The 141,217-nt window shown below is 48.1% G+C and overlaps 5 protein-coding genes across 12 annotated transcripts; 4 read left to right on the top strand and 1 right to left on the bottom strand.

Annotated features, from left to right (window-relative positions):
• Positions 1-3,249: 3,249 nt before the first annotated feature.
• PLEKHG4B (pleckstrin homology and RhoGEF domain containing G4B) lies at positions 3,250-59,754 on the top strand (the record flags this gene model as incomplete). The annotated part of the gene is made up of 19 exons (XM_032594206.1): positions 3,250-3,447; positions 23,947-25,120; positions 29,669-29,860; positions 30,392-30,515; positions 35,321-35,414; positions 40,474-40,560; positions 42,532-42,648; positions 42,913-43,011; positions 43,644-43,786; positions 44,495-44,633; positions 48,068-48,813; positions 51,296-51,548; positions 53,281-53,370; positions 53,453-53,683; positions 54,872-55,042; positions 55,640-55,820; positions 56,390-56,497; positions 56,709-56,969; positions 59,402-59,754. Coding segments are annotated over 19 exons (4,761 nt in total), but the record flags the coding sequence as incomplete, so codon positions are not given.
• A 503-nt stretch (positions 59,755-60,257) lies between these two features.
• Positions 60,258-69,368, top strand: LRRC14B (leucine rich repeat containing 14B). 2 transcript variants are annotated; one of them, XM_032594758.1, is made up of 3 exons: positions 60,258-60,494; positions 63,237-65,574; positions 68,205-69,368. In XM_032594758.1, the coding sequence occupies exons 2-3, from the start codon at positions 64,685-64,687 to the stop codon at positions 68,845-68,847; spliced, it is 1,533 nt and encodes a 510-aa protein (XP_032450649.1). In that variant the 5' UTR covers positions 60,258-60,494; positions 63,237-64,684; the 3' UTR covers positions 68,848-69,368. The 2 variants fall into 2 exon arrangements, with proteins under 2 accessions (XP_032450649.1, XP_030189326.1); XM_030333466.1 differs by lacking the exon at positions 60,258-60,494 and having other exon boundaries at positions 63,015-65,574.
• Positions 69,369-74,789: 5,421 nt separating this feature from the next.
• On the bottom strand, positions 74,790-81,724 carry CCDC127 (coiled-coil domain containing 127). Of its 2 annotated transcripts, none has more exons than XM_030333444.1 (3): positions 81,622-81,724; positions 79,778-79,908; positions 74,790-76,059 (listed from the first exon to the last, which is right to left on the bottom strand). In XM_030333444.1, the coding sequence occupies exons 2-3, from the start codon at positions 79,896-79,898 to the stop codon at positions 75,398-75,400; spliced, it is 783 nt and encodes a 260-aa protein (XP_030189304.1). In that variant the 5' UTR covers positions 79,899-79,908; positions 81,622-81,724; the 3' UTR covers positions 74,790-75,397. The 2 variants fall into 2 exon arrangements, with proteins under 2 accessions (XP_030189304.1, XP_030189313.1); XM_030333453.1 differs by having other exon boundaries at positions 81,555-81,633.
• A 3-nt stretch (positions 81,725-81,727) lies between these two features.
• On the top strand, positions 81,728-112,054 carry SDHA (succinate dehydrogenase complex flavoprotein subunit A). Of its 4 annotated transcripts, none has more exons than XM_030333429.1 (15): positions 81,728-81,883; positions 88,816-88,902; positions 90,131-90,292; positions 92,486-92,629; positions 92,913-93,077; positions 93,956-94,104; positions 94,759-94,883; positions 97,118-97,286; positions 98,076-98,271; positions 99,082-99,253; positions 102,267-102,385; positions 106,837-106,948; positions 107,150-107,280; positions 109,757-109,870; positions 111,728-112,054. In XM_030333429.1, the coding sequence occupies exons 1-15, from the start codon at positions 81,821-81,823 to the stop codon at positions 111,812-111,814; spliced, it is 1,995 nt and encodes a 664-aa protein (XP_030189289.1). In that variant the 5' UTR covers positions 81,728-81,820; the 3' UTR covers positions 111,815-112,054. The 4 variants fall into 4 exon arrangements, with proteins under 4 accessions (XP_030189289.1, XP_030189281.1, XP_030189296.1 ...); XM_030333421.1 differs by having other exon boundaries at positions 88,813-88,902; XM_030333436.1 differs by lacking the exon at positions 81,728-81,883 and adding an exon at positions 82,704-82,760 and having other exon boundaries at positions 88,813-88,902.
• A 5,237-nt stretch (positions 112,055-117,291) lies between these two features.
• PDCD6 (programmed cell death 6) lies at positions 117,292-138,535 on the top strand. 3 transcript variants are annotated; one of them, XM_030333392.1, is made up of 6 exons: positions 117,292-117,478; positions 118,444-118,505; positions 127,624-127,668; positions 128,679-128,831; positions 134,251-134,360; positions 137,972-138,535. In XM_030333392.1, exons 1-6 carry the CDS (start codon positions 117,384-117,386, stop codon positions 138,068-138,070), a joined length of 564 nt encoding a protein of 187 aa, XP_030189252.1. In that variant the 5' UTR covers positions 117,292-117,383; the 3' UTR covers positions 138,071-138,535. The 3 variants fall into 3 exon arrangements, with proteins under 3 accessions (XP_030189252.1, XP_030189260.1, XP_030189245.1); XM_030333385.1 differs by having other exon boundaries at positions 117,294-117,478; positions 128,679-128,837; XM_030333400.1 differs by lacking the exons at positions 127,624-127,668; positions 128,679-128,831.
• The last annotated feature ends 2,682 nt before the right edge of the window (positions 138,536-141,217 follow it).

Genomic DNA, 141,217 nt, shown 5'->3' with positions numbered 1-141,217 from the left:
TTCTCTCACACGCACTTTCCTTCACACACTTTCCCTCTCACACACTTTCTCTCACACACAATTTTCTCTCACACACACTTTCCCTGACAAATACACTTTCCCACACACACACCTTCCCTCACGCACACTTTTTCTCACACACACTTTTCCTCACATACACTTTCCCTCTCACACACACATTACCGCCTCACACACACTTTCGTTCTCACATACACTCTTCCTCACACATACTTTTCCTCACGCACTTTGACTCACAGACACTTTCCCACACACAGAAATACTTTCCCACACACACATTTTACCTGACACACACTTTCCCTCTCATAAACACTTTCCCTCACACACACTTTCTCTCTCACACTTTCCCTCACACAAACACTTTCCCTCACACACACACACACTCTTCACACACACTTTATCTCTCACACACACTTTCCCCCACACAGACACACTTTCCCTCACACATAACTTTCTCTCTCACACATACTTTCCCTCACACAAACACCCATCTCTGCACACACGTTTTCCTTCACACACACACTCAACTGTAACACACATATCATTCCACTAAACATCATGGAAGAAAATACTACGCAGAGTAAATATTCCAGATGTTTGAACTTCACCCTTTAACATACCAAAGACAACGTCCCCTTTAAACATTTCTTATGGAAATCTTTCTAAGATATATTATATTGTTACATGTTCTCTTAAGCTGAATTGAATATATTCAGGTAATTTGCATCTGTTGTGATAATTTCTGCCTCTGCTCTCAAGGTCATATATGTCTGCCTCCCCCTCTTATAATTTGTGGGTCTTGAAAATACTAAATTGTGAGAATTGTATGCAAGTGGGAATGGTTGGCTTGTACTGTGCACATGCCACGGTGCTGTGCCTGGGACGGCCCTTCAGGCTGTGTCTATCCCTGGTCGTACAGTCTGCTTATTCATCAGAGCCTCTCTTCCCAAGAGCAAGATCAGGCACCATCTGCAAAGTGATTGGGGAGCTCATGAGACAGTGGCCCTGTGTGCACCATCATGCTTTGGTTGTTCCTGGTCATCAAGCACCCAGAGAGGCAGATGACAGCCAGGAAGCTGCCGTATGGGCAGTTATTCGGGACACAGTAGCCAAGAAGAGGCTAGAGGATGTGTTCCCTGTGGCTTGCCCAAGACTTCCTTAACTTACTCGACCTGGGAGATGGCCTCTGGGCAGGTAAACAGCTTCTCTTGGGCAGCTCTTGCCTGGATCAGGATTTGGGTGGGATGGCACCCAGGGAGTGGAAGCTGGTAGAAGAGGTGCCCTCTAGACCAAGTATTGGGGCTTGACTCAGTCATGACAGGAATCAAAAGGCAGAGAAGGGGCCGGGGATGCTGTGAGATCCCAGAGATCTCAGCAAGTATCGCCCCTCTCCTCCTCACTTTGGGCAGTTTTCAAGGGATGAGTAGGTGGGGTGGAGGCCAGGAGACCCGCTGGGAGGCTACTAACCACAGCTGGACACAAGAATGAGGATGCATCTGCGAGTCTGGAGGAGAAGTGGGCCTGGACTTGCGTATCTGGGCAGCGGGAGGACATCTCTCCAGGGAGGGTCCAAAGTTTGCATTTTACTTCCTCCAAAATAGATCATTAAAGACATGCCCCTTCCACCTTTACCAGTTTCTTGTATCACAATTAAGCATTTGCTTCAGATCTCTGTGAGGTACATGACGTCTAGAGCATGAGTCCTGCCCCTGGCTGAAGACCACCTCCATTTTTCTTTTTTTTTTTTTTTTCAACGTTTATTTATTTTTGGGACAGAGAGAGACAGAGCATGAACGGGGGAGGGGCAGAGAGAGAGGGAGACACAGAATGGGAAACAGGCTCCAGGCTCTGAGCCATCAGCCCAGAGCCCGACGCGGGGCTCGAACTCACGGACCGCGAGATCGTGACCTGGCTGAAGTGGGACGCTTAACCGACTGCGCCACCCAGGCGCCCCCACCTCCATTTTTCTTATGGGCTGGATATTCACTGGTAGCTCAGGTATGCTTTGAGTTTTTAGACATCAGACTGACCATCTTGGTATTTTCTGGATGACATTAGTATTTAGATAATTCCTACTGAGTGAGTGACCCTGTCTGGTGGGAAGAGCCAGGTATATGGAGGAAGGGGAACAAACAGACACGAGGAGGCCTCTGTGAGTGTAGGAGCTCCAGAGGATATCTAATCAATGCCTCACCACACCGACGTGGTGGGAGTTTCTAGAAGCTGAACTCACTGCAGCGCACACCTCCCTGCTCGCTGTGAGACTTGGCCTTTCAGTCAGGACAGATGGCCTGCGTCCTTATCCACTCTAGGCTCAGAGGATTCACTATTTTATTTTCAGTTTCCTGTAGCATGAACTGTTCAGAGGAGTGTCAGATGTAACTGTTGTCCCTTTAAAATCGATTTCACAATTTTAACCTCTTTGACTTTTAACTGTTATTTGTAGCCTTGCATTTCTTTTCCAAACAAATGAACCTTGTGGTATTTCCTCAGGAAATGCTACATCTAAAAATAACTTTAAACATCTTTTAAACTAAAAGTATTCTGTCTTTACATAAAAGCTTGTTCTACCAAAATATGAAGAAGAAATCAGGTACCAATGATACTGTTTTCAGAATGACTGAGTGGGTGTAATTCTGTGATTTTGATAAAGGATGCCATAATGGTTTTTTTTTAATCTTTTAAACATTATCAGTACAGTTAAAATGTATATACTATAGGTAAACTTTTCTGAGTATTAAATTACATGTGAACCGGCTCTGTCCTTGTCACAGGGGCCTCCCCCATTCCCTTCAGACCCAGGAGTACCAGGGAAAGGGAAGGCCCCCTGAGAAATTCCAGACGCTCCACAGATAACCCTAAAATGTAGCATTTCAGGTGCACATTTCAGAATTTAATGGGGTGGAACTTGATTGTGCCTCCGGTGACAGCAGCAACAACCTCACTTAAAGTGTTAGTTAGGGTTCCCCTCATAGGCTCAGGGGTCAGGTGTACCTAGTGCAGCCATGGGCACTTCCTCAGTGTGACAATGTGAAGGACCAGCAGACTGCTCCAAGAGGAACTCCCCACTATGCTGAGGGTTTGCCTGCACCTTCCCACAAAGACAGGTCACATACCCAGACATAAGACAGAGCCTGTAAAGGGGACCCTTACATAACCAGCCAGTGAAACTCTCCTCTGCACCTGTCTTCATTGATGTCTTAAATTACCCGATGCTCTCTTGCATTTCAGGATCTGGAATCCCTTGACACCTATATCCAGAACACACTGTCTTCCCTCTACCCACCTTTTGAGGCCACGGCAGCCACGGTGCTCTGGCAGCTGTTCAGTGTGGCTGAGAGGCTCCACGGTGGGGATGGGCTGCGCTGCCTCACTGACTTCCTCATTCCAGCCAAGAAGGTCCTACAATACCTGCAGCAGGAAGCCTGTGTGAGTACCTGCCCTGCAAGGGCCAAAACCTGTGTGAGACCCTCCCCTCAGGGGACAGGGCCCGTGTGATGGTTTTCCCTGCAGAAGGAAACCTGGGAGACCCTCTCCTGCAGGTAATGCCTCCCTGTCCTTGACTGTATGGAAGAGACAGGCAAAGTGTTACTTGGTACCTGGAAAATATTTCAACTGAGCACATGAAATTCTAGATCTGGGGAATTATACCAGTGATGGAGGCAAAGGAAAACATGGAATTAAACTAATAATTAAAGCAGAAATAATTCAAGTGAGCATTTGTTGTTTTCTTTCTGAAAGGAAGCTGCGAGATTAATCTCAGCCATTTTTCATAGAGTTTAATCGCATAAAATGAAGAGATCTTCGCAGTCCACTCCAGGTTTGGGGTCCATAAGGTTACTGGCTCAGCTCCTTTCCTCTGACTTCTGGCTCCTTTTCTCCATAGTCACAAATGATGAATGAACTAGGGCTTTGTGTTCCAGAAACAGGCCTCTCAGACCTGCCAGCTGTAGAGCCCACTCTGTCCACAGGTATCCATTCTGTCCACAGGTATCCCCAGTGAACTTTGACTAGTCTTCAAGCCCAGGTTAATAGATTTCTTAGGTGCTTTTTTTTTTCCTGAGTGGTATTCTATTGTATGGAATACACTGCAATTTGTTTACTCATTCATAGATTCATACACATTTAGGTTGCTTCCAGTTTAGAATATTATGTATGAAGTTACTACGAACATCTGCATACAAGATCTGTGTGGGCTTATGTTTTCTTGGGTAAATAGCTAGAAGTGTGATTGCTGGGCCACTTCCAACCTCTGTCTCCTGATGACTTCAGTTTTATGCCTAAGATCCATTTTGAGTTAAATTTCTGTATATGGTGTGAGGTAAGCTTCAAATTTGTTTGTCTTTGCATGTCTTATCTATCCAATGGTTCCAGCACCATTTGTTGAAAAGACCACCGTCTTTTCTCCATTGACTCACCCAGGCAACATTGTTGAAAGTGAATTGTCAGTACAAGTGTGAATCTGTTCCTAGACTCTGTTTTGTTCCTCTGATCTGTCTCCCTTTCCTCCAGTAACATGGTTTTGATTACTGAACCTTTAGAGTGAATCCTGAAATCAGCTGGTATAAGGCCTCCCACTTTGTTCTTCTTTTTCAAAATTGTTTAGTTATTCTAGTGTCTTTGCATATATATAAAAAATTTAGAGGGGCGCCTGGGTGGCGCAGTCGGTTAAGCGTCCGACTTCGGCCAGGTCACGATCTCACGGTCCGTGAGTTCGAGCCCCGCGTCGGGCTCTGGGCTGATGGCTCAGAGCCTGGAGCCTGTTTCCAGTTCTGTGTCTCCCTCTCTCTCTGCCCCTCGCCCGTTCATGCTCTGTCTCTCTCTGTCCCAAAAATAAATAAACGTTGAAAAAAAAATTAAAAAAAATAAAAAAAAAAATTTAGAATCTGTTAATTTATAAAAATCATACTAGGAGTTTTGATTAAGATTGCTTTAAATCTGTAGATCAATTTAGGGGAGAAATGTCTTGGGATATTTTATTGTAGGTTATTTTTGAGGCAATCTTAAAATTAATGGCAGACAATTTGTGGGTATATTGCAGTGAGCTGCTATAGAGATTCATGGCTCAATCGTATAAAAGTACATTTGATATTAAAAAGTACAAAGATCTTAAAAAGTAAGATCTTTATTAATCAGTGCCTTTTATTATTCCATTGATATTGAAGTAGGGCTTTTAAAAAAAACTACCACTGGACTACTTTGATTTATTAAATTCTTTGAATGTCTTTTAGCTAGAATGACCACGGTAGAGAAATGACCAATGATATCCTACATTTGATTCTTTGTGTGAAGTCGTCTACACAGAGGATTTTTTCCTTTGTGATTGTGTATCTTTTGCACACTTAAAGGGTATTGATTGATAAGAAACAGAGGTAAACAGCAGCACAGGGAACAGAAACGCCTGTACCCTTTCAAAGGTGTGTTTTGAGAAGGTATTTTGACCTAATGTTTCACCTTCTTTCTTCTGTTGTGTTTCCTTTTCCTTTCATTTTAATCATAAGTCATCCGCCTTCCCATTTACAAAATTGCTTATTTTCTGAAAAAGCCATGTGAATACTACTACTCTTTAGTATCAATACATATTTACAAGTATACAATTTAATAAGCACAAAATGAAATTTAGGGATAACCTTGCTATTTGCATCTTTATATTGCTTTTTACTTTTGAATAAAGAAAATAAAATTCGATCATTTGCATGACATAGGAGAAAATGAACTTATCTCAACACCTATGCATATAAACATATCGTAGTTAATATAGATCAATGCAGTTTTTATTTACCTGCTGTGGTCGAAGTATGTGACTTGAAGAACATTACTAATCATACTAATTTTTTGTTGTATTCCTAAGATTTCAATGACCACCATTCTTCCATCCCTCTGTAGATACAGGAAATGTTCAAAGTGACTCATCAGCTTATTTATGACTTTCTTTCATCACAGTTTGGCTCAAAAACTATCTGCAGAAGTTAAAGGCAATCAGAAAGATATAGAAATAGAATGGTTTGCTTGATGGGGGTGGGGGGAGCAGGAGCAGGGGATTCCAATAAAGAAGATGAAATCAAATGGAAGCCAGAAAAGGAAGGAACAAACAAAACAAAGGCACAGGAATAAAAAGCACAACATATATAATAACTGGATGAAAACAAAGTTTTTAAATGGTAGCCCAGCAAAATTCCAGCCAAAGATAACTGGTGTAGCAATCATCATAAAAAATTAAATATAGTAAAAGGCAGAATACATTATCAAGGCTAAGGCAGATCATTGAGTAATAATACTGGTAACAACCAGGAATATGTAACACTCTGTAAACACCTAACAACATAGCCTGAAATGTTTGGTGCACAAACTGAGGGAATTAGAAGGAGTAAACATAATCATAATGGGAAAAGCAAATAGATAAACAGACCCCATATTACTTAGGATATGTCTGAACACCTGATTTCTCTCTTTCACTAATGGGCATGTGTAGAGTACTGAAGCCAGTAATTTTAAAATACACATCCTTCCCAAAGCACACATGCAACATTTTCCAGAATTAATCAAAATTTGATAAAATTCAGGTAAAATTTTACAATTAAAGGATATACATTTACTTCAAGAATGTATACAACTTGAGAATATTAGAGAGCATACACTCTTCTTAAGTGTACATATGCATTTATTGAAATGACCATTAATCATAGAATTAATCAGAATTAATCAGAATTAAGATTAATTAATTAATCAGAATTAATCCGATTGACCATTAATCAGAATTGACCATTAATCATAAGGTGGCAATAAATACCAAAGAATTAGTATCTAAAGATTGCAGTGCAGGGGTGCCTGGGTAGCCCAGTGGCTTAAGTGTCTGACTTCGGCTCAGGTCATGATCTCACTGTTTGTGAGTTCGAGTCCCACATTGGGTTCTGTGCTGACAGCTCAGAGCCTGGAGCCTGCTTTGGATTCTGTATCTCCCTCTCTCTCTTTCCATCCGTGCTCATGCTCTGTTTCTCTCTCTCAACAATAAATAAACGTTAAAAAAAAACTTTTTTTAAAGATTACAGTGCAATAAAACTCCAAATCAATAATGGCAACACCTTTACATTTGGGAAATTGTACATGTACTCCTAAGTGAAGGGTCAGAGAACAGCAGAAATTGGCAAAACATTTAGGGCCAATGAACAGGTGAGCCCTTTCTCTAGTTATGGTTTAGAAGTGTGAGAGAGACTTTAACTCCTGCCAAGCAACAAGAAAGCCCTACATAAACCAAAACAATTATACTTTCCTTTAAAACCATCCAAGAGGGGCGCCTGGGTGGCGCAGTCGGTTAAAGCGTCCGACTTCAGCCAGGTCACGATCTCGCGGTCCGTGAGTTCGAGCCCCGCGTCGGGCTCTGGGCTGATGGCTCAGAGCCTGGAGCCTGTTTCCGATTCTGTGTCTCCCTCTCTCTCTGCCCCTCCCCTGTTCATGCTCTGTCTCTCTCTGTCCCAAAAATAAATAAAAAAAAACGTTGAAAAAAAAAATTAAAAAAAAAAAATAAAACCATCCAAGAGCTGTGGATACACAGAGATCTAAAAGAACCAAATTATGGAGAGATAATGACTTCCTAAGTGAGCAAGAGCAGAAGACACTTTCAAACCTGGGACCAGTGACTGAAACTGCAGAGAGGGTGGGTGGAAGAGCAACCTGACAGGGAAGGACCATCTATGCTCAGAGGAGGAGAGATTGAACTTTAAGAAACCTCAGGGCTAGTCTCACATTTAGGTCCTTAATCCATTTTGAGTGAAAGAAAGTGGTCCAGTTTCTTTCTTTTGCATATAGGTGTCTGATTTTTTCAACACCATTTGTTGAAGAGACTGTCTTTTTCTCATTGGATATTTTTTCCTGCTTTGTCAAAGACTAATTGACCATATAACTGTGGGTTTATCTCTGTGTTTTCCATTCTGTTCCATTGAGCTATGTGTCTGTTTTTATGCCAGCACCATGCTATTTTGATTACTACAGCTTTGTAATATAATTTGAAGCCTGGAATTATGTTACCTCCAGCTTTTTTTTTCTTTTTCAAGGTTGCTTTGGCTCTTCAGGGTCTTTTGTTGTTCCATACAAATTTTAAGATTGTTTGTTCTAGTTCTGTGAAAAATGCTGCTGGTATTTCGATAGGGATTATGTTAAGTTTCTAGATTGCTTTGGGTAGCATAGACATTTTAACAATATTTCTTCTTACCATCCATGAGCATGGGATTTCTTTCCGTTTCTTTGTGTTGTCTTCAATTTTCTTTAATGTTTATTTATTTTTGAGAGAAAAAGCATGAACAGGGGAGGGGCAGCGAGAGAGGGAGACACAGAATCTGAAGCAGGCTCCAGGCTCTGAGTGGTCAGCACAGAGCCTGATGAGAGGCTTGAACTCACGAACCACGAGATCATGACCTGAGCCGAAGTCAGACGCTTAACCAACTGAGCCACCCAGACACCATCTTCAGTTTCTTTCATCAGCAGTTTATAGTTTTCAGTGTACAGGTCTTTCACCTCTTTGGTTAAGTTTATTCCCAGGTATTTTATTATTTTTGGTACAGTTGTAATGGGATTTTTTTCTTAATTTCTCTGTTGCTTCATCATTAGTGCATACAACTGCAATGTATTTCTGTACATTGATTTTGTATCCTGTGACCTTACTGAATTGATTTCTCAGGTCTAGTAGTTTTTGGTGGAGTCTGAAGGATTTTCTATAAGTAGTGTCATGTCATCTGCAAATAGTGGAAGTTTTACTTCTTCCTTACGGATTTGGATGCCTTTTATATCTTTTTTTTTATTTTATTTTTTTAATTTACGGCCAAGTTAGCATATAGTGCAACAATGATTTCAAGAATAGATTCCTTAATGTCCCTTACCCATTTATCCCATCCCCCCCCACAACCCCTCCAGTAACCCTCTATTTGTTCTCCCTATTTATGAGTCTCTTATGTTTTGTCCCCCTCCCTGTTTTTATTTTTGTTTCCCTTCCCTTATGTTCATCTGTTTTGTCTCTTAAAGTCCTCATATGAGTGAAGTCATATGATATTTGTCTTTGTCTGACTAATTTTGCTTGGCATAATACCCTCTAGTTCCATCCACATAGTTGCAAATGGCAAGATTTCATTCTTTTTGATTGCCGAGTAATATTCCTGTGTGTGTGTGTATGTGTGTGTGTATAGATACACACACACATACGCGCACGCGCACACACACACACACACACACACACATACATATACCACATCTTCTTTATCCATTCATCCATCAATGGACATTTGGGCTCTTTCCATACTTTGGCTATTGTCGATAGTGCTGCTATAAACATGGGGGTGCATGTGTCCCTTCAAAACAGCACACCTGTATCCCTTGGATAAATACCTAGTAGTGCAATTGCTGGGTCATATGGTAGTTCTATTTTTAATTTTTTGAGGAACCTCCATAGTATTTTCCAGAGTGGCTGCACCAGCTTGCATTCCCACCAGCAATGCAAAAGAGATCCTCTTTCTCTGCATCCTTGCCAACATCTGTTGTTGCCTGAGTTGCTAATGTTTGCCATTTTGACAGGAGTAAGGTGGTATCTCATTGTGGTTTTGATTTGTATTTCCCTGATGTTGAGCATTTTTTCATGTGTCGGTTGGCCATCTGGATGTCTTCTTTGGAGAAGTGTCTATTCATGTCTTTTGCCCATTTCTTCACTGGATTGTTTGTTTTAGGGTGTTGAGTTTGATAAGTTCTTTATAGATTTTGGATACTAACCCTTTATCTGATATGTCATTTGCAAATATCTTTTCCTATTCCGTCAGTTCCCTTTTAGTTTTGCTGATGGTTTCCTTCGCTGTGCAGAAGCTTTTTATCTTGAAGAGGTCCCAGTAGTTCATTTTTGCTTTTGTTTCCCTTGCCTCTGGAGACGTGTTGAGTAAGAAGTTGCTGCGGCCAAGGTCAAAGAGGTTTTTGCCTGCTTTCTCCTCTAAGATTTTGATGGATTCCTGTCTTACATTTAGGTCTTTCATCCATCTTGAGTTTATTTTTGTGTGTGGTGTAAGAAAGTGGTCCAGGTTCATTCTTCTGCATGTCGCTGTCCAGTTTTCCCAGCACCACTTGCGGAAGAGACTGTCTATTCCATTGGATATTCTTTCCTGCCTTGTCAAAGATTAGTTGGCCATACATTTGTGGGTCCATTTCTGGGTTCTCTATTCTGTTCCATTGATCTGAGTGTCTGTTTTTGTGCCATGGATGCCTTTTATTTCTTTTTGTTGTCTGCTTGCTGTGGCAAGGACTCCCAGTACTATGTTGAACAAAAGTGGTGAGAGTAGACATCCATGTCTTGTTCCTGACCTTAGGGGAAAGCTCTCAGTTTTTTACCATTGATGTCAGCTATGGGTTTTTCATATGTGACCTTTATGATGTTGAGGTCTGTTCCCTCTACACCTACTTTGTTGAGGGTTTTTATCATGAATGGATGTTGTACTTTGTCAAATGCTTTCTCTGCATCTACTGAAATGATCATATGGTTTTTATCCTTTCTCTTACTGATGTGACGTATCATGTCAATTGATTTCTGAATATTCAACCATTCTTGCGACCCAGGAATAAATCCTGCTACATCATGATGAGTGATTTTTTTAACATATTGTTGGATTTTGTTTGCTAGTACTTTGTTGAGGAGTTTTGCATCTGTGTTCATTAGAGATATTGGCCTTTAGCTCTCTTTTTTTGCTATTGTATCTCTATCTGGTTTTGGAATCAGTAATGTTGGCCTCATAGAATGAATTTGGGAGTTTTCCTTCCTCTTCTATTTTTGGGAATAATTGGAGAAAAATAGCTATTAACTCTTCTTTACATGTTTGGTAGAATTTGCCTGTGAAGCTGTCTGGCCCTGACCCTGTATGTGAGACCTGAAACCATTAAAAGTCCTATAAGCGAGCACAGGCAGTAATTTCTCTTGACACTGGCCATAGCAACATTTTTTTAGATATGTCTCCTGAGGCAAGGCAAACAAAAGCAAAAAAAAAAAAAAAACTATTGGGACTACACCAAAATAAAAAGCTTCTGCACAGCATATGAAACAATCAACAAAAGTAAAAGACAACCTAATGGGAGAAGATATTTTACAAATTATATATCCAATAAGAGTTTAGTATCTAAAATATATAAATAATTTATATAAATCAACACCAAAAAAATATTCTGATTAAAAATGGTCAGAATTAATGAACAGACATTTCTTCAAAGAAGACATACAGATGGCTAACAGGTACATGAAAAGATGTTCAACATCACTGATCATCAGGGAAATGCAAATCATAACTATAATGAGATATCACCTCATACCTGTGAGATTGGCTAAAATCAACAACCCAAGAAACAACATGTGCTGGCAAGGATTTGGAGAAAGGGAAACCCTCATGCGCTGTTGGTGGGAATGCAAATCGGTGCAGCCACTCTGGAAAACAGTATGGAGGTTCCTCAAAAAGTTAAAAAGGGAACTACCCTATGATCCAGTAATCACACTACTGTGTGGTTTACCCAAAGAATATGAAAACATTAATTCAAAGGGATATGTGCACCCTATGTTTATTGCAGCATTATTAACAATAGCCAAACTATGGAAGCAACCCAAGTGTCCACTGATAGATGAATGGGTAAAGCAGATGTGGGACACACACACACACACACACACACACACACACACACACACTGGAATATTACTCAGCCATAAAAATAAAATCTTACAATTTGCAACAACATGGAAGGAGCTAGACAGTGTAATGCTGAGCAAACTAAGTCAGAGAAAGACAAATACCATATGATCTCACTCATATGCAGAATTTAAACAAATGAGCAAAGAGAAAAAAGAGAGACCAACCAAGAACTATAGAGAGCACACTTAACTATAGAGAACACACTGATGGCTACCAGAGGAGAGGTGAGTAGGGGAGGAGTCAAAAAGGTGATGGGGATGAAGGAGTGCACTTGTGATGAACCCTGGGTATTGTATGGGAGGGTTGAATCACTAAATTGTACACCTGAAACTAATATTACACTGTATGTTAACTAACTGGAATTTAAATAAGATTTTTTAAAATATATGAGAAAAGCACAAAATGTGGGAGGGAGTAAATTGAATTGTACTACTCTAGGTTCTTACATTGTTTTAAAGTAACAAAATGTTACTTGAATAAAGACGCATGTTGTAGTCTTGAGAGCAACTACCGAAAGCAACACGAAGAGGTATAACCGAAAAATCAGTAGAGGAGATAAATGGAATCCAAAACACAGAAGAGAGGATAAAAGGAAGAACAAAGAAACAGATAGGCAAATAGATGAACAGATGACAGATGTGAAGATGACAGATTTAATCCAACCATATTTGTAATTATTTTCAACGTACTTAAATGAACTAAAAAATCCAACTGAAAGCAAATATTGCCCGACTCAGGCTGAGAAAAAGGCAAGACCAACTAAATGCTGGTTATAAGGAATGCCCTTTAAAATATAAACACATACAAAGGGTGAAAGAAAAAGAATGGAAAAAGATATGCCATTAAGTATGAGTAGGTGAGGTGATGATCTTTCTGTCAGACAAGTTAGGTCTCTGACAGAGTCACAGGAGACACATGGGGACAGGACAATTCATAGTGATAAAAGCCTCCATTTATCAACAGAGTACCTAGTAAGAGAGCTTCTGAGTACATTAAGACAAACAACTGGCAACACTAAATGGAAATTTTCATGTACTTCTGTCAAAAATTGATAAAATGATCAGTAAAAAAAAATCAATAAGGATATAAAAGATCCGAACAACACCTAACACACTGACCTATTTGACATTTATAGAACATTACATCCAACAAATGCAGAACACACATTCTTTCCAGTGCACATGAAATTTTTTCAAGATAGACAACATGCTGTAGGTCTCTAAAAAAATACAATTTCACAAATTTGAAAGGGCAGAAATAAAGTATTTTTTTGTAACCACAATGCTATCATCAGAATTAAATAACAACAAATAAGTAGAAACTCCCAAATTTTTGGAAATCAAATAACACATTTCGAAAGAACCCGTGACTTAGAGAAATCACAAGGAAAATTATTGGAACTGAATCATAATGAAAACACAATGTGCAGAAATGTTTACATACAACTAAAGCAATGCTTAATGTATAATATAGTTTAAACTAATATGTAGTTTTGTGGAGGAAGTCTGATATCACTTACCTAAATTTCCACCTTAAGGTAGGAAAAGAAGAGCTAATTAAATCCAATTTAATTGAACCCTAAACTGATTAAATATGAATGCAGAAATAAAGAGGGATAGCTTTTTCTGTGAAAACGAGTTGAATGTTCAGCAGAGACTCCCTAAAGTCTTACAAAAAGGTGCCATCACATTAGGTATGAGCAAGACACCTGAGAGACTGGGATATTTGGGGGGAAATCCAGAAGAGTTCTCTATCCATATTCTTTGCCTACGGTCTTTATGTTCTCGCTCCATTTGAGAGGTGCTGTGAGACACAGCAACATGACTGTGGCCAACCCAGGGGAGACAGTAGAGCCCCCAGGTCAGCAGAGAAAAGATGGGTCTCTGTGCCTGTTAGAGTCCCATGAAGAGACTGACCCACACAGAAATCTACCTCAGGGAGCTTAGTGTAGAGAACTATCATCTAGTAACGTGGGATTAACCGTAAAGGAGCCATGAGAGCTCACCTGGGGCTGAGGGAGAGCACTGGGAGGGACAAACCTCTAAGGGATGGAGGTTCAGGAATGTGCATTTACATATTTAAAGCAAAAATAAAACATTCTGAGTGTGCATGGCCATTCTTTTATAGTGATGGCCTGCTCTGACAGACCAGCTACCAGTCCTGATCACCCAGAGCCAGAGGGACTGTGAACAATGCGGTCAGCATGGGAGTCGCAGGGAGGGGGGGCAGGTCTCAGGGGTGTGGTGAGTGGTCACCTAGCACTGTGCAGGCCACTTAGGAAAACACCAGCAGAGGCTTTTGTCTATGAGTTAGGGTGAAACACAGAGAGGGGAGGGGACTGACTTCTCAGGCTCAAGGTCGCAAAAAGGAAACTGATAGATTGATGGCAGAAACATCTAGTAAATCTGTGTTTCAGAAGCCAATGAACAGCCAAATAAAAGCTGTTTCTTACATCGTGTTTGCAGAGAACTCATAGACATAAGTAAAATACTAAGTCCTGTATAAAAGTCAGCCTTGGAGAGGCAATGTCCAGAAGAGGCACTACTTGCCCACAGAAACTCTGGGGAAACCCAGCCTCTTGGTGGTCAGAGAGGCACCAGGTACACGACAAGACAGGTTTTTGCTTACTGACAAGCAGAAAAATATAAAGATTAATATTCAGAGCAGGGAGAATTCAGTACGATAGACTATCTGAAACTCTTGTCATATTCGTGGAAATATGTGTGGACACTATAGTGTCACACACAGTTAGAATCAGATATCTTAGACCACAGCAAAGGATCTAAAATACAGGACCAGATTTATTCATAACAGTACATGTTGTGACATTACTTACAATAGTTAAAAAATGGAAATAAATGTTAGGGGAATGGTTAAATTAATAGTGTATAAATATGATGGACTGTTATACACAGGTTAAAATTGTTTTGAAAGAAGTTTTTAAAAAATACATGAGGAAATTATTATAATATGAAGCCAAAAAGTGGTGTATATTTGTTTCACATCAGGTTTTTTTTTTTTGAATGTTTATTTATTTTTGTTTAAATTTTTTTTTCAACGTTTATTTATTTTTGGGACAGAGAGAGACAGAGCATGAACAGGGGAGGGGCAGAGAGAGAGGGAGACACAGAATCGGAAACAGGCTCCAGGCTCTGAGCCATCAGCCCAGAGCCTGACACGGGGCTCGAACTCACGGACCGCGAGATCGTGACCTGGCTGAAGTCGGACGTTTAACCGACTGCGCCACCCAGGCGCCCCTGTTTATTTATTTTTGATAGAGAGACAGAGACAGAGCATGAGTGGGGGAGGGGCAAAGAGAGAGTGAGACACAGAATCCGAAGCAGGCTCCAGGCTCCGAGCTATCAGCACAGAGCCTGATGCGGGGCTCGAACTCACGAGCCATGAGATTGTGACCTGAGCCAAAGTCAGACGCTCAACCGACTAAGCCACCCAGGCACCCCTTGCATCAGTTTTTTAACATGTACTTGTAAAACCATGACAAGGGGACATGCGGTGATGTCAGCATGCCTGTGCTGTGGTAGACCTGTCAGTACGGAAAAAGGCCAGTTGTGCATGTTCTACTTTCCTAATTTTAGAAATATCCCCTAATTACTAAAATCAAAAATGAAACTGGGGAGCCTGGATGGCTCAGGCGGTTGAGCGTCCAACTTTGGCTCAGGTCATGATCTCATGGTTCGTGGGTTTGAGTCCCACATCAGGCTCTGTGCTGACAGCTTGGAGCCTGGAGCCTGCTTCAGATTCTGTGTTTCCCTCTCTCTCTGCCCCTCCCCCACCCATTCTCTGTCTCTCTCTGTCTCTCTCTCTCTCTCAAAAATGAAGACTCTTAAATATGGAGAACAAACAGAGGGTTGCTGGAGGGGTTGTGGGAGGGGGGATGGGCTGAATGGGTAAGGGGCATTAAGGAATCGACTCCTGAAATCATTGTTACACTATATGATAACTAATTTGGATGTAAATTTAAAAAAATAAAATTTAAAAATTAAAAAAAAGAAATACACTTTAAGTATATGAAGACACAAATAAAAACATTTAAATTAAAAAAATGAATAAACATTTAAAAAAAATTTAAAAAAAAAACCCACAAGGCCGAGGTAAATGGAGGTGCATATGGCAGCCAGACTGTGTACAGAGTTAAGGCTGAGGGCATATTGAAGACCATCTAGTGGCCTGACCACTGCACATTCACCATTTGAGAAGGCAGTTGGTCTGCAAATACTCTCAGCTGTCTCTGGTTCCTAGTGGTAGGTTGCTGTGTGGACCACCTGGGGTCAGCCCCAGGACCAGGGGTACAGGGCCATGATAGCAAACATTGAGGACAAGGTTCCATGGACACACAGAGAGGGAAGCTCATCCCTCTGTGTCCATTCAGGCCCAGGACAAGTGGACAGTACATAGTCTCCATGAAACAATGGGCTGGGGAGTCATCAAAGACCCAGGGAGGCTCAGCCTCACTTCTCACATTTAATCTACAACCAAGTTCTCCTTCTGGCTTTTCCAAAGGACCATAGAAGTTTTGTTCTATTTTAAGTTTTCCAAGTCGGAGAGTGAAGCTGAGCTTTTTGGAGTACTGTAGTAACTGCTGTGGTACATCTATTATAATTGAAAACCTGCTACTGATCTAGAGAAATTCAGGTTCCTGGACTGCTGTTGAAAGCCTGTTATAAAGAAGGACCCAGGGCGCCTGAGTGTCTCAGTTGGTTAAGCGTCTGACTCCTGATTTCAGCTCAGGTCATGATGTCACAGTTCTTGAGTTTGAGCCTTACATTCCGGCTCTGTACTGACAGTGCAGAGCCTCCTTGGGATTCTCTCTGCCCCTCCCTCTCTCTCTCTCTCAAAATAAATAAATACAAAAAAAAGGACCCTGCTTATGTTTTTATAGCAGCTGAACTGCAGCTCATAAACAGTGAAACCCACGGACTTCCTTTTGAATAATAATAAAAAAAGACACTTTGGTTCTGATGCTTCTTTCTTGACACACTGTGGATGTTCTGAGCACACCATTTAGAGAAGATGTTGAAATGAGATAAAGAATTGCTCCTTGCAACCTGGAACTGGATCTATTCAGAACATGACTAGAAGATTTATAACATCTATCTAATTTGGCTGCAAAAGATTTATAATCAAAACCTTGGTAGATTTGCCCAAGGAGAATCTCAGAATTATGGACTGTGTTGGGGCCAAGAAGAATGGTGTTCCTTGTTTCCTTTTCAAACCTTTGATATACATTCTACTTTGGAATAATATTGCCATAATTTCCTTGTTCGTGGCATATGCATTATTGTGAAATTATAGTCAAATCCCCCACAAGTTCAACCTGAAGAAACTTCTTCTCATCATTTCAGTTATTACAAAAAAAAACCATTTGGACAAAATTCAACATTGTTTCATGATAAAACCACTTAAACTAAGAATGGAAAGAAACTGCCTCAACAGAAGAAAGGCCATGTATGGAAAAACCCACAGCTAATTCATACTCGGTGGTGAAAGACTAAAAGGGTTTCCTCTAAGATCAGGAATAAGACAAGGATGCCCACTTCCTAGAAGTTCTAGCCAGAGCAATCAGGCAAGAAAAAGAAATTAAAGACATCCAATTCAGAAAGGAAGAAGTAAAACTATCTCTGTTCACAAATGATGTGATCTTATATGTAGAAAACCCTAAAGATTCCACACAAAAAAAATTGTTGGAACTAATAAACAACTTCTGCAAAGTTGCAGGATACAAAAGTACACACAATTCAGTGTTTTTCTACATACTAAAGATGAACAATCTGAAAAGTAAACTAAAAAGGAGTAAACTAAAAGAAGATTTACAATAGCTTCCAAAGGAATAAAATATGTAGTAATAAAGAGGTGAAAGACTTGCATATTGAAAACTACAAGACGTTGCTTGAGAAAGAAAAGAAGACCTAAGATATGGAAAGACATCCATGTTCACGGACTGGAAGATTTAATACTGTGAAGATGGCAGTATTACCCAAAGTGATCTGCAGAGTCAATGTGGTCTCTATCAAAACCACACCAATGTTTTTTGCAGTAATAGAAATATCCATCCTAAAATTCCTATGGAATCTCAAGGGAGTCCAAGTAGCCAAAGGAATCTTGAAGAAGAACAAGGTTGGAAGACTCACATTTCCTGGTTTTTAAAACTCATTACAAAGCTACAGTAATTAAAATAATGTGGCACTGCCATAAGACAAACATATAGACCAATGGAACAGAGTAGAGAGCCCAGAAATAAATCATCACGTATATGGTCAAATGATGTTTGACAAGGATGCCAAGACCATTCAGAGGGTAAGGACAGTTTTTTCAACAAATTGTGGTGGAGAAATTAGTCAGTTTTTCAACTGAGGAAATTAAAGTACCGAAGTTGAAGGCATCTACCACAGATTGCAGATGTACGAATGGATATATGTTGTATGCTCGGCATCTCTGCCTTATCATTTAGGAGGTACCTCTCCACCATGCTGCCATGATGCTCCACTATTCTGGAAAGGCTGTGGCTCTCTGTGTTCACCCTTTATCCCACCTTCAGACAACACCTTCAGGGATTGGCACATGACCTACTGCTATAGACTGAATGTTTGTGTCCCCCACAAAATTTGTATGTTTTCCATATGTGATAGAATTAAGAAGTGGATAGATAGAATTAAGATAGAATTAAGAAGCGATTTGGTCCATCCCATCCATGCCATTATAAAGGAGGTCCTAGAGAGCACGCCCTTGCCCCTTCTGACATGTGTGAGGACATAGCAAAAAGTTGGTCATCTGTGAACCAGGCAGCTGGTCCTGACCAGACAACAAAAATGCCAATAGCTTGATCCTGGACTTTCCAGGCTACAGGATAGTGAGAAAGACATTTCTGTGTTTATAAGCTACCCAATCTATAGTATTTTTGTTAGAGCAGCTTGGAAGGACTGAGACGCCCAGTCGGAGTCTTCCCTGGAACTTGAATAAAGATATTGAAGACAAGATACCCTCTTTCCACTGGGTTTATGTATCAGGAGGATTTGCATCTTGACCCAGCCTGTCTGCACAGTGAAGCCAAGTGGGGCAAGGGAGAGAAACAGCCCCAGTGACATGTTTAAGCCCCCTACTTGGACTAGGTCTGAAGCCCCTCTCCTCCAGGCTTCCCAGTGACACAAGACAAATTCATCTGACAACCCAAAGAGTCTTGATTAATCCACCCAGCATGCACTGTCCCATCACCCACTTTCATTCATCCTGGGGCCTGTCCCCCTCGTGCCATTTCCCCTGCACCTGGTGGAAGTTCTACTTACCTTTCAAAGGCCAGTGCAACCACAGCTCTCCTCTCCAGCTCACTCCCCATGGCCGTGCCCAAGAAGATTCTCTGTCCTCTGTGTCATCACAGCACTTGGTGCTCACCATTTATCAGCCTGAATTGTGGACGGCTGCCTGGGTGTCCCTGCCAAGTGGTACTGGACAGGGGTTAGGATCGCAGGCTCTGTGAGAGGAATGATGTGGGTTCTGCCACTACAAACTCTGTAAAGACCTAGGCAAGCCATCTTTTCATCTCTCTGGTCTTTGATTCTGTTCATCTATAGACAAGGTAGTAACAGTACCCGCCTGAGCAGACACTTGACTGTCTAGCTTATGGTCTTTCCCAACCCTTGTCTTTTGCTGCCTCCCACTACAGAGACATCCACTTTCCAAGCCTTCCTTGTAACCGGGGGAAATCACTGGCTCCTTTATGGCCTATGATAGATAAAGAGAAGTCTGCTGGGGGCAGGAATATTTATGAGAACATACTCCCGTAGGAAAGACAATACACAGGAAGCTACTCTTCCCTGCTTGAGACATTGGGTATAAGGGTGTGACCACTAGGCTGGGGAAGTCATCCCAGGACCATGCAGTAACCAGCATCAGAATGAAACACATGTACATGGAAGGCTGTGAAAGAGAAAGCACCCAGTTCTCGGTGTCTGTGAGCCTCTGCTCCAACCATGGGGCTTTTGTCCTTCACACTCTGCAGTGAGAGAATTCCTCCTCTCCATCATTTAGCCAAGATTCAGCAGGCATCTTATCACCTGCAGCTGATGAGTCCCAACCAGCATATCTTCTCGTGAAGTAAGGGTTCAATGCCATCATGGATGCAAAGTGCTTAGCGTGTTGTTGGCCTTCACTCAGTGTTGGTTAAAGATGACTACTGCTATCACAGCTGCTCAAGGCCATTCCACAGCTACTACATCCCACTGCAGAGACAGAAGATGCCAGCAACACATATTTGGCACATTTTATCCCCTGCCCAGCCACCCGACAGAGGGAAGCACATCTGCCAGGGCTGTTGTTTCACATCTGCACCCAGCCTCGGCGGTTTCTCCCTGGCAGTGCCCTTTGGGGTCTGGGCAGTGGAGCTGTTTTCATGCCAGGAGGGGGAGTGACAGGGCTGGGGTGTGAGGGCTGCACAGTCCTCCCATACTCCCCACCTTGAGTCTGCTCAGGCCCCCCGGGAAGGGGTCAGCTACCAGTGATGGTCGGCCTTGGACCCTCTGCTTCCAGAACTTTCTGTCATGAAGCTCATTCCTGGGGCTCACACCACTGACCCCAGCTGCATACCTTTAGGCCACAGCTCAGGTTGGACTTCTCTCCTCGGGAGAAAGTGGTCCTTGGGAATCTCACTGCTGCTGACCACAGGGCTGGATGATGTCCTGGATCTTCGTGTCCAGCGTGAGGTGGGTGCTGACCATATAGCAAGGACACTGGCCACACCTGTGGCCACCCAGATTGGTGGGCACTGGCTCCACCCCATGCCATGGCCACACCCATCAACCTGCTCCATGGCCTCAGATTCCACAGAAGCATGTGACACCCAGGTGGGCCTCCAGGCCCAACAATGGGCATGGTATTTTAATTTGTCAGAGCAAAATTGGGGGAAAATAAATATGCAGCATTGAAGTGGTCTGGGCGAAGAGTTTCTCATAGCACAGGAGAGGCTGATGAAATACCATTAGGTGATAAAATTACCATGCACTGCTGTATTTTTGTGATGTGATCTCAGCCATTAAACATACACGGGAAAAGGGGCACCTGGGTGGCTCAGTCAGTTACGTGTTCGATTCTTTGTTTCAGCTGGTTCATGGGTTCGAGCCCCATGTTGGGCTCTGTGCTTGCAGCGTGGAGCCTGCTTAGGATTCTCCCTCTCTCACTCTCTCTATCTCTCTGCCTGGCTCCTGTTTGTTCTCACGCGCGCGCGTGCTCTCTCTCTCTCTGTCAACATTTGAAAAAATACACAGGAAAAAATAACGAAACGAAACACACATAAATGTCAACAACTCTGACTTCTGGGGGTTGGTGTTGGGATTGTTTTTTCTGAATCCTCCAGTTTCTGCAATGCACGAGTATTATTTTTCCAATCTGAAAATCTTAATTTAAAAAAATAATTAATCTTTATTCACTTTTGAGAGAGAGACAGAGCGCCAACAGGGGAGGAGCGGAGAAAGAGGGAGACACAGAATCCAAATCAGGCTCCAGGCCCTGAGCTGGCAGCACAGAGCCTGACGCGGGGCTTGAACTCACAAACCATGAGATCATGACCTGAGCTGAAGTCGGATGCTCAACCAACTGAGCCACCCAGGCGCCCCTGAAAAATCTTAATTTTTAATTAAATGGGGCCACAGGTGTGAGGGTACCTGGCAGGTGCTCAGTAAATACTAGCTGTGTCTGCACCAGACCCTCACCTTCCTCCCAGGCTGTGGCTCCTGGAGGTTGGACAATGCCTCCCCCTTCTGGCGACCCAGTGTGAGTACATGGCAAGGACCTGCTTAATGAGGCCTTCACTCTTAGGAATACACCAGTGTGGGGGGAGCCTGAGTGGCTCAGTTGGTCAAGCGTCCGGCTTAGGTCATGATCTCACGGTTTGTGGGTTTGAGCCCCACAACTGGCTCAGTGCTGCCAGCTCAGGTTCCCTTTGTCTCTGCCCCTCCCCTGCTCAAGCTTTCTCTTTCAAAAATAACTAAACGTTTTTTTAAAAAATCTAAAAAAAGAATATACCAGTGTATTTAAGGTACAATTTCCAACTCCAGGTGTATGAAAACATTAAGTATTTTGTAAACCTCAACTCTTAGGAAAACTAACATAAATGCGAAAGGCAACCTTCAGTAAGACATCAAACTCTAAGTTTTAAGGTGACAAAAGATACCACAAAAAAGTCAAGAAATTCAACTTGTATAAAATTTAAGCCTCTATAGGGAGGAAAGAAACATAACTATAAAGCAAGTAAACTGGGACAAATATGAGTGCCTAATAGACACATAACACAAACATTTGCTAATGGTGGGTAGAAAAAAAAATTGTCAATTTTTTTACAAACCTGACAGCAACTAAGAAGGCAAAAACAAGGCCACAATTCGTAAAAGGAACAAAAAGACATACAGAAAATTTACAGAAAAAACAAATATCGAAAACAGTGTTGGCTTGACTATCACATAAGTACAAATTAAAACAATATTCCACAGTATGTATACTAGTTTAGAAAAAGATTCCTCAATGTAAAGGCTTGTCCTGGGGAGCCTGGGTGGCTCAGCCAGTTAAGCATCTGACTTTGGCTCGGGTCATGATCTCGTGGTTCAGGAGTTTGGTCCCCGTGTCGGACTCTGTGCTGATGGCTTAGAGCCTGGAGCCTGCTTTGGACTCTGTGTCTCCCTCTCTCTGCCCCTTCCCCGCTCATTCATTCTCTCTCTCTCTCTCTCTCTCTCTCTCTCTCTCTCTCTCTCTCAAAAGTAAATCAAAAACATTAAAATAATTTTTTTAAAAGCCTTGTCCTACTGAATCTTGGTAAAATGACTTATCACTGCTGACAATGTGTCTTTTGATGACAAATTGGTCATACTGCCAAGAATCATGAAAGACACTCATTCCCCCCCTCCCCTGCTTGTGCTCTGTCTCTCTCTCAAAAATAAATTTTAAGAAGATTAAAAAATAAAGGAACAAGAAATGGTATCATGGAAATGTTGCTTGCATTTCTTATTTATAATAGAAACAGATAACCACCTGGGTGGCTCAGGTGGTTAAATGTCTGACTCTTGATCTCAGCTCAGGTGTTGATCTCAGAGTTGTGAGTTCAGGCCCTGTGTTGGGTTTTGCACTGGGTGTGAAGCCTACTAAAAAGAAAGAAAAGAAAAGAGAAGAGAAGAGGAAAGAAAGAAAAGAAGCAAAGCCCTGTAGATTTCCCATGGAGGGAAGGAAGGAAGGAAGGAAGGAAGGAAGGAAGGAAGGAAAGAAAGAAATAAGGAAGGAAGAGAAGCCCTGTAGATTTCCCACAGAGAACAGGAAGTCACCACCAGCATGGGCACTATGAAAGAGGAACATGGAGAAATGTTGGCTAAGGATGACTACAAACTGGAACATTAAGTTACATGTACATTGTTACTGCAGTTTAGAGAAGTTGTGTCCTGCGTGGACAAGGTAAAAAAAAAAAAAAGTAAAAAAACCTCAAGATATATCAGAATGAGATCACTTCTTTTTCATCTTCTCGATTATTGTAATAATGTATGTGCAATACATCAGTGCTGGAGTGGGGAGAAGCAAAGTGTATTGTAACAACCGGTACCAAAGAGTGTGCTCCCCTGTCAGGGTGTGAGCTGCAGCTACTGATACATTGGGGGTCCCACCCCTTGTTCCCCAAACTGCCAAACACTCTCTTGCCCATGCCAGACGCTGCCTGTGTTTGCCTGTGTCTTATCCGTCCTGCCATCGAAACCTTTTCTACAGCAAGTTCTTTCCAAAGATGTGCTTGGGAACTCACCTGCATAGTCTACAGCTGTGTTGTAAACTTCATGGACTCCTTCAAATAAGTAGAAGGACCCACTGTATTTGGTGGGAGATTGCAGCCGATATTGTTGGTGTCCCTGTGGGTCCTGGCACCCCCTCACTGTGCCCCTGACCCTGTGATTCCAGAAGTAGCCCTGCTCTCGGGGGGCTGCTTGTGGGCACCTAGGAGAGCCAGAAATGCTGTGAAGCTTAGACCAGGGGCTGGTGTGGTGAACTTGTGAGGGCCCAGACCCTTCCCCAGGTGGGGACGGCTCCTAGGAGAGACTTGGCCCAGAGCCCCCAGGCTGCCTGTGGTAGGACTGCCTGGGTGGCTCCTCCAGTGGCTTCCTCCCTCCTGTCCTATTGCCCACCTCCCTCCAGCCTCCCACGAGGAGCTACCACGAAGGTCTAACCTCCTTCCCTCCCTCTCTCATCCCAGGCCAGGTACACAGGCCTCATCTTCTTCCATGAAGGCTGGCCACTGTGCATCCATGAGAAGGTCGTGGTGCAGCTGGCATCCCTCCGCGGAGTTAGGCTCAGGCCTGGGGACTTCTATCTACAGGTCACATCAGTGGGGAAGCAGTCAGCCAGACTGGTTTTAAAATGCCTCTCTCAGCTTGGACGGGGCTCAGAAGAAGTTACTGTCCCTGAGGCCATGTACAGCTGCGTCTTCACAGGAGAGTTCCTGGAACAGCTGAACGGGGAGCGGAACGGTGTCCCCTTGCAAAACTGCTTGCTGACCTCAGGCTCCGCCGTCTTCCGCACCCCATGGAGCAGTGTCACAGACCCCATCTTTGTCCCAACATTCAGGACCGCCCTGCCCCACCGCAGCTGCCCCAGGCCTGAGCAGCCACCACCTAGAAGTGCCTCCAAAGCTCTGGCCCCAGCACCAGTCATGGCCAGCACTCGTCCCCATGAGAGTACCCCTCCCAGTGACACCCCCACCGTGCCCCACTGTGGTGGGCAACCCGGCAGTGACCAGCCCATCCACCAGCCTTCCGCAGGAAGGGCTGGGTGGGAAAACCCTAGAAGCACGTTCTGGAGCTCTGACGGAGGCCTTGTAGGGGTTGGGCCCTCAGAGCCAGGCTTGTGGGAAGGACCAGGAGAGAGCCTGGACCCCACAGACAAAAGAGACGGTCCCCAGGCCCTCACTGTCCGTGAGGACATGGGCAGCCCAAGCTCCAGAAGGCAGTCACCCAGGGACCCAGCCTGCACGGAGGCCAGACGTTGGTTTAGGAAGTCCTATATGGAGGCCCTGCGGAACCCCATGCCCCTGGGCTCCAGTTCCGAAGAGTCCCTTGGGGATGAGGCCTGCAGCTCCGAGACCATAGGGGCTGGGGCAGCAGCCAGCCGAACCCAGAAGGAGACCCCCAGCCTCTGGGGAGACCACAGGGAGATCTCAAGTCAGGAAAGCCATCCAGGAGCCGCTAGGAGCACCCTTCCCAGGCGGTCTCGGTCCTGTGACAGGTCCTTCAGGAGCTCCCGAGGTGAGGCCCGGCGGGCCTCCCACCACTCACTCAGCAACAGGCCTGGAGGTCTTTTAGGAGGACAAGCCGAGGGGACCAGAAGTGCAGGCTCCAGCGGCCCCTCCTGCACCACAGGGGAGAGTCCAGGTAACGGCCCCAACCCTGACCCTTCCTGCTCCTCCCTAACCCAGCTGCCACATCCCTCCCCCACCCCTTCCCCTCTTCCTTTCTCCCACTCCATGCTGTAACTTTTCTCTGGTCACTGACACAGGAGAAGCCTGTGTCCACATCCATATCGACTGTTGAAAACAACGTTTGTGTGTGCCCCGTCCCTGTGGCTGCTACAAGGAACACAGACAGTGGGGCTGAGGACATTTATCCTGTCAGTTCTGGGGCCAGAAGTCTGACATCAAGATATTGGCGTGGCTGTGCTCCCTCCAGAGGCTCTAGGGGAGGGTCCTTCCAGCTATAGGGGGCTTCCCCACCCCTCCATCTTCTCCCGATGTCTCTGTGCCTCAAACCTCCTCCTTTCTCTTAAAAAGACACCTATCTTTGGATTCAGGGCCCACCCAGCACTTCAGTTATTCATATCTACAAAGACCTTTTCCAAGTAAGGTGATGTTCACAGGTTCTGGGAGTAGACACATCCTTTTGGGGTCACTGCTCACCCTGTCACATTGCATTAATACCCTTTTCCTGTGGGTAAGTCGGGTGCTACGCTCATAGTACAAGCTCCTAAGTTACGCACACCTCAAAGGCCCGCAAATGTGCTGAAGTACAACCCTAAGTACTGGGATCATCTCCCATAATGCTCTGGAGGGAAGACATTATTTAAAGGAGTGTTTGCAGGGCATCAAGAACAACAAAAAAAATGACGACGTATTTCTTAAGTCAGTTATTTCCCGTTTTTCGAACAAAGAAATGTTCTGTGAAGGACAAAAGCAACAACTTTGGAGGAAGTGAAGAAATCAGGGTTAGCCCCGGCATCCCACACAGTGAAGAAACTGTGGCTTCCTCACCTGGGCAACACCTGGCCTGCCCACTTGGCCCAAGGAGGGAGTTGCCCATGCCTCTGGGTGGGCCTGTCACTTCTGAATTGAGGGTTTCTACTCATGCCTGAAATTCTGACAGGATTCCCACAGCATAGAGCACACACAGACTTACTGCGAAAGATGTTATAATAAAACTACTGGCTTAGGGGTAGCCTTTTTAAAGAACATTCCACCTCCTTGCAGTTCAATTAAAATGTCAACAAAGCAAGAACTCCCTGGACGTTGTTTCCAGGGCCTAACTTTTCTCATTGGTATAGGGTAGAAAACGCACAGTCACACACATGCTGGATGACTCAGTGAAAACTCATGTTTGTAGCTCATCTCAGCGAGGATAGCCTCTGTCCTCACGAGTCACTCTAAAGTGTAATTAAGTAAATGTTCCTCCGCACAGAAATTCTGGCTGTGCAAATGCTACTGTGGACATTCAGGCACAGCGTCTCGGACAGAGGGGCACATGGGGCACAGACGCTTGACCGCAGTCAGGATAGCTGGCGGTCATGGAGGTGGCGGGTTTAGTTCACACGAATCAGTGTTGCCGAGTGGAAGCATGTTTAGCCTGCTGGCCCCCTGCTGCTGCAGTAGCACGTCTGCAAACATGAGTCTCGTCATCAGAGGCAATGATGCTCCCAAGCGGTCATTGCTCCTGGGCCCCAGGGGGCTTTGCCTCCTCAGCTCCAGAGATTATACACTAGTTTGCGCTGAGGGCTGGTGGGGAGAGAAGTCTTGTCTCCCTCGCCTGAAGTTGGGCGTTCACTTCCTGGGAGAGCACTCTTCCCCTCTTCCTCCTCCTGTCTCCTCTTGCTGATGGTGCAGGGAAGGAAGAAGAAAGACCCTGTGGTAAGAGGATGCTGCTTACACCCAGGAAGCACTGGGCTGTGACACCAGAGGTCCAGGCAGAGGAGCCTCAACAATCGGTCACCCAGCAAGCAGCCAGTGGCTCGTTGATCCAGCCGTTCCCCTCCATCCTTGCTGCCTGGACACACATTTGTCCCTGGAATGCACAGTTGGTGGTGTGGTCCTAGGCCTCATGTCTTCATCAACACAGGAAAATGCCTCAGCTAGAACCACTGCTAGCACGTAAATTGAACAAGTGACAGAACACTCATTCTTCCACGGTGCAAGCAGTTTCTTCCTCAGTTCCAGCTGCTTCTCTTCTATCTGGTTCTCCTCTGTTCCAGCTACTCCTCCTGTCCTAGCTGCTCCTCCTCTGTTCCAGCTACTCCTCCTGTCCTAGCTGTTCCTCCTCTGTTCCAGCTGCTCCTCCTGTTCTATCTGGTTCTCCTCTTCAACCAGTGGTAACTGAGCAGCTATTTCTTGTGAGGTGAGGTGGGGAGAGCTATTTCTTTTTTTTTTTTTTAATTTTTTAACGTTTATTTATTTTTGAGACAGAGAGAGACAGAACATGAACGGGGGAGGGGCAGAGAGAGAGGGAGGCACAGAATCGGAAGCAGGCTCCAGGCTCTGAGCCATCAGCCCAGAGCCCGACACGGGGCTCGAACTCGCCGACCGCGAGATCGTGACCTGAGCTGAAGTCGCACACTTAACCGACTGAGCCACCCAGGCGCCCCGGAGAGCTATTTCTTGATTAGCCACATAAGGGTACTGCTTTTATTCCTGGCCATTTTAATATTGTAGCCCCAGGACCTCAGACCCCTCCTCTCACTCTCCCACAGTCTGCAAGCTGAATTCAAGAAAAGCCCACATGAATGACCTACTCAACTAGGAAGCTGTCTAGTAAGAAAAGTGCCACATGAAGGTGTTATCTGCTTCCCCGTCCATGCGAGAGAGCTTGGGCTCGGTGCAGAATTAAAACATTAAAACACTTGGGCACCCAAAGATTTTACAGGTAGTGATGTATTCTAGAAAATATTTGGACGTACATGAAAAAATTCAGTCTCAAGGATACTGTAATCAATCAACTGGTAAAGGGACAGACAAAATGTGGTCCACCACACAATGGGATGAGACCCATGGAAGGCGTGACACAGGCGACATCAGCAAAAGTAGTTGTGCTGAGTGAAAGAAGATAGACACAAGATACCCTGCAGTGTCTCATTCCATTTGTACAAATGGTCAGGACTGTAGAGAGGGGGCTGTGAGGAGTGGGAGTAGGGATTCACAATACATGGGCACGAGGGGTCTTTCTGGAGGGATGGAAATGTTCTAAAACCGACCTGTGGTGATGGTTGCACCACTTGGTAAAATTGCTAAAAATCTTAATTATATACTTGAAAGGAGTGAGTTTTATTATATGTAAAATATAGCTCAATAAAGTTGCTTTATTTTTTTTTAATTTTTTTAAGGTTTATTCATTTTTCAGAGACAGAGTGTGAGTGGGGGAGGGGCAGAGAGAGAGGAAGACACAGAATCCAAGGCAAGTTCCAGGCTCTGAGCTGTCAGCACAGAGCCTGACGCAGGGCCTGAACTCACAGACTGCTAGATCATGACCTGAGCTGAATTCGGACGCTTAACTGACTGAGCCACCCAGGCGCCCCTCAATAAAGTTGTTTTATATATATATATATATACACACATACATATATATATATGTCTTAAATATATATATTTGTGTGTGTGTGTGTTAAATATATAGAGGGAGAGGGAGAGAACGCTGTAGACTTTTCTGGTCCAACTATAATGAGAAAACTCTTCACAGAGTTGTGAGACACTAGCACTGAAAGAAGTTACGGAAGAAGCTGAGGGACAGGAAAGCAGAGCCTGGATTGGTTCAGGGTGCCCCACAGGGTCTTAGGTGCCAACCAGCTCTGGCCAAGACCATCCTTCCCCCACTGGGGCAACACAGACCCTGGAGGATTGCAAGGCGGGGGTGTTGAATCTCTTTGTCTGTGTTATGGCTCATCTCCTGTGAAGTGCGGTGTGGAAACAGGGCTGAGGAGCACGCCCAAAAGCCATGGCCACTGCCATCTCCTCCAGACTGATGTACGAACATGAGCCCTTCCCTCTAGGGTGATACAGGAGAGCCAGGTCCCCCCTCTCTGGGGTGATGCAGGAGGGGAAGCCACCCCCAATATGATGATGCCTGCCCTCAGGGTGCTGTCACCCTCTGTGGGTATATTTTGATGATACTGTTTGGGAAATCTGTATGAGAAAATAAAGTAGGATGACATTATTCAATATAACAGTTTTCTCCCTGGAGTACCTGTGTGGCTCAGTTGGTTAAGCATCCAGGCCTCGATTTCAGCTCAGGTCATGTTCTTATGGTTTGTGAGTTCAGGCTCCACATTGGACTCTGCACTGACAGTGCAGAACCTGCTTTGGATTCTCTCTCTTTCTCTCTCTCTCTCTCTCTCTCTCTCTCTCCCTCCTCCGCTACCTCTCTCTCTCTCTCTCTCTCTCAAAATAGATAAATCTAAAAAAAATTCCCCTGAAGTGTGTTTAGGTACTGAGCACTCTTGATGCAACTAGAATAATCAGTTTTTACATATTTGTTCATGCCCTACTTTTCTAGAGTGCACCTGTCCTGTAAGGTATGGCATGCTGACGTTTCCCACCAAAAATGGAGCGAGTTCCCATTAGACCCACTTCTTTCACACGTGACTCTCTCCTTGTGTTTGTGGCACGTTGAGCAGCTGCCTTCAAACCAGAGAAACAATTGGTCTTCGGGTGTCTTTGTGTTGTCCAGCCAGCGTTCACACCGACAGCGACGCTTTCCGGGCTCGTGCTCCTGGCTGGATTTCAGATGCGCTTGTTGAGCCGTTGTGCCCAGAGGGAGAAGGACAGCCGCCCAGCACAGGAGACCTGCCCAAGCAGGTGCCCAGGAACGTGCTGGAGGTCAGCCAGGAGCTCCTGCAGTCCGGGGTCGTCGTCCTCCCAGGTGAGCATGGCCACCTGACTCTGTTCGGGCAGCTATAACAAAACACCACAGACTGGATACCCTGTAGACAACAGACCTCTACTTCTCTATTCTGGAAGCTGATAGTCCAAGATTCCAGCACAGTTAGCTTCTAGTGAGGGCCCCTCTTCCTGGTTCATACTCAACACCTTTTTCACGGTGTCCTCACATCGTGGAAGGGGCAAGGGAGCTCTCTGGGGTCTTTTTTTAAGGCATAAAATCCATTCATGGGACTCCACTCTCAAAATGTAAGCAACTCCAAAAGGCCACACGGGGGTTAGGTTTCACCATAAGGATTTGGGGGAACACAAACATGCAGCCCTTAGCAATGCCCACCTCCCTTTTAGGTGAGCACGGCTGCCACCTGCGCAGGTGACCTCCTCCCCTGGCAGATCTCACATCTAAGCCAATGCGTCAACAGTGTGCAGGCTCTAGCGTGGTATTTCCCAAGCTTGAGGCCACGCATGTCCCCACTGGAGCTTCCCCCTTTCACGATGCCCTCTGTCTCTGCAGGGACCCGGGATCACCAAGGGAGAGCAGTGGTACAGGTCTGCACAACGAGCCCGCTCTGGTCCAGCAGACACAGCTCCAGCGCCGAGCTGACCCGCCTGTTGCGGTACCTCCACGGCATCCCCAGGTGGGACTGAGGCAGGTTCCCCCCCTTTCAGACCTTTGGGGTAATGCAGTGCAAGCTTCATGCAGGGGTCTCTGTCTGCAATCTCGAGGGCCCCTCGTGGCATGGGCAGCAAGCTCCCACCTGCCCTTCGGGCTCCTGCCAACTGGCCCCACCTCCCGTCCCCCCACCCCTCTTTTCCAGGTCCTCGGCTGTCCCTCGTGCGTTCCTCTCCTCTTGCTCACCCTGACCTCTCCCCACTGAATCAAGGCTCTGACACACACTCGAGCCCTGAATTCTGTGTTGCTCTGCAATGTTCAGTACTTGCTCTAAGCATTATGTTTTACACTCCATGTCTTTTGGGATAAAGACCTGAACTGATATAAACAGAATATTTAGAATAAGTAGGTGAAGAAATCATACCAATGAGTAGTACCTGGTTCCCAGAAGCAGGAAGGACCGATGCATTCTAACTGAGCCTTGTGTTCAGCTTGGCAATGCCACATGCCAGGAAGCAAGTACAAGCTCCTCGAGACAGACATGACCTCCCTGGCACAAAATTCTGGGAAACCACACCTCCTGGATCCTGCGTGACAACAACGTGTGGAACAGGTCTGCATAGGTGAAGTTCTCTGGAGCATGGCTTCAGATCTCTTACCAAGGACCAAGGACAGAGACGGGAGAGCGGGAGTCAAGGGTGGCTGAAGCGTGTTCTTTTGTAGTACTTGACCCCATCAGATGCAGGCATGGTTTGGATGGCCCTTATGGAGCCCAGACCAAGAGTCCCCTAGGTGCTGGGTGGAGGCAGCCTGTGGAGGAGGCGGCATTGCCCAGCCCTCGAGCTTGGTTCTAAGGTCAGATAGCCCGGCTCCAAATCCCAGCTGTGCCCTTACTGGCTAGGGTGGATGGTGCAACTCCATAAGCCTGTTTCCTCCGCATAACCGGGGATGGTACTAGTTGTCTCAAAGGTGCACAGAGGGATTAGAAATCATCTGTGTAAAGTACGTAGAGTCCAGAGCATCATTTTCGTGACCCATCCCACGATGCAGTCTCACTAAGTGCCAGTGACAGAATGCATATCACATGATGTGAGCTCATGTGGGAAACATGTTGCATGAAGCCTCATCACATGTGATCTTTGCTCTTTGTGCTGCCTCAACTTTATATTGAAATTTCTTCTGAAATAGCATAGGTAGAATCAGTGCGGGAACAATTAGGCAGGAAAAGAAAGTGTGCTCCCTGACCCCCCCTTTCCCAGAGCAAGGTTCCCCGTTATCTGAGAGCCCTGGTTTTACCGCCCTCGGATGAGCCTGGGATTTCAAACTTAACTTTCAGCACAGATCTCAAAATACAAAAAAAATACCCTGAAAAAAAAATACAGATTCACCCTCACATTAGCTTATACTTAGTGAACCTCAGGTAAACACCAAAACTCTAAGTTAATGGCATTTTGTATTTGCCAAAAGCTTTCTTTTAAGGGAGGGTCAAGAATTGACTTGGGGCCACACTGGAAAGCAATCCTGATTGACAAGGACGAAAGCCTCCTGTACTTTTTGGGGTGTGTACCATTCTGTATGCTCAGCCTGGTTTACCTGTAAGGCCGAGTGCTGTTCTCTCCCTTCTGTAATGAAACACCAACAATAGGGGCTAGGGTACCAGTAGGGATTGGCAAGGCCAAGACTTGACCTTGGTTCTGCAGCCCTGTGACTTTTCCACAGAAAATTCAGATGACCCCACTCCCCTCCCAGAGCAGATATGTTCACCAGCTCGTGAAGCTCCGGGGGAAAGCCTATGTCGAGGAAAACCTAAATTATCTAAAGCACTTAGCGTAATTCAGGCTGGAGCCTCATGGCTTGGCTGATTATTTCTCCACGAGCACTGTAACTTGGTTAGCATCCTGATTGCCTATTGCACCTTGAGGAGCTGAAATCCACCTTGTGGGATATGACACGAGCCTTCGGCGGTCAGAATGAAGTACCCGAGGTGTCAGCACTCATTACTAGGAAGAGTGCCCAGCAGTGTGTGGTCAACTGCTATGGCAGCTGAGTTATAGGGTGAGCGTGCCTTGTGGATAGACTTCCATCAAACTCTTAGATACACAGAATCTTAAAATTAGAGTGGATCTTGGCTGTCATCCATCTAACGTCCTGTGCAATGGAGGAATCCACCCATCCGTCCATCCATCTACCACTTACTTGGGAATACAAAAGAGGACAGGATATGGGTCTTACCCTCTAGGAGACACTCATGTGAACGAACCCAAACTGTCGTGTCTCCCGACATAAGACAAGCCCACAGTGCTGGGAGGGAGCTGCAGCCTCAGCCGGGGGTGGGGACTTCCCGACATGTCTGTGTCCTTGAGCATGGCGAGTGTCTGCAGACAAAAGGGAAGGACATTCTGAGCAGAAGGAAGAACATACACAAAGCCCCAGAGCAGCTGGTCACTTTCTGAGCAGGAGGCAGGAGTGGGGACTGAAGACTCCATGTGGGCAGCCTGTGCCCCTGGCATGAAGGCCACACTTACCCAGCGTGCTGCAGATGGAGAGGCCAGGGTGGCGCAGGAACGCAGTCCGCAGAAATGCAGACCCAGGGTGTCTAGGGCAGGTCCGCACATTGCCAGGGGCCCCAGGGGAGCCAGGCTGGGGGCGGCTGCAGGCTGCCTGTGCACGAGCGTGAGGCAGGGGGCGGAGCAGTGAAGCCAGCCAGCTCCATCTACCACAGGAGGCGGGCAGAGAGAGAAGCAAGTTTTGTGTGGGGGTTCACTCTGGGTGGTCTGGGGGCATTCCCCCCCTTCTGATCCCGAACTGGTGTTTACACGGGAACGAGTCAGTGGGTCCCTCCCAGCCAGTGGAGGACCCAGCAGTCCTCGAACCCAGGAAGCAGCCCCCAGGGAAGGGCTGGCTTGTCCCCTCAGCGGCCTCCCCTTCAGCAAAGCTGCCAAGTGGATGAGATGGGTGGAGGAGAGCGTGTGGTCTGGAGCCTGCAGGGGTAAGTTCCCACGCTGAGCAAGCCTGTGTGGTGGCGGCAAGACCTGGTCCTGCCTCTGAGGCCAGAAGCAGACTTTGGGACGCAGATGCAGGCACCACGGGAGACTTCAGGGATGAAGAGAGAGCGGGGTGGGGGTGTCAGAAGAGGGAGGCCACTGGGGGCCAGGAGGGACACCGGAAGTGGAAGTGGGCGTCCTGCCCGGCTCCTGACAGCACTGCCGGGACCGCTCCCAGAGACGTAGACTCCAGTGCTCCAGCCACCAGGAGGCAACGTGGTTTCTGCAGCAGAGGAGGCCTGGGCGCTAAGCTGGCAGGCTGAGGGGGGCGCTGAGATGGGGGTGTTCTCCCAGCTTGTCTTTCCTGAATCCGGCTTTGATGCCGGAACACCACTCTCTACTCTGGCCTCAGTACACTCGCTTCCCCGAAAAGCACCCCCTTCAGAAGTATTCTTTAGCAGCCACGCCGAAATTGAACACACCCTGACTGTGGGGCGCACTCGCCCTTTTGGCCAGGACATGGCTTTGCTGTGATGTGCAGTTCGAACAGCTTTGTGTGAGCGGGCCGGAGTGAGCATGCTGTCTCAGACCAGCACCCACACATACGGCTGAGGTAGAATATTAGTGATCCTGGAAGGTGGGGCTGGAGAAGCTTGCCAAGGAACAGAAACTTTGGGAATAGATACATCGCCTAGCCCTAGCCTATTGTTTTGTCCTATTTAGATCTGAAGTTTAGGGGCGCCTGGGTGGCTCAGTCAGTTAAGCGTCCAACCCTTGATTTCAGCTCAGGTCATGATCTCATGGCTTGTGAGATCAAGCCCCGTGTCGGGCTCTGTGCTGACAGCATGGAGCCTGCTTGGGATTCTCTCTCTCCCTCTCTCTCTGCCCACCCCCCCCTCAAAATAAATAAATAAACTTTTAAAAAATAACTAAAGCTTACCATCATCACAGTGGGGAAAGAGCATTTTTTTAAACTTAAAAAAAATTTAATGTTTATTTTTGAGAGAGACAGAGCACAAGTGGGGGAGGGGCAGAGAGAGAGAGAGAGACAAGAATCCGAAGCAGGCCCCAGGCTCTGAGCTGTCAGCACAGAGCCCGACGTGGGGCTCGAACCCACAAACCAGGAGATCATGACCTGAGTTGCAGTCAACACTTAACCAACTGAGCCACCCAGGTGTCCCCTTTTTTGTTTTTGTTTTGTTTTAGAGAAAAAGTGTACGAGCAGGGTGAGAAGGGAGGCAGAGGGGATCTTAAGCTCCGTGCTCAGCATTGAGCCCGATGTGGGGCTCAATCCCACAACCTTGGGATAATGACCTAACCAAAGTCAATAGTCAGACACTCAACCAACTGAGCCTCCCAGGCACCCCAGAGCTTTTAAGTGGGGTTGTGAAAAGCACCTGGCAGTATTTTCAGCTTTAGAGGATGTTCTGCTGTCCCCCTTTAGCTCTGAAAATGTGATGAGCCAAATGACTGGTCTTGAGAACAGCCTGGTCCTTGTTCACGCCATCAGAGTGAATTCCATGTCGTATTAAAGCCTGAACAAACAATCAAAGCTCTGGGGGAGGGTGGTGGGGAGAGAAAGCAACCCCAGGAGATGCAAACGTGCGGCCAGCTCCACTTGCCTGGAGAGGCTATCGGACAGGACTGACCCACCACAATGGGCTCCACTGCCCTTTCTCCACCCAGCAAGCATCTTGATTCCTCAGAAAGTATAGACATGTGTCAAGAATCTCAAACTTGTAGAACCAGGGGCATCTAGGCAAGGATGTATCTTCCTGAGAGATGAAGAAGCTCATTTTGGAAGAGATTTCACCTGCAGTGGTTAACACGGTCTTTCTCTCTCCAGGAAGGAGGTGCGGGAGCTGGGGCTGGTCATTCTGGTGGACGCTCGCAAGGGTCCGGCCACGCCTGCTCTCTCCCGGGCCCTGGCAGGACTTCAGGTGAGTCAGGGCAACTCCTGTCCTTGGGGGGCTTAGCATCTCAAGGCTGTGTGGGCCACAAGGGGCGCCTTCATGACCCAGGAGCAGCTGAGTATGAATCTCAGGATGAGGTGAGCGTCCTGAGTGTAGACACCGAAAGCAGCCAAGAGCCCACTCCTGTATCCATCAACAGTGTGCCCCTCGAGGTCGGGCAGTTACCAGGTAGGAGTTTCCTGCCCACCTCCTGGGGTTACCACTGCAGACCTTAAAAGAGGACCAGCCAGGACCGGCCCATGCAGGCATGACCCCTTCCCTCCACAGCAGCTCCTATCCGGCGTCATGTGCAAAGCACTGTGCTGGGGTCTGGGGTCCCACCTTCTCCCTCAGTTAAGAGCTGTTCTCTCTGTTGGGACTCTGCTAACGCTGCCAGACTCGGGTCACCGCTCTATCCAGATTCCTGAGTCTGGGGACGTCAAATGGAAGTTCTTCCTGGGAAAGACTCCATGGTAGAGGATGGGGCACATCTGGAAGTGCACGGGGTCAGCTAGAGAGCAGTGTGTGGGGAAAGGAGAGAAGAGCCCCGGGCAGGCAGGCCGACTATGCGTGGAGCAGGGGCTGGGGGAGGCCAGGCCTAGGTGGGAGCGCGGCAGCGGGGAAGGTTAGCAGCAGAGGACGTGCCTGGTCAGGGTGCTGGCGGTGGTGCAACCCCTGTCGCATGCACGAGTGAAGTAGCAAATTCCCGAGGAAGAAACAGCCGACCCAGAGGTGCAGGTCAGGGCAAGAGCTGGCTCTCAGAACAGAGCTCACTGCATTTCAGTGGGAGAAGCGGGCTCTCAGCAGAAGGGTGCACAGTGCCTACCTTCAAAGCCCAAGTCAGCAGCTCTAACGCGGAGTGACAGGTTTGACGTGCTAAAATTCAGTTTCCACGAAGCACTTTGGAAGCACATAATCCCTGTTGCTCATTTCCCCTGCTTTCAACCAACTGTTCGGCTCAAAAATCAGAATCCAGGATATAATCCAATTTGATGCTCATATTCTGCTCAAGGCTTTGAAATCCCTTTGAGGTTCTGTTTTGGTTTTTTTTAACCACGTGCAATTTTGTATACCGACAAAGACTGAGAAGTTGCTGGAAGTCTTCTGGGAAGTTAGGGGAATGTCCACTTTCGAACATTTTGAGGGAAGGTCTGCTGAAAGGACGAACAGCCGTGTTGGTGACTACAGGGTTTCCCAGGCGTCCTGTGATTTTGCAGAAAGAAGGTGTTAATCTGGAGGCCTGGGCGTGGCAACCAGAGTGGACAGTAGGGTGTGCTTTATGTGTGTCTGAGACGCACCCTCCTCAGGAGCGAATGCCTCACACCAGTTAATCACCTCAGCACCCTATACGTTGCAACTTGTGAAAGCAGGGGAGAAAAACAACTTTCCTTTGGTTTTGCCTTCAAAACCAAGCTAAAATGTCACTGTGGCTGACCTGAGTTTGAAGCTGCAACCGGAAGTTGTGACCGGATTCCTAGAAAGCGTCTGTCTGCTTCCTGTGCTGGTGGGAACAGCTCACCGTCCTGATGAGGGGGTGTGGGGGCGCCCAGTCGGCCAGTGGAGTCCAGCCGGAGCGTGAGGGAGCGTCTCTCGGCCTCCGCCTGCCTGCCGCCCGCGCTGTCTCCTCAGAGTGCCCTCCACCCTCAGCCCCCGGGGTGGCCGTGGGGAAGGGGTCCTGCTTCTCATATGCCGGGTCCCCGGGCTCCTCCTCCTCCTCGGACCTTTTCCAGCCCCGCTCATCCGGGTCACTTTTGTCCTTACTGCCTGGAGGCGGCTTTTGATGAGGAGGGCTTGAAACTTGTTTGCAGGGGAAGCCTGGCATCCAGCAGCAACTTGCCGCCAGGCCCAGGACAGCACCCTCCCAGGCCAGCTGGTGGTGATGGAGCCTCTGGCTCTTCGCCGGCTGGGGGGGTGGGGGGGAGGGGGGCACGTGCGGGGTGAGTCTGAACCCTGTGGCCAGAGCCCTGTGAGGCCGGCGGGGGCTGTGCTGGGGCACCTTTCACAGCAAGGGACTCAGGGAACTCTGATAGCGCCTTGTCATTCATTCCCGGACCGGTATTGAGAGACGAGGTACAGATTCCAGGGCAGGATCGTGGGCACACACCCGGGCAGGTGCACCGTGAGGCCCTGTGCCCAGGGTGGGGCTGGTACGGAGGGATCAGTATCACCATTTCCGCTCCCGCAGGACGTCCCTGTGCCGCGCCCAGCATGGCACTGACTTTGTGAGAGGTTACTCGAGTCCTAGGAAGAACGCTGCGCACGCAGCCGCCTCGCCGTGCTGTGTCATACGCATGATGCGTGTGGGACCTGGAGCACAGCGGGGCTGCGTGACCAGGAAGATGCTGACGCAAGTCTGCAGCGTCTGCGGGCATTTCCTGAAGTCGGGACTGTGGCGGTTCTGCTGCTTTGGCACCCGATAAAAACTTGCAACTTAAGCGTCTGGTCTCAAACAGAGATGGCTGAGCCCTCCCTGCCGACGCACAGGCTTAGCGTCCGCTTGTTCTGCTGTGCGTGAGACCCAGGCAGGGCCCGCGTGTAGGCCTAGAGCCCTTCAGCTGTCGACCAGAACCGCTTACCTTTTCTCTTTGTAAACACACCCCTTCCCGACGCTTCTGTTTGTTCAGACTTCCCTTAAGTCCTGTGCCACTTGGGTCCCACAGCGGGACAATGAGCCCCGAGTAAGATGGCCCCCTCCACCCACAGTTCTCCCAAAGCAAACCTGGAGAAACTTCTGCTGCATCTGTAACTTTTTATCAGAAGCAAATCTTGTAGGGAACTTCAGGAAATCAACTTCTCTTCCGTTGCCTGGATGCTGGCATCTGGACTGCCCTGAGGCCTGGAGGCTTCCCGTTGTGGCAGGTGTCGGCCTCCCAGCCCCCTGGCTTTGGCTCAACAGCAGGGTTTGTTCTCCGAGGGAGAGGCATGAACACAAGCTCGAGTTTGAGGGTTATGCTTCCATTTTCAATTTCATTTCTGAGTTATATACAGAAGTGGTTAAATTTTCTCACAGGAGCTACCTCAAGAAACTATACTTCAGCTTTCTTTTAATTATTAAAGTTCAAATACCATCAGAAGCTTTCCATTTCAAAAAGTAACTGATGATTTCTTCTTTTCTTGGTAGAAGAAAATGCTAACAATTGCTGATTCCTGCCCCATCCACAGCACAACTTCTGCAAACTGATACCGACAATTGTCCTAAGGCACTAATTGTGTTCTCACTTCTTGGCAATAGCGACAAATCCTAATAGTAAAAATTCACTCAAAGAGTTATATATGAGAAATATAAAACACTTTGCAAAACTGTTTGTAGTTTTCATTCCTTATAACTGAAAATTGTAGCTAAACTGCGTGAGAGAAATAGAATATGACCATGAAATAAAAAAGCAAGAATATTTTTCTATGGGTTTTTCTATGGCTTATTCACTCAACAAATATTTATGGAATGTCATCCACAAGAAGTCACATAAAAATGTAAATATATAAGATGAATTTGATACAAATAAAAAATATCAGTAATTTCTGAGGCCTATCCAGTCAAAATAGCGGATCAAAATCGGAGATTACAAAAAGTGTAAACTCTGTTTATCACTATGAGAAACTATTAAAAAGTAAAGCTTTGGGGAATATGAGTGAAGGAGCACTATGTACATAAAAGAATTTCATTGCTGAACAATCTGGCCTCAATACAATCTGGCAAACAGAAACGGGAAAGATTTGTTTAAAGTCATAAACACATCAAAAAAAAAAAACAAGTAAGGTTGGGAGAATTGGACATCTCTATGCAAAAGAAGCAAAAATCCTCAACACATACCTCATACAATATAAAAAAACTACACGTGGCTCATAGGTCTTCATGTACAATCTAAGACTACAAAAGCATCAGAAGGAAACAGGAGAAAATCTTCGTGTCCTTGGTCGGGTAAAGATTTCTTAGCTACGACAACACCATGATCCTAAAAGAAAAACAGGGTAAGTTGGACTTCATCAAAATGGAAAACTTTTCCTCAAAAGTCACCATTACTAAAATGAAAATGCAAGCCGCGAGGCAGGAGAAAATGCAAAACAGATCTGATAAAGTTCTGATCTGTATATATCTGGAATATACAAAATCTCCAAACCCAGTAATAAGACAAACAACCCAATGAAATAAAGGCAAAGATTTGAACACACTTCACCAAAGAAGACATACGAATGGGAAATAAGCACATACAAATGTGTTCAACATCAGCAGTCATTGGAGAAATGCAACTTAAAACCAGAATGAGGTAACACACACACACACACACACACACACACACACAACAAAACTTGGCAATAGCAAGGGCTTGGCATTGCTCATGGAAATGCAAAATGGCACAGACACTCTGGTTTCTTCAGAAGTTAGACATGCATTTATCATATGACCCAACAATCCTACTGCTAGATATTTACCAAGAGGAATGAAAACTCACGGTCACATGGAGTTTATAGTAGCTTTATTTATGATTGCCACAAACTGGAAATAACCCACATGTCCTCCAGCTGGTGAATGGGTGAATGCATGCTATGGAATACTACTACGCGGTAGAAAGAAATGAACTACTGACATCTACAGCACGGATGCATCTCAGATGCATTGTGGTAAGTGAAAGAAGTCAACACTATATGAATCTACGTATTTGATATCCTAAAAAGACAAACTTATTGAAATAGAAAACAGATCAGTAGCTGCCAGAGGTTGGTGGGCTCAACAAAGGAGATAAGGTAATTTGGGGGACGCTAAACTGTTGTGTATCTTGACTGTGGTGGTAGTTACGTGACTATAAGTTATATCGAAATTCAGAGAACTCTACATTAAAAGGGTGAATTTTATTATATGTAAATTACAACCAATAAACTTGATTACATTAAAAATTCATAAGAGCAAGTAACTTACATTTAAGGCACAATTACATATTATGCATTCTAGGTACCAAGGAAGAAATAGTACCCACCTAACCTAGACAACTCTATAAACTCAATGAAGTAAAAAATTACAAAGCTAATCAGTATTTCTTTCTTATTTCAGAACACAGCTCCTCCCATAATTCATAGTATTGTGTTCTTGATGAATAAAGAATCAGCATTTAGGCCTGACAAGGATGGAATAATTCAGGTAATAGTTTCAGACCCTCAGCATTAGATATGACTCTGAGTGATGCATACAAGTAAATATTACAGTACCTACATGAGATAAAACAAATGGGAAGCTTCATGTAAGTTGTGACTGCATCCATATAAGAGCCTGAAAACCCATCTGTGATTCCCTAATTATTTGCAGGAGCCGTACAGAGCAAAATATCAGAAAACTTGTGAAAATCTAATTTTTTCTTATCCACCTCATTTGTTTTCCCTCTTCTTTCTTCTTGCTTCTTTCTCTTTTATCTAAAAACTCTTTATTATGCCTTGAAGGGTTTTTTGCTAGGTATGGGATTCTGGCCTGACAGTAGTTTTTTGTTTGTTTTTCCAGCACTTTACAGGTGTCGTTCTGTTGTCTTCCGGCCTCCATAGTTTCTGATGAAAAGCTTGTTGGAATTCAAATAATTGTTCATCTATAGAGTATGTGTCATTTTCCTTTGGTTACTTCCAAGATTTTCTCTTTCTTTTCAGAAAATTGACTATAATGTGATTAGGCATGGTTTTCTTCATATTTACCCTGTTAGGTTGGGTAAACTTGAATTTTTAAATTTATGTCTATCACCAAATTTAGGAAGTTTTCATTATTTCTTGAAATGTTTTTTTCTGCCTCATTCTCTCCTCTTGCTCTAGGATTTCAATTACACATACTGATATTGCCCCATAGGTTTTTGAGAATCTTTTTTTCCCCCAATTTTTTTTCTCTCTTCTTCAGATCAGATTGTTTCTGTTGATCTGTCTTCAAGGTCACTAACTCCATACTCTATTCACCTCCATTCAGTTGTTAAGCCCATCCAATGAATTTTTAGTTCAGATATTGTATTTTTCAGCTATAAAATTTCTGGTAGGTTTTAAAATACATTTTCTCTGTCTCGGCTAAGATTTCCTATCCTCTCATTAATTGCAAGCATTTTTCCTTTATACCATTGAGTATAGTCATAATTGCTACTTTAAAGTCCTTCTTTAATAATTCTAACATCCAGGTCTTTTCTGAGTTGACCTCTGTTGATTGTCATTGCCCTTGAGAACAAGTCACATTTTTTCTGCTTCTTCATACGTCCAGTAATTTTGTGTTGTATTCTGGACATGTGAATATTCTATTGAGTATTGTTCAATATACTGACTCTGGATTCTATTACAAACCTTTAGCATGCTGTTAACTTGGTTGCACTTGAACTGAAAACTGCCCCCTGTGTAGGTCCAGCTCATTTCTTTTTGCCTTCAGCTGCCCAGAGTCTTTCCCATGCATACTTGGTTCAGGGTCAGCCAGAGTCCTGGGTAGGGTTTACATATGACTGGAGCTCCCTTTCCCTGGCTTTCCACCTTGTGGGACTCAATGTCCACATTCCTCCCTAGCTCTATTTTCTGGATCTTCAGGCCAGGAAGATGCCTGTTTTCTATCAGAGCCTTAGTCAATCCAGTCTCAATGTGTTGGCATCCCACCTTCAGGCCAGAGCCATGCAAACAGGGAGCTCACCCCACACTGATCCCTTCATCCACGTTTCAGTTGCCTTGCTCACTAAGTCTGGCTTTGTTCACCCTCCGGAGCTTTCCAGTGGTTCTTATACTTTGTCTGGAGTCATCTGGGAAGGGCCAACTCTGCCCTCTCAGAATGACGCATCTCTGATTCCTCACCATCCCTTCCTCCTCTTGCCCATTCCCATCTCCCCTGTTATCTTGCCCTCTCTTTCTTTTCGATTTTTCCATTTTTTGGTCTTAGTTGGAAGGTTTCTGTCACTCTCTTTTCTGCCGTTTCCTTTCATTCTCCACACCTTCATTCCTATGCCCAACCACATGCAGCCCATTAATGCCACCAGCAAGGTAGAGTCACTGGATCCTAAACCTGCCTCTCAGCCCTCTTGGTGGTAGTTCTCCCAGGAGTGAGCCATCGCAGTGGTCTTTCCGATGGATGCCTCTGTGGCCATAACCAATAAACACTTCTCCTTGGCAGTGTGAGGTGGTGGGCTCCCTGAAGGCCTTGCACAAACTTGTTGACAGCTCCCAGCTGACCGCAGACCTCGATGGCTCTTTCCCCTACAGCCACAGTGACTGGATCTGCTTCCGTAGGGTAAGGTGCAACTTACAGCCACTGTACCTGCCAGTGTCCTAGGACTTCTCCTCATGCAGATATTTTTACTCACACCTGAAGCAGGTGTCCCCACCCTGAGTGTCACGCCTGTCACAGCTGCCATTCACAGGCTGTTGGACAGCCACACTGTGGCAGGCTTGGGAGTGCCACTGAAGTCCAACCCTGGGTGGGGAGGGTGCTGCACCCCGGTGCATCTGTGGGCACTAACTGTATTATCGTCTCTTACCTCTACCGCCACGGTAGAAGCTGGAGCCCTTTACCACAAACTGTGAGGATGCCATTGTTTTCCTGCAAAATTCAGTCCGATCCCTAAACACCCACAGGACTCTAAGCACAGCACAGGTAGGTTCTCATGTATTTTGTTTTGTTTTATTTTATTTTATTTTATCATTTTATTTTATTTCACAGGTAGGCAGGTGGGAACATAGAGGCTTAGCCAAACCCACCATTCTTAGCAGAGATTTTCAAACCCTTTTTGATTTGCAAATCCCTTTCACTTAGCAAAAGACTTCCAAAAAACCCACTTCCTCCCCATTGTGACCAAAAAAATCCCACCATGCCCAGAAGAGAAACAACACCACTATATTTGTTGGTGTGCCGCCGAGACCTGAGTGATTGCTACTGGGACACAGAAGTGGACTGTCCAGAAGGACCTCAACAGCCCAGACACCTGGGGCTGAGATGCCTTGGGGTTTCCAGGGTGTGTGGGTGAGGTCTGTGCATCGCTGTCCAAATGCCAGGCTCTCCTGCTGCCAAGTTTCAAGCTTCCCTCCTTTCTCCTGCCCCAAGTTTCACCCATCCTTGGGTGAGAGCATCTGGGACTCCGCTGCCTTCCTGCTGGGGCGGGTGTCAAGTGTGGGCACGGCCAGCCCGCCCTGCTTTCAGCTTGACTGATAAACACGGGAGTGCGGGTCACACTCCAACACTCCTCATGGAGGAGGCGGTTCTATGTATGCTTCTCCCACCCCGTGCAGGAGGTCACAGACCTAATCAGCCAGCACAAGGAGACAATGAAATGTGTGCTGGAAGACGCACTGCTGGTCGCCCTCCGCTTGGAGGGTGGCACTGTGCTGGCGCGGCTGAGGAGGGAGCAGCACGGTGCCGGCCAAGACTGCCGGTGAGTGTCATGCTGGGGCAGCGCGTCCCAGGGGTGACGCCTGTCCCTGCCACACGCAGCGTCTCCCAGCTGTTCAAACTTCCTTCCTTCTGGCAGGCACTCTATGGACGGGAGCCTGTCTACACTTGTATCCTCTAAGGAAAAAGTAGCAGGTTCCTTGGAATGCTCAAGTGGAGGGCAAAACTCATCATAATGGGATTCAGAGATTCAGCAGTCAGAAGTCCTGACCGAATGCTTCTCTGACTCCGTCCTGGGGTGCCACTCGCTCACTTTTCCCTACCCCTACCACCTCGGAGGCACCTGCACTCGTGGCTCCTGGGCTCGTCCCTGTTCCTGCTGTGGCTGTGGACCTCCTTGGGGCATTCTGTTTGTGTCAGATGTGAGGGATGCAAAGAGGGCGGTTGTGACTCTTTAACTTGGGGTATGTTTAGCATAGTAACAAGTTTCAAAACTGAAAATTCTGGATCCATTTTTCGTTTTTTTTTTAAAGATTTCTTTTTTTTAATGTTTATTTAATTTTGAGAGACAGAGAGAGACAGAACACAAGCGGAGGAGGGGCAGGGAGCGAGGAGGACACAGATTCTGAAGCAGGCTCCAGGCTCTGAGCTGTCAGCACAGCTGTAGGTTGTCACCAACAGCACGTTCGCTGGGTGATTGCCTGTGAACAACTAGTGGTCGCGGGTTGCTCTCTGACACTCTCTCTTCCAGGGATGCCATCGAGGTTGCCTCCAGGCTGTACGATCAAGTAGACGAAGAGGTCCACAAGGTGGTCCTTGCCTCCAACAGGTGTCTGCAGGAGCTGGAGAGGCTACGGGAAGCGAGGGTGCTCCAGGAGGGACAAGGGCAGGTAAGTGCTTTCAGTCAGAGGAACCAAGAGAGAAAAACATTTTGAAACCCTGCAACTGAAATAACCGATGTTAACGTGCAGTGTGTTATAATCCGGACTTTTCTCCGTGTACATATGCATGTAAAAGCTTTTCGGAAGCCTGCACACATTCTTGCTTAAATCCTTATGCTTTTATCAACCGCTCTTTCCATGTAAGTGAATGTGACACAGGAGCCCACGCACAGCCAGCGGTCAGTGTAAGGCAAGGCCAAGAATGGCTGGAGGCCCATGTGTCCCTTTGGGGCAGTTAGGGTTGGGGGGATGGCCACTGGCAGGGCATCCCCAGGCTGAACCCCCAGCAAGCACAGTGGCATGTGGAGGCCTCCTGTGGCTCCGGCTCTCCTCTTATACACATCAGTGACTGCATTTTCACACTTCGTGATCGTTTGCTATGGACAGGTCCCTAGGCTTGAGACGGCTGGGTCAGGGCCCACAGTGTGTGAGGTTTGTACACATTTGCCAAATGGTCCTGCAAACAGCCTGCCCAATTTAGATTCTCAGCAGCAGCCTGGAGCCCCCCTTCCTCACTGAAGTGAAAAGAAGTACCTCCTCCTTGTTTGCGTTTGGGTTTTTTATGCTAGAGGTGAACTCTTTCTTCATCTGTTTATTGTTATTTTTATTTATTCTCTAACAAATGGCTTTTCCCTGCACTGGCCAATTCCTGCAGGTCAGAAGTTTTACTACTAGCTATTACTCACCACCTGAGCCTCCGATTATGTGGCAGATGTTTTCCCCAGCTTGTCATTGTCCCTCAACTTTGCTTGTGATTGAAATGGCTTTTGCTACCTTAAGGTCACAGAATGACTAATATAGTCCATCATAAGACTTTCATGGTTTGAATTTTCCCAATTACATCTTCCATCCAACCAGAATATTTTTCATGAGGTTGGAGGTGGGATCCCGTCCCTGAGGGGCCTCCGCTCCATTGATCATTTCCCACTCTTCTGCCCAGGGCCTCTCATGCTGCTTGTGTTTGTAAAAACCCAGATTGGACATTTTTCTATATGACTCTGTCCACAAAGAGTGTGTGCTGATCTCTCTTCTCTGCATGTGCATCATTGTCACTAAGTACGGTTATGTGGCCTTGGATCCAGCCCATCACCACGTTGGTGAAAACCTCTTCTTGGGCCCCTAACAACCAGGTGTCCTTGGCATTGCTATCTAATGAGAACATGCATGAAAATAAAGTCTTAACCCCCAACGTGTTCACTGTTCATGAGTGATCTTGCCACGGCATGCTGTGTGGTGCAGGCAGGGCCACCGTCAGCCCCTCCGGCTCCCACAGGCAGCCCCTCAGGGTCCTACTGCCTCCAGCCTGAAGAGGATTCTAGGGTATGGTTAGCATAGTAACAAGTTTCAAAACCGAAAGTTCTGGATTCATTTTTCTTTCTTTCTTTTTTTTAAAGAAGATTTTTTTTTTTTTTTTTTGCATAGTAACAAGTTTAAAAATGGAAAGTTCTGGATCTTTTTATCTTTCTTTCTCTTTTAAAAAAGATTTCTGTTTTTTGCATAGTAACAAGTTTAAAAACAGAACGTTCTGGTCCTTTTTCTTTTTTTTTTAAGAAGATTTTTTTTTTTTTGCATAGTAACAAGTTTAAAAACGGAAAGTTCTGGATCCTTTTTTCTTTCTTTCTTTTTAAAGAGGATTTCTTTTTTTTGCGTAGTAACAAGTTTAAAAATGGAAAGTTCTGGATCTTTTTTTCTTTCTTTTTTTTAAAAGAACATTTCCTTTTTCTTTTTTTAATGTTTATTTTTGAGAGAGAAAGAGAGACAGAGTATGAGCAGGGGAGGGGCAGAGAGAGAGGGAGGGAAACATAGAATCGGAAGCAGGCTCCAGGCTCTGAGCTGTCAGCACAGACCATGAGATCATGACCTGCGCCTGAGATGGTGCTTAACTGACTGAGCCACCCAGGCACCCCTGGATCTATTTTTCAGTGGATCTTAATTTCCATTTATAAACCATGAAAAAGTTACAAATCTGAGCCATGGAGACTTGTGGTCAACCCTCTTCAACCGGAGCATGTCGATTCCCATCCACAGACTGAAGGGAGCGTGTGTGTAAAAGCAGGGGTCACAGATCTTGTGGCGTGGCCTCCGTTGCTATGCAGCTGCTTCTGATTTATTCAAGGTGCACCGCTTGTGTGCATCAGGATGGGTTGTGCGGGCTGTCGGAACCAGGTGAGCCAGTGCCTGAGTGGCATCTGCTGCTTCCTGTGTCCCCACGATCACAGAGCTGGACTCCTTCACATGGTTAAAAATAAAGCCTTGTTTTTCCTACGTAGATCAAATTGTGGTTTGAAAAAGGAGAGAAATTCCTGGCCTCGTGGAGCTGCTCTGTCTTGAGAACACGCAGCAGCAGCAGGGGGGGTACTAGACCTTCCACAACAGGCTGCTGGCATGCACACAACAGAGGACACACACGCAAAAGCAGAGTAAGCACCAGGCTCATGCTGGTAGTTTGCTCCTTGGACGACTGCAGTATTGTCAGAAATATTGCAGCTGGTAGAGAACAGCTCCCAAGGCACAGGGAAAGCGACCCTGGACTTGAGAAGGTGGCTGCGCACCGTGTCCAGCTGGGCTGAGCAGAGGGAGGGGGAGCTGGCCGGGGGGCCCGCCTCTCTGACTTCTATGAGGCCGTGAGAAGCCCAGCGGAATCACCTCCAGGGAATCTGCATGTGCTGTGGACATTTAGTGAGCACCGTCCCCTGCAGGCCTGAGTGGGTCAAGCTCTGAGACAGCTGGCCAGCATGCCCCAGCACTGCACCCCAGGCTCTCAACCACCATGTGAGGAGTTTATTTACTGTACCAGGCAGAGAGGCAGAACGAACATGTGAACTTTTCTCCACTTACCGGCTCAGCTATAAAAGTCTACTTATTGCCAGAGACCCCCAAACAGTCGCTGCAACACAGCCCATGGCTGAAAATTCACCAGCACCCCAGAATTGCCTGGCTGTTAGGGCTGCCGGGGCCAGAGCCCTCAGGAGCACAGCTCCTTGAGTGGGATCCAAGTGGTCAGGGAAGGCCAGGGCAGGGGTAGGAACTCTGTCCCTCCCACTGCCACGGCCTCTCACACCCGTCAGAAGTGTGGCATCCCGGGGCCCTGGGACAACCCCACCTGCTGCTCGTGGGGACTGTGGAGGATTCAGACCCCTTTGAGCTCATGCACAAAATCATCTTGCCTACTCTTGGGCCGAGTCTGGCTAGCAGCTGCCTCTGTGGGCAGAGAGGTCTTCCTCTTGTTCTGACCATCTGGCTCTCCCCGGTGCTTGCTATGGAGAACCTGGAGAGCAGCAGGAGCATGACCTGGGTTCACTTGAGCTGCTCATCGGCTACATGAGTTTGGGTGGGGCCGACAGTGCTCCACTGCCCTGACCAGCACCCTCTTTGCTGTGTAGGTGGATGGGTGGATGCTGCAGTGTCTGGAACACCTGGGTCCCGAGCCGGTCACTGAGTATCCGAAGAGCTGTCACCAGGAGGCCGCAGAGCTGACTGCGTGGAGTTTCCCCGGGGCGAGCGCGGTGGAGGCAGGCCTGGGCAGCTGGCGGGCGCTGCCGCAATGGCGCAGCTTGTGGCTGCAGAGCCAGCAGACTCGACTCTGCTTCCAAGGGGCCCTTTCTGGGGCTCCCCCCGACCCTGGGGGCCCACCTCTGAGCCCGAGCCCCCTGCAGCACGAGCTTCCCCAGGGGGCTGAGAGGAGGCACCGTGAGCCTTCTTGGATCCCCCACACTGATCCGGAGGGCCACACTGGGGAGCGTGCCCAGCTGCTGCCCGGCCTCCCTGAACAAGCCGCTCTCTGCAGGCAGGAGGGTGAGCACCCGGCCCCAGACAACGGCCCTGCCTGCTCCTCCGAGCCCATCCAGACACCCACAACCCACCCCAAGAAATACCCCCTGAAGAAAATTATGAGGAAAACACAAAGCTTTGAGATTCCACAGCTTGACAGTGGCCCCCGGGACTCCCCCTGGCCAGGCCACACTGGGGTTTTCATCAGGGGCCTGGAGGTGACCGGCACTGTGGCCTCAGAGAAGCAGCCCCCACCGAGGCCACATGCCGAGAGCCCCCTGGGTACTCGGACCCGGAGTCTGTCCTCTCCCTCCAGGATCCACCCATCCGAGGAGGACAGGAGGAGGCAAGCAGGAAGGTGAGGTGAACGTCCTCCAGCCTTTGGGCCTCGCGGTCAGTGGGGTGCCAGAGAGCTGAAGCCGCTAAATGCACTTTCACAAAATAGTAAATCCACAAACATCTCTCCAGGCCCATCTTGTCCTGTCCAGGCAGCACACTTGTGTTCGATTTTAGGCAAGATGTTTTTTACCTCCTGTGCTCAGAACGGTCATTGAAAACTGCTTCCTATTTCGTAGCCCACCCGCTCTCATCATTTGAGGCCAATTATAGAAAATCACAATAAGCAAATTACACCTACAATATGAAGAAATTACCTTAAGAATTACTTTAAAAAAAAAAAAAAGCCTTTCAGCGTTGAGGTGAGAAGTATGTGTGTGCTTTTATCCATTGCCCGAATGGAGATGTCTGTATTAACTTGTTAAATGTTTAAGAAGATGTTTGTAAAAACATACTTGTTATTCACGGTAGGATTAAAAAGTGGGCAAGAACTGTGCGCCATGCTAAGGACGGGTAGTGACTCTCACCTGGCACCACGGCCTGCCCCTTGGGTTCTTAGTGCATTTTTATAGTGAGCAGGGTGGGCCACAGGTGGGCTGCCCTAGCCTTCCTTGCTCATTTGGTTGGTGGACGTGTTTCCTCCTCATACAGAGAACACCTCTGACCTGAGACGATCACCAAACACTCTCCTAAAACACACCTCTATGTTTCAGACTCCAGGCGGTTACAGTGCACCTAGTTCAGGGAGGAACCTTAGGTGGAACAGGAAGGTTTCATTTGGGAGCACGTGAGGTGGGTTTCCCTGGGGGTTGGAATCCCTGGGAAGGCTCCAGGAAGAACCACTCTCCACCTCCCCTGAGCTCATCTGAAAGCTTTCAGAGGCACAGAATGCCCTCCACTCGCTGAGAGCCCCCCTGGTCACCTGCAGTGGACGTCCTCGGTCTGGAGGGAACAGGTTTGGGAAGCCATCCTGCCTTTGCCCCTGGGGACAGGTACCCTCTTCCACCTTACATGATCCACGGACCCACCAACCCAAGGTTCGGTAGCAGATTCCACGGCACACCAGAGACGGAGCACTTCCTCCTCGGGCAGGAGAGAACATTTAACCCTATCTCCCATGAAAACCCTGGCCCTCCTGCCAGTTGTCCAGATACAGTTCCTGTCACTTGGTCCATTTCCCCACATCTTTCTAACCATTATTTCCTAGAGAGTCAATTTCGAATTAACTTGTTCCAAACCCCCAGACCGTCCTAGTTTTGTTTCTGAGTATTTAAGGGTGCTTATACTGGGCAAATGTTGACAGGTGGTGTGCTGTGGGTACTGGGGCCTTGGGTTGGCTGGGGGCACCTCCAGGCCACATGTCCCAGCAGTACCACGAGGTCTGCGTGCTCCCAAGCAGCCAGCACGTGCTGCCCCCTGAGAAACAACAGGTATTCGTAAATCTGTTATGTGAGTGTGATAAGGAACAAGCACGCCAGCTGCAAATGGGGTGCATTCGGCAGCATTTCTGACCACAGGTGTCTTTCCTATCATTGGTTGCTTTTCATTGCTTTCCATTTAAAAAAAACAACAAGTAAATACAAGTAATGGCAAAAAAAGATCTACCGGCCCCCATTAGTATTATCGAGATTGAGTAATGTAGGGAGGTTGCTGGCAGAATGCTGTCAAACAGGGGTAAGACTTTTGTGCCTCATTACTAGCAGGGTGGGGCTCCCAGTTCACCAGCTCTTCTCGGTGCCTCCAGAAGTGCTGTGTGCAGCAGAGACATGGCCCCTGCTTGGACCACACCAGCAGGAGCCCAGGGAACCCTCTGCATGGCAGGGAAGAGACAGCCTCCCCACTGCTGCCCTCCTTTGCTCCGTCCTGGGCCCACCTGCTCCGCATCTTCTACTCCAGCAGCTTCTCCTCGGCCTCTGGGTCAGACGTCTCTGCAGCATAAAGCTGAGTTTTCAGAAATCCCTTCTGGTAGGTTAGCAGTCCGTGTGCATCAGAAACCCTCTTCTCATGAATCTTCACCACAGCCTTCTATGCAGTGTTCAGATCTCCCTACTCCCAGAGCTCTCCATGCAGAGGGTGCCAGAATCAAGCCATCTGTGAATGAGAAACCTCACAACTCTGGGTTGGAGTTAGGGGGCCTGGGAATCTCTCCTTTTCACTTTCCGAAAGGATCTTTTGTCCCAAAAGGCCGTGATCAATAATACAGAAATGTTTCGTGCAACCAGTTTGTTTCTAATCACGTCCCTGCCCGTTTTTCTCATCTCATTCGTCACGTCAAAGGAGCAGCTCCAGGGAACAGAGCACACTTGACAGCATTCGTTGCTGAACAGAAAACTTAATCACAAAGGTTCTCCTGCCCACGAATAGTCACGTTTATTCCTCTGGGTTTGCAGAGCATTCTGTTTCTGTGTGAAGCAGCAACAGCGCGGACGAAGGGTCTCTCGAGGCCTGGAGTAAAGCTGTGACCCGTGCACAGCTGAGTGGCCACCTGCTTCTCTGTCTTCCAGCAGCCGACTGCAGCACATAATGGCCGAGATGGTTTCCACAGAGAGGGAGTATGTCAGGTCCTTAGGATATGTCATCGACAACTATTTTCCAGAAATGGAAAGGACAGACCTGCCTCAGGACCTTCGAGGGAAGCGCAGCATGATCTTTGGGAACCTGGAGAAGCTCTATGACTTCCACCGCCAGCATTTCCTCGCAGAGCTGGAGCGCTGCCAGCCCTGCCCCTTGGCAGCGGGCCGCGGGTTCCTGAGACACGTGAGTCCCTCCCTCCTGGGCGCTGACACCAGTGTGGTAGACCGAGGTGCCATCAGCCCAGGTCGCCCTTGGAGAGGCTGGGTCTGGTGACGCCCGTGTTTCGGATCGTTTGGATCTGTCTGCAGACCAGACGTAGGAAATGTGTCACTAATAGTAGGTAAGACCTGCCAATAAACAGATGACCAAAATAGACAAGACGCTTGTGGGTCTGATCATACTGAATATTTTGCTCCGTGTCCCCTGAAGGCACCCTTGGCTCCCCCAAACCGTATGACACTGGGGGCTTCACCTGCATCATCACCCCTAATTCTGTCGAAAGCCCCACTTCTCACTTAAGGTAATTGGCCAACAGCACCTCCCCCAATCAGCTTGCTTCCTGTACTTAGGAGCCCACCTGGTCCCCCTGCAGGTGGAGCCCGGGCCAGCCCAGGGAGCTCTGAGCCAGTCCAGTCGGACTTTTGACAGAGGTTCGTGGAGTGTGCACGTTAACTCGAGAAAGGCTGCTCTCTCCTTGATAAGTGTCTTCTCAGCAATGAATATGGGATGTCTCCCTATCTGCGTCTTTAATAAAATTCTTAATTCACTCTGAAAAGAAAATGCTTTCCCCAAATTACCAAGTAGTGTTCTAGGTACTGGGGACCTAGTGGCATCTGTGTTGTGGGCAGATGAGACACTGACCTCAGCGTTATTATGTAAATTACCACAACAGAAATGTCCAAGGATGAAAGAAATCCCATGTGGCATCTTGTTTTAAAATTTAAGCTCAAGTTAGTTAGCATACCTTGTAGTCTTGGCTTCAGGAATGTCTTGGCTTCAGGAATAAACCCTGCTTACCCGTCACTTACATACGACACCCCGTGCTCATCCCAATAAGCGCCCTCCTAGCCCATCCCCCACCCACCTATCTCCAAAATACCTCTCTGTATTTAAGAGCCTCTTATGGTTTGCCTCCCTCTCTTTTTATCTTATTTTTCCTTCTCTTCCCCTGTGTTCATCCGGTGTGTTTCTTAAATTCCACATATGAGTGAAATCATATATCTGTCTTTCTGTGACTGACTTATTTCACTTAGCATAATACCATCTAGTTCCATCCACGTTGTTGCAAATGGCAAGGTTTCATTCTTTTTGATGGCTGAGTAGCATTCCATTGTGTAGATATACCATGTCTTCTTTGTCCATTCATCAGTCAGGTGACATTTGGGCTCTTTCCATAACTTTGGCTACTGTTGATAATGGTGCCATAAACGTTGGGGCGCATGTGCCCCTTCGCACCCGCACTCCCATTTCCTTCGGATAAACACCTAGCAGTGTAATTGCTGGGTCGTGGGATAGTTCTATTTTTAATTCAGCTATTTCTAAGAAGGTGCTTTTAGCCGTAAGGTGAACTCCGTGTCGTTTTATATTATTGACAACGGTGAGAATTTTACCGGTTAACACAACTTTGGTTCTTGACCATTACATGAACAAAGGCTCTCCATGCCCCTTCCCAGGCCAGCCTCATGAGGACTCCCTCTCCCTCTTCCCCCAAACCCTATATGGTAAAGACCGATTCTAGAAGTCTGGCCCCGAGCCGAGCAGGCCCTGCAGGCTGGGAAGCCTAGAAGATTGTAGTGCAGCACCGAGGCTCCTTCTGTCACGCCCACAGGGGGACTGAGCACGGAGGGTGAGGAGAGAGGCATAGACTCTGACCCCAGCCCCCGACTCAGATGCATGGTGCCCTCCCCTTTTGCAGGAGGAACAGTTTGGCATGTACGCGCTTTACAGCAAGAACAAGCCCCGGTCAGATGCTCTGCTCTGCAGCCACGGCAACGCCTTCTTCAAGGTCGCCCCCCCCCCCCCACCCCGCGAGCCGCGCCGCCCCCCACCCGGCCCGGGGGCTGACCCTCTCACCCTGGCCCTTGCAGGACAAGCAGCGGGAGCTGGGAGACAAGATGAACTTGGCCTCCTACCTGCTGAAGCCCGTGCAGCGTATGGGCAAGTACGCACTGCTTCTCCAGGACCTGGCCAGGGAGGCCAGCTGCTGCCCTGCCTGGGAGCAGGAGCTGGGCGAGCTCCGGGCTGCCGAGGGTGTCGTCCGCTTCCAGCTGCGCCACGGCAACGACCTGTTGGCGATGGATGCGGTCCGAGGCTGTGATGTGAGTGCCCTGAGGCCCTGACGGGCTCTCAGGACTTCGGGAAAGATGTGGCCTGGTATCAGAACACAGGCGCTTTCCTTGGGGGAAGTCTCCCGAAGCTTGAGCGCTCTCAAGGGGCTGGCGGGTGAGGGGAGCAGAGAGCGGCTTCCCGTCCAGGTGACTGGAGCAGCAGCTGCAGGGTGTGAATGGCAGGCCGTCTGTTTATTAGGGCTCCTTGAGGACAACTGGACGCGTGAAAATGTGGGCCATCGGGCTTGGGGCAAGCCAACGTTGGCTCGTCCCATGCTGCCAACCTCTCTGCTGGAGTGCTGAGGGCCGGCATCCATGCCCCACCCCACCACAGTAGCATGGTAGGACCAGCATAGGCAGAAGAGGAGCCCTTTCTCTGGCAGAGCCCCTTATGTCTGGCATTCAGAGGGACAGCCCCAGAACCCCCAGTACAAAATGAAAATGTGGGTGCCCTGCTTGAAAACAGCACCGAGAGTTTCATGAGCAGTAATCTGAGCACGGGCCCTTCTGGCCACCATGACGCAGCACAGCCCCCAGGCCACCGCCCATATGGATGCCCTCCCACTGCCAACGCTGGGCACCTGCAAGGTGAGCTGGCCTGTGCGTGGGCTTGGCTAGGGACGTGCCCGCGTCCTGCCCTGCCTCTTCAGCCACGCAGACTAGCGGGAGCCCCGACCCTGAGGGTTTGGCACCAGTTACAATGTGTGGGTTTTTCCCCCACGCATCCGAGCAATTCTCAGATACCAGCTGGATGTCCTATGATTCAACTCAATGCTGACACCATCTGCCTGGACATAGCATGAGACCCCCACAGGTGAAGGGCTCCCCTTCCTGTGGCAAAGGTCAGAACCCAGAGAAGCAGCGTACTTATGACCTCACCAGTGTACCGTAAAGGGCACGACTCAGGAACAGCCAGATGGAAGAGAGGCACAGGGCCAGGTGCATGGAAACGGGTGCAGAGCTTCTGTGCCCCCTCTGAGCATCTCACCTCTTCACCAAGCAGTAAGCTCTCAAAGCCTGTCCTTTGGGGTTGTATGGAGGCCTCATTATAGGACTCATTGATTGAGTCACTGGCCACTGGTGATCAATTTCACCTCTAGCCCCTCTCCCCTCTCCGGAGGCCGAGGTGGGGTCAGGTCAGGTCCCACTGTCCCTGAGGGAGGCTGGTTCCATCTGCAGGTAAATCTGAAGGAGCAGGGGCAGCTGAGATGCCAGGACGAGTTTATCGTCTGCTGTGGAAGGAAAAAGTATCTGAGGCACGTCTTCCTCTTTGAAGACCTCATCCTGTTTAGCAAGACCAAAAAGGTGGACGGAGGCTACGACACCTACATGTACAAACAGTCCTTCAAGGTAACACGCCTGCCTCTCACCGGACGCCGCTGGGTGTCAGGTCCTGGTCTGCTGGGTGTGAGCAGGGACGTGTGCTATCTGTTGTTTTCTGTGATTCTGTGTCTGGGCTTCGAAGCCTCAGACCTTCAAAAACTGCAAGGAGACGCTTGTCCTTTATAGTTCCCTGTACTGGTTCAGTGGCTGGAAAAAGTCTCCTCAATCGGTAACTCCATTTCAGATTTTGGCATGTCTATAGGTGTGGCCCTCACCTGACTGAGCTTCTGAGCCCCTGAGAGGGTCCCACAACCACAATGCCTTACCTGCCCATGCCAAGGAGCATATCAGAGAGGGTTCTGTAGTCCCATCCGGTGTGGCAACCACAGAACCTTCTAGGCCGGCCTTCCTCTCTCCAGTGGGGGAACTGAGGCCCCAAGAGGGAGCCATTGCACATGATTGGAACCCAGTTCATCCAGTGGGCCCCAGGCCTGCCTCATCCCTACCATTTGATGTCTGGGTGAAGAGACTCCCAACACTGAGGTGCCGGGGTCAGTCAGCCAGGGAGTGGTCAGTTGGATCAATGGTTGCTGATGCGGCTGCCACTCACTGCTTGTGGTGCAGACAGCCGAGATTGGGATGACGGAGAACGTCGGAGACAGTGGCTTGAGGTTTGAGATCTGGTTCCGCAGACGGCGGAAATCCCAGGACACCTACATTCTCCAGGCCAGCTCTGCAGAGGTCAAGACAGCCTGGACCCACACGATAGGGCAGATCCTGTGGCGGCAGGCTCTGCGGAACAGAGGTGGGCAAAAAAGGGCTATCGAGAGCCAGCTCTGTGTTTAGGGGTCTGGCCTTGGAGTAGAGGTTTGGGGCCAGGGGTTAGGGGCTAAGTTCAGGCCAGGGGTATGGGGTCAGGGGTTGGGGTCAGGGGTTAGGGGGTTGGACCTGGGTAGGTGCTTGGGGCCAGTTTGGGCCAGGTGGCCCTTGGAGAGCCCTAGGCCCAGGTGGCCCCTGGGAGGCCCCCTCCGTCAGCACCATTTATGTGGAAGTGGCTGGATCCTTCCATCAGCACACAAACACGTATTTCCCCTTTACTCATGTATAAACAAGACCCCTGTCCCCACACCACGGCAATTCCAGAGATGTCATGACAAAGCACCATGCCCTCCTGGATGATAGGACACTGTTGTCTCCCTGAAGGTGAGGGACCTCTTCTGTAAGGCCCCGTGCTCCACGTGCCAGGACCCCACCTAGGTTTCTGCCCCGACACGCTCCTGGTCTGGATTGATGGTGTTGGGTGCAGAGCATCAACAGGTGTGGTATCAAAGCCAAGCCACTGCTTGGAAAATGTCCTACCTGCTTCTGTTTTAGAGCTCAGAATGCAGGAAATGGTGTCAATGGGGATGAGCACCAAACCGTTCGTGGACATCCAGCCCAGCGATGCAGCCATAAGTGATCGGGCCGTCAAGAAGGGGGCAGGTAATGTGGCCTCAGCCCTCACTCTCACTCTGTTCCGCCGACTCAGACTCAGGTCCTGGCGCTCACTGTGGGCCCCAAGGGCCAGCACAGTGGGCTGGACGTGACTGCAGTGAGAGGGACCTGGTCAGTTTTCAGATGGCCATTTCATTCTCGAGTCTGGACCACGCTTTTGGAGCCGAAACCAGACCACCTGCTTTCTGTCCCCTTCCAGAGTCATGGACGCGAGCACCCATGGCCGTGCCCCCCTGTGACCACGCCACCTCCTCTAAGAGGCCACACTCTACCATCTCAGACAGCAGCACCTCCTCCTCTGGCAGCCAGTCCTCCTCTGCCCTGGGGCCACCGGGCCTGCATGCCACTGCCAGCCCAGCCCTGCGGAGCTCCGCCTCCTGCCCCTGGCCGTACGACATGCGCACCTGCTTCGAGGAGGAGGATGAGCTGGAGCAGGAGACCGGCAGCCAGCCTTCCACGAGTGAGTGTACTTAGCACCGGAGCCTGCACGCCCCCGGCCTCCGACAGCCGGTCCTGGGGGTGGGGGGGCGGTTCACGGGCTCATTTATCTCCCTTGCTCCTATGTACTTCCAAAAGTTTTCAAACGCATTCTGATTTTTCTTTATAAAGAAAAATTTGTTAAAAAAACAAACACCAAAAACTTTTACTTCCACCCAAAATGAGGTAATAGGGGACAGACCTAAAACAAGCAAGCAGACAAAAACAAGACGAAACAAAACCTAAACAGACAAAAGATGTGAATCAAGATTTTGAGACATAGGACGTCCAGCACCACAGGTAGTGACCTGAGAGGCAGGAATGTGATGTCACACATTCCTGTGATCGGTCCGATTTCTGCCCTGAGAGGGGTGCAGTGAGGGGAGCCTCAGACCCCCAGTGGAGGAGGACAGACCAGGGGAGCCCCATGCAGTGTGAGCCCTCTAGGGTCTGGGCCCAGCAGAGCGCTGGTCAGCACCGCACCCTGAGGAGGCCGCCCAGGCCTGAACCTCTGGGGGACTAAAGAGCCTCCCACGGCACGGACAGCAGCAGCCCCATCCCGGGGCGGCTGCAGGTCCTTGGAAGGGCTCGCTCAGGGGAGGGTGTTGGACTGACGCTGCTGCCGAGCTGCCAGCGCGTCACGGATGGAAGACGTTTGCCGGTAACCTCACTGCATCCTACAGCAAACCTCAAGGAGGTTTATAGGGTCACAGAAACATCCAGCAGCCAGCAGGGTAGACTCACACTGTCCCGTACCAGGCCTGCAACGACGTAGGAGACAGACCGTAACAAGGGCAGTAATCAATCGGGCAGCGTCAGCTGGAACTGACGTGACCGTTAGAATCACCGATCCTGGTGGTCACACCGTCATCCTGTGTCTCTGCTGTCCACCACATTAAGTCTCACAACAGGGAAGATAGGGTGGACTAAGCTTAGCAAGATAAACGGCCACAACGCCCGAGGTGAACATGTCACTGGGTGGGGTTGCCAGAAAGTAAGACTTGGCAGAAGAAAAGGTTAGTGATGTAGCAGTAGAAACTGTCCAAAATGACACAGAGAATCAAGGAAAAAGAGCAGTGAGCTGCGTGACAACTTCGAGCAGCCTGACAAACACGTATCAGCGTCCCCAAAGTGGAGGGACAACAAAACTCTGAGGGAACAATGGCTGAATATTTCCCTGACTTGATGAAGGGTGTAAACCCAAGGTCCCAAGAAGACCCCTGAACCCCAAGCACACAGAATGCGCGTTGTAAACTGTGGAAACCCAGTGACGACAGACATCTTGAAAGCAGCCAGGGGAGCCGGCGTGTCCTGCGCAGAGGGACTTCTCACGGCGGACAACACGTTGGGCTGGCATTGTCTGACAACCATCGAGTTCAACGGGACAAATGTGTCTTTCAGGAATAGTGAAACAAAGCGAAACAACGTGCTCGTGCATATGAAAAGCTGTAACTGTTCCTTACCAGCAGACTCCAAAGAGAAGGGCAGTGACACAGGGGGGACAAAGGCTGAAGACAGGAGGGCTCTTCTATTTAAATCTCTGTAAGAGACAGTGGCTGTTTGAACAGCACAGTGTCAAGAGAACACGGGGTTAACACGCCGAGGCCATGGTGTATGTGTACATAGAACGGATGGAGATGTGGCGGTTCTCAGCTGTGTGGTTCTATATGATTGCTGAGGTGTGTAATACCACCAGGGACAGATTGTAAGTCGTTAGGTATGCATTATAACCCCAAACGACCCCTGATATAACAAAGCAAAGATTTGCAGCTAATATACCAACAGCGGAAATAAAATGGAACCCTAAGAAAAGCTCAATCCAAAAGAATGTAGAAAGAGGAGGAGAACAGAAAGACTAACGAGAAAATAGACAGAGGCTCAGCATACCCGTGACCACAGGAGTATGCATGGGGCACAAGCAGCCTTCTGTGACTGACACACGTGTGCTGTGCAGACCGTGTCCATGCTGTCGGGCCTCACAGCCACCCACACGGGCCCCCCCCTTGTCCGACGGCGCACGGAGAGGCCTGCATTCTTTTTTTTTTTTCGTTTTTTTTTTTTTTTTTTTTTTATTTTATTATTTTTGGGACAGAGAGAGACACAGCATGAACCGGGGAGGGGCAGAGAGAGAGGGAGACACAGAATCGGAAACAGGCTCCAGGCTCCGAGCCATCAGCCCAGAGCCTGACGCGGGGCTCAAACTCACGGACCGCGAGATCGTGACCTGGCTGAAGTCGGACGCTCAACCGACTGCGCCACCCAGGCACCCCGAGGCCTGCATTCTGAGAGCGCCGGCCTCCACGTGGAGGGGTGGGTGTGTTGGCTGGGCCCACGGAGGTTGGTTTTTCGTCTCCTGTGTGTGGGGAATCACCACACACGTGGTGTGGAGGGTCACAGGTGTCTGGTTTTCCACAGAAATCCTTCCCACAGCCCCAGCGAGGCCCTTCCTCGGCGACACTGCCTGGGACACACGTCCTCCCAAGCCCCCATTGTGCCACCATGACAACACCTCCGAGGGCACCGCTGACCACAAAGGCGTGTCTGCCCCGATGGAGGCATCGTGCCTGAAGTCTGCTGGGGGTGCCCGGGTGTGCCAGGTGCCCCGCACCTGCTCAGAACAGCAGCAGCCACCTTCGTCGGGCCTGTGCTCTGGGCGGGCCCACAGGGAGCGTGGCTGGGGGTACGCCCACGTCGCCAGCCCACGGCCACTGCGGTTTCCTGGTGCCGCCCTCCCTAGCTCCCACGTGGGCTGGTGCATCTCCCAGTGAAGCCCAGGTCTGGAGGTGGGGCTCTCTCTTCTCCTGCGATGTAAGACTCAGGCAAGAGTCTGTGCGGGAGGGCTCTGCCCAGCTGTCGTCAGCTCTGTGCAGAAATGGCCCTGTGATCCCCATGCAGAAGTGTGTGGGAAAGCCCACACCGGCCACACGGAGGCTGTGCCTATGCAGCAGGGCCATGGCCGTGGCTCCGCCTGTGGTGATACAGTTGGGGCCCCCAGCAGCCCTTTAGGGCCGAGCCCTCATCCCGTCCTATTTATTTAAGCCGTGTGGCCCTTCTTGGGCCTCATTTTTTATTTTTCCCCTTTGACGGATGTGAGCCAGAGGCGTCCCGCTGGTGGAGAGGTCACCTGAGCACCTCCCTCCCAGTCTTCTCTGATTTCAGAAAAGCAGGGTCAGGAGACACTTGCTCATAAGGGTGTCCCCTTGCTCCGGCAGCACGGTCCCATCTGTTGTGACCCAGCCTCACAGTTGTCCCGTCATAACTCTGCGTGCATAACACACGCCTCACTCTCTATTTACACGCTTCAGGGGGCCCTGAGTGCTGCGTGCAGAGGCAAGGGGGCCAGCCACCCCTAACCCAGCCCCTCTTTGCAGTGACTGAGTGCACGTCGTTGGGGGCCGGTGGCCTCAGGCTCCCGGGGCTGTTCTCTGAGGAGGGCCCCCAGAGCGCCTGCCCTGCTGTCCCCAGGAGGGGCTCGCAGCAGCAGCTCCACAGCCAGTTCACCACAACCGTGAGTACCCTCTCCTGAGACCTGAGTACCCTCTCCCTGTGAGAGGCCTGCCAGGCATGCTCAGGACCTGCCTGGGGACCCTGCCGGTGGGGCTTCCTGCTCGAGGGTTGGCCGCTCTTTGTCCTAGTCAGCAGGGGCGCCAGGCTATTGTTGGCAGCACACGAGAGCCCAGACGCCGCTCAGGATGTACACACAGGCACATCGCCCCTGAGAGGGCGGGACTGGGGTGACCGGGGCAAGAAGTGGGGGCGCCACTCAGACACAGAGCCCTTCTCAACCAACCTTCACCCAGCCCCGGGTCATACACCTATCGACTACAGGAAGAACCATCCTGGTTCTGGGAGAACCCCCATTCCCCCCCGACTCATGGGAGCTGTCCCCCAGTTCTTGGGAGACACCCCCATTCCCCCACTCTGTGAGAACCATCCTCGAGTTCTGGGGAGACACCCCCATTCCCCCACTCTGTGAGAACCATCCCCGAGTTCTGGGGAGACCCCCCATCCCCCCCACTCTGTGAGAACCATCCCCGAGTTCTGGAGAGACACCCCCATTCCCCCCACTCTGTGAGAGCCATCCTCGAGTTCTGGAGAGACAACCCCATTCCCCCACTCTGTGAGAACCATCCCCCAGTTCTGGAGAGACACCCCCATTCCCCCTACTCTGTGAGAACCGTCCCCCAGTTCGGGGGAGACACCCCCATTCCCCCACTCTGTGAGAGCCATCCCCCAGTTCTGGGGAGACACCCCCATTCCCCCACTCTGTGAGAACCGTCCCCGAGTTCTGGGGAGACCCCTCATGCCCCCCACTCTGTGAGAGCCATCCTTGAGTTCTGGAGAGACAACCCCATTCCCCCACTCTGTGAGGACCATCCCCCAGTTCTGGGGAGACACCCCCATTCCCCCCACTCTGTGAGAACTGTTCCCCAGTTCTGGGGAGACATCCCTATTCCCCCACTCTGTGAGAGCCGTCCTCGAGTTCTGGAGAGACACCCCCATTCCCCCCACTCTGTGAGAACCATCCCCCAGTTCTGGGGAGACACCCCCATTCCCCCTACTCTGTGAGAACCGTCCCCGAGTTCTGGGGAGACCCCCCCCATCCCCCCACTCTGTGAGAGCCATCCCCCAGTTCTTGGGAGACACCCCCATTCCCCCACTCTGTGAGAGCCATCCCCCAGTTCTGGGGAGACACCTCCATTCGCCCCACTCTGTGAGAGCCGTCCCCCAGTTCTTGGGAGACACCCCCATTCCCCCACTCTGTGAGAGCCGTCCCCCAGTTCTGGGGAGACACCCCCATCCCCCCACTCTGTGAGAGCCATCCCCCAGTTCTGGGGAGACACCTCCATTCGCCCCACTCTGTGAGAGCCGTCCCCCAGTTCTGGGGAGACACCCCCACTCCCCCACTCTGTGAGAGCCGTCCCCCAGTTCTGGGGAGACACCCCCATCCCCCCCATTCCCCCACTCTGTAAGAGCCGTCCCCAAGTCTGAGGGTATGCTGAGCCAAGAGTGTATGGAAGACAGGCCTTTGGCCCACGCACCCTAGATTGCTGGTGATGACCAGTGACCTGGGCTCTCATCGGTGATTGCCTCCCCTTCTGACAGTGGTTTGACTGGCAGACAAAACAGGCCCTAGGTGTGGGGCTGTCCCGGCTTCCCCTGAAGTAATGGGAGGGTTCTCTCGTCCACTGTCACCTTAAGATGCTGGACACGCCACCACCAGCCAGGGAGCCTGGGTGTCTCCGCCTTGTTCCGTATGTTCCCACACACAGTCACGTGGCTGGACATTAACAGCCCCCCGGGAGGAGCACCCTGGCCAATGAGGCTGCTCCCCTGTTACCTCTGTTCCTGGACCAACCTCCCTGGGACCTCACTGCCTGTACCCCTGGGAACCACATGTCAAAGAGGGTGGCGTGGGGCTATTTCTGAGAGCTCAGGCATTCCTCCAAGAGGAAAGGGCCCGCAGACCCAGGCCCAGAGGCCTGGCCACAGAAGCCGATGGGGACCACTCCCACCTGCCCCAACCCCCGGACACCCCTTTGGAGTAGCTGCTGAGGAACCTGGCACCCTGCCCTTCTGAGAACTGGGTACCTCCCCAACACCCACTCATATAGCCCGTGCCCTGAGCCTTGCCAGGGGTTGGTGCTCTGAGGCACGTGCACTCACACGTTCTGGGATCAGAACAGCAAACACAGAACTGACACGTTTCAGGGTCAGAGTGTTTTGACTTCCAAATGCATCGTGATGCCAGCCGAGGTGGTCACTCTGTAGGTTCTGTCTGGACCCAGACCCAGGGACGAATCCACCACAAGGGTACCCAGCCTTGCCCTGACCTCGCCAGTGCTGGCCCCAAGTGCTTTTTTTTTTTTTTTAATGTTTACTTATTTATTTTTTGAGAGAGAGAAAGCACAATCGGGAGAGGCAGAGAGAAGGGGAGAGAGAATCCCAAGCAGGCTCCACACTGTCAGCACAGAGCCTGATGTGGGGCTCGAACTCACGAACCATGAGATCACGCCCTGAGCCGGAACCAAGAGTCAGTCGCTTAACCGACCAAGCCCCCCCAGGGGCCCCTCAAGTGCTTCTTAAAAATGGATGTGTGTCCATGAGTCTGAGAGCACCTTGCAGGGTATGAGGCCTCACGCAGCACCTCCCAGACAAGGACTCTGTGCTGTCCACGCCTCAGGCACCAAGCAGCTGGACTGGGGGGAGGCCTGTGGGGTATGAGTAACCACCCTCATTCTTTCCACAGCTGTGAGGTATTTGGATGAGACTCAGCCCGGGGAGAATCCCCGTCAGAGGGAGCAGAGGACCCTCGGCCCAGATCTGTGCCTGAGGTCTGGGAATGAGGTGCTCATGCTGGGAGCTCCTGATGCACCCCTACCGCAGCTGCTGGCCACCCCCACCCTCAGCATGCCATGGGCCCTGCCTGCCTGGCCATCACCTGGCCTCCCGCCACTCCTTCTGGGGCTCCTCAACCCCAGTCCACAGGCTCAGAGGGCTAGCCGGCCCAGATCTCCACCCCCGCACTGCTCTGAACTCCCCCGTGCTCCGAGGGCTGTGCCAAGGTTGGGGTGGAAACACACGGACCCCTGGTTCCGTTGGGGAGGTCCAAGCAGGCTTGGGGTGTCTCAGAGCAAGGTGGGCCCTCTGCAACCCTGTTTCCTGCAGTTCCAGGCCACACAGGCCCATGGGCGACAGTCCCCTGGAGTAGCCCTCAGTGAGATGTGTCCCAGACACAGAGGGTGCCTTTGAGTATAATCGGAATATTGGTTCTCTTTCCTTTTTAACAAGGCATGTGTAGACAGTGGGGCTGCCGGTCACCACCTGTGGGCCTGGGTCCCAGGTTGGGGTGAGGGCACAGCAGCTAGGCCTGAGGTCTGGGGTGTAGAGAGCGCCCCAAGAGGACCACCCCTCTCCAGATGGAGCAGAATAATAATAAGCAGGGAAAGCCTAGGTAGACAGAAGACTTCAGTGAGTTTCCTGCTGCAGGTGTCTTCCCCACGAGACCCCCATTCTCCAGGCGGCAGCACCACCAGACCAGCCACCTGGAACAGGGGCGGGTGGACGGGCAGGGTCCCCACCAGAGGGACTTTGCGACTGTGCGTTTCCCAGCTGCTCTGAGCTGTTTCCATTGTTACTTTGTTTCAGTGCTGACTTGTTCCGAACTCCAGGAACATAAATAAATGGGACCTGTTTTTCTAAGACACGGTCACGCTGCTCTTACTCGGTTCTGTTGTGCCCAGGGACGTCACCAGCATGCGTCACCCAGGGAGCCTGGCTCCCATGACTCTGTGGGGACATGCACAGCGGGACCTTTGTCTGGGGTCTCCCTGGTCCACGCCCAGGGCCACGTTGCCCGCTGCAGCTCCCAAGCGCGGGCCCCCCTGCGGTGGGCACAAGCGGCACTCTTCAGGGGCCCGGTGCTACTTAGCCAAGCACTCGGGCAGCTCTGCTTTCACCAGCTGAGCGCTCCAAGGACAGGCTGGCCACTGGCAGACGCCTCCAGGGCCAGAGGCAAATAAGCACCCACGACCAAAATAGCTGTCAGATGACCAGAGGGCCCGCTCGCCACCTTTGGCCCAAAGGCGAGCTGCTCACAGCAGCTGCAGCTAAAAATAAGCGAGAAGAGCACCCATCTTTGGGAGAATCGCAACGGGAGAGCACCGTCCTGCCTTCGGGCCGCCACAGGCAGGCACGATGAGGTCGCTGCGCTTCATTTCTGCTGAGGCCCTGGTGTCTCACCCCCAGGTGGCCAAGCAGAGCCTGGATGGTGTGGCCCACAATCTCTACCCACTCCTGTTCAAAGCCAGCTACTTGCTGGAGCAGGCAGAGGTGATCCGCACCCTGCTGGAGCGCTGGCCGCTGGAGGAGTTCTGGCTGAGTGCGCTGCTCGGGCCGCGCTCGGAACCCCCGGAGGACTTGCGGGACCGCGCCTGCCGGGCCTGCCTGGAGGCCTGTGTGCAGGGCCTCGCGGACCACGTGCTCCGGGCCGGGGGCCCGAGGCGGCTGCGGGTGGCAGACCTCACAGGCATCCGAGACGTGCAGGTGCAGCAGTGCCCCTGTGGCAGGGCGCTGGGCAGGTGGGGCCGCACGGAGCTGCTGGCCCGGACCTGCTGCCGGCTGCAGGCAGAGCCCCTAGTGGCCCGGCGCCCCATCCAGGTCCTTGCTGACCTCTTTGTCACAGAGGGCAACTTCAAGGTGGTGGTGCAGGCCCTGGGGCCATCAGGCCCTGCCCCACTGCGTGTGCACTGCCTTTCTTTCCGCGCTGACAGCCTGGGCCCCAGCCAGCTGCTGCACGTGCTGCGTCTGGCCGGGCCGGGTGAGCTGCGCAGGCTCGAGGTGGTGCACAACGTGCGGCTGCATGCGGGACACGTGCAGCAGCTGCTGGCCCAGGTGGGCTTCCCCCAGCTGGCCTCGCTCACCCTGCCTGCCAAGGCCTTCGACGCGCCCCCCACCAGCACCCCAACCCCCGACGGCGAGGACCCCCTCCTCACCTCCATCGCCTGGGAGCTCAGCCAGATGACCCAGCTCACAGAGCTGAGCGTGGCCTTCTCCACCCTGACAGGGAAGATTCGGAAACTGCTTGGGTGAGTCTGGGGTGACGGGACGGAGGGCAGGCCGGGTTAGCGGTGTCTCTGTTCACAGCTACTCAGCGTGGGTCTGGGTGACACGGGGCCCTCTCAGCGGCCAGGCGGAAGATGCACAAGAGACCTGCAGATGGGACCTGGCAGTTTACAAGGGCACAAGTTTCCCGGCTCCCTCCATCTTTACTCTGTGAGGGCCCAGAGCGGCAGGAGGGCACAGACAGAGGCGTGTGACCCAGGGGGGTTAGGTTGCGTGTAGCCTGGCAACACAGGGAACTCAAGGAGGACTGGTTTTGGTTAGTGGGCAGAAGAGAAAATTAGCAAAACGAACAACATACAAGTGACTATGTTATATTGTATTAATTATCTGTCTCATAACAAATTACCCCCACACTGGCCTATGGTGGGCCACAAGCTCCATCAGAGCCCAGCACAACTTGGGTCTACTCTTGTGGTCTCCTCTGAAGGCTTGGTGGGCCGGGAGGGTTAGGCCATCCACTTCCAAGTTCAGTGTGAGGCTGTTGGCAGGTGGCCTCTGCACCTCGGCTGCTGGGAGTCCTCACGACAGAGAGGCTGATCTGAGAACCAGAGGTCACCCAGCTAGAAGCTCTTGAGACCGATGTGTCCACACTTCTGCATACCTTGTTGGTTTGGAGCTAGTCGGCGGGTCCATCCACGTGAGGGGAGGACACCACACAAGGGCGGGAGCACCAGGAAGGTCAGGGTTCCACCTGGTTGGTGACTGGCCATGAACATAGAAAATTAAACTTCTTTCTTGAGCCAGTGGGGTGAAGATGTGACTTCTAGTTTAGGGAGTCCTTGGCTTACAGATGTTTCTCTTCTATACAAAGGAACCCCAGAAGCTGCTGGCCAAGGGCTGCACTCACCTTTCCTTCTCTTTCCTAACCCTCCTCCTTCACCCTGCCTACCCCAGACCCCCCCATCCCTGGTCTTCTGTCCCAGGTCTTCTAGAGAGAGAAAAATGAGGGCTCCCTTCCTCCTTTCCTCCTGTCCCCACTCTCCTGACATAAGAAAGGATGGTTCTGAGCTCATGTATGAATAAACTCTGGCATATATATGGTGGCTGGCTCTTTGAGACCCTCAGGACAGTCCTGCATTTCTGGCCTAGGTCCTCAGCCTGGATGTGCCTTTGCTACTGGGGGAAATTGGTTCCACAAGCCAGAGGACCCATCACCGGCCCAGCAGGGCCATCTTGCTAGCTCCGCCCCTGACGGGCTTTCCCGTCTCCCACCACACTCTGACCCTCCACTGGTAGAGTACGTGCTCCCACGTGTGTTTCAGTCTGGCTGATTGTCAACAGCCTGGTGAGGCCCCAGGGAGGTCCCAGCATGACGTGTGTCAGGCTAAACAAGTGTGAGACTGGGGGCGGGGGGGCGGGGTCATTGGTGGTGGTGGTAGTCGGGGAAGGCTCACTCCCTGGCGTGACTTTGAGCAGAGACCCAGAGCATTGAATAGGCAGACTGTGCGGCGGCCTGGACAGAGGCGCAAAGGGCCCAAGCTGGTAATATGGAGGGATCGGGCATCAGCAGGGAGAAGGTCGGGGTTGGTACGCAGGGCAGTGTGAGAGAGGGGAGTAGGGGAGGGGAGGAAAGGAAGAGAGAAAGTCCTTGGAGGTTCTGAGCAGGAAGAAGATGTGATCGCGTTCGTATTCACAAGGGCTTCTCGGGCTTCTTTGGCCCACACGATAGACCTGGATGGAGGGGGCGGGAAAAGGACAAGCATGGTGGGCTCTCAGCACCCAGGAAGTACAGGTGCAGGGGCAGGGGGCAGGAGGGGTGGCAGAGAACAGGACCCCATATACTCTCCTGCACTGAGTGCTCAGCCTGATGGCACCAGACCCAGGCCCAGCATCACCCGGGCAGGGTGGGCTGAGGATGTGCATTCTTCACAAGTCCCAGGGCGCAAGGGCCCTTCCTGACTTTGAGAACTGCCCACCAGAGCAGGGTTTACCCCGGCTGTGCATTTGCTGATGCCGGGCCACCTACCCCACTTACATTAGAACACGGGAGGGTCTTTAGGTCCCAGCAAGGCTAGGGCTGGACTAGATGGCTCCAAGGCTCTTCCCCGCCCTAAAGATGTGAGGGCTTCCTCTCTTTGTTCATAGTGAAGCTAGCTGTTTTGTGCCAGCTCACGTGCACCTCACTGCCCCACGGCAAGTACATGAGCAGACACAGTGAGGGGTTGACAAAACAGATTTAACATTTTAGGAACTGATGACAAAGGCCAGACCTGTCTTGGGCTAAGTTCATTCTTCTCTACACTTGGTCACACCACTGGTTCAAGACTCAGCTCTGCCATCACAGCCCCAAACTGTCCACAGACAGGAGGCAAATGAATTACCCTCGTTCTAACAACACTTTATTTATGGACACTGAAAACTGAATTTCATGTTATTTTCACATGTCACAGAGTATCTTTCTTCTTTTTGATTTGTTCCAATGTTTACAGATGTAAAAACCATTTTAGTCTTAGGCTGAGTAAAACAAGGCAGGAGTGGATTCAGCCTTTGGGCCATGGTCCGCTGACCCATGAGATAGAATTCACCTTTGTTCCTCCCAGAGCTCCTTGCGGGGGTCTCCTTTCACCTGTGCTCTTTTCCGCCCCGCCCCTAGCCCCCTGAGGACACCGCTGAGGGTCCTGGACCTGGCCAACTGCTCCCTGAACCATGCGGACATGGCCTTCTTGGCAGACTGTGCCCACAGCACGTGTCTGGAGGTGCTGGACCTCAGTGGGCACAGCCTGCTCGGCCTGTTCCCCTCGACCTTCTTCAGGCTGCTGGGCCGGGCTGCCCAGACACTGAGGATCCTCACCCTGGAGGAGTGCAGCATCGAAGACAGCCACGTGAGCATGCTGATATTGGCCCTGAGCCCTTGCCACGAGCTCTGTGAGCTTCGCTTCCTGGGGAACCCACTGTCGGCCCGGGCCCTGAGACGCCTCTTCACAGCTCTCTGTGAGCTGCCCAAGCTTCGGTGCGTAGAGTTCCCAGTGCCCAAGGACTGCTACCCTGAGGGCACCGCCTACCCCCAGGATGAGCTGGCCATGTCCAAATTTGACCAGCAGAAATACAATGTGATTGCTGAGGACCTCCGGGCTGTGCTGCTTAGGGCCGGCCGGGGGGACATCCAAGTCTGCACGCCCCTCTTTGGGAGTTTTGACCCAGATATCCAAGAAACAAGCAATGAACTTGGAGCTTTCTTGCTGCAAGCTTTCAAAACTGCTCTAGAAAACTTTTCTAGAGCGTTGGAACAAATGTAGTAGGCCCTTGAGCAGGCCAAAGGGGGCCTTGTAGTTCAGCTGCACGACACCCCGGGCATCCTGAGTCAGCAGGCTTGGGCATCCGCTCCCCCGGCCACCACCATTTGAAGCATCTCTTAGTGAAACTCGTGTGTGACGCCCATTAAGCACTAGAGGAGTGGAAACTCTGGCTCCAGGAAAGGTGACTCAAGGCCACTTTGGTGTCAGAGCTCCACGGGGACCCACGAGCTGTCCGCCACCGTGGTAGTGGTGAACAGCGGAGCAGTGCCGGGCGGGATGGGAGCAAGGAGAGGGAGCCCAGACATCAGGCCAGGGCCAGGAAGACACCAGAACCTGTCACAGAACAGGTTGTCTGTACCATGTCTGGGTGGTTTGAGTGATTGAGTCCTGATGCATAAATGCTTAATTACAATGTCGGGGCTAGGTTTCTATTGAGATCTGACTCATACGAAGGGCTGAGTGTTAGGATGATTACATACTAATAAAACAGCAGTGTGACTTATTCGGACGTGGCTTTAATTTCAACACAATTTGTATTTTTTTAAGTATCTAAGAATATGAAAATGAAACGTTTTCTCAAGACAGAGGCTAGGGCTTGATGGGGCCACGCCTCCTCACACCAGAACCACCAAGTTCTCAATGGGGGTTTGAATGACTGTGTGAGCAGGCTCTGTCTTGTGTCCAACAGCAGGTCCCTCCTCCCCCCGGGTGAGTCCCTGTCCAGGTATGTCCCGTGCCTTTCTCTCCACAACCAAGTGGGGCTGCCTAAGATGTGGGGCTCCCGAGTGACAGCTGTCTCAGGATTCTGCTTACTGGGGAAGGCAGTAAGTTTCCTCCCGGGTCTTTCAGGAAAGGAGGACATCCAACCAGGGGGCAGGAGGGAAGAGGTGACGTCCAACTCCCCTTGCCCCTCAGATCTGCTTTGTGAGCCACCACCCTCACTGCTCTGCTCACCCTCGGCCATCTCCACAGGTCCATCCTGCTGGCAAAGTCTCTGAACCCTATTTCAGGCACATGGAGTTTGTCATTTTAAGAAGGCCTCGAAAAGAGGGTAGTCACAGAGCAAAATTTTGCAGTGATTTCATTCTAACTCTAAAGAGTGAATTAATTGAAACTGTTTGTGTCTGTGGCTGGCAGGATAGGACCCAGCATGTACATGGGCAGCTGTGGTGGAGATGGGCCCAGGGGTGCTGTGGTGACTGAAGCAGGAGGTAGGCATGCAGGCGTCTACTGGTAGCGAATGTTCCTGACGGCTCCCGCTCCTGGTGCCCCTGAAGAACGAACGCATGAAAGCCAAAGAGGATGGTGGGGGCGGGAGGCACATTCAGAGCAACTTTGAAGCATGTGAAGCAGCCAAGCAGGACCTATGCCTCCTGTGCCATCGTGGTGCCTGGCGTTCACTTGTTCCCGTGGACCTGCCGGGCCCCAACCCTGAAAGTGCCATTTCTGGCCACGATGGGTTTTTGCCACACCTGCCCAGCCTGGGAATCAGAGGCTCTGACGATGCCCATGTGATGTCGGTCACAGGAATCCTGCCAGGGCCCAGGCACATCCCTGTGCTTTTCATGCCGGGGAGGGCACGGCTCCAACCTAAAGGCAAACTGTGGGGACAAGAAAACTCATCACGCAGGTGGAGAGCGGGGCAGAGGGCCGGGTGTCAAGAGGTTGCGAAGGTGCCACATGGCAGCTCGACTGTCTCTCCTCCTGGTGAAGCTTAGGGGCCTATCACTGCCCAAATCTACCCGGTCTTCCTAGGGGCCAGACACCTGAATTAAGCAGGAACAGTGTGAGGACCATGATGGACGCTGGGAAACGTCTTTCCAGGACATCAGGGACATGGTCTTTGCTCCCCCCAAGGCCTATGTGGTGGCTTAATCATCGCACATCCTCCAGGAAGTCAGCGCTGCTTCCTGTTGCCTATCCTGGCGAAGAGGGAATGCAGATTCAGGGGCTTCCACTTGGTCCTTCCTACCCTGCTTTTGTTCCAGATGCTTCTTTCCAGTTGTACACTCCAGATGAGGAGAGATCGACTGATCCAAGGAACCCTCTGTGAGGGGGACGTGGGCAGAAGACCTGGAGACGTGAGCCTGTGGCTCTTAGTATCACTGACGCTGTCTCTTTCCTTCTCATTGTGTGGCTTGAGCAACACCCTGATCAGTTGCCACCCACTAGACCCTATGATTCCATCTCTATCATTGGCCACCGCGGCAGCTCCCTATGGGTGAAGGCTGTCTTCTGGGTCTTGATGCCCATCACAGTGATTCCACCCACCTGCCCCTGCCAGTCCTGAATGCCATCAGCCTGGGGCCCAAACCGACCCACAACATCACCGCCGCCAGTGGGCCTCACTTAACAACAGCAGCCCTGGCCTGTGGGCAGCAGGCACTGCCGAGCTACTCAGTGGTGCCAGAGCCCTTTTCTCAGCACCTCAGTGGGGGCAGCAGCATCTGCCCTCATGTGATAAACCCTCTCAACACCCCCTCGACGCCTCCATGAGCCTCTGTGCTTCTGGCTCCGGGCAGCCTGGCACTCATCCCCCACTGGCCGCAGGTTGCCCACAAGCGGCCAGTGTCCTTGCAAGGACATTATACGCAGGGATACAGGGGAGTCCCCCACAGCGGGGTGCCCTGCCCCACCCTTAGACGCACCCCCCCCACCCCCCGCCGTGAAGCCCAGGTCCTCTTAGGTGCAGCCATTTCCCCCTGGAGCAGGGACTTGGCCAGTGGTGGGGGCAGGGGGTCTGCGGGAGGGGCTCAGACGCGATGCTTCCCCGCAGTCTGCACCCTGACAAGACCCTGACTTGCCAGGGAGTCTGCAGAAGGTGGATTTCCCTCAGAGCTGCCGCAGAGGCAGTCGATGGTTGGCACACGAAGCCTCGTTTGCTCGTCAAGACTTCCTCTGATGTTAACAAAGGCCACACACCTTGACTTCCCTGCACCCTCTCCATTCGAATGCCGTAGGAGCATAGAACCCCCCGGTTCCCAAACTGCCACGCACGGGAATAGAACAGGTAATACGCAAGCTCAGGAGGCCCCGGAAGAGAAAGACCAAAGCAAACATGCACACGCGAAGCAGAGAAGCCACTGAGCCAAGGCTGCTGACGGGTGCTGCCGTTTCTGGCTCCTCTCTGAGGGACTGGCCTGCACTGTCCACTCCTGCCCTGAGGGTTCTGTGTCATGTCCTCGAGTAAGCCACCCCTTTGTTACTGTCTCACGTAGCTTGGATTGATCTCTGTTACTTGCAGCCAGAGTCCTAATCCGGAGAGAAAGGGAGCCGCTGTTTTTGTCACTGCTGGAAGAGAGGAGCACCTTGTGTCGGTGAGCAACAGCCCACTTAGACGGGGCCGGGCACATCCGGAGGACGGCTCTGGCTGCGCACAGCCCTCCCGGCAAGCTCTGTGACATCTCTCTGGCCTCTCCAGCTCTGGCTGAGCTGGGTGGGGTCCCCTGCGCCCTCACAAGATAGCCTAGTGAGCACACGCCGTGGCTGAGTCTTTACCAGTGCCCGCGTGTCTGCTTCAGATCGGCTTTCCTGAAGTGACACTAAAACGGGGGAACTAATGACAAACTTTTCCTCCCTCTCCTTAAAGAGATGATCTTAGTAAACTGTTCGGCCATCAGACCTTTGAACAATCCCACACAGAAATACTCCATTACGTAGTTTAATTAAATATAACTTCTCTTTTCAAAAACACACAGGTTCTTGGGTGAAGACTTCCCTGTCATAACTACGCATCATTGGTGCGTTTGCAGAATTACTTTGTCACCATGAAATCAACAACTTCCTCTGCCAACCCGTATACGCGTTATAGACAGACACAACTGTACACACACAAAGAAATACGTGGAAGAATTCTGATCTGTCTCTTTGAACCTTCACAAGGGGGGAAAGGCATGTTTAACATAAATTGAGTGGGATTAATCTATAGCACTGTTTCATTTCGGGGACATTCAGGTCAAACCCTGTGCCTTCCAACTTTATTCCAAAGTGAAGCACGCTGAAGTAGGCACCTCCACAGGAAGGAGAGGCTGAACACAGCCCCGCCCCTGCCCCGTCCAAGCCCTTCCTGTGGAAATCACTGCAACCCCACCCACAATAACCTGGTGTCCCCAAATCAATTAAAATCACAGGCTGTGAAATGACCCCTCTTCTTGACTGCCACAGAGACAGGCTCCCTCCAGGGACAGGAGCGTCAGTCTGAGAACTTCCAGAAAGCAGCCTGGACAAACGATGATGTTTGACTCTCAAGTCCCCACAAAACTTGCACACGTATCAAACAGCTCCTGGCTCCAATCCTTTTTCCGTTTTAAACACTTTTCTTTCAGTAATGTTCTACTGTAGCCTCTTAGTCCACACATATTTTGCTGTATCTGTGAAGTCATCACATAGGCATGACATGGTGTAAACATTTCGAGCCTAATAAAAAATCAGCGTGAAAAAGGGATGGCATCAGATTAACCCTCGATGAAACTTGCTAATGGAAGGCAGCTGTGCCACAAGATACGAACTTGGCCTAACATAACTTTCTGTAGAAAGTTTGTCTTTCTGATTTTGCAGTATCAAGCCAGTGTCTAAACTGCCTTGAATTATCTGAACATAGTTATCAAGCTATCGGAGGCTAGGCTGAGAGCACGTTGGATATTAGAAAATAGGATGAGGGTTAATAATTCACCTTGAAAGTTACCTGCCGAATGGCTGGCTGAACTTTCCTCATTTTAAAGAAAAAACCAAGGGGAAAGAAGTGGTTTATGCAAGGACACCTGAAAAATCAGAGTAAAACTGAATGCACACCACTCCAGGCAAGGATATAATGCACCAGCAAATACAAATAACCAGTTTTTTAGTTCAGGTTTACCTGAATAAGTTATTTCTGTTTGGATCGAGGAGTGGCAATGGAGCACAAAGGTGACATTAGGAGTCGCTGGAGAAGAAAAGCAGGCAACTGTCCTGCGCAGAGCACAGCAGCTAAGAGCAGAGCCTGGGGCGGAGGACCCCGGCTACTCGGGGGGACTAACCGTAGCTCTGAGCCACTTTCTCATGTCTGAAATGCTCCCAGTGATTAAAAACCACACACAGGCATAAATGATGCAGATCCAGAGTGCCGCTAAGTACTCGGCAAAACTTGGTCCCTAGACCGAATCCAGCTCGTGATATTCCCCTGCTATTAAACGTTGTTGTCAGCTTGCATTTGTAAAAGTTTGTCTCCCTACCACAGACAGGCGGGCAGGCTGGGTGGAAACAGGGTTCAAAAGCAGACCTCAGTCCAGCTGCTCCTGGGCCTCTCACTACCAAGCAACTGGGTGTAAACTACCGGGAGTTCCGGAGCCACACTGCCCGGGCAGCCTCTCCTGACCCTAGCTCAGCTGCCTCGCCTGTACGGGAGGCCACAGGTCTTCCAAAGGACTGCTGCAAGGCTGGCCCCTGGCTGGCACAGGGAACCTGGATTTGGGGAGGGTCCCCCTGCCACGACCAGTAAGAGCAGCCCAGTGTGTCTAAACTTTGTGCAGTTTGAGGTAACACTGACTTCCCTTCTGCGAGTCTGCAATCTGGGACGCCAGGCAGAGGGTACCCACATGACCAGCCCTCAACACAGACCCTGGGCTGTCTCTGGGGTCCCAGGTTGGTGACAGTTCATAGTCCTTGCCGGTGTGGGGGACAGGGGAGCACTCCCATGACCCCCCTGGGAGATGACTCTGGAAGCTGCATAAGCTCCTCCCTTGGTCCCATGTGCCTTTCCTTCTGCTGCATTTGCTACACACCCTTCCCATGTACTAAGATTAGGGGTGGGATTATGGGGGCGATGTGTGAAAGGCTGATTCACATTAGCTTTGTGAAAAATGGACCATGAGTGCCTACCTTTTTTTAGTTTGTGGCGAAACGGGAGATAATCTATGCAAAAACATTTTATAAAGAGTGAAGAATTACACACATAGGTGGCATTGTTGCTTTTATATGGCAAGTGTTTTTATTAGATGTCATTGCAAATACATAGCATGTGCTAACTGAACATGGACACAAGCCAGATGCAAAACACATACCAAGGTTATCAACTGAATACAGGAAACACTTTCTTTCCCTTTGGTGGGAGAGACCCTCACAATAGCATGAATCCTCAATAATATTCCTATTTTCTGTCATCATCATTAGGCAGTTCTGTTACCTGACAACTTTTATTTATAACTCTAGGAAAGAGAAAATTGGAGGAGAGAACAATTTATTTACGGAGTGATAAAAACAGACAGAACACTACTGAGAATCAGTACTGTATCTGACTTTCTTAAAAACAATCTTACCCTATAGCGCAGATATGAGGTTACACTGTTCAGCCTAATAAAATATTACAGCTTAAAAAAAAAAATCCTCCTGAGAAACTGCATCTTTAAGAGCTGAAAAGCATCAAGGAAGCGGGACCCTGTGTCCCGCTCAGAGGGTGGTGGGAGTGGAAGAACACTCGGTCGACAGTGCTACACGCGCACGCGGCAGAAGGAAACCAGAAAATGATACCCCGAAACGCCGCAGCGTGGTGAAGACGGCACGCCTCGCTCCTGCCCTACTTCTCTAGTATGGCTTTCTCGACTGCCTTGTACTTCTTCAGTTCAACAATCAGTTCCCAATATTTGAGATACAACCACATGAGTCTCCCATTCTGGCGTCTGTTGGTATTCCAGACATCGCCACAGTATGTGTCGTGCTTAAATATGTCGGTCAAGCCGGCTGCCATGTGCAGGTCGGCGGCAACCGGGTCAGTGGATGCTCGGACCAGCAACCTCTTCTCTATTTCCAGCCGCCTGCTGCGAGGGAGGAGCAGGCTGCAGTAGATGCTCTGTCTTTCCGTAAGAGCATCTTCAAACTCTTTCAGCACAAGCCTGGCCCTCCTCTGCCAGTCTTCTTCCTTTTCCAGGAAGCTCAGGTATGTGCTTCTCAAGGGCTGCAGCTGTCTCTTTTCTTGCATGACCTGAGCCCGCTCCTGTTCCAGAAGCTTCTTTTCTTCTACCAACCTGCGCCCCTGAGAGATAAGGGCTTCTCGGTAACTAGTTGTTCTGTTTTGTTCTTTTTCGAGTTCCAAAGACAAGTGAGCAACCGCACGCCGGTTTTCTGAGATCACGGCGTGGTACTTTGCTTCAAGATCCCGCTGGAAAGCAGCCGTTCTCTGACGGTACGCTTCTCTCTCTTTTTCTATTTCTTTCTGGGACTCCCTAGACCAAATCCAACCTGACAGGAATAAATTAGAAGAGACATTTAATGAAAAGTCAGAGTTGAAGTTCTGTAAGCTTTATTTTTAAAAAGCATGAAAACAAAAAGGCATAAAGCGGCTAAGAACAACATTTCAATAAAATCTTAAGCCCTGAGAGATACAGATAACATTTGGTATGAAACCACATAGCACGCAAAGTCCGCATCTTAAAATCAGACAGGGGTTCCCAAAAGGCAAGTGTGACAAGGCTGCTGACAGTTCCCTCTTCAGCCTCATCTCCTACAGCAAAGAAAGTCTACCACTGCTTTCTTTTGCTCTCAAACCCACCACCACTGCCTACTCTGACTACAGTGCATATACTACTGGCAAGGTTTAAAAGTTCAGCGCACCTGCGTGGCTCTGTCAGTTAAGTGTCCGACTCTTGATCTCAGCTCAGGTCATGATCTCATGGTTTGTGAGACTGAGCCCCAGGTCAGGCTCTGTGTTGTAAGTGCAGAGCCTACTTGGCATTCTCTCTCCCTCCTCCACTCACACTCTCTCAAAATAAATAAATAAACATTTAAAAAAAAAAAAAGAATAGCATCCTCTTCCCCACTGAGCAGTTTAAAAACAAAAAAAAAATCACTCTCCATACCCAAAATCGGAAATATCTCAAATTGAATTTAAAAAGAGTATTGGTAGATGCCAATACCGAGATGACAGAGACGTTAGGATTACCTGACAGAGAGTTTAAAGCAGGCGTGATAATATACAGCCTAAGCAAAGAAATAGAAGATATATTTAAAAAAAAACCCAAATGAAAATTTTAAAACTGAAAAACACAATAAATGAATTAAAAAAACACGGGAAAAAAAGTGTGGAGAAGGGAGAACCCCGACAAATGGCTAAAATAATAAAATGCAGATGAACACAGACATAAAATACTAACAAATGTAATTCTACAATGTGTGAGAAGGATTACATGGCATGACCAAGTGGAGATTATTCCTAAAATGTAAGAGGCTTCAATATTCAAAAACCCATCAGTGTAATCCGACATGAGTAGTCTAACGAAGAAAATCACATGATCCTATCAATTGCTACAGAAAAACATTTGACAAAACTGAACACCCATTCATGATAAAAACACAGAAAGAAACATAAAAACAGAGAGGACTTTCCTCGCCTTGACAAGGAACACCTGTGAAGACCCACAGCTAACATTGCACTTAACGGTACACACTGAACGCTCTTCCTCTAAGATAGGAACTTCTCAAGGGAGGCCTGTAAACGTTAGCCAGTGCAAGAAAAAAGAGGAAAAGGAAATAAAAGACAAACAGATTGGAAAGGAAGAAAGAAAACATTAAGTCTCATACCTTATACTCATAAAAAAAATTAACTCAAAATGGATCGTGGATTTACGTGTAAAACATTAAGACTAAACTATCAAGAAACAAGAATCTTCAGGATCTACGGATAGGTGAAGAGCTCTCAGGAGGAAAAGCATGACCCATGAAAGAAAAAGTGACACACTGGACACCATCAAAATTAAAACTTTTGCTCTGTGAAAGCCTCCGTTAAAAGAACGAAAAGACAAGTTACAGAGTGGAAGAAGATACTGGCAAACCAGATACCTAGCAAAGTAGGAGAATCTAGAATATAGTAAAAACTCTCAAAACTCAACACGAAAACACAACACAACTAGAAAATCACTGTGAGACTGGAACAGACACTTCATGGAAGAGGCAATGTTATCAGCCATTAGGGAAATGCAAATTAAAGCCACAATGTGCGTAAAATAAAAACAACAGTGACCTCCCCAAATGCTGTGGAGGATGCCAAGAAACTGGATCACTCACACACTGCTGCTGAGGATGCAAAATGGTACAGCCACTTGGGAAAACATTTTGGCATTTTTTTTTTTATTAAAAAAGTTTTTTAATGTTTACTTATTTTTGAGAGAGACAGAGAGACAGAATGCAAGTGGGGGAGGGGTAGAGAGAGAGGGACACAGAATCCAAAGCAGGCTGCAGGCTCTGAGTTGTCCACACCGAGCCCGATGCAGGGCTCGGACCCACAAACCGCGAGATCATGACCTGGGCTGAAGTTGGACACCCAACCGAATGAGCCAGACACGCGCCCCCATTTTGGCATTTTCTAAAAAAACTAACCGTTGATTCTCAGGGAGGCTGACAAGAGCAAATGCTTTTTATGATTCAGTGTTCTGCACAGTGCCAGCTTCTAGGTCAGAGCCTGGGCAGACCCAAACCCAGCCCTAAGGGTGTTGCCACTTAGAAGCCTGCCATCTTGCAAAGCACTCCTAACCCTCAGGAACGCTACCTGTTGCCTGTGGCTAGGGTGAGTGAATTGGAAGGCTTAACCTTACACTGACTAACTACGATTAATTAGTTTTGAGGCTGGGACAGGCCCTGGAGGGACTCTCATGTTCCCTTTGTTTTCCAGACTCGTTAGCTTTTATAGTTTTTCATAACAACTTTTACTTTTGAGGTTCTTGCCTTCTCGACTTTTGAAATGTTGCTTTTTGTCCCTGACAAGGTTCATGGAATACTGTGCCTTTTCTTCTTGGTTGTCTTATTTAGGTAACAGGATATGAGAAAACTTTTAACTTGGCATTCTTATAAAGATTCTCCAGTAACATATTATTACATAGTTTAGAAATTATAATGCCAAATATGGGTGTTAATTAGCCTCCTGGCACAGTCAACGTTGCAGGTGATAAGTGAACAACTGATAAATGCTACTCTCCTCACCCTTCACTTCCTCTATGGCAAGCCCTTCGACCTGAGAAATCCAGGCACATAAAAAGACACTCCGTAAAAAGTATCACTGCTAATAGAGGGCAGCTTGGACTTTTCTTCCATTCAATTATTCAGTTTCTCATATTCTCTTTTAATTAAAATTTTTTTTTAATATTTATTTATTTTTGGGAGACAGAGAAACAGAGTGCAAGCAGGGGAGGGGCAGAGAGAGAGGGAGGCACAGAATCTGAAGCAGGCTCCAGGCTCTGAGCTGTCAGCACAGAGCCGGATGCAGGGCTCGAACTCACGAGTCGTGAGATCATGACCTGAGCCGAAGTCGGATGCTTAACCAACTGAGCCACCCAGGTGCCCCTCAGTTTCTCGTATTCTTAACTGCCAACCCAGAACTGTGGGATATGACAAAATATAAAATCAATTCCTGAACATCGGGAAATGTATCACCGTAGTGGAAAATAAAAGCTAAGGGCTGGAATACTTATAACTGGCAATTGGTCATTTCCCCAAAGTGGTACAAAGTCAGTTCAAACTAGAAAGAATCTGGCCAAGGCTGAGCAGAGGTTTAATGGATAAAGTCTCCCAAAGGCTGATTTTCTAAAGACAACCAAAAGGCTTTCTTTTATGCCTGTTTTATTTATTCTTCCCTGTCAGTCCTTATGAGGGCAACTGAAGCAAGAGAGCCCCCTTCAGAGCAGTGAAGTCTGAAATGGGAGCTAACAGTTACTAAAACTCACCCCACACACAATGCTTCTGAATATCTTGTTTTATTTAGCCTTCACAACGCATCGAGGTAATTATGATTAGCTAGCTTCAATGGATAGGGAAACCAAGGCTCAGGGGGTTAAGTAATTTGCTTAAGACTCACTGTATGGATAACACTAGAATGTACACTGGCATCTGTCCGTGCCCAAAGGCCAAAGTCTTTGGGCTCCACACTTTCAGTCCCCAAAATGCAAACGTTAGGAAAACCATGACTTACGAAAAGCAGCCAATCCCAGCATTGGAACCAACAAGGCATAATTCCATCTGCTTCCATCACCCCCATCAGCCCTGGAATTAGGCCGGATATTCCAATTTGGAGGGTCATTTAAATTATTCATGGAGATATACCTTGAAGTAAATAATAAAATCATTAATCACATGAAAGGAATAAAATACATCTGGCACAATCGTGTCATCCTCTTGGCTCAATTCTACCTATGAGCCAGCCACATAGCACCGAGTCTTACAGGATTAAAAGAAGAAAAAAACAAGGCCTCAGACAATAGCAACTCCCCAGGATATAGTGGCGGCAAAGACACGCCTCAAATAAGTGAAGTAGAAGGAGAAAGAGATAAGGTCTCTAACATAAACAAGCTTTAGAGTACGGTTGTACACAAAGACGTATCAATAGGAAGGTGTGAAAACACTGGCTGCTTCAGGAAATGAATGACATTGAGAGGTCCAGTCAGCGGTGTGTTGGGGAAATGGGAACAGGCTAGGAAGGCTCTCCTGCCTCCCCACAAACACCACGCTTCTGCTTAGAGCTCATGCTGTGTCTCAGTAACTAGCCTGGGGTCGAATGTTAGTATGAAATGTACCAATTTACTAAGTATCCACAGGAGGTTGGGCATTTTCACAAAATAGAGCAATGAGACTTTCAGCTTATCTCTATGTGATGGCCACAAATAATACACACTGATTACAAAAGAAATAAAGCAAACATAGGAAAAAAGGAATCTAATTCAATTTCGAAAGACTTTAATGGGGTTTTCAATAAATACTTAACATCTAAAAATAAAGAATTCTAACTGGCAATAAAGAAATGCCAAAAAAATTATGTTAAGGAGTTTGTGGTAACTATACAACAAAAAACTAGTTATCTGAAAGTACTAAACTGCAAAACTCTCAAAGTAGGGCTGGGAAGGACAGTGTTCATTTCCTTCAAGCCAGTAAAGTCCACTTGGTGGGCGGGGGGAGGGGGGGGCATAGGGCCTGAGGAAACATACAATCCTAATAAAAGCAGCCGAATCCTAAATAAAGACAAAGGGTTATACACAATTGTATTCTTTATGGTCTTATTTAGTACTAGCAAAGACTTGGAAACAACCTAAATGTCAATAAAATGGGAATGGATCATTGTAAACTTACTCAGTAAAATAATCCGAAATTATATTGCACAAAATTGTGCACGAAAAAGATCCTAATAATACAAAACGAAAAGCAGGATAACGACTAAACGACTAAAACTATTGATTTCCCATGCCACTTCCTTCCACAAAAGATTTCAGGTAACTTACATAAACACACACGAAAATTAAAAACACTTCCTAAATCTGAAGCGAAATCAGGCGACTTGGCGAAGACACTTAAACCTCGGGAGCTGCCCTCTCCACCGCTGGAGCCCCCCGCCCCGAGTCGACCGCGCCCGGGAACACTATCTCCGGAATCCCTGAACACAGCCTGGCACCCTGACTTACTCCGACCCCAGCGCCACCCCCGCCCTCCTGACCTGCCCCCCGGAACCCCTGATCCGCAATCTACCCCTGGCCACCCTCCGGAGCTACCTCCGGAACACCCGACACCCCTGATCCCCAACCTACTCCCGGCCCCCCTGACCTCCCCTCAGGCCCCCGGCCTAATCCTGGAACCTCAATCTACCTAGCAACCCCGAACTCCCCTCAGGCCCCCGGCCTACCCCCGGAACCCCCGATCTCCCCTCAGGCCCCCGGCCTACCCCCGGAACCGCAACCTACTCCCGGAACCCCCGACCTCACCCAGCCTCTCCCAAATGCAGCCCAGGGCCTGGTCCCGCTTCGATCACGGCCAGGCCCTCCGACCTACCCCCGGGCGGGGAGCGCCGGGCCCCGGGTCCGTTTAGCGCCACTGTCTGATCCTGTGCGCAGGCGCGAAACCCCCTCACGCCCCGGGGTCGCGGCGTGGTGCGCAGGCGCGGTGTCCCCTCGTCCGGGCCCGGGCGCTACTAGGTGCGCAGGCGCAGTCTGGCGCGGGGGTTGGTGGGACAGCACCGTGTAAGGCAGACATGTCGGGGGTCCGGGTGGTGTCGCGGCTCCTGGGCGCCCGGCGCCTGGCACTGACTAGGGCGGTGAGTCGGCGCCGTGGGGCGGGCAGGGCGCGGGGAGCCGAGGAGGGGCAGGACTTCCCACGGGGCGGAGCGGACGCCGAGTCCCCCCGGCGCCGGACCGGGACGGGGTCGCGAGGGTCTGGGGGAGGATGCGGTGAGGAGGCCGCCCGAAGGGGTGGGGCCGACCCGGAGGGCCGCGGGACTCCTTCTGAAGCCAGCGAGTCGCGTCCCGGTGAAGGTCATGACCCCGCTTGCCGTCCCCGGGGACCCTTCCCCAGAGTACTAAGGTCGCCCCCGCCCCAGCCTTCGGCGCGTGGGGAGGCGTGTTTGCCCGAGGTCACCCTGACAGGTGGCGGCCCGTGGGTGCCCCGGGCCTCTGAATCCAAAAGCGCCCTTAGATCTCCGGCGGAGGCGGGCCGGCAACCGCAGGCGCGCGCCGGCCGGGCGCTGTGCCGATCGCCCTGGGGACGGTCCGTCGGGTGCCAGCAGCCCCGAGGACCCGGCCGGGCTCGGCCCTCCCGCCCCAGGCAGGGTAGGTGGGAGGCACGTCTGACACCGGCGCTGGCGCTTGCCTGGCAACTGTTTGCAAAACCGCGCTTCTTCGGGGAAAGCGAAGACCCGTGTTTCACACCGGGATCTGGCAACTTTTGGACCTTCATTTTGGGTTTTGTATGGTGGCCTTTTGCGCACATTAGAAAACCAGGCGAAGAACGTCAGCGCTCTGACCGCAGACCACGTTCGGGCGACGGCGCCGGGAAGTCTGATTTCCCGTGCGTTGTCTGCCCGGACTCCGGTCAGTCGTGGATGACCGTCAGGGTTGTGCCTTCTGGAGCCCTTGCTTACCGGATTGTGTCAGATGTACTCCTTACAGTTACGTCTTCAGGATCTACCTTTTCAGGTTTTATTTCAGCACACTAAACTTGGAGGGGTTGTTGTTTGGGTTCTTTTATATGATCCGCCTGCCCACCTACTTAGTAATGTAATTACAGAGTGAAAATCCCAGTGGGAACCGAGGCATTCAACAGTATTGACAGGAGTTATGCCTGTAGTTATACCTGCAATTTTCTCCATTTTGAAATACAGATACTAAAAATTAAGTTAAATGTGAGAAGGTTAACTCCGCCATCCTGCCAATGCCAGAGAACGTTTTCAATGCTTTCTCGTGCTGCTGTGGTTGATGCTTCCTGAGCAGAGGTCCCCACTCTCCACACCCCACCCATCTTGGGCTCTAAGTCCACAAGCTGGATGGGCAGTGGGGTATTCTTCGGCAAACGTGAGCAGACTTCTTAGTGCCTCCTGCTTGTTAAGTGCAGTGACCAGTAACTGGTGGTGCTGGGAGAAGAGCTAAACATGCGTGTCCTCGGTCACCCCAGCGTTCTTGTGCAGACTAAGACCCCTCCAGTCTGTGGAACTCCCTTGACCACCTGCCTGCCCTTTGTTTATGACCTTGTTGTCCTTTATGTAAACTGGACTAGAATTCTAGCTCTGAGCTCTTAGCTGCAAGTGAGAATAAGATTCTGAGCACCACTGGTCAGAGTGTGTAAACCTGTACTTTTGTATTGGCTTGATTGGAAGTTATCTTGGTTGAATCAACTATTAGCTGCCAGCATTTACCCTTCTTTTTACCTTGATGAAGATAGCTTTTCCTGTGGAAATTAATTCTGCCCCTAAGCAGTATATGTAGTGGAATTTAAGATTGGCAAAAACAAAAGCATCAACTTAGAACAACAACAACGAAATGTATGATCACCAACTGAGAAATGTGCACGGAGAGTAGATGATGAGGGTAGTTTGAATAAAATCCACAGAGAATTTTTCTTGATTTCATTTTGTTCAATTCTCTGGTGTTTCCAAGGCAGTTTATATTTACAGCTGCTTTCAAGTTGCAAAATCATCAAACCTATTTTGCGTTGGTTTCATTTTTAGTTATCTTAATGCACTGACATAATTTGCAGACTGTTCTGGTGTATTGAAAGGAAAAGTAAAAGCAAGGTCCTTAAATAGTTGCTGGTTAATTGCTTCAGATGAGATTTTTCAAATTCTTTAACATGGGTATCCAAAGTACTGTTCTAGAGTAAGTCAGTTTTTCTTTGAATGTATTGTTTTGAATTTGGCTTAATGATGTATCTAGAATTACATTATTTAGGCCATTGTGGTAACCTTTTTTGTTTTCCTTTTTGGGGTAATTGTACCGCTGTGGCATTCATTTCTGCATTCTGTGGGATGTTTTTCCTGGTTCACTGGAAAAATTGTGGCTTGGTTTTGATACGTAATCTGGATATGCATCTTATTTTGGAGTCCCAGAGATTTTTCCTAAGGCTCCTTACCTAGGGGGGATGTACTGAATCTGGTACCAGCCAGGCAGACCAGAGTTCAGACCCTGGATAGACTCCATTTCTCTTTCATGAGGGTTCTGGGAGGTAGCCTGTGACGCCCTGGTGTGGTGATCATTCTAGCCAGGACCTACACCTACAGCCTGTGCTCGATAATCTTGTGAATTGTATTCTAAGCATCCCTGTTTTAAAAACCTTTAAACTTCTAATGAAAATAATTACACATAGTTATAAAAAAAAAAAGTCAAGGAATACAGAGGCTTTATAAATGAAAAGGATTGAGACCCTCTCCTAACCTCAGACCTGTTCCCCAGTGAAATCACTTCTGAATTGTTTCTGTTATTGGCCGCTGGTGTTTACCTCCATGTCTCTAGCTAATGTGCAGGCTTACGTTCATCCATTTTGGACTTTGACTTGTGGCTCTGAATGAGGACTCAGTTCGCTTAAACCATCTTCCCCCATCCTCAGTTCTTCCCATGGCCTTCCAAGGCACTTTCAGAGCCTTTATGGGCTGCTTTTCTTATTATACAGATTGTACTTACAAATAGTTTCTTGTCTGCAATTCATAGGTGAACGCTATCAGATGGGGACCTGTACTTCGCTAGATTAAGGGTTTCAATATCTCTGCCCTTCTCTTCAGTTTTCTCCCTTTTACCATTTAAGTCATTCACTTGTGCTTTCATGTCATTAAAAGCTCTGTTTCTTTTAATTCTGCCTCCAAGGCAGATTTCCTCACGCTTCTTTACGTTTCCCTGTTGGAAAATGTTTGATAGTTTTACTTCAAAAAATGTTAAATAGTTTTATTTATAGACAAATTGGGTTAATTTTGGGCTCTCCAGATTCTAAAATTGCTCCTCAAATCCGATTTGGATAAAAAGCTAGTATTCTATTTTCCACAGGGAGATAGTATGATAATTTGTTAAAGATTTCATTTTAACAGCTGCCAGTGTTTAAGATGGCCGTGTGTGTCTATCTTTATTTAACGTGAACATCCTAGAAAGAAGAAATAAATACTTAGGGAATCTCACTGTTACTATTTTACTTTTTTACAGTTCAACTTAAGCAGGTAAGTTTAATGATCAGAACAAAAATGGGATCGCTTAGGAAAAACTATATAAAAGACGCTTTACAGTATAATATGTCCTTTTCATGTTGATTATTTTTATAGGATTTAATATGTGATTATTCTTCAGTTTTCTGAATTAAAATTGTTCAGGTGGCCATAAAATCTGGAAACATAGACAAATATACATAATAAATAGTTTACTCATATTCCAACAAATGTTCAATGAATGTGCTGTTCCTCATTAGCATTTCATACTTTAACAAGTTATGCAAAACTGCATGTGCACCAAAGCACTATTTCCATCAATCCTCGTACATCCACCTACAACGAATCGCTTGTGGGGATTTGTGTGTCTCACTTTCACTGAATAAACGTGTGCCTTTAGCACACCCAAGGTGTAATTAAGGAAGAAGTGTCTGTCATCTGTGTTTCTGGATTGTGTGGTCCTGTTTTTGGTTTTGTTTTTTTTTTTAAGTTTCACCTACTATAAGTCTTAAAAACATTTTTGACCATTCGTATTATACCAAGAAAAAAGATGAATACTAAATACAAGCTAATGGAAAAACAAAAATTCATTTGTTTTACCTTTCTATTCCACATCACAACATTTTACTGAAAATGAAGGGATTTTTCATCTATAGATAAAAGACTCTAAATGGTACTTAGGTTGTTTTACAAGTTTGATTTTAAAATCGTTTAGAATTCACAATGGGTCTTACACACAATGATTTCAATAAATCAGGCACTCCAGAGCACAATTGGAGGTGTAACAATTATGTGATGACTTCTTAACAGTCCAAGGAGATAAAGACCTTTTTTTCAAATATGGAAAGAAATTAATCTTTCTGCAGTATTAACCCCTAAAAGCTATCTTCCTTTATAGACTACAATATTATTGTCAATTTAATATACTTTTATTTTTTTTAATCTTATTTTTAATGTTTGTTTTACTTTTGAGAGACACATCCAGTGCGAACGGGGGAGGGACAGAGAGAGAGGGAGGCGCAGAATCCTAAGCAGGCTCCAGGCTCTGAGCTGTCAGCACAGAGCCTGATGCAGGGCTTGAACCCATGAACCGTGATATCATGACCTGAGCCGAAGTCAGATGCTTATCTGACTGAGCCACCCAGGCACCCCCATATACTTTTAAAAAGAACTCCCAGAGGAAGAAATTTCTGGAGGTTTTCCCAAATATATACAGCTACTTTTTCTGTCATGCTTACAACATCTGCAAAGTACGGAATGTTCAAATGCAGATTCTTATGATCAAGGGGCTCCATAATTGCCTCCTCCATATACTCTTTGAGGTCAGTCACTTTCATAACTATTCCTGTAATAGGATCAATCTCTCCATGTACTGTCACCACAACTTTATAATTGTGCACATGGCCATTTGGATTGTTGGCATTCCCAAACAATTTCAAGTTTTCTTCATTACTCAGAGATGTGCTGTGGAGCCAGTAGGTCGCTCTGAGGGAGATGAGGTGGGACAGTTGCGTGGTGTTCTTGGCTTGCCTTCCCACTTGGTTGGTGGTGGGGCTGGGACAGGCTCTCTGTTTCTATTTTGATTTCAATTTGGTATTGTAAAATGTATTGTTCTTTTTTGGAACTATTACCTTTATCTTGTACTTCATTAAAATTTCATGAACATTTGTATTTTGCTGACTTGGTTCTTTGTTAAGATGTGATTTTTACCATTTAAAAATTATACTAAAGCAGAAGAATATTCTTTTTAAGTTTTTTAATTCGTTTACTGGACAAAAAGTTGACTTATGTCAATAAAAACAAAAGTACTTAGGGGCGCTTGGGTGGCTTAGTCGCTTAAGCATCTGACTTTAGCCCACATCATGGTCTTGTGGTCCATGAGTTCGAGCCCTGTGTTGGGTTCTGTGCTGACAGCTAAGAGCCTGGAGTCTGCTTCAGATTCTGTGTCTCCCTCTCTCTCTGCCCCTCCCTGGCTTGTGCTCTCTCTTTCTCAAAAATAAATAAACATTAAAAAATACATATATACTTAAAGTTGAAATTGGAGAATTCAAGAATATTGCATTTATCAGTTCAGGTCTACTTAGAAATTCAAGAAACTTCTTTGTAATTGGAACTGTTAGCATAAAGTCAACATTTATTTGTGGCAGGCATCATTCGGTCTCAGTGCTTAAGAAAGTCTAAAAAAATATTTTTAAGTTATTCTTGAGAGAGAGAGCGAGAGGTGGGGAGGGGCAGAGAGAGAGAGAGGGAGAGAGTGAGCATCCCAAGCAGGCTCTGCACTGTCAGCACAGAGCCCAGATGCAGGCCTAGAACTCATGAACTGTGAGATCGTGACCTGAGCCAAAACCAAGAGTCAGTTGCTTAACTGACTGAGCCACTCAGGTGCCCCTAAATGCTAAAGAAAGTCTAGAGGTTGGAGCCACCTGCTCCATTTGCAAGCGGCCAAGCCCTCCAGCCTGGCCTGAGGCCATTAATCTTCAAAGAAAGTCCTTCTGTTCAAAACCACTCAGAGTTCATTTTGTATTTTGCCAAATTCTCCTCCCTGAATTCTCCACTTGTTTGTCCTACAGAATAATTTTTTTACCCCACAGAATAAATAGCATCTCTTCCAAACTGCAGAATACTCGAAGACATCTCTCATATCCCCTTTGTCATTGTTAAACATACTTAATTCCTAAAACTGTTCATGAAATTGCTAAGACTTCATTTTATCAGTAGCCGTCTAAAATGCAGTCATAGAACAGAAAGACATGCCTTATAAGTTGGTTTTCATATAAAGAAGATGGCCCCTCAGGCTGGGCTGTGATTTCATTAATACCAATTTTCTTGAGTAAATGTGTTCATAGGGTGGAACATTTAAGCCAAAACTTGGAGAGTTGGAGAGATTAGCCAGGGAATGGCCAGGGACAAGTGTTCAGACAGGGAACAGCACCCTGGAGTATGACAGAGGAGAGGGGATGTGGCTACAGCCCAGCGCAGGTGTGGAGAGTGGTGAAGCAGGAGCATCTCTAGGCCTGGAGTCTTCACATTCACAGTGAAGGGTTGGTCCCGCTGGTACCCAGTGTCAGGGTGAGCAGTAGAGCCTCTTGTAGAAGATGGATCTCCCAATACACTGTCCCAGGCCTTTTCCAGTGAACCACAAAACCTTGCAGACGTGTGGTGCTATAGTGTGAAGAGGGTCATGATGGATCCAGTAAAAGTGCTTCATTGTAAACTACCACTTTCACAAAATAGATGGGTTTCCCATTGTCCACTAAAAACCATAAATTAAGAAATGAACGTGACATTGTGTCCTTTTCATTTCCTGCTGAGTCTGTGAGTGTCCTGCTTGGAGACAAGCTTCATCTAGAAGAGCTTTTCTCGGAGTGCCAACTCCTTGCCACTTGGGCCTGCCCTGGGTCCTTAGTCCACCTCTACCCTTCAGGGTTAAGTAGAGGACCCCAGGTGAGCTGTCTAGGTGAAGGAGCAGCTGGATACATAAAAAGGTTAATGACTTGGGAAATTTTGATGATTTGTTATTCTTCTAAGACACTTAAGTGCTCTCCATCTCTCCATCTCTGTCTCAGCAGTGGCCCGCGACATGGCAGGCAGGCACCTGCGGTTTTCACTTCACTATTGATGGGAATAAGAGGTCTTCAGCTAAAGTTTCAGATTCAGTAAGTTTACAACTTTTTGTTCCCTTATAAATGATATGCTTGTCTTAGAGGAATAATGATCTATGCCAGTCTTCAATATATTGGAGTAATACACAGGTCTTATTTAAAGGAAAACATTCTGGTTCCAATAATGCTCTATTTTTAGTGTATAGCACTTAACTGTAGTACAAATGTAAGCATAGTTACTAACATTTTTTGCTTATGGTTCTTAAGTATCTATAAACCAGATTAAAATTTAAAGCAGCAAAATAATAAAATACCAGTGACCACTGAACATTATTCATTGTGACAGATGACATAGGACCCTGAAGCCACTTGTGTGTAGGCTCTTGGTGTTTACTGGGTCTGTTCTGTCCTCTGCTGAAGGCACTAAAATTTGTTTACAAATTCTTTTCTCACAAGCTCACAATAGTTACTGAATACTAGTTGGCACCTTCTCAGTCCAACACAAACATGGTCCTGAAACCGGGGGGTGGTCCTCAGTGCTGAGGCAGTTGCCCAGATGAATCGGAATGTGCCTACCTAATTAAAACAACATACTGGGGCACCTGGGCGGCTCAGTCGGTTAAGCATCCGACTTCAGCTCAGTTCATGATCTCGCGGTTTGGGAGTTGGAGCCCCGCATCAGGCTCTGTGCTGACAGCTTTCGATTCTGTGTCTCCCTCTCTCTCTCTGTCCCTCCCCTGCTTGCACTCTGTCTCTCTCTCCTTCAAGAAATAAATAAACATTAAAAAAAAAAATTTACCTTTTCTTGAGAAACTTGCTGACCGCAGGTGGAGAATCATGATCTATATACTGCATTATGAGCTTAGATTCACACAAGCATGTGTATGAATATATGGCTGTCAACGGAAAAAGATGAACAGAAAGGATGATGGAGTAGGAAAGCCGTATTTAGAACTAATATTTTGATTTGTGTCGTTGCTTTCCTTTGCTTCCACGGTTCCCTGCTTTGAGGCTGTACCTCTTGTTTTCAACATTTCACTTCATGGTGGGTGTCCCAGGTGCTAGGATGCGTGCTCCCTCTTCGTCGGGTCTGTGTTTCGGTCCTGTCGGTGTGGGGTGTGCCAGCCACACACTCTGGGTCCTGGCACAGGGTGGAGGCCCCTCTGCTGTGGTTGCTCTTTCATCGCTTCTTCCATTTTGTCTGAGCTCTTGCACTGCACCCACCGTCCCAATGTGTGGCATAGGTAAATGGGTGGTTGACAGGTGAATTGTTCCTTTCCAGATTTCTACGCAATACCCGGTAGTGGACCATGAATTTGACGCGGTGGTGGTAGGCGCTGGAGGGGCAGGCTTGCGAGCTGCGTTTGGCCTTTCCGAGGCAGGGTTTAACACGGCCTGCGTCACAAAGCTCTTTCCTACGAGATCACACACCGTTGCAGCCCAGGTAAGAGAAAGGGGCCCCCTTAATGGTTTTGGCGCCTGCACAGCAGTGCTCAGTCTTCTGCCACAGGCCTTCTCACTGCACGCCAGCCATGTTCCTGTCTCTCTGCTCCTTGCACCCACCTGGCTTACTCGCCTTGGGAGTGTGTTCCCACACTGCCTCCACCCCCACTGCCGGAGTCACTCCTAGGGCCTCTTATCGCTCTGCTGCTCCAGTGACACTCAGGTCTTCTCTGAGCACCCACCTAATCCTCTGGCCCCCATCATAGTTTGTCTTCACTGTACTTTCCCAATCTAAAATGAGCCTGTCTCTGGACTGATTCTCTTGGCCCTGCTGCATCCTTGGCATGGGCCTCGTTAAGTATGATGATGATGAGCTTTGCTGGTGGCATGAATGTGCAGGACAGAAGAACATTGGCCTTTAAATGCTCAAAATTTAGGGAAGAGGATAAAAGTAAGATGAAAAAGTGCACAGTGATTTTATAATTTTGTTTTCTTTCCTGGCACACCGTAGGTGGTACGCAGGTTGTATATAGTATTCCAAAACTGGAATGAATTGAACTGTTTTTTCCAGTATTTGGAACATATTTCCTCATAGAGATAGCAGAGTGTGGGGTAACTTTCCAGGAACCAGTAAAAGCCACCCTAATTACTGTTGTAGCCTGTATTCAGCATGCAGCAACATTCTTCAGGCACTTTGCTACACAGATACTTTGTTCTAAAACTATGTGTTATAAACTGAAAAATAAATAATACATACTTTTGAAGATTACATTGTGTCTAAAAGGAAAAATGGATGTAAACATAAGTCTAAATAATGAGAAATAATAGTATATTCAGGTAGTGCAATATTAAAACAATAAAAAGTTAGAAATGGATAGCTTACCTTGAATGCTGGTTGGAGAAAGTAAGGTTTAATTGGGGGGATAAGACAGGTGGGGACTGGGCAAGTCTAAAGTGTACTCCTGGGGGGGGGCGGGGCACATGGCTGGCTCAGTCAGTAAAGCGTGCAACTCTTGATCTCAGAGTCGTGAATTAGAGCCCTGGGTTGGGTATAAAGATTGCTTTTTATTTTTCTTTGAGTAGGCTCTGTGCCCAGCATGAGGCCCAGCATGGGGCTTGAACTCTCGACCCTGAGATCAAGACCTGAGCTGAGATCAAGTTGGACACTCAACCGACTGAGCCACTGAGGCGCCCTGAGATTACTTTAGAAAAACAAAATTGTATTTCTTGGGACTCCTGGAAGACCAGCTGTCTGTGGCCCTGATTCTTACTAATAGTAGCAATAAAATAATAGCATGGACATGTGCACTGGGCCAAGTATTTAGTGTTATTTTAAACTAGGTTTCTCTCTTCTGCTACTACTCTGGTACTTAACAGTTTTTACTAGGACTGTGTTTGGGTTTACAATCGGTGGGGTCGGAGAAGGAGGAGGAAATAACTTGTGACTTTTGCTGCTTGTCTTGTTAGGGTTCCTGGCTTTGTGCTGGTGACTCTTTTCTTGATAACTGAAACATAATGGGAAACTGAGGCACAGCAGCACCAAGCGGGGAAAGAATTCCTGCATGGGTCTGCTTGACTCAGAAGCTTGATTGAGGAACATTTGCAAAAAAGAGGGAAGTCAGAAAATGTGCCTTTTCTTCTCAAAAAGAGATGAGTAATCCGGTTTTAAGTTGCGGAGGAAAAGTGTGAGTGTTACATTTGTCCCTGTACTGCCATTTTCTGTGACTCTGAGAGACAGACACGGTAGAGAGAATGTGACTCTGAGTTTAGAGTTTATTCCTTGACCGTAAGTACTTCTTTAACACATGTCCATAAATGCCACTGGGAACATTTTGTCATAAAATTATCCCAGATGGATTTGCTCAATACCTTTTATGTGCCAGGTTTGGAGGTGACGAGCATTGCTCATAAAACCGCACTTAACCCTCCAGATGGCTCTCGAGTTCAGCTTCATGTCCCTTCATGGGTAAGGGCACTGAGGCTGAGGGAGGTAAGATTTGGCGTCTGTCGTGCCTCTCCCTGCTCAGGACGGTCCTGTAACCAACCAGACTGCAGTCAGGTCCCTCACATGCCGTTGTTGTCAAAATTAGTTGGTTTTCTCTGAATCCAGTTTTGGGCAGTGGGTGGAAGGGGGATGGGCCTGGAAGGTCCAGGGTTCCCTTTCGTAGCTTGTAAGTCTGCCCTGTGTTTACAGGGAGGGATCAATGCTGCTCTGGGGAACATGGAGGAGGACAACTGGAGGTGGCACTTCTACGACACTGTGAAAGGCTCCGACTGGCTGGGGGACCAGGATGCCATCCACTACATGACAGAGCAGGCCCCTGCTTCCGTGGTAGAGGTACTGTCCTTGCATGGTCTGTTTCTGGTAGAAAAGAGAGGTCGAGGCAAATGTGGTCAGCCCAAGGAATGGTAACCAGTTGATGTAACAAGGGAAATCTTTCCTATCATTAACCATTCAGTTCATTTAATAACAAAGTTTTTCTCTTTTCCTGAAGTGTTGAAATTTTCATAGAACGTATTGGTTTGGGTTTACAGGTTTATGTTGAAATTGTTTAGTGTAAATTAGCGATGAATATCCCGATTCCTTCAAGGTCCTGGGTGTTTGTTTTCACATTTCACAGCTGGAGAATTATGGCATGCCATTCAGCAGAACTGAAGATGGGAGGATCTACCAGCGCGCTTTTGGTGGACAGAGCCTCAAGTTTGGGAAAGGCGGGCAGGCCCATCGGTGCTGCTGTGTGGCTGACCGCACTGGCCACTCGCTGCTGCACACGTTGTATGGAAGGGTGAGGCCACCCTGGGTGCATGGGGTGACAGGACATGGTCTGGTTAGGCCAGGCATGTGGTGATGAGCTGGAAACAGGCCACTCTGGGACAGGTCAGAAGGTCAGCATGTCAGCCCTGGGGTTGCTTAATAAACAGCAGACTAACATGGCAGGATGTATATTTGTTAATTGTTAATTTGAAAGTGTCTATTTTAGAAAATTAAATTGATCTGCCATACCGAAAGTATAAGAACAGAGCAAGTATTTTAGGACTCAGCACCTCTGAGTCCCTGAACTAATTGATTTAATACTTAAGTGTTCAAACTGGACTAAGGTTTGGGGGACAGTAGTTACTGGATAATCAGGGCCTACTTTGGCATAGCCAAGTAATCAATATTTGGAATAACTCTGATTCATAATATTCAGTATTCTGAATTCTTGCTCTCAAATGGGGACAGATTCTTGATTTGCAAATGTTAGGACCCTGGTGGCAGCTTCGGCTGAGTGCATTGACACACGTGTGACAGGATCTGCCCATCCTGCAGCATACTGTGTCATGTTGGGGAGCTGGTGGTTTTGTGAGAGCCCTTCATGTTTACTGAGCAGCTACAGCATCTTCTCTGACATGCATGACATGTGTATGTCCTTCTTATGGTCTGATCTGATCATACAGCTGAGAGCAGGGTACCTTTCGTGTTGATCCACAACAGCATCAGCACTATGGTTGATGCAAGTAAAGTCTGTGGCTTCTTTTGCAGCCCAGGGTTTACCCTGTCCATTTGTTACACACCACATCAGAGCCCTTGACTTGTTCATATGAGCAGTGTTGCTGAAATGTTAGTTTAACACCCTAAATGCAATTGAAACTGTGGGGTTCTTTTTTCTTTCATGTTTTTTAGTCTCTGCGATATGATACCAGCTATTTTGTAGAGTATTTTGCTTTGGATCTCCTGATGGAAAATGGAGAATGTCGTGGTGTTATTGCGCTGTGCATAGAAGACGGGTCCATCCATCGCATAAGAGCAAAGAACACTGTTGTAGCTACTGGGTAGGAGTCTAACTTGTATTTAGTTTTTCTGCAGGAAAGTTGGGTCTCCGAGTTTCTTTAAAAAAAAAAAAAAAAATGGAGGCAGTGACCTAACCCAGGAGCATAATAAGCTTTGCCAGTCTCAGTTCCATGTCTCCAAAGGGGACAATCATAGCACCTGCCTCAGGTGGGTGAGGAAGTATCTGTCTTCAGTTTGCACCTGAGAGGACCCTTGAGGAAACGGGTCTGGAGAGTCACGTGACACTTCCTGGCTTAACCTGTCTTTTGCTTTAGTGGACACTGTGTTTATACTGATTTCTGGTGTAGATAAGTGCTGTTTGTTCACATGATGAAACTAAATTACATTTCTTACATTGTCAGTCCGTTATTTTAACCCTTTACAAGAGTGAGTCCATAAAGCAAAAATTTCAGCATTAAAGCAGCACACGCTTCTCAGGGAGGTCGTTCAGATAGCATGAAAGTGCCTTGAAGTATAAACGAGAGTGCCTCCTCCGTCTCCCAGGCTCCCGCCCCAGTTGCCCAGGGTAGCGCGTGCAGACAGCACCTGTCACGGTGCTGCGGGCTGCTCTGTCCGCTCTGGTGCCACTAGAAAGGCGATCCTGACGGGACGCCATGTGTCACTGCTTTCTCTCTGCTGGCCCGTCTGTTTTCCAGAGGCTACGGGCGCACCTACTTCAGCTGCACATCTGCCCACACCAGCACCGGTGACGGCACCGCCATGGTCACCAGGGCAGGCCTTCCCTGCCAGGACTTGGAGTTCGTTCAGTTTCACCCCACAGGTAGGACGGGACCACTTTCATGGGGTCAGGACTCTCATACCTCTCGATGCCCCTCTGTAGTCCCACACACTAGCACATTCTCAGAGCCCAGCTTGTCATTTGCTCAAGGAAGTTTTTTCCATTTCTCCCGAGGCAGTTTAGGCCACCACCTTGCCTTGGCGATACCTGCTCCAGTCGTAAAGCTGGAGCTTTATGTAAAGACTGTTCAGTGTCCCTCTCCCCAACTCGATTGTCAGCTCCCGGAGGTGGGGACAGGTGCTGCAGTTCACAGTGCCTGGCACATAGTAGGACCTCATCAGTGTTTCCTGAGTGAATGTCCCGAGAGCTGTTGATCAGAGTTGTGGCATGGGCAGATTCCAGTGTTACAGGGAAAACATCAGGCTGTCCAGTAGAGTATAAAGTCGGAACGAGCTATGGCAGATGCGGCCCCCTGAGATGTTAATGACTGTGGTGCCATTTGTGGGCACATTGAGCTCATCTTGCGTCCTCAGACAGTTGAGTGTGCAAATGTGGAGTTCAGACGGGAGGTCTAGGCTGCAGGTGCAGAATTGAGAGAGTTCGTTATTCAGATATGAATTGGAGAGAGAGATCTGCCTCTTGGGACAGGCAAGTCTCAATCTGGACTTTGTTTCTAGTTGCTTTTCTGACCTGTCAACTGAGGGGACACCACACTTTGTGGAAGTAGCCTCCCGCCATGCTAAAGAACCAGACCTGGGTTTTCTCTTTGCTCTGTCAGTATATTTTTTCTGATCCCTGGCAGGGATAAAAAGTAAAAAATGTTTTAGGTAGTTTTTTAATACTGGTTTTGGGGGTTTTTGTTTTGTTTTAAAGTTTACTTATTTATTTTGAGAGAGAACATGTGAGCGGGAGAGGAACAGAGAGACCAGGAGAGAGAGAATCCCAAGCAGGCTCCGTCCTGTCAGCATGGAACCTGACTTGGGGCTCTGGCTCCCAAACTGTGAGATCATGACCTGAGCCAAAATCAAGAGTCAAAACACAATCGACTGAGCCACCCAGGTGCTCCAGGAAATTCTTGTTCTTTTTTTTTTTTTTTCTTTTAAAAGTTTGTTTATTTTTGAGAGAAAGAGACAGTGTGAGCAGGGGAGGGGCACAGAGAGAGAGAGACAGAATCCGAAGCAGGCTCCAGGCCCTGAGCTGTCAGCACAGAGCCTGACTGGGGCTCGACCTCACCAACCGTGAGGTCGTGACCTGAACTGAAGTCAGATGCTTAACCAACTGAGCCACTCAGGTGCCTCTGCTTTCTTGTTCTTAAAGCAAGAAAACTCTTCTGGTGTGGTAATGACAGTTTTAACTTTCAGGTGACATTGACATAGGTGTTTGTCTCCTTGTTAAAATTCAGGTGCTTGGCATTCCTTATTGAAGGGACAGTGAGATTAAGGGCACAGACCTGCCTAGTTGCCAGGTGTGCATTTGGCTCTGCCTTCCCAGCTGCAGAACACTGACAAGTTCCTAAGCTATCATTGCTCTCTCTGAAAATAGGGATATTTCCTGGGGTTGTTACAAAACTTAGAGTTGTATACAGCAAGTACAGTATAAGTATGAACGGTGGTAATTATTGCTGTTGTTAACCAGTTTTTATTTTTTTATTTTTTTTTTAAGTTTTTATTTTTATTTTCAAGAGACAGAGAGAGACAGAGCATGAGTGGGGGAGGGGCAGAGAGAGGGAGACACAGAATCCAAAGCAGGCTCCAGGCTCTGAGCTGTCGGCACAGAGCCCAATGCGGGGCTCAAACCCATAGACCGTGAGATCATGACCTGAGCCAAAGTCGGACACTCAACCGACTAAGCCACCCAGGCGCCCCATTAACCAATTTTTAGATACGAATTTTCCAAGCTGGTTTTTCTTACCTAGTCACAATTTCATGCTACAAAAGAACATTCTGCAATTAAAACAAACCTGAGATATTTAACTCATGCTTGGTTGTGCTGAAAGCTGAAAAGCTGTTGGAATTGGAATATTCAGCCAAGCTGTGTTGTTACTACATTAGCTGCCCTTTCTCCTCACTGCTGCTTCATTGGTGCTTTTTGTTGTCAAAACTTCCTACTATTCCATACTTAACCTGTCCTTTGTCTTATTCTGTTGTGAGCATCATGCCCCTTGCATACCCTTTTCCTTTCCACCCCCAGAAACGTATTGGAAAAAAATTTGCATTTGAAATATTGACCTAGCAATTGTTAGGTTATAATCATCTAATTAACTGGGTTCTTTGCAGGTATATATGGTGCCGGTTGTCTCATTACAGAAGGGTGCCGTGGAGAGGGAGGCATTCTCATTAACAGTCAAGGCGAAAGATTCATGGAGCGATATGCCCCGGTTGCAAAGGACCTGGCATCCAGAGACGTCGTGTCTCGGTCCATGACTCTGGAAATACGTGAAGGAAGGTCTGTGTCATTCTATCCAAAGGTGTCTGAGTGCACACACACACATGCACACCCTCCTTTCTCTTGGGTGGCTGCTATTCAAGTCTACATGTGCACCTGGGCTGGTGTGGCTTCTGTGTGAGTTTTAGCAACTCACCTACCCCACCCAACTCTGAGTAGGCTGCCTCTCCTCCCCTCTGATGGTTGTTTGTCAATTTATGATATCCCTCTAAAAACCTACATTTTGGGAAGTTAAGCTGGTTTGACTTCAGTCTCTCTCAAATCTGTGGAACATCAATTGTGTGTATGAGTGTTATGATAGAGACAGACACTCTGTGTGGGGGAGCAAGACACACATGCCCACAACCTAAGTTAGCATATGGGCCTTCGGTGCTGTTTGGGGACCCACATGCGTTCGAGACCTTCACTGTGCAGGCTCTTGAGTGCCAGTGCTGCCTTACGATGGTGATCTTTCTTGTATCTTTGATGTTATAACTTCTAGAGATTTTATATTTGGAGTGTTTGCATTAAAAGGACTTTCTAATGCATTTACCAAGGAAAACAGCTAATTGTGACTTCCTAAGACTAGAGTATGAGCTCAGTGAGGGCTGGAAGTCTGTCCATGTTCTGGCTGTGTCCTACCACATTCAGTCTACCCTGTCACAGAGCAGGTGCTCAGAGGAGATGTGAAGAATGGATGGCCACAAGTGAAGGGAAATTTTGTACAGCATAAAAAAATGTAAACTCATAGTCTCACATTTTCTATAATTGCCGTTTTTTGCCTCACACCGTGATGTCCTTTTCCACCAGAGGCTGTGGCCCTGAAAAAGATCACGTCTACCTGCAGTTGCACCACCTACCCCCAGAGCAGCTGGCCATACGGCTGCCTGGCATTTCAGAGACGGCCATGATCTTCGCAGGTGTAGATGTCACCAAGGAGCCCATCCCTGTCCTTCCCACCGTGCATTATAACATGGGCGGCATTCCTACCAACTACAAGGGGCAGGTGACCAAACCAGGACCCTTCCACAGTGGGAAAGAGGGTGGGAATGATACAGGTGCCCTTGCGAGCTCAGAAGACCGACGTTTTCCTTAGAAGGCACTGTGTTGTTGTACAGGCTGCACTTCCCTTGAGTAGATGCTGCCAGAGGGCAGGGGGCTCGGCCACCTTTCAGCTTTCACTTTTCACTCCACAGTGATGAGTAGTTACTGATAACTTACTGATCCCTCCATAGTAGACAGCCATAGATGTAATATCATTGTTTTTCCCAGCTTATAATTTATTTTACCGTATGATCTCTTGTTACTTTTACTGCAGCCTTGTAAATTGTATTCTCTTTACAACAAGTACCTTCGAGGGTTTGTAGTTCACCCAGAGCTTTTTGGTTCTTGACTTTTTTGGCCTGTCCTTAGGCGAGGTGACTGGAGATTACGTTCATAGATGAGTAATAGGCTGGAAGCATCTGAGTTACAACTCAAGTCTGCCCTACTCCCTTCCCTTCATTTGAATCCAGAGTCAGAGTGAGGGAGTAGGGGATCAGTTAGAGGTGGTGAGTGAGGTTTCTCGTGAGCAGTAGGTGTGGGATTAAAATCACAGGTGCTGCCACATGGGATCCTTTGATCTCTCTTGGCCTGCGGTGGCTGAGTGTCTGGGTGCAGAGGGCGGAGACTGGACTGACACAGAGAGTTCCCTGTAGGTGAGAGCAGATCTGGCCTTCACCTGCCCTCCTCCCTCTGCCCCTGCATGCAGACACCCCACCGCAGGAAGCAGTCCTGTGCAGACTTTGCTCCTAAGTCTTCAGTCTTCCTTCCACAGGTTCTGAGGCATGTGAATGGCCAGGATCAGATCGTGCCCGGCCTGTATGCCTGTGGGGAGGCTGCCTGCGCCTCCGTGCATGGTGCCAACCGTCTTGGGGCAAACTCACTCTTGGATCTGGTTGTCTTTGGTCGGGCGTGTGCCCTGAGTATCGCGGAGTCCTGCAGACCCGGTATGTGTTTCTCCAGGCTGTTTCAGGAGGCAAGAGGTTGCCATGTCTTGATTTGTAATTGGAAATTTGTTTAGTGATCATGGAGGGGGTAGTCTCTTTTTACCCCCTATAAGTGAGGAAACAGAGCAATCAGAGATTTATATGGTGATAGACTTGAGACTAGACACAGGTTGGGTGAGGGTCTTAACAATTAAGAAGGTAACCTGGTTTTGGTCAGGTTCTGTCCTATAGTCCTTGTGTTCTGCTTAGAAAAGTCATTGTTAGGGAGTTATTTTAAGGGGAGGTTTATCACATAGTTGCTTGCTCAATATAAATTACTTATTTGTAGTGAAATATTTTAAACAGGTATGACGAAAGAGTAGTTTTCAGTACTTATGGAAAAGTAATTTAGATTCTAAAAACAAAATATAAATACCCTATTAAAGCAGAAAGGGAGGACGTAATGTACACAAAACAGAGGATTGGGTCATATCCGTCCCTGCATTGATACAGTGGATTCAAGTCAGTGATTGCGTTCTTCTGTTAAAATAATCTGCTGAGGAAAAAATGCCATGTGCTAGAAGGGTGAGTCCCACTGTGAACAGGACACTTACTGTCGCTTTGACATTCAGAGGGTCTTCATGTAGATTGTGTTGGCCCATTTGCTCAGAACAACATGTGAGGGGAAGTCACTGTTCCCAAGGGAAGTGTCGTGGGATCCCCAGGCCTCTGCTCTTCTCATTACGCTTCATTGACGGTGACTATTTAGTATCAGTTGTGCTATTTTTATTGCACAAAAGCTTTTCGTATGGACTTTAAGTTGGTGAAAATCTTACTATCCCATTAGTTAAACACAGCCCTTAGTATACCATGCCGTGCTCCCCTTTACATCTGCAGTTAGCAGATACATGTAAGGAGAAGGACAGTTGTATTTTCAGACACCACCCCCCCCTTGCTCTGACTACAAGTCCAGGCTGTGAAGGGCAGATGTGGGGCCCTGTCCCAGTGTTTGCTGCAGAGGCAGGAGTTGAACCCACCTGGTCTGATACCAAATCTAATGCTCATTTCACTATAGCAGTGAAGCCTAAAATCAGATCTCAGAGGAAAGCAGAAAATTTGAGGTTTCTTTTCTTTGAAAAAGAGAAAAAGGAAGTTTTGTAAGAATATCTTTACTTTCGGGGCATCTGACTCTGATCCCAGAGTCATGGGATTGAGCCCCACATCAGGGGCTTGGAATCTGCTCAGGATTCTCTCCCTCTGCTCCTTTGCTCACGCATGCACTCATTCTCTCTCTCTCTCTCCCTCTCTCTCTCTCTCACTCTCACTCTCAAAAAAAAAAAATTTTTTTTAATATTGTTAGAAAAAATGAATATCTTGTACTTTTATATCTGAAGGATCAGTATACAGCTTTAAAAAGTTTTTTAAAACTTAGCAGTAAAAAGGAACAAATTACTCCTACATGCAACAACACAAATGCATTTCAAAACATATTAGGTTGTATGACCCAAGCTTAAAAGGCTATATACATACATCTAACTTTATTTACATAACATCTTGGAGGAGACAGAACTAGGGAATAACACGGCTTGGTGGTTGCCGTCCTGCTCATGGTGGAGCTTGTGTGACTCTGTGAGGCAAAATGTGCAAAACTCTACACCAAAAATGATAATTACACTTTCACTTTTAAAAACAAAAGAAAAGGAAAAGCATCACTATATTTTCCCAAATACGAATATTTTAAACATTAAAATGTTTAAACCCTAATCTGGATCCTATTATGATGGTTACAGGAATCCATACCATGTGTCAACATTTGTAGAACTATGCACCTAAAGAAAAATAATTTTGGTAAACGATCACTTTTTAAAAACGTTAAAAACAAAAGCAGAAGAAACCACAACCAGGGGCACCTGGGTGGGTCAGTCAGTTGTGTCCGACTTCGGCTCAGGTCACGATAAAACAGTTTGTGGGTTCGAGCCCCGTGTCAGGCTCTGTGCTGACAGACCAGAGCCTGGAGCCTGCTTCGGATTCTGTGTCTCCCCCGCCCCACTCCGCTTGTACTCTGTGTCTCTCAAAAATGAATAAACATTATAAAAAAGAAGAAGAAGAAGAAGAAGAAACTGTAACCAGCCTAAAATTGGGGCATGTCACATGAGAGACCAGTGCCTTGGCCCCTTGCAGAGAGCAGCTGTGAGCAGCCCAACTTTACCTGCAAACCTTTGTTTCCTGTTTTTCATACCTTCTGCCCCTTTTACCTCTTGAAAAAAATACATTTCAAAACATGTTACCCCCCCCCAAAAAAAAACCTTTAAAAAATCTTCAAAACATTTATCTTTATTTTTTAGAAAAGCAAGAAGAGCAAATCTTGAGGTTTGGGTAAGCAGATATAAGGGTCTGAATCAGCAAGAGACTTTTAAACGTGCCAGACCAGGTCCTCCCTCGTCTTTGAATGAGGACCACGTGGTGGTGGGGGTGGGTGGGGGTGGCAGAATTGTTGGAAACTGCTCACTACCTGAAGGTGCCAGTTCTCCCTTCTGTAGAGTAATACTGCAAGGTGTCTTTGCATAAATCTAATTTTTAAGCTTAAGAATAGTTTCTGTTTTGTTCAAAGATTTCTTACTGGGTACCTCCTCCTTGCTAGAAATTTTGTCTTTATATGTTTACGGCCCCAAGTCAATATGTGGTGCTTCAGTTAAAGGGTGGCTTGGGGGGCGCCTGGGTGGCGCAGTCGGTTAAGCGTCCGACTTCAGCCAGGTCACGATCTCGCGGTCCGTGAGTTCGAGCCCCGCGTCGGGCTCTGGGCTGATGGCTCAGAGCCTGGAGCCTGTTTCCGATTCTGTGTCTCCCTCTCTCTCTGCCCCTCCCCCATTCATGCTCTGTCTCTCTCTGTCCCAAAAATAAATAAACGTTGAAAAAAAAAAAAAATTTAAAAAAAAAAAAAAAAAGGGTGGCTTGGGTGGAACATTGGCTCAGGTTACGGGTACATTTTCCAAAAGCCATTAAATTCTAGCTTTTTGTTTGTATATTTTTTAAGGAGATAAAGTTCCTCCAATTAAACCAAATGCTGGAGAAGAGTCTGTCATGAATCTTGATAAGTTGAGGTTTGCTGATGGAACCCTAAGAACATCAGAACTACGACTCAACATGCAGAAGGTAAGCACCTGTGCTCTGAAGTGAGCAGGCCATTGTGTCCACAGTCCTGTGCCAGGCCCGGGTTGAGTAGCAAGAGGACACATTGCACACAGAAGGCCGCAGGTAGCAGCCCAGGGCGGAAACTACAACTTCTACATCCCACCATGCTTGTATGTGGCTCCTCAGACCCTCTCTTCTGTTGTGTGTATGTCACAGCCTGAAGGGGGAGAGAGATTGGAAGGTCCAAGAAGGTCCCGGCTGGGAACTTCCTTATACCAGGCTTCCTGAAAGCCCAGCACATCTCATTGCCAAGAAGTTAATCCTATCATCACACCCAGCTTCTAGCAACTCTGGGAAATGTCTTTAAACTGGGGCCATTGTATCCCCTAAATAAAGTCAGGAAGAGTGGAGAGTGTGGGTTTTGGGAGGAAATGGTAATCTGTGCACTAGTTGTCGTCACAGTATTTATCTTCTAGATCAGCATGTCTGATGGGATGTTCTCTGAGGATGGGAACATGTGTCTTTGACCACATGTGACTGTGCAGCATGTGAAATGTGGCTAGTGTGACTAAGAACTGAGTTTTATTCAGTTTCAATTTAATATAAATCGCTACACATGGTTACTGCATTGGATAACGCAGGGTTAGATCAATAAAAGTAGTATGTAAAACAGCTAGGGATCCATCAGGTTCTTCGACTACAGAGATCCTTGGTCCATGAGTAAGATCTCTGTCCACTTGAAATTATTTGTAAGAATTTGTGGAGGCATTTTCCAAAAAGAAGCCACCCTTTGCTTTAGTCACATTCTGATAAGGAGTCCAGTGGCACAAATGCTCACCACCAAAAGTTGCACCATGCAGCTTTTATAGGACGGTGTGGTTCTGTGTTCAGGTGAGACTGGGCTTCAGGGAGGCTTCCTGGAAAGGTAAGGCAAATAGCATGTGTGAAGGACAAAGGTATGTTTAAGGAAACCAGTCAAGTGATCTGTGCAGGACTTTTGTGGGGTACTGATACCAGGAGTTGGGAGGCCAGCTAGGACAGATGTAATCATTGCGCTGGATAGTAGGAACTTCCGTTTGGATATGGAAATGGTGAATCCATGAGAGATTTTGAAATAGGAAACCTTAGAGGTATTCCCACTAAATAAGGCACGTACAGATCTTTGACTTACAATGGGGTTATGTCCTGAAAAAATGCATTTAACACACTTGTCTTACTGAACATTCGCCTAGCTGGCCTTAAATGTGCTCAGAGCACCTAGGTTAGCTTGCAGTAGGGAAAGTTCATCTGACATGAAGCCTATTTTATAACAGGGTGTGGTCTGTCTCACATAATTTATTGAATACTGTACTGGAAGTGAAAAACAGTGTTTGTGTGAGTGGAGATGGTTATTGAGCCTCAGGATCATGGGGCTCAGTGGGAGCTGCAGCTGCTACCACCACCCAGAGTCATGAGAGTGCGCCCTAATGCACACTGCTAGCCTGGGAAAAGGTGACAGTTGCCGGTACGGTTTCTCTGAATGAAGATCCCTTTTGTTTCCTTGTAAAGTTGAAAAATCATTGCTCAAACCCTCATAGGTTAGGGACCATCTGAATTGGTATCTGCTGTGTGCCAGGCAGTATTCTAGATGCCCGAGTCATCCAAAGAAAACAAAAAATCCTTCCCTCGTGGAATGTACATTTGAGTTGGGGGACGGAGTAATCATTTTGCTGATTCCAGTAAATACAGTAAGAAAGAGAAAAGAAATGACGAATGTATTGAAAAGGAGTAGACAAAATTATTGCTTACTGATACAACTAAAAATTCCAAGATGGTAAGTGGAAAACTAATAAAAACAAGAATGAAGTAAAGCATCTGGATAAAAGGTTCATATATAAAAATGAGTAGCTTTCCAGTATACCTGCAGTAATCCATTTGAAAATGATCTTCACAGTGCAGCCAAAAAGTTTAAAATACCTTGAATAAACCTAACCCTAAAGAGTATGACAACATGAGCGCTGAAGAACATAAAAGAATGTTTTAATTAACATTTACTAGATTCTGAGATAGCTTTTTCCCTTTGCTTTTGCTGAAAAGCCAAGACGTTTGATGGTATGCTTTATAATTTTTAAATTATGTATCATTCTAAAGAAATAGATGAGGTATCTGTTAAATAGAACTAAGTCAACAAGCTGTGTTAGTCTGTGATAGAGAAGGAGACATCTAGATCAGTTGCATAGAGTCCAGAAGTAGGCCCAGGCACACGTTGTGATTAAGCATGGGATAAAGGGGTTTTTCAAGTGTGATGAAAGGTCATTCGGTGAGTGATAGGAAACAAAGGTAGATCCTAAAATAAATTTCAGTTTTATTTCATGTCCCATTTCTTATGAGCATAAACAAGCAAACCATACAGGAATTTGACACATGAGGAGTTTTTACAGTATTTAACCAGAAGTCCACCAGGGAACGCTCCCAGGCTTCTCACTTCTCCCTCTACTTTATGACCATCCACTCCAGGCTCACTGCAGACCACCTCATAATCTTAGCACTTCTTAGTTTGTGTCAGCAAGGAGCCACCTGCTGCTCCTAGAACATTTACCACCAGATCTCGAGGGTGGAGCAAGTCTAGGAACTGCTGTCTCCTTGGGAATTCGAAGGTGGAACTCTTACACCTTTCTGCCACCACTCAGTACATTATGCCTCAGAAGTAAGTCTGCTTGGAATCACAGATCTTGGCCAAGTTCCACAAACTGCCTTCCCTAAATGCACAATGTTCCATTTTAAATAACGGACATGGATTTAAGACATGTACTTAATAGGAACATAGAATCATGTTTTAAAAGCATTTATCAGGGGCACCTGGGTGGCTCAGTCAATTGAGTGACTGACTTCGGCTTAGGTCATGATCTCACTGCTCGTGGGTTCAAGCCCTGCATCAGGCTCTGTGCTGACAGCTCAGAGCCTGGATCCTGTGTCGGATTCTGTATCTCCCTCTCTCTCTCTCTACCCCTTCCCCATTCACACTCTATCTCTTAAAAAATAAACACTAAAAAAATTTAAAAAGCATTGGGGTGCCTGGGTGGCTCAGTCAATTGAGCGTCTGACTTCGGCTTAGGTCATGGTCTCGCAGTTCGTGGGTTCAAGCCCCACGTCAGGATCTGTGCTGACAGTTCAGCCTGGAGCCTGCTTCAGATCCCGTGTCTGCCTCTCTCTCTGCCCCTTCCCTGCTCACTGTGTCTCAGAAATGAATAAACGTTAAAAAAATTAATAAAATAAATTAATAAAGCATTAATCAGAACTTCATTTAACATCTATTTATGATAAAACTCTCAACAAGGCAGGTATAGAGGGAATGTACCTCAGTGTAATCAGGGCCATATGTGACAAGCCCACAGCTACTGTCACACTCAGTGGTGAAAAGCTAAAAGCTTTTCGTCTTAACATAGGAGCAAGACAATGTTCACTCTTACCACTTCATTCAACACAATACTGGAAGTCCTAGCTAGAGCAGTCAGGCAGGAAAGAGAAATAAGAGGTGTCCAAATTGGAAAGGAAGAAGTAAAAGTCACTATTTATAGATGTATCAGATCATATTTGACACAGACTCCACCAAAAAAACTTAGACCTGGTAAGTGAATTCAGTAGTGTTGAAATATGCAAAATCAATACATAAAAATCTGTTGTTTCTGTATACAAAGAATAAATCTTCTGAAAGAGAAATTAAGAACATAATCCCATTTACAATTGTTTCAGAAAGAATAAAATACCTGGGAATAATAAATTTAACCAAGGAGGAGAAAAATCAGTACACTGAAAACAGTAAAACAGTTTTCTCGTATAGAATGGGAGAAAATATTTGCAAATTATATGTCTGATAAGGGGCTAATATCCCAAAATATATAAAGAACTCCTACAACTCAATAGTGCAAAAACAGCCTAAGAAATGTTCAGAAGGGCTGAATGGATGTTTCTCCAAAGAAGACCTATGGATGGCCAACAGATACATGAAAAGATGCTCAATGTCACTCATCATCAGGGAAATGCAGATCAGAACCACAATGAGCCATGGCTGGCTGGCTTAGCCAGTGGAGCGTGCAACTCCTGGTCTTGGGCTTGTGAGTTCGAGCCTTGTGTTAAAAATAAAATCTTTTTTGGGGTGCCTGGGTGGCTCAGTCGGTTGAGCGGCCAACTTCGGCTCAGGTCATGATATCGCGGTCCGTGAGTTCGAGCCCCGCGTCGGGCTCTGTGCTGACAGCTCAGAGCCTGGAGCCTGTTTCAGATTCTGTGTCTCCCTCCCTCTCTGACCCTCCCCCGTTCATGCTCTGTCTCTCTCTGTCTCAAAAATAAATAAACGTTTTAAAAAAAAATTTTTTTTAAATAAAATCTTTTTTAAAAAGGTGAAATGCATAAGAAAAAAATCTAAAGGGTTTAATGGTTCTTGGCATGGCTTTTCATATGAATTGAAGATTTACAAATGGTATTTTGTGTTACAGTCGATGCAAAATCATGCCGCAGTGTTCCGTGTGGGAAGTGTGTTACAGGAAGGTTGTGAGAAAATCAGCCAGCTCTATGGAGACCTAAAACATCTGAAGACATTTGACCGAGGTGAGCATTTCTGTGGGCCCCTGCACACAATTGGGGTGCTGGGCATTTGCAAGGGAGGCTGCCTCAGGGTCCTGTCCATCCCACTTAGTGCTGACTTACCCGTCCTTGCTATTTGTGTGGATGCTGGCAAGCCCATAGCTACAGCCTGGAGTACCCATCTGACTGGATCCTGTCTCTCATGGGTGCCTTGTGTGTCCTCAGGAATGGTCTGGAACACCGACCTGGTGGAGACCCTAGAGCTGCAGAACCTGATGCTTTGTGCACTTCAGACCATTTATGGAGCGGAGGCTCGGAAGGAGTCACGTGGTGCTCATGCCAGGGAAGATTATAAGGTGCGCCTTCACAATATACCCTATTTGCACATCATGCCTTCTCTCACCTGGCCTTGCTTAGTCCCTAACCCTGTACTTTCTCTGCATTTCACTCAATTTTCCCAAAAGTAAATTTTAAAAAGTATGCCCTTTTTTTCCCCCCCTGATAACTTTTACACTTTGGTATCACTGTGTTTACTACCAATGTGACCTTTTTCTTGGTTTGGATCAGTATCTGCTGCTGCCAGTAGCACCCTGAGCAAAACACACCTGAACTTTACTTGGTCAAAGGTTACTGTGCAGTCCGAGTATTATTGCCAGAAAATGCTAACTTACTGACTTAAAATGATGAGGAAATCATCATTTGAGACCTGATCTCATCTTGGGTCACTTTTTAAAAAATTTTTAATGTTTGGTTTTTTTTAATGTTTATTTTTGAGAGAGAGACAGAGCACAAGTTGGGGAGGGACAGAGAGAGGGAGACACAGAATCCGAAGCAGGCTCCAGGCCCTGAGCTGTCAGCACAGAGCCTGACACAGGGCTCGAACTCATGAACTGAGAGATCATGACCTGAGCCGACATTGGATGCTCAACTGACTGAGTCACCCAGGCGCCCCATTGGGTCACTACTTTTTTAAATGACCTGGTTTTTATGCAGAGTACAGTTGTCAGATTTTTCCAGAACAGAGCACTCAGCATATGACAGCAAAACATCAAGGAAATGGGCACTCGGGAACAAACACGAATTTAGGATGGAATGTCGGCAGGACCCGAGCCACTTTCCAGACAGACAGGCTTTGGTCTGGGACAGTATTAGTGTTCCTGGTAGCAGGCTCACCAGTCAGCTGTGAAACTTTGTTAATTTACCTTCCACTGACTGGAGCTGGATTAGATTAATATTAATTAAGCACGTTTGTCACATGTACTGAGAACTAGAAGCTTCTCTAGGCTGTTGGTTGGCAGTTTGTGTGATGAGATGAATGAGTTTTCATTCAGTGTTAGCAGATAAGCAGGTGGAAGCTGCTTCCCCTGGGAGAGCTCACCTGTAGGTATGTGTTCAGAAATAAGGGAAGGTGGGGCACCTGGGGGGGGGGTGGTGCGGTGCTCAGTCAGTTAAGCATCTGACTTTTGATTTCATCTCAGGTCATGATCTCACCATTTGTGAGATCAAACCTTGTGTCGGGATTCTCTCTCCTCTGTCGCTCCACCCCTCTCCCCCGCTCATGCTCCTTTCTCTTATAAAATAAATAAACAAAAAGGGAAAGAAGGTGCTAGCCCCACTTGCTTGCCTTTCCCCACCACCACACTCACCTCACTCAGCAGAAACAGAAGCAAAGTGTTTTTATTTTATTTAATTAATTAATTTTATTTTTAAGTAATTTGTCTCTACACCCAACATGGGGCTGAAACGCTTAACCCCGAGATCAAAAATTGTGTGCTCCACCGACTGAGCCAGCCAAGTGCCCCTGGTTTTCATTTTAAGAGGCTCTTGTACATTCTTATTCATTTCTATGTGCCGGGTATTCCTTAATAGTGTTCAGCTTCTCTTTGAGAGTTTTTGAACAAAATTTTAATATAATTGCTAGAACTGAAACATTTCAATAAAAGCTGAAAGAAGATGAAAGTTCCCAGAGTACAGAGCAGAAATACAAAGTATTTGATAAACTTTTAAGTGCATAAAAGATCTGATTTCCACACCCAACCACCCACTGGTTGTAGAAATGGAGCTCTGAGCTCATGGTGCTGCAGACCCACTGCTAGCTCTGTGGCCTCAGTGGATTCTACCCTTGTTGGGACCTGCGCCGTGGAGGCCCTGGAGTGAGGAACGGCCTGTCTGGGAGCCCCAGGGTGGACAGGTCCTCTGGAGGACTGACCACTGGCAGATGGATCACATGTCTCATCTCTCCATCCCACCTGCATTTGGGACTCAGTTGCACTGTTTTTCACATTGTGTGTTGTTTTATTTTTTTTTTTTTTTAATTTTTTTTTCAACGTTTATTTATTTTTGGGACAGAGAGAGACAGAGCATGAACGGGCGAGGGGCAGAGAGAGAGGGAGACACAGAATCGGAAACAGGCTCCAGGCTCTGAGCCATCAGCCCAGAGCCTGACGCGGGGCTCGAACTTGCGGACCGCGAGATCGTGACCTGGCTGAAGTCGGACGCTTAACCGACTGCGCCACCCAGGCGCCCCTCACATTGTGTGTTGTTTTAGATCAGATCTACACAAAATGGTTTTTCATTAGGGATTGTAGAAGGAAGGGGCATGGGTTGAAAAATGGACTAGGAATGTCCCAGCTCAGAACAAGGTCTGGTTGGGTCAGTGGATACCTCCTTGTTGGGTGGGATCTAGGAGGATTCATAGCAGACTGGTCTCTCATGTATCGTTTCAATGAGTTTGCCATATTTTCCGGTTAAATTGCTGTTAGAGAAGTAAGAAACTTGAAGTGTGATTGTTAGTGGTATTTTCTGAAATACACTTACTTTCTCTGGCCTCAGGAGCGGATTGACGAGTATGATTACTCCAAGCCCATCCAGGGGCAGCAGAAGAAGCCATTTGAGGAACACTGGAGGAAGCACACCCTTTCCTATGTCGACATCAAGACTGGGAAGGTATATGGGGGCATGTTCTGTTCACATAGTGCTGACAAATACGCTGTCCCACATGTTCTAGAGTTCAGCATATGACGGACTGGGAGAAGCAGCATGGATTTAAGTCGACCATTGACAGATTTGAGATACCACTGGAAAAGACCTTGTCAGTCAGCTTCTGTCTGGAGGCAGAATTCAGCATGGGCAGGTGGTTCAGAAGGGCTGGTCTTCCACAGCTTAGCACTGGGCAAGGAGTGAGCACCCAAGCCTGGATAGCAGGGGAGGGGATGAGGATTCTGGAGCCCATAGAGAGCAAGATCAGGGGGTGGGGGTGGAACGGGAAAACACTGCTTTCTTTCCATTGGTCGGACCACCTCAGGGTGCAGCCTCAGGGAACCCAGGGTATGCTGTGCAGCCCTTGGCATTGGCCTGGGCACAGCAAGCAGGGGAGGGGGTGAGGGTGCTGGGAACAACCAGCTACAAGTACAATAAAGGCTCACAGTCTTACTCCACCGAAGGGTAATTCACCCATTTGACTTTTCTCCTGGGCATTAAGAGTCCAAAATAAGATACAAAGTGTGTACCCTTAAGCTTTTCAGGCTTGTAAGGGATCATCTCAATCATTTGTCTCAGTCTGCAGAAATTGCATTGTGCTTTGTTGTCATCACTTTATACAGAGTACCTAGTGTCTGCTATTTCAGGCAGGCAGTGATTTTCATAATTTTGCATGAAGGGTATTTTCTGACAGTGTATGTAGAAAGATATCAGACTGGGGCCACCTGGGTGGCTCAGTCAGTTAAGTGTCTGACTGTTGATTTCAGTTAAGGTCCTGATCTCACAGTTTGTGGGGTCAAGCCCCGCATTGGGCTCTTCACTGACAGCACAGAGCCTGCTTGGGATTCTGTCTCTCGCGCTTTCTTTCTCTCTCTTTCTCTCTCTCTCTTTGCCCCTCCTCCACTCTCGCAATCGTGCATGCTTTCTCTCAAAAATAAACATCAAAAAAATTATTTAGAAAGGTATCAGACTTCTGTCTCAGTACAATCCTATTTTTGGTAACGTTCAAGACTTTTTACAATTATATAAGAAGTAAGTGCTCATTTTAAAGTATAGAAAGTGCAAGATAAAGGAAATTAACATTCGTAAGATCACCAATCACAGATACCCCTTATTATTATTTTGAAATTTTTATTTGTGAAATTTTGAAGTTTATTTTGAAAATTTATTTTGAAATTTTATTTTATTTCATTATTATCATTTTGAAATATTTCCTTCAAGTTTTGCATGTATGTTTATACACTTTTCTTTATATGTATGTTTATACACTTTCCTTAAATATGAGTAGAAAAATATATAGTTTAAATGTAATTAAAGGATGACAGTATATACAGGGTTTCACCTACTTCTTAAGCATTTGTGTAAAGCATCAAGAATTTTGTACATTGTTATTTTAATTGCTGTATTTCACTACATGTATTTACCATAATTTACATAGCCCTGTTGTGCTTTTAGATCCTTTTTGAGTTTGTTAGTGAAAAATACTCTAGTACATACTTGTGGTTTTAAGTTCCTGAAATTTGCCAATTTTTTTTTTTTTTTTTTTAATTTAGTTTGAGAGAAAGAGAACAGGGGAGGGACAGAGAAGGAGACTCCCAAGCAGGCTCTGTGCACTGTCAGTACAGAGCCCCATTCAGGGTTCGAACTCACGAGCTGAACCGTGAGATCATGACCTGAGCCGAAATCAAGAGTCGGGTGCTTAACCAACTAAGCCGCCCAGGTGCCCCTACAAATAAGTTTTATAGTTAATTTTTCAAAAGAGCATAAGAGAATGCTGTTTGTGTGGTTTTCCACAAATTTTGTCTATCAATTTTTCTTTTTAAGGTCTCCTTGGAGTACAGACCCGTCATTGACAGAACTTTGAATGAGGCAGACTGTGCCACAGTCCCTCCAGCCATTCGCTCCTACTGATTGGGCCAGAGATGACCGACTTTGTACCCATGTATAATAATAGCTCATGTGTGCTTTTATATCATAACTGTCCTATTGATACCCTGTCCTCAAGGGAACAAGGGTCACCATTCGAATAGGTATCATCTACCTGGTGGCCAGAAGCTTGCCAGTAATCAACAGCCAGGAAGTGTGAGGCTTCATTCTTGTGAACTAATAAAACTGGGCATGATTCTTAAATAAACATAAATTACAAACCTATTTCTATTCCAAGTCCATTTATGAGCTTATACTGTTTGACTTGAGGCCTGTTTGTTGACCTGAAATATCGAAATCCAGAAATTTTGTTGTAGTATATAATTAAGTAAAAATGAATTTCGATACTGACAGCACATGAAAGAAATAAACATATTCTCCTTGTTCTTAGTAAGCAAATGGTTTAATATGTGAACCTGTGTCCTAAAGTATTTAAATAACCGGATACTAAAGGAAACAGATGGATTTCTTCTTTCCCCGCTTGCTTTCAGCTGCTACTTGGGGTCTCCTTCCTAGTAATTGTCTCAGGGCTGGCTTCTGTAGACTCCAGTCCACAGCAGGTAGGGTCATTGATATTACTGTCTGTTTTTCAATTTTAAGGATGGTCTTTACAAACTTAGTTTGCAAATATGTAAAACATTTATGTTCTTTCAGAGTCCCTTATATTTGGAGCTAACCTCCTTAATTGTTCCTGCATTCTCTCCCTTCTCTCCCTCATAGCAACCACTTTAGTTATCTTCTTAGCTAAATGTTTAAAGAGAAGAAGAAAGCAAATCTGTATTTGCATTATGATGTATAGACCATTGTGCATTCCTTGTCTGCATATCCGGAGGTCACTCCTTATCAGTGAGTCTTTTTTCCTTCCTTTGGCTGCATGAGTGTACCTTACCCTCCAGTGATGGGCATTTGTGTTATTTCCAGTATTACAGATGCCACAATGAGTAACTGTGTGCTTGAAGTCATTTTCTTCGCCAGTTTCTTTGAGGTGGAGTCCTAGAAGTAGAATTGCTGGGTCCAAGGGTAAATGCACATATTGTTTTGTTAGACGTTCCCAAATTCTCTTCCATAGGGGCTGTGATGGAGGAGAGTTGCTGTTTCCCACAGCTTTGCCAAGAAAGTATGATGGCAAGTAAGAGTTGCTGATTCCTGGGCTGGGGGAGGAAATGTTTAAGATGAGCCTAAAAAGGTGTCTGAGCTGGAAACCGTCAGGGAGCACTGGGGCCAGAAGAGGCATTGGAGCCAGCAAACAATGGTGGCTGCATTGATTGAGACTGAGTGACTATATTAAAAACATGCCGTTGATTTATAATGACAGTGTAAAAACTCAGCCAAAACTGAAGAAACAGAAACACACAATTAAGCAAGTTAGGCACTAACTACTAACACTGAAAATGGGCAATTAAAGGAAAATCATGATTATCCTGCCTTTTATCCACACATTGCCATTCAGGGTAACCTAGTTAATTAGGAATGTATTTTACAGAGGAATTCCTTCAGATAAATGAGTAAGGACTGATAGAATTTAAAGACCCCCTTTTTGCAATCCCTAATGTGGTTCTGGAACTTGCCTGTGAATCAGAGTCACCTGGAAGGATTGTTGAATAATTCCTTACCCCACCACAGGACTTCTGGTTCCGTAGGTCCTGGGGTTGGGCCTGAGAATTTGCATTTTTAATATGTCCAGGGACCACACTTTGAAAACCACCTGCACAGGATCATGTGGTTCAACAAACATGAAGGGGGTGGTTTTCAGGAGAAAACAACAGGTGCAAAGACTACTGACAACTTCAGACCTCCATCCCAACCAGCAGATGGAACAAGGTATAGCCAAAGCAGTTTGCAGAAGTGGGAGTATAAATATAGGCACCTCAGCATCATTTAAGTGTTAAGACAATGAATGAAAAGGTAGCACAGTCATGTATGTGAAGCATGATAAGACAACAAAAGTGCTGATTGGTTCCAAAGAAGTAACTGAGGGTGGCAGCCTCTTTATGTCTGTCTGCTACTTCTCAACATTGTGAGACCAAGAAAACCGCTGGGGAGTGGCTGGTCTGGAAATGCACATTTCTATGGGACAGAATACTTCATACTGGAAATGTTTTATACATTGTGTATTCAAGGTTTCTAGGAGAATCCACACGTTGAAGGAATTGACAGACCAAAGATATTTAAAAAAATGCATCAAAGTAAAAAACTAGAGTACTGCCCAGAGAGATGTGAATCATTTCTAATCTGGATAAAAAGAAGCAACAAAATTAAGATACAGTACAATACTCAGACTTAAATACTGTCCATAGCATTAGCCATAGCCACATAGCTATTGTTTGCTAGATTTATATAAAATTTAAAAATAATTCCCAAGTCACCTTGATTCATTTCAACTAGTAGCTATATGTAGCAAGTGACTCCCACACTAGACAACAAAACAATCCCATCATTGCAGAAAGTTCAATTGGCCAACACCAATATAGACATTTACTATTATCTTACATTAAACAGCGTATATTTGATAAATTGACCACTGCTCAGAAACCTGAGTTAAATAAAAAGTGGTAGGTCATTCTCTAGCAATACTAATTTGTAAAGAATATTGATTTGGATAGGATGTAGAAGGCTGGGCAGTCAGCTGCCCCCTAGAATTCTGCACCAGAGTCTGTAAAACGGAAAGTGACACAGGTCTCCATGTAAATGTCACAGTGTAAGCCATTACTGATGTGAAATGAGGCATAAATAATGAATCAAAGTGGCTTCAGAGGGAAAGCTGTAAAGGTGGATAAATACAAAATATGTGTGTGTGTGCACATTCACGCGCAAAAACAAATGGGCACGAAACTTACTTGGTCATCCATTTGTTCACTGTCTATTGAGGGCTTAGTATATGCCAAAGACATAAGATAACAAGAGGGTAGACTGTGAAGTGTGAGGAATCCTAGCACCCAGAAAGAGCCAACATTTAGAAAAACTCTAAGGATAGTAATAGAGGCATTTTTCAATTAGCTCAGAGATATTACACCAAAGGAAAGACTGGCCCAACATTAGACACGTGATGTGCTAATGTTAATGGGAGGAAGAGAGCAGTGCTGTCTTTCAGTTTACTTCTCTACTTTCCCATCCAGGAGCACCACCTACATGGAAAGCTTAGAACAGACCTGGTTAGGAGGGAATTGAATCCCAAGATCGGCGAGGGGATAGGGCAAGTACATCAATACTTTAAGTGATTGAGTCAGCAGGACTAGGCAGGGGATGATCTGCCTCTTTTCTGTTGGCAGAAGGTCTCCCCTGTGGCTGCGCAGCATTTTCGTAAGGAGGCAACAGGACTCCAGGCAACACTCTCATCAATGGCAGCTGGAGGACTCAGAGGCTTGGTCCTGCCCTCCCAGTACAGCATGGGCTGTGACCCACCTGCCGTGCTCTATCCAGCCTCTCAGAGCCAGAGACGTTCATTAGAAATAAGGGCCATGGTGAAGGGAGGGATGCACCAGGCCAGTCTCTGCTGAAGCCTTCTAGATTGATCTGTACATTTGGGTATATGCTGGTGGGAGGAGGGGGAGAATTTTCCCTAAACCTTCATTTTCTAGTCATTAATCTCTCTTTTAAGAGTCAGCCTTGGGGCACCTGGGTGGCTCAGTCGGTTAAGCGGCTGACTTCAGCTCAGGTCATGATCTCTCCGTCTGTGAGTTCGAGCCCCGCGTCGGGGTCTGTGCTGACAGCTCAGAGCCTGGAGCCTGTTTCAGATTCTGTGTCTCCCTCTCTCTCTGCCCCTCCCCCGTTCGTGCTCTCTTTCTGTCTCAAAAATAAATAAATGTTTAAAAAAAAAAAAAAAAAAAAGAGTCAGCCTTGCCCTGACAGATGATGCAGGAAAGCAGAGCTAGGCCTGGCCTAAAATCTCCTTGCCTGTTTGACCTTAGGCCAGCCATGGTTTTCTCATCAGTAAAACGCAGACCCTGGTGGCTTGCCCTGAGGCGCTGGTGTGAGGGTTACTCAAAGGAACACTGACACACTAGGGTAGAGTCTCACTCTTTGTGAGCATTCAGGAAGTGCTCCTTCCTTTGGATGGTTCATTTTGCACACCTGGAACGAACAGAAGGCAGAACAGAACACTTCTAGGCCCTGCAGATGGTGCTGGCTGTGGCCATCCAGGTTGGGGACTTGGCCACAGGTTGGTGGAGAGTGACACTGTCAGGAGAGGGAGGCCAGGGCCTGCTGCAGTTGCGGAGACGGTTCTTGCTGAAGTTTCCCTACAATTCGTGTTGCAAAATCAGTTATTAATTTTGTGGAGTTAGAACAGAAAAGGAGCCAGAGATGGGACTAAAGATGGGTTTCAGAAGCCACAGATCAAAGACCTGTGGAAAATTCTAGAAAACATTATTCAATAACTGATGTGAATGAATACTTTATGAGAAAATTAGAAACTTTTTGAATTCACTAAGTCATGGGAAAACCACACGTTAAGAGTTTTGTAGATTAGCACTGTAGGTGAATGCCAAAGTCAGAATATTTTAATTTCCTTGAAGAACCTGCAAGAACCCTTCACATCGTGTGGTGGTTAGGATGCAGGAAAGGGGGCAGAGAGTGATCCCTGGTCACGTCTGTGGCCGGGCCAAGGGCCTGGATGATATATCGGTGTCCTCAGAGAAGGGGGGCTCCGGGCTGGAGGCCAGCTCCTGGACTCTCGGTCCTTCGGGGACTGGGAAGCACCGTAGGAGGGTCTCGCCTCAAGAAACCCAGCCATGAGGACCAAACAGCACTTAAAATCCCAGGGGCTGGAACAGGCTCTGTAGCAGAGGGAACAATTTCCGGGGTCTTCCGGAAGCCTCCTGCAGGGCGCTGCGGTCCCCACGGGGAGGGCTCCCCTGCGGCGGTGTCCAGCAGCAGAACCGCCAGTGAGGTGCAGGCCGCGCAGGGGCGAGGTGACACAACAGGAGGACACGTGGGAAGTCTGACACATTCCAGAAAGACGAGTTCTTCCCCTCGGCCACGCTCACTTTGATGACTTTTTAAAAAGCTTATTGATTTTGAGACAGAGCACGGGATCAGGGGAGGAGGAGGGGGAGGGGGGGAGAGAGGGGGAGAAGGGGGGAGAGAGAGAGAGAGAGAGAGAGAGAGAGAGAGAGAGAGAGAGAGAGTCAGTCCCAAGCAGGACTAACCCCTAACCCTAACTAACCCTAACTCCACCCCGGGCTCGAACCTGTGAGATCACGACCTGAGCCGAAAGCAAGAGTCCCTCGCATCCCTTTGATGACTTTTTGATGCAAAACTTAAACACGCTGGGGGGAAACCGCTGTCGCCTTGCGGGTGTAAGCGGCAGCGCGCACGGGTAGCGCGGGATCCGCTCCCCCGCGCGCCAGGGCGTCGGTGTCGCTTAGCAACGGGGCCGCCAGGCCTAGGCCGCGCTCCAGCTGCCAGCGGGGACACGCCTCCTTCCAGCGTTCCCGGAAGTGGCGTAAGCGGTAGGCCCCGCCTCAGGAGAGGCGGAAGTGGAGCGGCCTCCAGCCTCCAGCCCCCAGCCCCCAGCCCCCGCCTGCAGCCTCGGCCCGGCAGTGCGTCTGGGCCCATGGCCGCCTACCCGTACCGCCCGGGCCCCGGGGCCGGCCCTGCTGGAGGCGCGGCGCTGCCAGACCAGAGCTTCCTGTGGAACGTTTTCCAGAGGTGAGGCCCGGCGCCACCCAGGCACTCACGAGGCTCCACCGGTCTCCCCTACCTTCTCCTCGGCCACCCACCTCCCGGCCTCCTTCCTGGCTCCCCCCCCCCCCAATGCCTCTTCCTGGCTCCTTCCGGCCTCCCCCCCCCCCACGCCTTTTCCTGGCTCCTTCCGGCCTTTCCCCCCCGCCCCCCCAAGGCTCTTCCTGGCTCCTTCCGGCCTCCCACTCCCCAACCAACCTCCCCCACGCCTCTCCCCAGCCTCTTTACTGGCTCCCTCTGGTCTTCCCCTCGGCCTCCCTCCTGCTTCCCTTTGGTCTCCCGTCACCCTGACTCCCTTCCTGGCTCCCTCCGGCCTCCCCCTTGGCCTCCTTCCTGCTTCCCTTCGGCCTCTGGCCTCCTCCTTCCTGGCTCCCTTAGGTCTGGCCCCGACCTCGTGCCGGAAACCCCCCCCTTCCCCCAGGCCCCTGTCGAGGTGCAGAGCCCGCTGCAGGTGTCCAGGGGATCGCGGCCCCCACCCCCGAGCCTACAGCCCAGGGGATTGCTGCTCCGGGAGGGTCTTCGGGATGCTTGTTTAAGGTAAACAGAAACACAGACTGCTCCAGCGCTGTTACAGTCTAGCAGCTGGGAAAGAAGCTGGAGACTGGCACTGCAGCATATTCTGTCCCCAGGTTGCCCTTCAGAGTGAATGAGTGACCAATGGTCACGGAAGGACGTGTCTGAGGCAGTCTTTTTGCTGTTTATGAAAAGGAGAGAATTCAGACTGTCCAAGGGAAAGAAAAGGAGAAAGGCTTGACAAGGCAAAAGGAGCCATCTCTTTGGGAGAACCTTGTTCCCATGCGGATGCGAGAGTGAGAGTCCTAGCTGCCTCCAGAGTTGACGTAGGCTCGGCAGAGGAATGAAGTGTTTATGCTTGACATGTTTTGCTTGTCCTGCTCTTTTATTCACCAGCTTGACTGGTCTTGATTTTGTAGGGTTGATAAAGACAGGAGCGGGGTGATATCGGACAACGAGCTTCAGCAAGCACTCTCCAACGGTGAGTGGGACCTAGTCGTCAGGACTTCTGCTGAACTTTGAGCCTGACCCACCTGTAGTAAATAACTTCTTTTCCCAAGTACAGAGGAGTTATGAAGGCCTAATTACTGTTACTGGCATGTGGTGGAGGTGCTTCTGATTTATTTTGCCAGTGGGTATCCTGCGCCAAGGGCCTTGCCGAGCTGTTCCAGCCCCTGCATGGACAGGCGCAGGGAAGCACTTGAGAAGTGGAGGTTAGGGTGTAGGTTTTAGGGAAGGATAGGAAGTTTAGCTTTGTAGGGCTAATATGCTTCAGGTACATTGAAGATCACTGATTCCTTTCGTGACTGTATCTCTGTGACCTCTTGGGAGAGGATCATCAAGGTGCCAAGGGCACCATGGGGAAGTGACTGGGATGTTGGGGATGTGGCTCTGGCAGGTGGATTGTGGGAAGATGGTCTTATCAGTGGGAGAATACTAGGCATTCAGACAGGGATAAAGGACCATAGCTGTTACATGGCAGTGTGTTGGGGTCTCTCCATGGAGTTCTCTTCTTGCCAGTTTCAGCCTGATTAATCCACAGAAGTACTGTTTGAGACCTTTTATTTTATTAACTACCTGGCTCTTTTGCCTTTTAAAAAATCCCTCAGATGCCACTGACTTTTCTGATTCTTAGATTTGTAGCTTGTCTTTCCAGAGGTGTGCCATTTAAGGTAGAAAGGGATCGATTCTAAGATGTTGGAAGACTCTTTTTTTTTTTTTAAGTTTATTTTGAGAGAGAGAGAGCGCACGTGCATGCGTGTGAGAGAGTGGGGGAGAGTCAGAGAGACAGAATCCCGAGTAGGCGCCACACTGTCAGCATAGAGCCCAATTAGGGGCTCGAACCCACGAACTGTGAGATCATGACCTAGCTGAAATCAAGTCGGTGCTTAACCAACTGAGCCACCCAGGTGCCCCAAGATTCATTTTTATTAGTAGGAACCAGTTTGATGTTCTAGAAAAAGTAAGGATGCCGCCACCACCTCACAGTGCTGGATATCGGGCTAAAGGAGAATACGTGCCCTCATTGTGGGCACATACCAGGCACTTAGTGTGGTTTATTGCCTCGTGATTTACATGAAGTACAGGGTTTGTATTTACAGATTAATACGTTTAAAGAACGGTACATACCACTGACTTTTTTCCTCCAGTATTTAACGTATATGGGCCACAGATATTGGTGTATAACTTCACACGTATTTATGTTGTTGAGTTTACGAAATTTTTCTTAAATTTTATTTTTAATTTTTTTTAAATTTACATCCAAAATAGTTAGCATATAGTGCAACAGTGATTTCAGGAGGAGATTCCTTAGTGCCCCTTACCCATTTAGCCCATCCCCCCCCCCACAACCCCTCTAGTAACCCTCAGTTTGTTCTCCATATTTATGAGTCTCTTCTGTTTTGTCCCCCTCTCTGTTTTGATATTATTTTTGTTTCCCTTCCCTTATGTTCATCTGTTTTGTCTCTTAAAATACTATATAGTTGTGTTTACAAAATTAAGAAATTTCTTTATGGGGCGCCCGGGTGGCTCAGTCGGTTGAGTGTCCCACTTTGGCTCAGGTCATGATCTCACGTTTCATGGGTTCGAGCCTCATGTTGGGGTCTGTGCTGACAGCTGGGAGCCTGGAGCTTGCTTCAGATTCTGTGTCTCCCTCTCTCTCTGTCCCTCCCCTGCTCTTTCTTTCTCTCTCTCTCAAAAATAAAAATGGACATAAAAAAAAAAATTTCGTTACTCTCATTTGACAATTGTGCCTTCTTGATTCCTCGCTTATCATTACTAATCTCTTTTCAATTTTTGTGTCTCCAGTACTTGGTTACACTTGGAGGAGTAGAAGATAAGGTTACTAGCACATGTCAGAAACAGCTGCAATCCAGCAGGCTATGACCTGGCAAATCTGGCTTAAAACTTTCTAAGTGTTCACCAAAACGTATGTCTTCACATTCTGTTAAATGTGGTCAGAGGTTCCAGAGGGTGGCCACTCCAGTGAAAGCACCCTCAGAGGTCATGCTTCAGAGGCATTCCTTCTGAGTTCTTTTCCAGTGAGGACCAGCTCTCTTTGTCCATTTGCTTGAAGTTTTGAGGGTGCTGCCCAGGTTTGGGATCTCTGTGAAACCTGCCCCTCAAGAGTGATGGTCACACTCTGACCTCATTATCATGACAGTGTCCACCTGGGGGCTTCTGTCTGAGTTCAGATCCTGGCTCTCTCGGTTCTAGGAATACGACTTTGGGCAAGGACTTGACCCTCCTGGGAGGGTCGGTAGAGGAACTGCACGCAGAGTGCTTGGTGCAGTGCCTGACACGTAGCAGGGGGACTGTGTTGTTGGCTGAGTGGAGGAGGGGTATTGTCACCAGCCAGGCCAGGCAGCCAGCTCAGGTGCCACATGAGGGGCAGCCACTGTTTGTAGGCACTGTGCCAGCATTTAACAAACCTGATTTCACATGAGCATTGTTGTTTGAGCCCCCGGGGCATGGTGGTGGGACCTAATCTGACCTATAGGGTTAGGCTTCTGTATTTTCACTAGAGGGTGTCAGTAATGCTCCTAGTTCTAGTTCAGCTGGTTGTTAAAGAATATGGGTCTTTACTCTGTTAGAGCATAATCTTGAACTCAGCTGCTACTAAATATCTACCAGGAGGCTGTTTAAAAGAGAATGAATTTTCACAGTTGTCTAGAGGATGTTAGGTTCACCATTGTTGAGACCCTTTGAAATCAATACCTGCTCTAACCTAGTATCTGTCGGGACTGTCTCGGTGGCCCTCTGGAGGCCCTTTTATTGAGTTGCCCTGTGGGATTGCCTCAGCTCTTGTTCAAGACATGTAAAAACTGGCCTCCCTGTTCACCTTGACAGAGGCATGCCCTCTGCGGGGTGACTGCCAGGCAAATGACCGGCTCCCTTCTCCCTAGCGGGGACGGTGCCTCTGGTGTTCCAAGCACCTTTGGTGGCTGTTCTGTCTTGCTATGTTTGCATTTTATTAACCTTGAATCTTTTAACCAGTTAGATTTGCCTCTTCAAATTAGCTGTGAAAAAGTTTAAATTGGTGGCTGGTCAGTAGCATGAATTTAGAATTTTAAGAGGGGGATTTTACTGATCTAGTCTTAGAACCCTTTCTTATCCTCCTACTTTCTCCTCCCACCCAGTATGATTAAAATTTACTTCATTCTGCTCTACTGTGGATATCTGCGTACATATAAGTTCTTTCTGCAGTAAGGCAGGTTATGTATGATGCACATTCACAGAGTAGGTGGTATCATATCGCTTGCGGAGTTACCCGTTGTGGCTTTTGAGCTGTAGCACAGGATTTAAACCCAGATGTGTGTTGCTGGCACCCCTCGGTGCCCGTGCTCCTGTTGTGCTGTGGGTGTACTTCACAGCTAGGTGTCACAGCACCGTGAGCCCTGGTATCTTCCCATTTGTCTCCAGGAGAGTGTCCACCGCTTGCCGTGGGTCCTGTACTCCTGCCTAGAGCACCTGCCCTTCGTCAGCATGAGGGGAAGCTGTGTGCATCCTATGTTTCAGATCCCTGTCTGCCTGGAGGGGTGTGCCCTCTCCTGCCTTTGAGCCCCCTCAGCATCGCTGCTTTTTCTTGGACGCTCCCTGCTCTCCATTCTCTGTATTCTACATGATCATTGTCGTAGCTGTCTCTGGCCACTAGACTGTCCACTTCTCGAAGGAAGGCCAGACTGGGCTCCTCTGCGCAGCTGCTCTGTGTGCCCAGGCACTGCTCACTGGACGGGCCTGTGTCCATCCTGTTCCCCCCGACTGCCCCCGACTTCCTGGAGCTGATGCGGTTGAAATTTGACTTCTGATTGCTCTCCCAGTATTGGGGTTCTGTTTTCATATTAGAACTGGAATATTAGGCTATTTCAGGAAGTTGGTTTACTTGGTCTATTACTGGTTAGAAAACCGAAGATACAAACTTGTATGATTTCTCACTTTAATTAAATCTGTGCCTGTCTGCTCTCTGCTAATATCCAGTTGAAACCATCCTGAAGAAGTACTTGTGGGTCCCATACACTGACTCCTTTATAAGACTTGTTTCCATAGGAAAGTTTCTAAAATTGGCTGCTCTCAGGAAGGTTTGTGGTTAACAGGTATGAAGAAAGACAGAAGAAGACTGTTCTCTTGCCTTCATTTTGAAATAACATCTCATAAACTATCTTGAGTTTAGTACCTTTTTTTTCCCTAATTTTTACATTATTTCTTGGAATTATGGGAATTTTATTTTGCTCAAGCCTCTTTTTTGTAGTTTTGCAGGTTTGTCTTAACATAACCTAGGTAGGTATTTTGTGGAGACTTTTTTAGCTGCACTTTAAAAAAAATAATAATTCATATATTCTTTTTTTTTTTAAATCAAAATAGAGTTCTGGCTTTCTTGAGGATCCCATATTAAGAAGAAATGAGAGGGGCACCTCGGTGGCTCACTTGGTTGAATGACCAACTCTTGATTTCAGCTCAGGTCATGATCCCACGGTTTGTGAGTTTGAGCCCCACATCGGGCTCTGGGCTGACACTGTGGCATCTACTTGGGATTCTCCCCGCCCCCTGTCTTTCTCTCTCTCTCTCTCTCTCTCTCTCTCTCTCTCTCTCATACGCACTGTCTCTCTCTTTCTCAAATAAATAAACTTAAAAAAAAAATAAAGAAGAGGGGCACCTGACTGGCTCAGTCAGTTAAGCATCCGACTTTGGGTCAGGTCATGGTCTCACAATCCGTGAGTTCGAGCCCTGTATCGGGCTCTGAGCTGACGTCTCAGAGCCTGGAGCCTGCTTTGGATTCTGTGTCTTCCTCTCTCCCTCTCTCTCTGCCCCTCCCCTGCTTGTACTCTGTCTCTGCCTGTTCCTCTCTCTCTCTCTCTCTCTCTCTCTCTCTCTCTCTCTCTCTCTCAAAACTAAATACTAAAAAAAAAAAAAAAAAAATGGAAGAAATGAGGGAAATCAGACCATATAAGCAGACTGTTCCCTGCACACCAGTGCTTCTGGTGCCATCACTGCTCCTGCCCTGACAGTCCCAGTTTGGTGGGTAAGGGTGTTTGCTGCTGGTAATGCAGCAGGGACACTTAGAGGTTTACCCTCAGCTTCCATCCGCCTGTGTGCGGAGAAGGGCTGACTCCGCAGTTGCTGAGTTGGGTTGCTCTGAGCCTGCTCCTTCCCAGGAAGGATTTTCATGGCCGGCTGCCTCCTGGGATATTCTGACTGAGAAGGGTGTTTGGCCCACTGAGGGCCCTGAGCTGTGTGGTACCTGTTGGCCTATATAGTTGATCCCAACAGTACGATTTATGGCAAACACCTGCTTTCCCTCTGGGTCTCTGGAGCGTCCATGCCTGCCTCCCCAAGAGAAACCCTGGGTTGTAGACTGGGGAGTTCCCTAGTTGACAGTACTTTGCCTCTGTCCTCAAGACTCCTAGCTGGAGGAGTGAGGACGTCCTGTGTGGCTCCATGAGGGGGTCCCTCTGGGCGCTGCACGGGTCTCCACCGGAATTCTCCTAGTGCCTTTCTCTGCTCTGCTGATTTTACTCTGGCCTTTCATTGTAACGAACTGCCTGAGTGTTGGAGTCCTAGTGAGTCATGGAGCCTGAGGGTGGTCTTGGCAACTCCAGTACAGCCTGTCGTGTCTGCTCTTCCCAGAGATGCACCCCGCCAAAGTTGCAGATAGAAACAAAATAAAGTTGGGATTCGATGGACCTGGCTTTGCCGACAAGTTTCTTCTCCGTGACCTTGAGCACATTGCACTTCTGGCCCCAGTTTCTTCGGATGTAAAAATAGGATGACTGGAAGTTTAGATCCTTTTCCCCCTGGAGCCAAGCCCCTCTGCACCAGATCCTGCATCTGTCTGCTATAGAACTGGGAGACCATGTGTCTTCTGGGACTGAGTTTACAGTGTTTCACTAGTAGTCACTTAGATTGTTTTTAATTTTCATTAATCTAAATGCTGTAGTAATTTGACCCAGACTTTCATAGAACCAGTTGCCAGCTGTGGCATTTATTAGATCAGTGCTGTTGATCAGTATTTCAGAAAGGTCATGTTTCTGACTGTGCTATTTGAAGTTGTCATTCCAGCACTGGCGAAGTCTGGGATTTTGCTGAACCTGAAGAGACACCGAAGTTCTGCTGATTGTGTGCATTGGGTGCCTGTGCTGTGTGCCCGTCCCTGCAGGATTTGCTTGTAACTCCTCATCTGTAGCTCCTCTCTGGCAGAAAAGGCCAGGAAGGCTGGGAGTTCTAGGTCTGATGCAGTAAAGTGGAAAGAGATCACCAGTGATGATGTAGAAGTCTCATTCTGCTGCTGTTGTTGCCCCTAGAGATTTCAAGTAGTTAAGTGTCTCGATTGTGCAAATGCTGGATGTTGTGAACTCCTAACCCCAACCACTCACTAAAGCCAAAGTTTAAGCTTGTGGTTAACAGGACATAATTTCAATAAAGAAAACTCTTTGGAGAGAGTGAAAAGACAATATATTACCAGAGCAGAATGGGTTTTTTTCCCCCTTGGAGAATGGAGGCAGATGCAGGTTCTTGACAGAATTTGTGTGCTTGGGAGTTAAGTGGAGAAATGGTAAGGTGTCCTGATGGGGGCTGTCTCTACAACCATGGATGGTTCTTTGGGCCATTGTCATTTGCTTAGGGTGGCTTCTTAAGGCTTCAGCCCTGCTCCCAAATTATAGGTGACAAAAGTGTATTAAATTTACGTGGGAAATCACATTTCTGTATTCTTTAGTTCTTTAAGATGAAATTGAGGCAGGACACCTGGAAGTCTAGGTAAAAATCCGACAGGCAAGCTTTTGCAAGATGACTGGTTCTAACGTTCAAACATGCTGCTGTCTGGGAGAAGCAGATGGGAGTGTTTGAAATTGTAGGTGGCCCTGAAACCTGGGTTAGAGGGTTATGGAGTTGCAGGGCTTGTGAAAAAAGTCTACCTTTATAAAGTACCCCCTGTTTTTAGCGAGTGTGTTAAATTGATTATTTGCGTTGTATTTTCTTACAGAAAACTGTTTTATAAACCACTTAAGAGTTTCAGGCTGGCGCTCAGGTGCGTTTAGTGCTTAACACAGCTGAGATGTTAAATGTGTGCATGTTGCAGTGTTGCAGCTTCATTGTGGGTTACTGAGCTTTTTATGTTTAGTCTGAGAACCAGGCCGCAAGACCTAACTGTTGGCTGTCGTTACCCCTTGGATTCTGTGCAGAGTCGGGCCCCGTTTGGGTAACAAGAAGGATGAGCAGGGGTAGCAAGAGGTTGCCTCCTCCGCCTTCCCCTTGCGCGATAGCCCCGCAGGAAACCTGTGGGTCTCCGTCCTTGACTCAGCGCATGGTGACCTGTTGCTCTCCGGAGCCTGGGACCCCTGCCGTCCGCAGAATCCTCCAGCATGGCTGCCAGTCCCCATGGGCCACCTCAGGGATGCGCCTTCCCTGGGCACCCCACGTGTGCCTTTCCAGGTGGCACCTGGCTTTCACCACAACAGGTGCTCACGTTTGCACACTACTCAACTGTTGCACTTGTGTTGCTTTTGTCTCAAACTTGTTTGGCCGAGTCATTTGCGAGATGGCTCGTGAGGCTTCTGCTGACAGTCAGGATGGCCTGCGGGGGCTGCCCTCACCTTCACAGATTGAGAGCGCATCGGCCTGTAGCAGAGGTGAAGGGAAGACAAAGGAAAAGTGAATCAGGAAAAGGCTTCAGTAGGTGCATTAGGTTCCCTGGGCTTCTAGTCCGTGGTGGGCTGTCTCCTGTGGAAACAGCAGGTCGCTGCCTGCAGCAGCTAGCTGGGAGGGAGGGAAAAACAAATGAGGTGAGGACGTGACACTCTCTGTCTTTAGAACTTTCTTTCCTGTTGCGTTCTCTGTAACATAGTTTTATCATACGGGTTTTCAGTAACGTGCCCTAATAGCTTCGTATACAGTCTTCTGCCCGCTCTGCCCACCCCACGAACGTCTGTGAAGCCTGCAGAAGATGCTTATCCAACCCCGATGTGCCAGGCACAGGGACAGGTGTGCCCCTGCCTTCAGGGGAAGAGCAGCCTTCACCGAGTAACTACGGTGGCGCTTGTCCCAAAGGGGAAGCTCGAACCTGCGCTGATAGAGCTGACGGATTTAGCTTAGGGGCTGGGGGGACGTGGGGCGCTCCGGGAGGGCTTTCCTGAGGACGCGTTTTTCCTGTGGCTTAAAGGAAAGGTGAAGGTGAAGGACGTGCGTGTGTTGGGAGGCACACCCCGGGTCTGGAGAGGCGCGTGCGTGAGCCCTGAGGTGAGCAGGCACAGCCTTTGGGCGCCGCAGCGGGAAAGCCCAGCGTGGAGGACGGTTCCCTTTGGAGCCATAGTTCCGAGCGAAAGGTCACGATGTGAGGTCAGGGGGTGGGTCTCTGTGAGAAGCACGGAGTTTTATACAGAGAGGGAAACATGAGGTGTTTCCATACAAGTGCGGTGTGGGGAGAGGCCCTGCTTTCCCTCCACATTAAAAACACTTTTTTTCCTTGTTTTTAGTTAGTGTAAAAATTGGTAATGGTGTAAACCACTCTGGAAACAGATTTTGGGGCATAAAGGTATCTAGTGAACATTTCATTATCGGTTGATAAACGGTTCTGTCAGATTCAGCAGTCTCTCTATGACAAATATTTGGTAATGTCCCCATTACTATACGGAAGCGGATCCTAGGGTGCCATAGTCTGCTTTTTCACACTCGCAAGGAAAATAACGTGCAATCTGAGGAGAAGACTTTAAGGCATGGTTGTATGGTATGTTTTGCAGTATACCTCTCAACTTACCTGGTGGCTGAACGCCTGGAAAACTGAGTGTATATTAAAACACTCTAAAGCCGTATCTTGTTTACACAGTAAAGTACCCAGCTTCACGTCATTATAAACAGCTTGGAATGTTCGTCTGTTGGGGCCAAGGGACTCCTGCACAGTGTGGGATGGGACCCCAACCGTGACGTGCTTACAGCCCCCCGTGGTCATGGCAACCAGAAATGTCCCCTGGGGACAGTGTCCCTGCTGAGAAGTGTGGTGCCAGGGTCTTCCCGTGACCCCCAAGTTACTTTTGTTAGGTTCAGATGGTACAGATTCGAAACCTAGAGCTTGCTGGTGTCTGACTGTCATTCCTGTCGCTTATTTTCAGGCACATGGACTCCATTTAATCCAGTGACTGTCAGGTCAATCATATGTAAGTAAAGGTGCTATTGTCCCGCCTGTGCTTGCAGGCACCTGTCCTGCTTCATCCTGCCCTCCCGGCTGAGCACTTGAGCTCATTGTCTGACGTGTGCTTTCACATCCCGGTTCTGAAGAGTTCAAGTACCTACAGGACCGGCGCGCTTCACACACCGTCCGTATCTGGCACGATTGTTGACTGGCGGAAACACCCGATACTCAGTTTTTGACCTGATTTTTCATTCTGTGCGCTTTCACTGAATTACAGTGTACTTCTGAGCAGCCAAGAGCGCTCATGTTTCAATCTTCCATTAGCGTCCCTTCCTGAAAAGAAACCAAATGATTTGTCATTTTCTCAGCAGTAGTTCAGGCTGAGTTCATATATATATTTTTAGCCATTTTGCAATTACATGGAGATGTAGTTGTAGGTTCTTTCGTATTTGGACCCGCAATTGGGCTGGTTTTTTTTGTTTGTTTGTTTTTTTAATGAAAAGCAAGTCTTCCTAAGAGAAAACACCTAAAGCCGATAGAGTCTTCTTGTCACTGGGGTGGGCCTGCGCTGGTGGGCATAGGTCCTCTGGGAGAATGGAAGTGGCGGTGCCCGGAGTTGGGCCCAGTTCTGGGGACTGAGAGAGTGGAGGGGCTCCTTCAGTCTGCACTTTGCTTTCTTCCTGGCAAAGTGAGAGTATCCACCAGGCGCCGTGTCTTTGTAGCCTGCTTCGCTGTGAAGCGTTATTTCTGCTGTGGCTCTGCCCGTGTTTTCTTGCCCTTCCCTCTTTACCGTGTGCCTCACGTCTGTCTAACGTGGCTTAGGGGCTGTGGCTGGAGAGCCAGCCGGCAGAGGTGGTCTGGCCCTCCCAGTCAACGAGTGAGCGTTTCTTGGCCGTGGGCACCTGCTGGCCGAGCACCGGCCTGACCCCGAGGCGGGTGTGGCTGTGGCTGTGGCTGTGCTGTGGTCGAGCTGCTTGCTGATGACCGACGAGATGCCAGCTTGCTGCACACCACTCACGTTCCTTTCTGTCTCAGCTATGTTCGACCGAGAGAACAAGGCTGGCGTGAACTTCAGCGAGTTCACTGGCGTCTGGAAGTACATCACAGACTGGCAGAACGTCTTCCGCACCTATGACAGGGACAACTCTGGGATGATTGACAAGAACGAGCTCAAGCAAGCCCTCTCAGGTTTTGGTAATTCACTTATCTTGATTGTATAGCATGTTTCATTTTGGAACCTAGGTGCCATTAATGTTTTTTTACTTGGTTCATTTTACTGATTTTTTTAACTATGACTTTTTTTGGCATACAGATTTATACTTTGATACTTTTTATATCATGAAGGCTTATATTTGACCTGAAGACTTTTATGTGGGTTTTTTTCGCATCCAAAATGAGATAAGGGCTATGCAATCATTTCTCACTTGTGAAATGTAGTGACGTCTCACTCACATTGAGAATGAGGCAGCTTTGGAAACAGTTTAACGTGAATAAGTGAAAAGAAAATGTCGAGCAGCTCATATTTCTTGATACATCACAACACGTGGCAGGGTGATCCAGACACTCATCGGAGATGATTCTGCAAGCTGCAGACACAGTGTCGGCAGGCATGCAAGTGCCCGTTCTCAAGTGCGTGCAGGCTCAAGTGTGCTGTGCTGCTGGGAGTGTTCACCCGGCCTTCCAGAGTGGGTCAGTGGGCCCTCTGATGCGGGGTGTGGGTCTGAGAGGAAGGTGGGATTTCTGGTGTGTAGGGCTATGCAGACATGGGGTGTTTGTCCGGGGCTTGTGGGAGTCTCACCCAGAGTCTGGTGTGTTTGGGATGGTCTCACTCAGCCCTGTGTTCACTGGGCCCCTATTACAAAACCCCTTCTATATTTTGCTTAAAAGTCTGCTTATAAATGCCAGCTAGAAAAAAAATAAGGCAAGTTTGTTTATAATGTACTATTTTTTTTTTTTTTTTTTAATAATATACTGTTATGGGTTGCCTGGGTGGCTCAGTCGGTTGAGTGTCCAACTTCAGCTCAGGTCATGGTCTCGCGGTTCGTGGGTTCGAGCCCAGCGTCGGGCTCTGTGCTCACAGCTCAGAGCCTGGAGCCTGCTTCAGATTTTGTGTCTCTCTCTCTCTCTCTCTCTCTCTCTCCCTCTCCCTCTCCCTCTCCCTCTCCCTCTCCCTCTCCCCCCCTCCCTCCCCCCCCCATGCTCTGCCTCTCTCTGTCTCTCAAAAATAAATAAATGTTAAAAAAAAATTTTTAAGTTAAAGTTATAATAATATACTGTCATAATGTATAACGTACTTCTAGGTATTTTGAGTTTTAATAATACAAAGGACATTTTTAGTTCTTATGTTAATGTGTTATTAACTTCTGTCCTTCCCCCATTTTTCCTCTGGGCACATACTTCATGGCTGTCTTTCTCTTTCTCTTAGTTTGTTGCCTTATGAATTCTGGTGGTATTCAGTTAGAGGCCCTGGGAATCCATAGTACGTTTGTGTTCTCAGCTCACTGGGTGTGGGTCAGGGTTAGGGCAGGACTTGACCTCAGGTTCTCTGCATTGGGACTGGGAATGCTTCTGACTTTGCTCTACCTATAGGTTGGGGAGAAGGCCAGGCCGAATGGAAGATCTGGGAGGGGTGGCTGGCAGCTGTCCACAGATGGTGGTCCTGGGGCTGCAGGTAGCTGGAGGCCCGGCTGGGCTGAGGACAGCTTGGGAGGAACCTGCATCCTGTGAATTACTTCCAGACAAGTGACCTTAGGTGTCAGGGAACATGGCATTTTCTAAAGTTGTCAGGCCCAGAGCCCTCTTTTTACTCAGTGCCGGTGTCCAATGGGTCCTTGGAGCTCACAGTGGGAATGCTAGGGTGGGCCGTGCCACTGGCCTCTCTGACCTCTGAGTGCCCATCAGGCCCTGGCATCTGCAGCCATGGCTGCATGGTCACAGAGGTCACGTGGCACTTCCTTGTGGTAAGGAGCCAGCAGGCCCTCTTGGTCTGGGCAGGGCCGGGCTCCTTCCTGACTTCTGAGCGCTTTTTGGAGAAAAGTATTCTGTGGTGCATTGTAGTTATTCAAAAGCTTTTCCCTGTAGTTGGTTCTTGATTTCTGAGAGCCTGCTCTGGATCCATGCCTTCTATGAAAAGGAACGTTGTTCTCCTTTTCACATAGTCATCACTTTGGAAGATTTTCTGTAGTAACTGAAGCAAAGTCTGTTCAGTTTTGACTCCTAAGGACAGCTCTCTTGCCCTGCTCAAACAGGGGGGCTGCATTTCAGCTCTGCATGTGTGTGAGGGAGTCTGGGGGTGGGGGGCAAGCCCCACAGCGTCCTCTGACCTCTGTCAGCTCCACTTGATGTCTCAGGCTGGTCCTGGTGGCACTGGGTCACCCTCACAAGACCCACGCTGGGTATGATGGCTCACACATCCCTTTTGTAAACCCATTTCTAGTATGTGCTATGCGCTAGGTACAGAGACCTGGAAATAAAGAGGTGTGTGGGGCATGGCCCTCACACTCCTGCTAGCGGGGAGCTGACCGCTCCACAGTGGGAGTCTGCTCACGTGCAGGGCGGTCCTCCCCTGTGGGCAGGGCAGCGGGCACGGGGCTGCTCCCTCTCCCTCCGCCCAGCGTTTTTTGGTGAAAAGGTTATGAAAGTTATCAAGTGTCAGGACCCTCCATTCAGTCGTCACCCATCCCAGCCGCTACCATTTTCATGCTGCATTTGCTCTGTCCCCTGTTGTGTGCCAAGGCTGACGGGGCCTGTGCGCCGTGGTCCCAGCACACTTCATTCAGCGGCGTTTCCCTGGGGCGTGTGTACTACGTCCACAAAATCCACACCATTGACCCACCTTAGAGGTTAACCGTCCATTTGTGTGAGTTAGGGTCCCAGCAGGTCCACAGGCAGCCCCCACCCCTTTTTCATGCCATTGGCTGGTTGTAAACATGGGTCTGTCCCTTGCTGCAGTCTCTGTCCCCTGGAGAGTAGTTACTGAAGGTATGCTATCATGCCAGGCTGCTGAGAATAGGTGATGTGGGGTCTTCAGGGTAGCTCTGATGTCTCACCCCTCCTGCGCCTGTTAGTTCTAAGGAGAGAACTTCATTCTCTTAAGGTCAGGGTGTGGCCCTGTGGTCAGTGTGTCAGGTCTGAAAGGGCCCAGTCCTGACCAGGGTCACAGGCTGGGGCTGCACATGGAGAGCACCTCTTTTTTTTTTTTTTTTTTTTTTCATTTTATTTAAGTATAGTTGACAATGTCGTGTTAGTTTCACGTGACAACATAGAGATTCGACAACACTGTACATTACACGATCTGAGTCACCACGCAGTGTTCTGACAGTACAATTGACTATGTTCCCTATGTTATACTTTTCATTTCCTGACTCACTTATTTTATAATCTGAAGTTTGTGCTTTTTAATCCCCTTCACCTGTGTCACCCACCCACCCTCACCTCCTCCTCTTTGGCCACTACCAGTTCTCTGTAGTTATGAGTCTGTTTTTGTTTTGTTTGCTCATTTGTTTTATTTTTAGATTCCACATATAAGTGAAATCATTTGGTATTTGTTTTTCTCTGCCTTATTTCTCTGAGCGTGATACCCTCTAGGTCCATCCATACTGTGACACATGACAAGGTCCCATCCTTTTTCATGGCCGCATAATATTTGTGTGTGTGTGTGTGTGTGTGTGTGTGTGTGTGCGCACGTGCACGCACGTGCGCACACACCACATCTTTATTCATCTTTCGATGACCACAGGCTACTTCCATATCCTGGCTACTGTAAATAATGCTGTAATAAACACAGGCACGCTTATATATTTTTGAATTAGTGTTTTCATTTCCTTTGGGTAGATACCCAGTAGTGGAATTGTTGAATCATAGGATAGTTCTGTTTTTCACTTTGTGAGGAACCTCCATACTGTCTTCTAGAGCAGCCGCACCAGTTTGCATTCCCAGCGACAGGTGCAGGAGGGTTCCCCTTTCTCCACATCCTTGCCAACACCTCTTGTCTCCAGTCTTTTTGATACCAGCCATTCTAACAGGTGTGAGGTCATCTCATTGTTCTGATTTGCATTTCCATAGGGCACCTCCTCTTAATTTATGAGGGTGGAGTTATCACTGTGTGGGTTTTCACTGAAGGAAATTCTTCGGGAACAGTCTGCTCCCAAATTTTGCCTCTTATAAAAACATCCTTTTTATAGTTTGTTTGTTCATCATCCGTTTTTCTGGTCTGACTTCCTTTGGTTTTGTTCTGACTGCAATACTATTGAAGAGCAGGGAAATTGGAAGTTAGTCCCAGGGATGATAGAAGTTGCTTCCATTTTCTGTACAGATTGTGGAGATCCAGCCTGTGTGTTTGTGACTAGGCCGGAGAGCGGCACCGCAGTGGTCGTTGTCTGCTGTCCACACCCTGGATGAGCTCAACCCTCACCAGCTTGGACCTCTTATTGCCCAAAGGCACAGGTGCCAAGTGTGAAGAGAGGAGACTCGTAGGGGTCAGGGGGAGTGGTTCCCATTCAGTACCTGCTGTCTCTGTTTTCTAAGTCATGGTCCTGTTTTCTAATCAACTGGCAGGGAAGGGGGGGCCCTGGATTTAAGTCACAGACGCATAGAGTATGCTGACCACTCTGGAAGGGTGCTGTCATGTGTGTGCATGTTTGAATCATTTTGAGAAAAGTAAGTGCTTTTGCAGGTAATTAACTGTGAAATTCACTCAGATAATAGGTGTATATATATCCTCGCAAAGATTCCAACAGGACCGAAACCAGTAAAAGTATTTTGGCCCCTGGATCTTCTCTCCTGAATAAGTAAGGACACCAGAGGCACACAGGTAGTGGGATTAGTAGGGAAGGAAGTAGATGTCTTTATTTAGAGCGGCCCCGAGGGGTATCCCACAGGCACATGGCCGTTGTGTCTCTCTGTCTTTAAAACCACCTCCCTGCTGGTGACCTCTTCAAGACCTATTCAGTAAATTGGAGGTGGAATCAGTGACTCTTCGTCATAATATCTGATGGCCCTCAAGTTGTTATGAACCTTGTGAGGCTGCCTTACTCCATATAATCTTTTACTGCCTAATGTCTGTGCTACTTGATGTATAGGAGTACCTATCAGTTAATCTGCTGCTTCCCTAAGTTTACATTTTGTTTATTTGGAAGCTTTCAGTGATGTTTTATCTTTCAAATCTAAAATGAAACTTACCGTTTATAAAATGATAACTTCACCGTATTCAGGGAATGAAGCCTTGGCCGCCCTGCAGGGTGATTTTTGGGGTGCAGCACAGTAGGGTGAGTATACTTGATGTGAACTAGTGGGCGCACGTAAATGACCTGCTGTGCCTGACAGCTCTGGCCTCCGGGTTACCTCACCCTTCCAGGAAGAAGCGGTGGTCCTCAGGTCAGCCACTCACAGGACTGCAGATGGGGAGTCATGGGAGGGATTGCAGAATGATGGCTTCGTTCCTAGAGTGCATGTGAATGCATTTGCGCCTTGTGTTTCCACCCCCAGCCTCGGCCATTTGTTATCAGCTGCTGTAAGAGGCTGTGGGGCCTTTTGGAAGGAGAATGTGGGTGTTGATGGGAATGTCTGCTCTCCTGGCCCTCTCTTCACTCTCTGTTTTCTCTTCAAGGGTACCGGCTCTCTGACCAGTTTCACGACATCCTCATTCGCAAGTTTGACAGACAAGGGAGGGGGCAGATCGCGTTTGATGACTTCATCCAGGGCTGCATCGTCTTGCAGGTAATTGGGGCTCCGTGGAGGCTCACAGTGAGCTGAGCTGTGGAGCAGGATGGGAGTGTCTGTGAAAGCAGAGGAAAAGGGAAGTACCTGCATTCTGGAATTTGCAGTTTAATGGAGTAAGATCAGTTTCTGGAGCTTACAAAAGTTTGTCTTGTCTGTGGAGAAGCAGTTATTCTGTTAGGTGGCGGTATGGCCCAGTAGTGCACTGTGTCCCTGTGGAGACCCTGTGCAGGTCCATTCGTTTGCAGACTGTTTTTGATAAATACGGTGTAGGGCTGTAAATGTATTTTCCTATGGTTTTCCTAATCACTTTTTCTTTTCCTAGCTTAGTTTACACAATACGTACGCAAGGTATGTGTGAATTGGCTGTTATTGGTAAGGCGTCTGGTCAGCAGCAGGCTATTGGTAGTTAACGTTTTGGGGCATCAGAGTTCCATGTGGATTTCGACTGCTCCAGGGCCTGTTGCCCCCAACCCCCACATTTTTTTGGGGGGGCTCAGCTGTATTAGCAGTCCATTCGGATGAGGTCATGTCTTCCAAATCCAGTGGGTTATTTACATGTGTTCTCTGGTACTTTTGTCGTGTTTTCATTCTGAGGAAGAGGATAAATTTTCCATTTTGATCTTTACTGTGCCCTCCCTTTTTGAGTGAGGTCAGCTGCAGGGGCAAGAGCCGGTTCCTGAGCACACGGGCCTTGTTCCCATGTTGCGGCCACTGCCAGCCAGCATCTGGTGGAGCCCGTGGAACCCACTCACCCCGTGCTTGGTGTTTCCCTCCTGTGGCCTTGCTTCTTGAGCTGGGAGAGAAACTGGTGCGGAGGTTGAGGACCCTTTCCAGAGACCGAGGGCAGGAGTGCCCGAGTCTGCCCTGCTGTGCCCACACAGTCCCCACTGCTCCTGTCTCTAGGTGAGGATCCAGGTTATGTAGATTGAGGCTTAGAAATGCAGTGGACCAGGGATGCCTGGCTGGCTCAGTCGGGAAGCATCTGACTCCGGCTCAGGTCATGATCTCACGGCTCGCGAATTCGAGCCTCGCATTGGGCTCTCTGCTGTCAACGCAGAGCCCGCTTCAGATCCTCTGTCTCCCTCTTTCTCACAAAAATAAGCAAACATTAGGGGCACCTGGGTGGCTCAGTCGGTTAAGCATCTGACTCTGGCTCAGGTCACGATCTCACAGTTCATGGGTTCCAGTCCGGCTTCACGTGAGCCCTGCTTCTCTCCCTCCCTCTCTGCCCCTTGCTCACTTGTGCGTGTGCTCTTTTTCTCTCTCTCAAAATAAACAAACAAACATTAAAATTTTTTAAAAAACTGCAGTGAACTGATAAACCCATAAATAGCTTTTAAAGTTTTTATTGTGACAAATGAAAAAAAAGTAATAGAGACAACAGTGTGATGAGCCCATGTGCCCCTCACTCAGACTCAACAGCAGCTGATGGACAGCTTGATGTCATACCTGCATAACCTTAACACTCCCCCCACCCCTTACTCTGAAACAGATTTGGGCCATGGAAAGCAACTGTTTTATCTGTACATATTTCACTAGGACTTGCAACTAGACAATGAGTCCTGGTAGCTTATAAATTTTTTTTTTTTAATTTTAACATTCTTATTTATTTTTGAGAGACAAGACAGAGCGCCATCAGGGGAGGGGCAGAGAGAGAGAGAGAGAGAGAGAGACAAGGAATCCGAAGCAGGATCCAGGCTCCGAGCTGTCAGCACAGAACCAGACGCTGGGCTCCAACCCGCGAACCGTGAGATCATGACCTGAGCCAAAGTCTGACGCTTAACCGACTGAGCCACCCATGCACCCCTGATCCTTGTAGTTTGAATTCCGGTCGGGTTATGTCATATCAGCTCTAGAGGCCGCTGAGAAATGTCGACACTGTGAGGTTTTTAAATATAATTTGGAATTTTGGGAAACATTCTCTGGGTTTTTTTTCCCATTAGAATTCTAGATCAGTAAAAGTGAAGTTTCTGTGGCATGCTAAGTGCAGCACTCTGTGACTTCCTTGCCGATGAGGCAGGGAAAAGCCCCATCCCTGTTCAGGGCCTTGTTGGAGAGCTGGGTCTGCTGACATTTGAGCTGTGGCTCTCTGAAATGGGGAGAGCCTTACCCCATCTCTGCCTCAGGGTTTGGTGAGGCTGGGTTACACTTCTTTTGCAGTGTTGTCTGGACACTTAAAAAGGTGTAATGTAAAAATCTCCTTATTCTCTGCATCTGAATTGCTCTAGGGTTAGACTTTTCATTTGAGGTTCTGTCCCATAAGTAAACATCTGATCCTTATATTTCTTCTTGAGCAAAGGTCATTTCGTGTAGGGTTTCAGTAGCTGGGGTAATGTGATCTGAGTCCCACAGGGAGCTCGCCCAGCGCCTCCGCACACCTGTGGGCTGAGGACAGGCCAGCCAGGCTCTCCTGCAGCCCCTGCCTCTGGGCCCCATGCTGACCTGGACTTCTGCTCCCACCCACACTTCCCACATGACCTCAAACATGGGGCAGAGGTGGGCAAGCTACAAGAAAAAAGTCCTGAAAAATGTCTTCCATCTGCCTTTTTCCAGAAAGAAAAACGTTTTTAGAAAATTAGTTTTACAAAAGAACATGAAAATTTGTAGAAATCTTGGGAAAATACAATTAAAGTATAAAGAAAGATTTCCAGTTGTTCTTCAGGCCGGGATTAACTGCTGCTGGTGTTATTGGAGTTGGTTTCACATTAGCGTCTCACGCGTGTTCAGATGCTCCTGGCCACCACCCGAGTGGACAGTCAGCTGTGTCAGGAGCCCCTGTTATTGTCAGCCATTTAATCTGCCGCAGCACCCGAGGGCCGGGCTCCAGCCTGCTCTCGTGACGAACCCGTGTGTTGTTTCCTTTTCTCGTCCTGAGGAATTGTACTATGCCTGCTTCCTTTTGTCATTTACAATTCCTTAGGCCTTTTGTGGTTGTCCAGCTGTCATCTGGAACAGCACTCCTCTAATTGTCTCTGCTTTGGGAGGCAGGGGTCTCCCCTCTGCTCCTGACCTGCTGTGGGGGAGTCAGGCTTGTGCACAGACTAAGGTGGAGCCTTCTGGGTGGGGTGTGCGCGAGGGACCCTCAGGCTGGTACAGGGAGACCTGCCTTCTGTGCTCTGTGGCTGAGGCTTCCTTCATCTGTTGGGAGCAGGTTGTAAGCGAGGGGCTCAAGTCAGGGCCGGTTTCCCTGTGTCCTGAATGGCAAGTGACCAGAGCCAAGGTAAACATTTGAGTAACCCCCACGAGGTTGGTCATAGAGCAGGGGGAGAGGACCCAGGTTTACCACTGGCCCACTTGGGGAACCAAGGCCTGGACCCAGGGCTGTCGTGTATAGCCTGCAACCCACCCCTTGATCTCTTAACCACCTTCCTGTATCCACCCTCCCACCTGACCTCGGCATCCCCCATAGTGGACAGGCCTGAGAGGGTGGTCAGGGTTACCCACCCATGCCTCGCTGCCCTGGTCTCCGTCAGAGTTGGGGTCGTCTGGAGACATGGATTAATTTGGGTTCCTAAATTTTTTGTTTTGTTTTGTTTTTTACCAAATAACATTTTGTTCCTTCTGTTAAAAAAATACCAAGATCTAAATGACTGTTGTTTCTTCCCCAGAGGTTGACAGATATATTCAGGCGTTACGATACGGATCAGGACGGCTGGATTCAGGTGTCATATGAACAGTATCTGTCCATGGTCTTCAGCATCGTATGACTCTGGCCTGTGCAAATAACAGCATGACTTAAGGAAGGAAGACTAAAAATGCCAAATCACCCTTTGAAGAAACGGAACACAAATGCAGCTAGATACTGTTCTTTCTTTAGATTTTATATAATTAACATTTGGGGACCTGACTGTACATATGTGGATAAGCTGATTAAGATTTTTGCAAATGTAACAATAGTTATAACTCACATACAAACATTTGATTTGAGACTGTTCAATTGTGCCATGAGGTAAGATATAATAATGTTTCAAGTGTCTTGCATGCAAAAAATTCATCATGTGCATTTCTAGATAGCTCCAGTTCTATAGTGGAAATACTTTTATTAACCAATAAGAATTTAAAAATAATAGAGAACTTGCACAGAGGCTTTTATGTGCCTTACATTTTTAAAACAGGGTTTATTGTATTTGTTTGAATATGCAACATAAGCAATAAAGCAAATGCGCACCCGGTCCCAGACGGCTCAGATATACTCACGTGGGAGCTCCCAGAGGTCCAGGACCCTTTCTGGGGCGTCCACCTGACTCTGCTAACAGAATCCAAGGAGACCACTGTCCTCTGTGACAGGAGTTCGTTTAAATTTCATAAAACTTCTTTGGACATAGAAATCCAAATTTGGTCTGGAAGCGTGTGGGTTTCTGTCATTTACAGTGATTCAGTCCTGCCCTGCGAGGATCTGTTAACTGTGGTTTTTGAACATGAAAGCGGGGTGCAGACAGCTGGGATGGTCGCCCACGTCACCTGCTGTCGGCACACGGCCATTCCCGGGGGGGCACTCATCCTGCGCCTGTCAGAGTCCTTGGAGCCTGCTTTCTGCCCCTTCCCTCTAAGTGTGCTGCCCCAAGCCAGAATTTGGGGTGGGGGTTGTGAAGACATTTAGATGGGCAGTAGTGATTTATAAATGGGTCTGGGACATCAGAAGTTGGTGTCCCACAGGGGTATGTTGGGGGCTCCTGTTGGTTGAGAGGGGGCCCTTTTTGGGTTTATCTGTGGCACCAGATTGCAGAGGTCAGAACACCACTGACCACAATATGTGGGGTTGGGCTAAACAATCTCTGGGGCTCATAGACTGGCCTTGTGAGCTCAGGGTGGGTAGCAGGGTCTTTGGGATTTCTACCACTTTCCATGTTGAGTGCCTCTCCGGACATCAACATGCTCATGGTGCAGCACCAGCACACGACCCCAGGTTCTGTTTCAGTCAGCTCAGTCCTCTGACCCCAAATTCCTGACTCCAAGAGGCTTTCAGACCCATGGCCCACACATCCAGGTGTTCTCTCTCTGGGTTCTCGTAGACATCTTGGACTCCGTGTCTCCCAGCTAATAAACCCTATGCCCTCACTCCCCAGCCACGGGGTAACCTCTGCTGCCTGCCTGCCTGCCTCCCCTCCCCACGCCATGGTTCCAAGACGTGCCTTATTTCTTCCTTGCCCCAGGCCTTCAAAGACCCCAGGCTTGGAGTGAGGGTGGCCTGTGTGGCTGTCTCTCAGCCTCACTGTGCTCTGTCCTGTGCACATGGGAGCCCCTGTGCTCCACATGTTAGCTTTGCCCGTCCACCCACGTCACCCCCTTCCCTGCACCTGGACCCCCCTCGATCTGGCCTTGGTGAGGCACCTGCCCCCAGTACACAGGTGGTATTTAAGCTTCATGGAGGCCAGACAGCAGACCCCGAGAGGCCTGTTCTCTCACTCTGTTCTCAGCCACAGAGGGAACTGTAAATGCGTCATGAGTTCTGTACCCCCGATTCAGGGAAGGGAAAGAAAGGTATGCAGAATTTTACAAAGAAAAGGTCTCATTGAGGATGGGTAAGGGTCTCCTCTTCCATCGGTGCAAGGAAGGGCTGTTGCGCTAATGCAAATAGTGTGGGGAAGACAAAAGTGCATGGTACAGATGCACAGGTGTGTGCTACTCAGGTATGGTGCGGATATCGTGTTTGGCGCAGATGTACTCAGGTGTGATACAGGTAAATTCAGGTGCGTGGTACAGAAGCACTCGTCTGCGGTACAGACGCTCTCAGGTGTGTGGTGTAGATGCTCTCAGGTGTTTGGCCCGATGGACTCAGTCAGGTGTGTGGTACAGAAACAGATGTGGCCCCAGCCCTCCCAGTGGGAGGCAAGGGTTTGGTCAGCGGAGGCACATTGAGGAGTGGGCAGTTTGGGAGGTGGTGGTCACCGGGGACTTGGGTGGCCAGTCAAGGCTTTGGTGCGTTGGGGGTGGTGGTGGGTATGTGGCTGTGTTTCCAGAAGGCCTAGAGGCAGTGGGGCTTAAGGGGCCGGAGGGTCCGCTGGGGAGTCCAGGCTACTTGAAGGGAGCAGATGGTCCTGAGGGCCCCAGCCCTGCCCAGGCCGCCCCATCAGGGTGTGCGGAAACTCCCTTCGATGCGCTGCACCCACATGGTTCCCTGCGCCAAACCCAGCTCCGAGAGCCGTCATTCGGCCACACGGGGGCAGTGCAGTCACGCCAGGCAGGGACGCCTGCCCTGGATGCCTCGTCCACAGCGTGACCCATCGCGTGCCCAAGGACATGCCAGCACAGAATTAACAGAAGCAGCAGAGAAACTGGAGTGAGTGGGGCTTAAGGTCTGAGGGCAGCAACACCTGTCCTGGAAAGTTGTGAACAAAGACTTAGGCAGCTTTTCACTTACTACTTTGCTTAAGCTGTGCCCTGGGTCCACTTAGACATGGGTGTTTGGGATGGGCAGGCAGAGCTCCCCTAGGGAAGACGGCCTCCGTGAGGCCAGGTCAGCTGCCACAGCCACCCGCAATACCTGATCACTTGTCCTCTGTCCCCATGTGCCCTCCTCCCTCACCTCCCATGCCTTATTCCCTGTCCCCAGCCTGCACTCCCCTGTTCCCCCTTCCCTGGGCCCTTGATCACCTACTCTCACATACTCCCTCTCTTGCCATTTGAATGGTGTGTTGATGACCCAGCTCTTGACTTGACTTACAGGAAGACGAAGAACCTGCTGGAGACACCGGATTCTCAGCCAGCTTTAGCCTTGGGCTCTTTGTGAAGAAAATAATCCAGGAATGGTCAGAAAGGCCTGACTTGTGGCCACAGCTATGGTCACACTAAAGTTAACCTAGCCAACTGGGAGAGCCACTTGTGTCAGTCCAGAGGAGCCTGGTCGAGGAGGA

Source organism: Lynx canadensis, chromosome A1 (assembly GCF_007474595.2).
Source record: "Lynx canadensis isolate LIC74 chromosome A1, mLynCan4.pri.v2, whole genome shotgun sequence".
Classification (NCBI taxonomy): Eukaryota; Metazoa; Chordata; class Mammalia; order Carnivora; family Felidae; genus Lynx; species Lynx canadensis.
The sequence above is the reverse complement of the archived record's forward strand: the minus strand, read 5'-3'. Positions and strand labels throughout refer to the sequence as shown.

What these genes read in the sequence shown, in the direction of transcription:
- CCDC127 (XM_030333444.1), bottom strand. Translation starts at nt 79,898, where the DNA reads ATGAATAATTTAAATGACCCTCCAAATTGGAATATCCGGCCTAATTCC. An exon ending in GCTGGGATTGGCTGCTTTTC is followed by an intron (nt 76,060 to 79,777) that starts GTAAGTCATGGT and finishes TATTCCTGTCAG; the next exon opens with GTTGGATTTGGTCTAGGGAG.
- PDCD6 (XM_030333385.1), top strand. Translation starts at nt 117,384, where the DNA reads ATGGCCGCCTACCCGTACCGCCCGGGCCCCGGGGCCGGCCCTGCTGGA. An exon ending in CTGTGGAACGTTTTCCAGAG is followed by an intron (nt 117,479 to 118,443) that starts GTGAGGCCCGGC and finishes TTGATTTTGTAG; the next exon opens with GGTTGATAAAGACAGGAGCG. An exon ending in AGGGCTGCATCGTCTTGCAG is followed by an intron (nt 134,361 to 137,971) that starts GTAATTGGGGCT and finishes TTTCTTCCCCAG; the next exon opens with AGGTTGACAGATATATTCAG.
- SDHA (XM_030333412.1), top strand. Translation starts at nt 83,040, where the DNA reads ATGCTTCCTGAGCAGAGGTCCCCACTCTCCACACCCCACCCATCTTGG. An exon ending in TCTGAAGACATTTGACCGAG is followed by an intron (nt 106,949 to 107,149) that starts GTGAGCATTTCT and finishes GTGTGTCCTCAG; the next exon opens with GAATGGTCTGGAACACCGAC. An exon ending in ATGCCAGGGAAGATTATAAG is followed by an intron (nt 107,281 to 109,756) that starts GTGCGCCTTCAC and finishes CTCTGGCCTCAG; the next exon opens with GAGCGGATTGACGAGTATGA.
- LRRC14B (XM_032594758.1), top strand. Translation starts at nt 64,685, where the DNA reads ATGAGGTCGCTGCGCTTCATTTCTGCTGAGGCCCTGGTGTCTCACCCC. An exon ending in AAGATTCGGAAACTGCTTGG is followed by an intron (nt 65,575 to 68,204) that starts GTGAGTCTGGGG and finishes CCCCGCCCCTAG; the next exon opens with CCCCCTGAGGACACCGCTGA.